Genomic DNA, 144,179 nt, shown 5'->3' with positions numbered 1-144,179 from the left:
AAAATATTTGTATCTGTCATATGTATTCAAGACTAAACTTCCTAAATACTCATTCAGTTATAAATTCTAATTTTCACATAACTGCCAAAAAAAAAACCTTAACAAATTTGTAACATACAAAAATTTAGAACTTACAGAAAGAGTATAAGGTGCATTTGGAGGGATGTCAATCTGCCCACGAACAGCTTCAAGATCAAGTAATACATACTCTGAATCTTCTTCCTCTCCATAATCATGATCCTTGTTTTTCTCCATTTAATCAAACCCAGAAAAAAAACATTACACTTCAAAGATACTGCAAAACAAACAAAATAAATTTTCAGAAGAATGGTTGAAAAAATATGAATTTTTATTTAGTTGTATTCGAGATAGATTAAGAGAAGTTCCATTGCATACGACACCCAAACAGATTAAGAGAAGTCAAAGAAGAAGAAAGATTCATCAAGCAGCTAGGATTAACTGATAACAATGTCCATTCCATATAGAAAACTAAACCAATCTATAAGAATTAGATATCTTCTCCCAAGTTCAAAATTTTTCGCAAAAAATATATATATTGGGGGGACTTGCAGAGATGGAGACATTTAACTTTGTAGTGATTTTAAGCTAACCCCAAATAATTCCGATAAACATAAATAGAGAACTGTTAAGACCTAAACATACTCTACCTCAAAAGCATAGTAAACAAAAGAAAAACAAAATATATTACCCATTATCCTTACCTTGCGATTTTAGTCGAGAGTTAAGGATTTCCGAGAGAGAGGAACCCCAGCCGTCGGTAAGATTCAACAACCAAACGTGCTCCGAGAGGAAAAATGAAGCAGTGGGAAATGGGAGGAGAAATGATGGGACAGAAAAAGGAGAGGGTGGAGGTCGATTTCGGGTAGGGAGGGAGGGTAAAACAGAGAGTTGGGAAGGGAAGCCGGACGTAATAGGTAATCTGGGATTTAGGAAGGGAATAGAAAAGCAGGGAATTTGGGGATTAGGTCGGGATTGTATTACGCGCGTAATATCTATTACAGCGAACCAAACGCCGGAATAGGGGCGTAATGTAATAGGCGCGTAATCGGGGCGTAATGGATTACCTATTACACTGAACCAAACACAGTGTAAGACAATTGAGACCAGCCCATTCAATCCGACTACAAATATTCAGTTGTTTCCAACCTGTTTCTTGTCTTTGAAACTGCCAATTATGCAAGTCTGAACTCTCAACCCTTTTGGGCATATAGAGTAGGCCAACTTCTAACACAATGTAAGCCCAAAGAAATCGATTATATTATTCTGTTTAACCCTTAATATTTATATTTTTGTCAATTAAGTTGTTATTATTATTTTAACTAAATTTAACGTTAATATTTCAAAAAAGAGTTAAATCGTCTTTTTAATGGAAATAATGATTAAAACATTAATTTTTCAATGTGGCAACTCGCTTGGCAATTCATGTACAATTCATGCTAATATAACATCTTTTGTCTTATATGTCATATCAACAAATAATCAAAATTTATAAAAATATAAATAACTAAATCAAAATTAAAATTAAAATATAAAAAAGTTCAAAAAAATAAAAAAATAGTATGAAGTACACGTGAATTGTCATGTAGGTTGTTATGTTTAAAAAACTAACATTTTAGTTAGTATTCTAGTTAAAAGCATCATTTTGACTCTTTTTCAAAAGGTTGATGGTCAAATTAGCTAAAAAAATATGGGTTAAATATGTTCTTAATCCTGGTAATTGATATTGTTCCAGTATCGATCGTACCAATCGGTATGTACTATTTCAATCCTAAACAGACACCAAGTAGTCTATTCCCTTTAGGTCGAAATTTTGGTGCGTTTCAGTCATTTCCGTATGTTTTGGCCTATTTCGTTCAATATCAGCTTGTACCAATTGGTACAAAACTTTGATATTTGAAGCCTAACTTTTTAAAATTTTTATCTTAAACCATTTTAATTTTTTATAATTACATTTAAAATTAATAATTATTACATTAAATTATCGAACATAACTAATAATTTTAACACTTATTTTTGTATATAAATTGAGATATATTTGTATGTATATATAATATATTTTTTGCCTAAATAATAAATTAATGGATAAACTATTTTAGTAGTTACCCAACTATGATTTTTTTTTGTCACTTAACTATGAAAAGTTACAAAATAGTCATCCAACTAGTTAATTTTGTCTCTTTTTTTTGTCATCAACTGATTAACGTAAAAATAAAAACACCCAAAAAATCAAGATAATTTGGCGACTACTAATGTAGTTTACCGCAAATTAATATTTATATTGATGTAATTGAGAAATATTTGTTTATATATTACCATAGTAATACATAATTTAGTAAAAATTAAAAATTATATATTATATATGTGAAAAATATTTAAAAATATCAATAAACCCAAAAAAGAGTAAATAAGGGTGCGTTTGGTTCGCTGTATTGGATTAGAGGTGTATTGGATTAGAGATGTATTGGATTAGAGGTGTATTGGATTAGAGGTGTAATAGCAAATCAACTGTTTGGTTGAATGTAATGGAATAGAGGCGTAATAGTAATCTTGTGTTTGGTTGAATGGAATAGAGGTGTAATAGCATAATGGAAAAAACTAAAATGACTAGAATACCCTTAGCATAAATTTGTTTTGGTAAATGATTATTGTTATTGTTATTTAAATTATAATAAGATTATTATTATCAATAATAAATAATTTAATCATATTTAAACATAATTATTATTAAATATATTTTAATTAAAATATATAATTTAATAAAATTCTTAATAATTAATATTCTTATATTAATTTACTGAAATCATAATATATGATACTGTAAAATATAAATTAACATAATTATTATTAAATATATTTTAATTAAAATATATAATTTAATAAAATTCTTAATAATTAATATTCTTATATTAATTTACTGAAATCATAATATATGATACTGTAAAATATAAATTAACATAATTATTATTAAATATATTTTAATTAAAATATATAATTTAATAAAATTCTTAATAATTAATATTCTTATATTAATTTACTGAAATCATAATATATGATACTGTAAAATATAAATTAACATAATAATTATTAAATATATAACTTGAAAATTATATTCTGCATAAACATAATTAACTTATACTAAGAAAAAGTTAGATGAAAATGAAATTGTACATCATAATCCATATGTTCAAAAGTTTTACAACATCAAAAAGTTTGAACATTGATATTTAATGGTAAGAAAAAATTTTAATTGTTATGCCATGTTTTATTTATATTTTCAATTTAAATGTATAGTTTTATATTAATATTATATAATCAAAATGATTTTAATTATATTACAATTAAAAATATTAAATAATAAATAATGATTTTAATTATATTTTAATATACCTTAAATAACATAAATAAAATTTTTATTTCAGCTTAAAGTTAGCACAATTTATTTTAATAATGATTAAATTTGAACGAGATCTTTGAAAGTATCAAAACCGTTATATTTTTATCATAATTGATATTAATACAAGAATTGGTACTAAAGTTTGATGTCCTTTTTAAATTATAACGAAGAATTGGTACACCATTATCTTTAAGTATCAAAATATTTATCAAATACAAATAATAGATTAAAAAAAGAAAAAACACAAGTACCAAATTATATATTGCTCCTTTTTATAACAACATTTTGTCCATGAATTTCCTTTTTAATACAAGAATTGGTATCAGCCTTTGTGCCCATAGATGTACTTAGGGAAGTAGACTTTGGAATCAGCCTTTGTGCCTCCAATGCCTCGCGTGCCGCTTGCTCTTTGGCTCTTTTTGCTCTTTCCAATACCTTTTCCTGTGTGCATGAATTAAAGGGGATGTCATATTTTAATAAATCATCAAAATGGAGTAGTAAAATGCAGCAAATTTGCAGATGAACGATTTCAATTCCAACAAAAGAAGAAAAGATCGTGATGGCCAATTTGTTATTGCATTTACTCAGAAAATAATGGTACATCCCTATGTAAACCGACACAGGTCAGTTTCAAAAATGCTGTAGTAGAAGTAAAGTTGAATTCTAGCTTGAGCCTCCAATAACTAACTAGAAGTGGAATTCAGATAATACAACTTGCTAGAATTTAAGTTGGTGTGAAACTATGGCCATGCAGTTCATGATGAGGTTAAGGGAGAGGGTTGGTTACTGGAAATGCCATTGATACAGTATATTTGAAAACCTGAACGCCATAATTTTCCTCAAAAGAAAGAAAAGGGGTCTCTTACATTAACTCTTCCTATTGTAAATGAAGCAAAAATAATACCAGCATCAAAAGAAGGCATTTAAAACAAATGATGACTGCAATTTCGTAAGGCTCCCAAGAACAGATGTCAAGAAAAGAAAAGAAAACCTTTAGCTCCTCCCATTTAAATACCTTCAAATTATTGTTATTTTTCCAGTAAGGTTTGGTTTGTAAGCAATAGAACCAATCACTTTGGGCACCATAACATTAGGATTCAGAAACACACGTAATGGCCAAGCAGAACAGAAGTGTATTAAAGCCAAATTTCAAATTCATAAAACTCTCCACTGGTGGCGTTTGTGCATTACCAAATAAGCTATTCCAAGAGCTATGAAATAAACCCAGCAAAAGTGAACACCCCCCTCCCCCCCAAAAAAAAAGAAAGGGCCATGACATGAATCATGAATTTATCAAGGATTAGATTCAAGAACAAAATCTGGTTACCTGGAAATCCTGCACTTGCTTTTGTTGCTCAGCCTGCAACCTTCCAACAACACTCAAAAATTCCCTAATTGTGGACTCGATTCTCTCATTCAATGCTTCGGCTACAACCTTCCTTAAGAAAAAAGCATCCAGCACATTCCTGCTTCCATTATCACCTGCAATACTAAGTATCCCACTCAGTTTCACATAAAAAGGAAGAAAAAAAACACACAGCTACAATGTATTATGGGGTTGGGTTCATTCCTTCTTCTCAAGAAACACTCAATTTAACCTTAATCCCACAGGTGCACACAATTGTAACCATGTTTATACTATTAGGTATTGTCAATACTTATTTTCCAGCAAGATAAAATCCCTGCTTCATTACTCCAACTATAACCAGCTTAATGATGCTATCTTGATGAGCTCTTCTAGCATTTCGACTATCTTAATGAGCTCATTAATATTATCATGTTGTAAATAGAAAAAAAATTAGGGATTTATTCATGTATAAATACACCCTCTACTGTATATTTCCACTACAAACATACACAGAGAAATTCTCGATTAAAATCAAAGTTCATGAAGCAAACACAAAATAAACCCAGAATAGTTGGATTTTTGAATCTCAGAAGCCACTTGGCAGTGATGGATTTGAACACCAAATAAAAAGAAAAAGGAATTAACACCAAGAAACCGAAAGGAACCAGACCTGAAAAAATGAACACAAAGATTCATACCTCACGCCGAGACCGAGAGAAAAAATGAAGCAGTGGCTTTCAAACGTGCTGCAACAAATGAAAGGGAAAAAATGATCGAGAGAGAGAGAATCGGTAAAGGCAGACGAGGAGAAATGATGAGGACAGAAAAAGGAGAGGGTCGGGTAGGGAGGGAGGGTAAAACAGAGACTTGGAAAGGGAAGCCGGACGTAATGGGTAATCCTCGATTTGGGAAGGGAATAGAAAAGCAGAGAATTTGGGGATTAGGTCGGTATTGTAATACGCGCGTAATACCTATTACAGCGAACCAAACGCCGGAATAGGTCGGCAATGTAATAGGCGCGTAATCGGGGCGTAATGGATTACCTATTACACTGAACCAAACACACTGTAAGATCTTTTATATAGAATTATTCGAATAAAATAGTACTTCAATTCTATTCTTAATTTAATTGATCATGGTTAATTCTTGCTCTTCTTTAGAGATGCTTTTCAAATTTTTTATGAACTAAATTTCTCTTCAATGATTGCAATGGAGTTAATCAAAATTTTCTAGTTCTATTCCTTTTTATTCTTGATAAAGACTTGGATAGGTTAAATCTTAGTTCGTAATTAGGATAGGAATATACTTAATTATATTAGGTAGCCAAAAATTGAGGTTTGTTCTTAATTGGTTTGGTCTAAATTATTGACATAGGAATATAACACAATAATTAGATTAGATTAGTCATTTAATTGATTAGAAGAGAATTTTAGTAGATAGGTTAGTACTCAAATTTATTAGGATAATTAGGTGAAGATAGAACAATTAGCTAATATTGGATGAAATTGTAATATTAGTTATTGATTAGTTATTCTTTTAAATTTTGTTTTGTTAATTTTATTTACTAGATTTGGTTTTAAAAATTCCATTGTCAGATTATTTGGATAGGTTATAGAGTAATAGTTGGTAATTAACATTATAATTAACAATAGTTCACTTTGGGAATGGTCTTTTTATTCTACTTGTCGTGTTATGTATACTTACATGTGCAATATTCAATCAACGCTCATGCAAGGCAAAATATGTTAGTGCAATCATCTATGCATGTGTTCATTTTTGAAGTTTATTTGTTGAGATCTCTTCAAGTTGATAAGGACCTTATAGAGGGGTGGTTATGTGAATGACAAGTCAAATATGGAATTCGATGTCAATTGTATTGCAATCATTGGAAATGTGATATGAGGATTATGGACTGCCACTAATTCTTTTAAGATTCTCATGATTCCTAAGTTTCTAGCCTTCTACAATTTCCTATAAGAATTGACATTGCTTCATGAATTAGGGGTTGACTTGGCCTATATTTCTACCCAAATTTTGTTCCCTGCCCATGCTAGGTATTGTTACCACTTTGTGGAGACGAGACTCCATTCCTTAAATTAGTAAAGAGCTCGTCAATAATGTTCACTCTTTAACCCTTAACTTAATCACCATAGTTGAATGCTAGCCAAGTAGGTTTCCACAATCTCTCTCATCAAACAAGCAACCAGAGCTTTTGGAATCAACTAAGTATTTGCCTTATGTTCCCAAATATTTGGTACCTCATTGTTAGGTGCCTTGAAAATATTGAAATAGGCAATGGTAAGATCGAGCTAGGAAGCTGGAACCAACCCCTCACTTGAGCCCCATTAGGTTTTGATTATTAATGATATCACCTTTAATTATAAAGTTAAATCTCTAGTGTTGCCATCTCTTTGAGTTATGCTCATTGCTTCTCGTGGGTAACCTTTCTCTCTAATTGGTGAGCTTGAGGGGTGTTTGAAGAAGACTAGTTCAAATAGGGAGCGACATGGGGTGGTTGGAGAGTCCTCTTCATCCTTTGATTTAGATATCCTCATATCCTTTGAGCAACATTCATACCCTTGAATGGGGTGCTGCTTAGACACAATTGGGTCTATTGATTCTATTTAGGTATTGGAATTTTAAAGAGTGGGGTGAATAGTTTTTGTTTAGAATAATCAGGGGTGAAACATAAACTATTATGAAAATAATTTAACTCAAATTTTCTTATAGAAAAAAAGGGTGTAACAAAATTTCCAAATCTTTTGCCTATATGCTAAATCCCTATCATGAGTAACCAAAAAGCAATCTTTTGTCCATGTTTGAACCCTTTCCGCTAAATTTCCTTAAAAATAAGAACCTTTGTTTGGTATATTTACCTAGTGACTAGTTCTCCCTCCCTAATTAGGAATTTTCATCCATTGAGTTGATGTTAAATGTTGTAGCCATTGATAATAGCTTAGGGGAAGCAGTTTTTCCATGTTGGTTGTTGTTAGTGTTTTTTACTAACAAGATGTAACCCTTTTGCAGGAGTTAGTTGTTGCTCCCCATTAACCAGCTTAAACACCTTTTGTGTCTATTTTGTTGTAGCTTAGGTTAGAGATCCTTGATATATTTTTACATTCTACTATTCTTTTTCTACTACTTCATTATTTCCTAGGAAAGAAATTTTCCTTTTTGCCCCTTTTACCAAACATTTAGCCTTTCCATTTTATTTGGACTATCATCTAAGGCCTAAACTCATCCCCTTGAGAATATTCTAATGTTTCATTTAGTAACATCGATTATGAACATTTTGTGGTGCTCGGAGGTATCAAATTCGCCCCTCCTTTAGGTTGTGGGAACTTTTTTGGCTTGGATTGATCAAATTACACGAATTAACCTTCTGTCCTATAAACTTACACTTAGAGCATAAGAAATCAGTTCCTTCATCCAGAATGTCTTGTTGCCATCCTTCCATCATTACATATTTCTTAAATGGTCTTTTTAGGTAAACTTGAACGCATAATCTAGCAAACTTACCTCTTTCACTGGACATGATCTAGTTATCAACCCGCAATAAACCCTTTAGATTTTTGCCAATCTTCATTAATATTATTATATCGTAACTCAATGAAGAGTTCTAATAGACGAATCCACACTGCCACTAAGTTAAAAGCGGCTTCAAGCAACCTAAAGTTTTGCGTCCATTTGCAGAGGGTGAAGAAGCGTCCACATATGAACCATGACCCTCCTTTACTAACATGGTTATAGACTTCAATGTTTTCTAGTTTGTCCTTGAAGTAACTGTTTCCTAGATCAATCAACTTTAGCTCTCATTTAGGCCTTCATATTTTACCGAATACTTTGATTGCAAGTGCTTTCTTTCAATAGTTTCAGATAAGTTGCTTTTCTTCTTTAAACATGGATGATATAGATATCCTCCAGAGGATTCTATTGGACATCAGTATCATCCTTGTCGGAGTTTATCTCCATTTGTTCCATTCCTTTATCAAGGAACTGTTACTCATAATCATAGAAATTACCTTCCAATAAGGAATCCCTGTATGACAGTTTTTGAATTTGGTTCGCCTCCTAGTGATATGGCTACCTTGCGATCATCCTTGACAGGCGTTCTTCGTCTTCTTATTTGGAAAGCAAAAACTCAAATGCCATATTAATTTTAACTTTTTCGTGATTTATTCATGATTAAATCTAAGAATCATTCTATCATTCCAAGATGAGCTATTTAAGTTGACCAGAATGGACTCTATAAAAAATATTTAAAAATTCTCCAATGATAATCCCATCCAATTTCATGGACACTTGTACCAAAAATATCCCAAGATAGAGAGCAGCTGAATCCAATCACTGTTGCCGACACGCAAACAACACGTCATTGGTCCCCACCAACACAGATACAAAAAGCATAGATAAATCACCTGTGCTCATTCTCACCTAACACCTCTACTCCGTTAACCAATATCTGCACGTCTCCTCTAAAACCAGCCGTCCGATGTTCACGCCGCATCCTGATTAGATTCCCTCAGAATTATTTCCAAACCTTTTCACACTAACAATCCTTGAACCAATAACCGAAAGCCACATCACCCAGAGACAGAACCATGGCAAAGTTGTGATATAATGGAATATAATGGGCAAACAGGCAAACCAAAATTATGTTTTGTTTGTGTCTTGCGTGGGCTATATGTGTCAACGGACGCCAAACAAAATTCAAATTCAGCAGAATCTCTTTTTTTATTATGTTTATTTTTTTCAAAGACCGAAAAAACACAGTGCCTGAGAGAGAACTTTGTTTTTTTTTCCTCTTTCTCTTTCATTTTCTTTTTTTTTTTTCTTTTTCTTTCCCTCCAATCATGTTATATTTTCTCTCACTTTCTCTTTAATATAGTACTTTTAATTTTAATTAATTTTTGTTTATTATAATAATTATTAAAATTTCTAGTTTCCCGGCGAGAGAAAAGGAAGTAGAAGTGTGTAAGGAAGAAATATCTCTGCTTCTACGAAACTCTCTTTCTTTCTTTCAGTTGTTCTCTTAGTTTTTCCGTTTGTGTATATATGATTTTGGGTGATTAAAGACAAAAACTTTATTTGGAATCAGGCCTGTCAGTCAAGTTAACTTCTTCAATGGACTCTCTTTAACTATCTTTTATATATATATATATATACCATTTTCTTGTAAAAAGGTAATTTTTTCTTTTAACTTTACATTTATTTTCTTTCCATATAATTTCTGGGTAATTATTTGCTGATTTATTTATTTGATTGTTTGAGAGAAATGTTTCTGGGAAGTGTTCAAAAGGGGTAATTTTTGTTTCTGAATTTGTAAGTCTTTTTGACATTGTTAATTAGTGAAGTTATTGTTGGCTGCTGGGTTTGATGGTTCTTTTTTCCTAGTAGAGTTCAAAATTTCATTTTTATTGATATAGTTTCTTGTTTTGGATGTTGACTTATATTGGTGCAATGATTTACTGTTGTTATTTTATCATAATTATCAGCTCTTTTAGAGCTTACACTGTAGTTGATCTTGACAATTTTGTTTGCTTTATTTGGACTTTGTGCTATCTGTAGAGAATCATTGCTTGGTTGACTACTCAAAAGTGAATTCCTGTAACCTGTATTTACTGTAAAAGCTGTGTGATCAAGAAGAACTAATTGGAAATATTGTAGTTTAAAGGTTGCGAATTTGATTTGGCTTTTGCACAGTATACTGACTGCTAGTTGGTTGAATTGCTCAGGAACTGCTGTATGTATTGAAATTCAATATGAACTTGAAAATTTAGTGAATGCTTTGCGATGATATGCTATGCTATTCTTAAGGTTTCACATAGTCTGTGTTATATATGCTGAATTAGTCTGCATTATTGTCATATTTTGATAGTTAATGTTTGGAATTCTTTGTCTTCAGAAAGTGATTAAATGGAGGAAAGTTCTAAAGGTCCAACCTCAAGTCAAGCTGGAGGTATAACATTGTTTATCATCCGATTAAATCTAGGATACAAATGCATGTGATCTTATGCATCTTGCTTATCTATTTTCACCAGATACTGATTGGTTGTTCTTGTATTATAGGTCCATCCGATACTCCTTCAGTCAACATTTCTAGAAAGTGGGAAACTGGTGCATGGGGAATCCCGCGTAGAACTGAGGCATATCATTCATCAAGTGATGCAAGCTTATTTTCTAGTTCATTACCTGTCCTTCCTCATGAAAAACGTATGTGTTTTCTTTTGATATGAAATTGCTGTATATTGTGTTATACTTGGAACAAGACTGAGGATTTTCTTTTGCTAAAATGTAGTGAACTTTACTGATGGTGAAAATTCTGGTCATTCTGTTGATGATAACTCGCCCGAGTTACGTAAGCTAGAGTTAAAAAATGAAGGAAAGGACCCACTCGAAGATGTTGAAACAAATGCAATTGGAAATTTACTTCCTGATGATGAAGATGACCTCCTTGCTGGCATAATGGATGACTTCGACTTAAATGAGTTGCCTAGTCAGTTGGAGGACTTGGAAGAATATGATGTCTTTGGTACTGGAGGGGGAATGGAGTTGGACTTTGAACCTCAAGAGGGCCTTAATATTGGTATATCAAAGATGAACCTATCTGAAGGGGTTCTTGCAAATGGGATTGGTCATTACCCTCTTACAAATGGTGTGGGAACAGTGGCTGGGGAACACCCCTATGGTGAGCATCCTTCAAGAACATTGTTTGTACGAAATATCAATAGTAATGTTGAAGACTCTGAATTGAGATCTCTCTTTGAGGTATTTTATTTTAGTCTGTTATTCTTATTTACATTGGTTACCGTTCTACCTAATAAATCTCTTTGCTTATAATGGTGTTATTTTTTGGTCTCTTGGATCTACTTTGGTCCTTTTTCTTTAATTATGTGCATGTAAGAGTTTTCATCTTGTTTATACTAGGCTAATAATCATCATCTTTGGAATTCCAACACATTTTGCAGCATTATGGAGATATCAGAACTTTGTACACTGCATGCAAGCATAGGGGTTTTGTAATGATTTCATATTATGATATTCGAGCTGCACGCACTGCGATGCGTGCATTACAAAATAAGCCGCTAAGGCGAAGAAAACTGGACATTCACTTCTCAATTCCAAAGGTTTGAACTAGTGTATTTTGTTTATATATTTGAGTTTGACATTGTAGATCCCATCAACAAATTTAACTTATAATATTCCAGGATAACCCATCGGAGAAAGATATAAATCAGGGAACTCTTGTAATATTTAATTTGGATCCATCAGTATCAAATGATGACCTTCGCCAAATATTTGGGGATTATGGAGAGGTCAAAGAGGTATAATATAATTTTTCCTAATTTGTTTCTCTGCCACTTTCATTCACCAATTTGACATGTCTGGAGATTTGCTGATGACTTATTCGCTTGCGAGAATGCAGATCAGGGAAACACCACATAAGCGACACCATAAATTCATAGAATTTTATGATGTTAGAGCTGCAGAGGCTGCTCTTAGAGCATTGAATCGGAGTGACATAGCTGGGAAACGCATAAAGCTTGAACCTAGCCGTCCCGGTGGAGCTCGTCGAAAGTAAGTGTTAATTTTAGCTTCTTTGTATCATCTGATTTCTGGTAGATGTTTCTATAAGATAATCTTTAGCAGGATATAATTTCTGAAACACTTAATATGATCTGTTATTGCTATTGTGGTCTGGGAGAGAAACTTGGAATGAATGTGAATATTTAGGAGTTAGGTATGAAGATACTATCTTTCTTTGTAGTTGACGACCAAAAAAGGGAATAGGGGAGATGGTGGATGCATTTTCTTTTTCCATAGATTAGTGGGAGCCCTACTGTTGTGGTGTCCTGGAATACTTTTGCAAATTTTCTTCCTGTGAATGCCTAATGCTTCTGGCAACTGGCAACTTGGCTACATGCTAAATTGTTTTTTCTTGTTTCAGTAAACTAAATTTCGGGTTAGCACCTAGCCAACTAGAAAAATTCCCATTAACACTTTCTATGCTTAGCATAACTTTGTGATCCATTTTTCTTGAGCATCTGAAACATTTATGCATATTTATGTTGGATATCTTTGACAACCTAAAAAGGAACTCTGCTATCTTTGAATCTTATAATTGCTCTTTCCTCATGGCTGCTAGGCATATTTTTGAACTGGTATAAAGAAATTAAAATTGATGCCCCCTTCTTTGTTAGCTTGATGCAGCAGCTAAGTCAGGAGCTTGAACAGGACGAAGCACGAAGTTTTAGACATCACATTGGTTCTCCGGTTGCTAGCTCTCCTCCTGGTAAATATCGTAGATGCCCTACGTTTGTGTGTACTCAACAACTTTATGCTCGTACAACCAGTTTTTTTTTTCTACAATTATTCTGAGTTATGCATTGCTGTGACAGGAAATTGGGCACAATTTGGCAGCCCTGTTGAAAAAACTCCGTTGCATGCTTTTAGCAAGTCTCCTGGTTTGGGATCTTTTAGCCCTGTAAATAGCAATAATTTGCCTGGACTAGCTTCAATTCTCCCACATCAGTTGCCTAACTCTCCAAAGATTGCACCTATTGGGAAGGATCAAAGCAAGACCAATAATACAAACCCAATTTTTACTAATTCTGGAGCAATGCAAGGAGCATCCTACCAGCATTCGAGATCCTTCTCTGAGCAAAAGGTAAGTGCAAGCCCTGGACTGATCTCTGCCTTTGGTGAATCTACTTCAAGTTCATCTGGTATTGGAACATTGACCGGTCCTCAGTTTCTATGGGGAAGTCCCACTCCTTACTCTGAGCGTGCTAATTCTGCTTGGCCAACACCATCAGTGACGCACCCTTTTTCATCAAGTGGACAAGGTTTTCCGTATGCTAGTCGGCATGGCTCATTTCTTGGTTCAAGCAACCACCATCATGTGGGATCTGCTCCTTCTGGTGTGCATCTTGATAGGCACTTTAACTATCTCTCTGAGTCGCCTGAAACATCCTTTATGAATCCTGTTTCTTTTGCTGGTGTGGGTTTAAATCGTAGCAATGGAAGTTTTTGATGAATATTGGTGCTCGTGGAACTATTGGTGCTGGTGTTGGTCACCTAGGAAATGTAACTGAAAATGGTTCGCCTAGTTTCAGAATGATGTCAATGCCAAGACATGGTCCTATTTTCCTTGGGAATGGTTCTTATCCTGGACAAGGTACAGCTGGCAATGAAGGGTTGGCTGACCGCAGTCGAAGTCGGCTAGTTGAAAATAATGGAAACCAGATTGATAACAAGAAGCAGTATCAGCTTGATTTGGATAAAATAATTAATGGAGAAGATACTAGGACCACTTTAATGATTAAAAATATCCCCAACAAGTAAGACAAGTTAATGAATGGTGAAGAACTCAATGTTTTGGGTTCTAAGTAAAATGCTGTTTTTTCTTGATGGTTTCTGCTTTTATTCTATTTGTTTAGGTATACTTCGAAGATGCTGCTTGCTGCTATTGATGAGAATCACCGGGGCACTTACGATTTTCTCTATTTGCCAATTGATTTCAAGGTACTCTCGGGGTCTTTGACATGTATGGTTAGGTCAAGTTGATTTACTGGTAATTAATCAACTTCTCTGATTGCAGAACAAGTGCAATGTAGGTTATGCTTTCATCAATATGATCTCCCCTTCACATATTGTCTCCTTCTACCAGGTTCAACCTTTTCTCCTTTGTCAAGTGTGTCAAGAAAGAGTAGTATGGAATATCGATCAATAAATAGTATTTGTTTAACTTCATAATAAGTGTTCATATATATAACTAAATTTAATTGTTCATAACGTATCCATAAAAGAGAAAATCAGAGTTTTATGCTTCTGTAAATTTATCTTCTTGGTAAAAAATGAGGAGTGAACTCTATGGAAATTTCTGCAGGCTTTTAATGGAAAGAAATGGGAGAAGTTCAACAGTGAGAAGGTGGCGTCATTGGCCTATGCTCGAATCCAGGGCAAGGCTGCTCTTGTGGCACATTTCCAGAATTCAAGCTTAATGAATGAAGATAAGAGATGCCGGCCAATTCTGTTTCATTCAGAGGGCCAAGAGACCAGTGATCAGGTAGTAAAATTTTAAGTATGAGTTGGAGAGCATTTACCAGTATTTATTTTGTTCAATAAAACTCCTTGCCAACAGTAGATTACATATATTGATTCTAGTATTTTTAATGCTTACTAATTCATTAGATATAGTCATTTCAGTAGAGACCAAGCCAGGAATATTGCAAAAAACGAATTAAGTAAATATAAAAATAATTCATAATCTTCTTAAAAAAAAAATTATATATAAGCTTTGAACATTGCCTCTGTTGTATTAAAAACTTTATAAAATGCATGGAGAGATTAATTAGGGACATTTTTGTCGAAGTTTTCTGAACACCGGTGTAAACCAACCTTTTGATACTTACCAAGTGTATGATCTTGCAGGAGCATTTCCTTTCTTGCAATTTGAACATCTGTATTCGTCAACCAGACGGGTCCTATTCCGGGGATTCATTGGAGAGCCCGAAGGGCCTTCTGGATGAGAAGCCAGAGAAGAGTTAACAATAAGTTCTGTAATCTTACCCCTTAGCTTGAATTAAGAAAAAGGCTAAGGATGCTAACAAGTTGATAATTTTCCTTTTCAAGTGTATAAAAGTTGGACGACAAATTAAAGCACAAGCGTACGAAAAAGCTTGTGTCATGTGCAGTGTTTGCTTTTCAGCTATGGACACTCCATGGTAAGTAACTAGAGACGTTGAAAATTAAAACGAGGCAGAAAGTGTTATCTTTGTTTGTAGAGCAAGAAAATTGGTATGAATAAGGCGGAGCATGTTGCTAAGGATTGGAATTTTCTTCGCAACTCGTCAACCTGTGCTTAGATCTCCTCTGGGTTCTTTCTTTCTGAACTGTTAGATGTTGTCGGTCATTCATGTGGATATGCAGATATGGTTACTTGTTTGTATGTAAATCTTTGTTGGTGGGGAACTCCAAAATTTGAAGGTACAGGGCTGTTCATAAACTGTATAGGGAATGTAATGAACTATATTTTTGTCAATATTTATGTATGTACAGATATTTCCATTACTCCCTTTCTCTCTGCCCCGTTTATTTGTAACTTGATATTTCCTTTCCACCCATATGGTGGGTGTATTGTGGGAAACCAGAAAATATTTATTTTTTTATATCATGTGCCAAGAAGAAAATAAGACAAATAAATAATAAAAGAGAGAAAATGTCGAGAGTAGCCGAACATATGTATATATATATTTTTTGGACGAGTGATCAATAAATTCTGAAAATGTAATTTATTAATATAAGGTCTATTTTATAGTTTGGGTTTTACATACCTCCTTTATTAGCTATGAATAATAAAAATAAGTGCAAGTTTAAATTTGCTTTTTTTTTTTTTGAAAAATGCAGTAAATAAGCTTTTTTGAAGACTTTGTGTTTAATATTATTGTCACAAGTTAAAATATTTATTTCAGGCATGATGTTATAAAATAAAAAAATAGATTAAAATTCTTTTTGGAAGTGTTACAAGTATAATATAAATACAAATATATATCCAAGTAAGTACAAATATCAAACAGTTAAAACACAAACTAACTATTTAAGTAACCACAAAATATAATCAAACAATTACAGTATAAACAGACTAAAAATTGGTACAGTTCAAACTAAAATTAACAAACTAAACTAAATCCCACACATGATAATTGCACATGATGGGACTCAAAGATTAATTGGATACAAACAAACCCATGGCTAATCTCAACAAAATTGATTCAATCAGGGACTTTACTAATATGAATATTAGATTTTATTCATAAAAAAAATTATTTAAATCAGTATGCAACTTTTCATACTAAATGATACTTTTATCCTCAAAACATAATACATTTATTTCGTCATTTCATACTAAGATGAAATTGGCACATACTTTCTGAACTTTCGGCTTAAAAAGAGTTCATATGAAGCCTCTTGGAAATTGGACTTAAATTTGGAGAGCATCAGCAATTGATCCCGCAAGACTCAGAACTTCAAAAGGAGCTCTGTTTTCAACGGCTTTCACAGTCTGGGGGCATGAATCTGTGATCCAAAAGTAGGCAAATCCCTTCTCCGACCCTTCCACAATACCAAATCAAATACCTATCAATACCTCCACAAGTTGCATCACAGACACAAGATGAGATCGAACAAGTACTTACTGTTGTTCTTCTGCGTAAACCGCTCCCAGGAACGCTTCGGGAAAACACCATGAGTGACATATGCGCTCACCTTTGCCGCATCATGAGCGAACAGAACTTTCTGGAAGAAGAACAAGTTCCATGAACCAACAAATCAAGCTTATTATTTCAAGTCCAAAGCCATATGAACGTTGAAAAGTGTAGCGTCCATTACAGGACAAATATTATGCATATCAACAGTAAGTAAACATATGATGCATGAAAATAAAAACTGTTCCAGAATCACAAATGCGTGTCATGGCAGAAAATAAACACAAATTATCCACCTGTCACAGCCACAGCCTGAGATCGGGACATAACGTGAAATTGTAATGGACTAAGGGAAAAAGTACATAAGAAAGGGTATTGGCTATAAGTACCTGGCATTCAATGAGAGTGCCTCCAGATTGCACTAAGTCATCAACTATAACCACATGACAACCGGTGGGATTTCCCTCCTTGAGTCGAACTATCCTCTTGTCACCCTCACGAACCTTTGTGCAGATAACCTGTCATCAATTACCATGTACTTTAAATCTACATATAACAAAAGGGAGCAAAATATAACAAAACTTAATAGGTAAGATTCCAAACTGACCGTTGGAAAATGGTCCAACAACTTGTGAAATCGTTTCCAAGCTCCATCATCTGGAAATGCAACAACTATCTGAAAAAACAAATTGAGTCTAATTCAGGAGGGTGTAACAACATAGAATAAGGGACCACTCCTAAGAAAAGAATATTGGCATCAAGTTAGTAGAAATCATGTAGAAGAAGGCACTGACGAGCACCATGACCACAAAGAAAATATATTTTGCACCAGACAACATTTTGAGATGATATACTTACCTTATCAGCATCAGAGAGCTGATGAAGACGCTGCTTTAGAAGAGGAATCCCAGTCTCAAATAATGGCAACACATGGTCTCCGAAATAAAATCTTTCCTATATTATAAGGAAAATTAACAAATCAAGTCTCCTTATAAAACAGAAAACAACCAAGACATTGATTACAGACGTAAATTACCAAGGGCAACTCCGTCTTACAACCAATGAATCACAAGTGATCATGTTTGAGAATATAGATGTACAACGTTATTGCTCATTAGATCCACATTAAATAGCACGAACATATATTTTTATTTAGAATAAGACAACTTGGAATCAATCACCTATCCTGCATTATTACTTCAGGCATATGTCTACTCAGCAAACAAAAGTGTCCATTACTTTCCTAGGCCAACAATGAACCCCATTGCTAATAACATCAATGTTAACCATCATTTGTGTTCAGAATTATCCACAGGGTTCAAAGATTAAAATACCAAATTCAACAATCTGAATTTTTGATCACTAGTAGCTGAATTATTGCTTGTTGGTCAAAGGATTATGTTTCCAGACTTATCACCATATACTTTGGACATTATGGGGAGAATATAAGCAAGCCTCCTTCCCTCATCATTTGCCCTTTCAATTCAGTTAAACCAAATTCTAAAAGAAGAAATCTTATGCTTTAATGTTCCAATATACTTCTTCAACTACCCATTTTCTTTTCCGTTTTAGAGAAAGAACGCAAGGAATCAAGACCATAATGGAAATAGCTAACTAGAGTCGAATACAACAAAGATTGTAGGTGGTTAGTGCTTGGTACTTGGTAGCTATTTGAACATGCAGAGATGATGAGAAACTTCACAATAATCGAATAAGAATGAAGATCAAAAGTCACAAAATCCAAGCCTTGAAAACAACCAATGAGACTTAATCCTCTCTCTAAAAAAAACCTATCACAAGACACTTTGTATGGTAATGATTTGAAATATAAATATTTCGGTTGAGTAAGAGAATACCCAAATATAAAGTTCTAGCCATGCACTAAATAAATAAAAAAAACAGGTATTGCTCATTAGCATTACGCTGATGCAAAACAACAAGATGAAACTTTCCAAGATTAATCTGATAAAACGCTTCAGCTATAAACATTTAAATATTGTAACAAGGGAATATATATGTTAATCATGTTCACTGTTGAAAGGAAAAACAAAAAAAACCAAAAAACAAAACCAACCTGCAAAGCATGGATGTCATAAATAACTATGCTTGTAGGACCACCCCTAGATATGGGAATATTTGACAAAATCCTTGCCATGGTAAATGCAGTTGCAACATCTCCTTCTTCTTCCATTCTCTCAAAGGAGCCAGTTGGAAAGAATGGCAACACCAAAGTGAAGGAAGCAACAAACAATCGCGGAAGATTATATATGACGGAAAGCTGTTCAAAGATAACAGCTGGGGAGCTGAAGGATGCGAGAAAAGCAACATGCTGACCTCGGATATCATGTGCATTGTTTATGAAAAGATTTGGAAATCCATCATCAAAGCTCCTGTAAATGAAAGAAGTTCAGCATTTCTTCTTCATATAATAATACTCTTTGTTTAAAACTATTAATATATATCTCTCACTGAAATCAAATCTAGATTTGTAAACATTGGAAGTTTAAAGACAGAAAAATAAAGTCACTATTGAAATGCCAACATAATGTTGAAAGGATTAAATGTTCTTGATTTGGCCATGATACAGGCTTCAGCAATAAAAGAAAGCAAGAAACACATGGTAAGTCAACATACAAAATTGCAAAACATGTGTAAATAAAGTAAATAGTAGATATTAAAAAATTGACAAGTAAAGGAGTTTGCATCTATCAACATATTGGCTCAGTTTCGGTGAAGGACTTAAAAGTAAGAACATAGACAGGTTTAGCGTGTTCTTGGGACAAAGTTAAAACATGAAAATAAGCTGATTTTCCATGTTATTGATCATGATGACCAACTTATGAGTGGGTTTAGAACTGACAGACTTGGACCGAGTTATTTCAAGTCTTGACAAAAACTTCCAAGTTCATTGTCAAGCAGGCACCTTTGGATCAACGATTACTATTCATTGGCTGTAACAAGGTTCTCAGAACTACATTTGCAAATTGCATGAATTGCTCATCTAAAAAGATAACATATAGAACCCAGAAGTAAACACACAAGGAAGTTGATCAGAGTCTCATAAGACTGAAGAATAAGAACAAAGTGGCAGAAAACAAAGATGATCCAAGAATTCACATCCAAATAAAGAGCACAACTTTTCCCCTTTTTCCTCAATTTTTTTTAAGAAAATAAAAATACAAATGCTTTGTCATAAGAGTTCATGAAATTCTTTGCCACTTATCCTAACACACAATCTGATCATATACCATTTGATCAACTTTTTTTTTTTAAAAAAATTCAACCTTTTTACATACAGATTAAACGAAAAGCAAGAAAGAAAAACACCCACCTTAAAAAATGCAAAAAGAAAAGAAAAGAAAAGAATCAAAAGAACAGAAACATGAAAAGTTGTCATTCAAAGGAGAAAACAAACCAAAGATTTTGAAGAAATAATTGAGGCAAGTGAGTATACCTCCAGTTGATAGATTGAAGGGTAATGAGTTGGGAGTGAGCAGCAACTTTACGGGCAAGCTCTTCACACTCCATACAGTAAAACAATCGAACCTGCTTCTTATTCCCAGACTTCAACTCTCCCGTGACCTGGTTGTTATTGTTCTCCATTTTTTTGTTTAAGCTTTTTTTACAGGGGAGGAAAAAGGAGAGACTTTAGAATTCAGACAGAGGTAGAGAGAGACAAAGATATATAAAGAAAGAAGTGAGAAGTACGAGGGTAGGCTTTGCGACCTCTCCTCCGCTTTCCCTCACAGTTTATATATAATACAAACTCTTCACTCTTCTCTATTTTCTTGGGGGTCTGTCTGTCTTGACCTAATACGACAGAAATAAATATAATAAAAAACTAAGCCTCAAAATAAAGATTTAATGATAAAAAACAAAATTATTCATTACGAAAAAAAATATATATAAAAATATAATTTTAAAAAACACTATGGATATGATTTTTATCATATAAAGGTTTAATTCTGGTTTTAGTCCTTTCCTACAAAAAAAATTGGTTTTAATCCTCTAATTTTTTTAAAGGTAAATTTATTAATTCATTTAATGAATTAAAGTTTACAATTTAGAGAAAAAAATAGTAAGTAGATGTTGAATGATAATCTCTATCAACACAACAAATGTTTTAGTCTTAGCATTAATAAAATATTATGACAAGTACTTAATATTATAAGTAAATCGACAAACGAATCGAGCATTCACCAAACTAGGGAGGATGACAACAAAATCATCCCTAAAATCACTTCTAAAACTAAGATTACATGCATAAGCAAGACAAAAAAAATGTGTTATAAGAGCAGAAAAAAACTTCTAAAACTGAGATTTTATTAAACAAAAGAAAAACAAATAAAAACATATAAAATTTAAGACAACATAATTCAAATCGACACGTAAAATCATTTATTATTCTAAAAAAAATAAATATCCAGATCTCTATTCTTATTCTTATAGACTATCCGAATTCATAACATTATAAGTGAGGGGAATTTCTTTTAAGGTTATTTCATTTAACACAACATATTTAATCAAATAGAAATTTAATCTGATGTTTTAAAAATATTTCAACAACAGTAGTTAATGTGTTACCCATTTGGAACTCATGTCAGGTATGGGTGGATTATTATATGATATTAATATAATATATGTATGTCTAAATTTAACCCGACTTTAAATTTTATTTAAATTCATTCATATTTATTAAAAAATAAAAAATTAAGCTCTTTTTTAGTTAACACTGTTGTTTTTAATATAATATTTAACAATTTTATATGTTCTTCTTCTTTTATTAAAAAAGTAGAGTTAATAGACTATTTGATAGTTAAGTTTAGCTTCAATGTTTAATTTGATATCTATATCAAATGAAATCATGTGGCACAATGAATATTTTTACATATGTGCTATAGTAAAAAAAAACATAGAAACTTAATTGGGAAAAAAAGTACCAAATTAAACATTGAAGTCAAACTTAGACGCTTAACTAGGACATAAAAAACTTAAATATAAAATTGAACATTAAAGTTAAACTCAGGTGTCAAATAGTATATTAACCCAAAATTTTAAGCATGGTTAACATATTTTTTTAATGTTTACATTATAGTATTAAATATTACTCTAAATTTAATTTGTATGTGTTATAAAATACAATATATATAATAAAATAATATATTTTACAATATTAAAAATGGGCCAAACTAGACTAAGCTCCGATCTTAAATATTAGAGCCCTAACCTAGTCATATTTTTAGTTGTCTTAATTTTTTTTGTCGAAACCTATTTTTTGGGCCTAATATTTTTGTCCAATTCCTTCCAAATATCATATCGAGCTTTAAGCTTATGAGTTCAACCCTTGAACAAATCTAATTTGAATATACTAGTAATATACTAATATTATAAAAGTAGCGACCAAATAATGTTAAATTAAAGTGGGGATTAAATCTTAATTTTTATCTTAGAAAAAAAAGACTAAAACTAAAATTGAAGAAAAAAAATTAAAATACAATATAATTTATGATATAACAAATAAATGAACACGTGAAAAAAAATATAATAAGCTTTAATGCAAAAAAAAATCATAAAAAGATTTAAAAAAATCAATTGAACATAATTGCAATCATTTGTGCTCTTAATCAAAAGTTAACAATCAATAGAGTCGCTAAAATATAGCTTTCCCGTCCAAGCTCTTGATATGTTGTTAAGTGATGACATGCTAGCTAGTGTGAAAAAATAATGAAGTGGCAACTGACGTAGTGTCTCACGTGGAGGGTTTAATTAATTTTTTAATTATTTTACAAAGGGCTTAATTGATTTTTAAAAATCAAAGAAAAAAATATTAAAACTATTAAAAGTTTATAATTGAGGTAGCAAATTTTTAATGTTTATAAAATTTAATATTTTCAAAATTTTCTAAAAAATAGAATATTTTAAATGATTTATAATAAGTTTAAAATATGCTATTAGTCATTATATTTTTATAGAATTTGAGATTTCATCCTTATACTTTAAAAGTTAAAAAGTAAATCATTCTACTTTTTCAATTTAAAAATCTTAGTACAATCATTGACATTATTGGTAGTTTCCATAAGAATTTATCAAATTAACATATTTATTTTTCATTCATAGACCACATCATATGATGACAGTCTAATTAATATGCCAAGTTGACAAGTTTTTACAGAAAAATACTAACAATGTTAATTATTGGATTGATATTTTTAAATTATAAAAATAGGACTTAAATTTGAACTTTTTAAGTACTTGGCTTAAATCTCAAATTTTATCAAAATACAAGGACTCATGTACTGTCGTACACCATACCTTAATTCATTTCATATCACTTCTCCTCAATCAAAACCATCACTCATCATGAACAAAAATAACAAATGAGAAATAGATAATATGAATTATTATCCACAGTAAATGCATTTTCTCAAAAAAAGCAAGAGATGACTCGTTGGGGATCAACTTGTATAAACAACGAGAAAGAATGAATAGAGAAAAATTGGGCACACAAATTACGTGGAAAAACTCGTCCAATCAAGAGGATAAAAAATCACGGGCAAAAGAGACTTCACTAGTGAGCAAACATATGAAGAGCATAGGACAATCCACATATTACTATCCATTGCGGCGGCTCTCGATTACGAGATCTTGCAAATGGATGTCAAGATAGCGTTTCTAAGTAACTATCTTGAAGAGAGTATCTATATGATACAGCCCACCGGATATATAGCTAAAGGTAATGAGCATAAATTTTGGCAAACTGCTTAGATTCATATATTGTAACACCCTTAACCCGAATCTGTCGCCGAAACAGGGTTACAGAGCATTACCAAAATTTATAAATAAAAAAATGTAAACATTTCATATCATATATCATTCATGTCAAGAACTAATCAAAATCATACATATTGTCTCTTATATGAGCCCTCGATGTTCAAATTACACATAAGAAACAAATCGGGACTAAATCAGAAACTCAGAAATTTTTTCAAAAACATTTAATATTTTCAACACTGCAAGGGTCACATGTCCGTATGGTCAGGCCGTGTGGAAAATTTAAGCATACTGACTTATGCAAATTAAAAGATACAGGGGACACACGGCCATGTCACATGGCCATGTGTCACACACGGTTGAGACACAAGCCAGTGTGGATGAAAATAGGTCATTTTACAAGCCATATTTCACACCCAATTTTGTGTCAACCTACAATCAACTTTGTGCATATCTACAAACCATAATTAGACATCAAAAACAAGTCAAAATCAAGCTTTAAACATATAATATTGTCACTTACAATCAATATGTTTTTAGGCACCTTAGGTATCAGATTATAACAGGTATATTCATATTTTCAATATATTCATATGTATAACTAACTTATATGCATATTTGTACCTAAAGTTTACCAAACTAATTTTCATTATTTCTAATCGAGTCACTTACCTACCAAAACTTACCATTTGATGCCAAAGTATATTTCAAATACTAACATATTTAGTTATATATATACCTTACATATCATGGTACCGATTCCTGATCAATTCATTGCATCCCAAAACACATGTATAAAATGCACTTTTATCTAACATTTTACCTTTCACCATATAACCATAAACCAAACCACACATCAAACATTTAAGACAAATATGCACCAAACCAATATATGCCAAAACACAAGCCAAATAAGTGGCTAATATTAACAAAACTCATATAGGCCAACATTAACCAGAATACCTATACATGTCATTATAACCAAATCAAAACATTTAAAAGTACCGATAGAACCGATAGATAGTGTGATATAACTCCGACAAAATTCCAACCTGATCGAGCTTTCGATAATCTGAAAAGTAAAGGAAAACGACTACGTAAGCAACGAATGCTTAGTAAGCTCGTATAAACTTTAATCATATTAATTCGGTTCAAATATGAAATCTATACATATCAAGAATAACCCAACATTGATACCATAATACTCATGAAGCTATATTCATCAATTCACAAGGTGAATAAATCCACAGTATCACATATACATATTATCCCAAGCTTAGTAGGATTTTACATAACTTTAACTCTTCCAGATTTCTTTATTTTCTTTTGCATTTCTTTACTTTCCACACTTATTCCATATGCATGACACACAAGTCATAAACATATCATTCAACCATGGTCACAAGCTAGTGCATTTAACCAAAGCCTTTTTCGAATTGATCACATAATAAGTCATTTCATAAGAAATTTCATAATTTAAAACTTTACCACTTTTTCATGAGCACTAGCATATTTTCGCGTAAATACTTACCAATTCAATACATCTTATAAATAATCATATTGCCATTCAACCAATAGCTTGGCACTTGCCTAAGCATCAAGCAACAACACTAGTTAGTGTACTTGCACATATTACATATAAATTCAACATTGATAAACTTATTTTCTGACATGTCACACTTGAGTTTATTACTCGTCTCAACATACATAATTTCCTTGTATCAACATATCAAAGATAGTCACATATGTACATGTCATGATACGTATCATTCTCTTGTCGTTTCTTCATAAACATAAATCATTCATTTCATTATATCAATATGTCATGTATCATCATTTTCATGAATTCGTGTATATTTATTCCAGTAATAGTTCGTAATCATGAATATACATAATTATCAAGCAAGTTTCACATGCATGTATTTTCCATGTCATATTTCAATATATCAAATAAATATCATTTCCATGTATTTCAGGTATATACCGGTAATAGTTCATTTCGAACTCATGTTATCTCATACCAAAAATTTACCTGTTAAATCATTTAAAATATCGATGGATACAAAGGTAGTACACATGAAGTGTACGAATCTGAAATCCGGCAATTCATATTCGAGGGTACTCATTAGAGCACATAATCAGAAAGCACTCTCTCGAGCTATAAAACAGGAAGCTCATGTGAGCCATGTAATAGGGAGCTTATCCGGGCTATACCATGAAACTCATAAGAGTTTAGAACAAAAAGCTTATGTGAGCTTAACGGGTAACTCCGAAGAGCTATTATTAGGAAGCTTCGGATAGCCATTATTAGGAAGTTCAAGCGAGCTATATCGGGAAGCTCATGAAGAGCCATATATCGGGACGCTCATAAGAGCTGTGGTATGTCCACAATACAACAGGATCAATACCGATCATATAACAGGACGCTCACAAAGAGTTGCGGTATGTCCGCAACACATGCAGGATCAAATACCGATCGAGATGCTCACATGAACCATGTAACGAGAAGCTCAAGAGGGCTTATAACAAGACGTTCTTTCTAGTTATAGTGTGTCCGCAACATATGCAGGACCACATCCAATACGGGAAATCCTGTATCCATCGAATTTCATTTATTCAAATGAGACTTTATATTTATCAGACATCATTAGATATATGATCAATTTCATATATATATATATATATGACATTTACACAAATTCACAAATACAACATTCAATTCAAACATATAAATATACAAAATTTAGTTACACGAACTTACTTGGCTAAATTGTAGAAATACCAAGATTTAGGGGCATTTTGGTAATTTCTTATTTTCCTCGATTTTCCACCCGATCTTGATCTAAATTAATAATTTCATTCAATTTATTCATTTAGACAATAAAAAAAATTCATTTCCTGCAATTTGGTTATTTTTGACTTTTTTACAAAATTGCCCTTGAAGTTTTACTTTTATTCAATTTAGTCTCTGAGCCTAAAACATGCAAATTAGCCATTTTTAATGTAAACCCATGCTAGCTGGATATTCATATATATTTTCCTCCTCCTTTCCATTCCACATCCTTAATGTATATAACATGCTTATATGTAACATTATTTATAATTCCACTATTACTTATATGTTCATATCAAAGCTGTCTACTTGAGTTATAGTCACTAAATTATTTATATCTTGAGCTACAGAATTCTAAATTAAGATCCGCTTGATGTTTTTGAAACTAGAATAAAATATATTTCTACCATAAAATTTTTTATAATTTAGCCAATAAGTACAGTAAAATCTTCAAATTTATCCCTGTTCTGCTGTTTGACAGCTTCGACCTTTCTTTACTAAAAATTAATTATCTCTTAGTACGGGGTTCGGATGATGTCTCTGTTTGTTTCTCTTGAAATTCATATATCTCATAATATGAAACTCTTTTCCTTATACTGTTTCTTATATGTAAAACTAGACTCAATAGGATTTAATTTAATATTTTAATTAACCTCTAATTCAATTTCTAAATTTTTTGGTGAATTTTCAAAGTAAGACTACTACTGTTGTCCAAAACTGTTTTAGTGCAAAATATTGATAACCAAGTTTATAACATCCTTCTTTCCTTTCTTTACAATATTTCCCTTCACTAACATATCAAGGACATAGAACCTTATATAAGAAAACTCTACTTCAACATTATTTTCATGCTTTTTCAATAATATCAAACTTAAAAATATATTAAAATCTTGATGTTCTTACCTTGTTCTATTGATTTCAATCTTTAACTTGATTTTCTCTCTCTTCCAGCTTCTATTTCTTGAATCTAACTTGATATTCTATCTCCCCATAGTCTCCTTATTATTTTACCCTCTTGGTAGCTATGGAAATTCTTTTGATTTCTAAGTGAAAATGGTGAATTTTTGGTAAAAGGACCAAATTGTAAAGAAAGGAAAATTTCTTTCTTCTCTTCTCTTCTCACGTGGGTGCATGGAAAGAGGAAGAGAATTCTTCATCTTTCTTTATTTATATACTAAATAAAATAACAATAAAATAATAATAAAATATCTCATTAAAATATTAATAAAATAATATTTATCTAATTAAATAATTATAAAATATCATCAAAATATCTCTAATATCATCATTTCTTTCTAGAGTTCTCTCTCTTTCTAATTGACCATTTTACCCTTTATGATCTTTTAAAATTCCATCCTTGAGTCATCACTTAATTTGGTAAAATTACGATTTAGTCCCTCATAATTCTTCACCTATTCAATTTGGTCCTAATTCATCCATTTTACTTAGTTTCTAGATCATTCCACCCTTAAAATATTTACACTATTGGTCCTTTAAATTTTTCATATTTACACTTTAACCCCTCAAATTTTGAGTATTTACTCTTGGGCCACAAAAGTTTTCTTACTTTTGCGATTTAGTCATTTCTTGAATTAATATATCATAATATGCTTTCTAATGTTGACAATACTCAAAATTTCCCTTTTTGTTACTTTATTTTCTTAGTTTACTACATCAAAGATAATATCTTACTTTCTTAATGTAGTAAATTTTCGGGGTATTACATATATAGACTAAAGTAAGCATTCCACTCATGGAATCAAAGATTTGATTAAGCGATAAAGACTTTTGGATTTGAGAAAAACATAGATGAGCCTTGTGTTTAAAACGTTTAGGGGATGGAAATGTGGTCTTTCTTATTTTATATGTCGATGACATTCTACTCATTGGAAATGATGCAGGGACATTGTCATCGATTAAGCTATGATTAACTCAACAGTTTAGCATGAAGGACTTGGGAGAAGCTAATTTTGTTCTAGGCATTTGAATCCTAAGATATCGAAAGAACAAAGTAATAACACTATCTCAAGCTTCATACATAGACAAGATATTAAAATGTTATGCAATGACTGATTCGAAGAAGGTAAATCAACCCTTTGTATCGGGATTTCATCTCTCTTTAGAAGAGTGTCTTAAGATAGCGGAAGAAAGAGAGAATATGAGAAATGTTCCTTATGCTTTGGCCGTAAGAAGCCTTATGTATGCTATATTGTTCACACGCCCATATATCTATTTTGTAATGGGGTTGGTAAGTCGATATTAGGCGTATCCAGGGCCAAGACACTAGCAAGCAGTTAAGCATATACTCGAGTATTTACAGAGAATGAGGGATTATATGTTTGTGTATTCTGGAGGAGATCTTACTCCTATACGGTTTACTGATTTTGACTTCCCAACGTGTCAAAATTTGAGGAAATCGACATTGGATTGTGCTTTTGTCTTAAACGACGGGTCTATAAAGTGACTAAGTGTCAAGCAGGGCTATACTGTTAACTTCACTATGGAGGGCCGAATATGAGGTATGGAAAAGTTATGACACTATAATAGTGTGGATATAGTTAAACCTAAAAGAAACCGCGTTACGAAAAAACACATTAAGGGAGACAGTAGTGTTTGACAAAATAGTGGATGTAGTAAAAGATCGCATATGAGGACAAACCTTAGGGATATGTTTTGCCAAGACTCTTCTAGTTAAAAAGATATTTGGGAAACATATGGAGGGTGTAACACCCCCGACCCAACCTAGGAGTTTCGGCTAAGTCAAAGGCATTATATTGATCACTGAAGTGATCCAATAAAACCATTCTTTTGCTTGAGTTAAATTGTATTAAAATTGCTCTTTTGCTTTTAAGAAAAACATTCATTAATCAAACCAGCTTTACTTAGTAATCCAATTACAATATTATTAATGTGAAGTTTTGAGAAAAACAATTAAAGTTTAACAAGACTTATCAAAACTTTAAGTATTTAGCAAAGCAGCGGAAAACATTATTAAGAATATTAGTTTTCTAAATAAATTAACATGCAATTATCAAAGTATCAACCAAGTATCATGCTTAAAAATTAATAAGCTAAATAATCTCAAACCACAGTTATAAAGTAGATAATTAACAATTTACAACCCGATAAATAAACCAATAAAACGATTAATGAATGTTTTAATGGGAACTTTTAAATAATAATATAAAAATGAGATGCTAGTCCGAGGTTTCTCCGATGCCATTCCAAGTCTTAGTTTTCTGCGTTACCTGAGAGATAAGGAAATAGGGGAGTGAGCTTATGACGGCCCAATACGAGTCTAATTTTTAAACCATTATATATAATTATTCAAATAGTAAAGCATTTGATTTATAGCATCATAGCAAATTAAACATAATGTAAGAAACATTTAGTAAATCAATGCATGTACAGGTTATGTTCATTATGCAATGCAATTTTAAATTTTAAGTTCCCACCCATCCATCCTATCCGCTTTTGAGCATCGCTCGACACTCCAGAACACATATCAATAACTGACCATCCCGAATTTCCCGGTGAAGATGACCAGTCACTTGTCATCTGTGACGATGACTTTTACTACAATAACTTGCCATCCCGAGTTGCCCGATTTTGACGGCCTTTTTAAACTATCATCCCAATTTACCCGGTTTTGATGACCTTGTTGCCTACTTTGTGCAGTACTAACTTTCGGTGTGGACTTAAATTGTTACTTTCTCTTAAGGAACTCTTCTATCATCTATACCCAATTTCATGTAATCATGCACATAAACTCATCATATCATGCTATTTGTCAACAATCGATGCTATGCTTGTCAAGCACATTTATTATTTCATACTATCATCTAATGGCATGTATTCATGCATTTGTTCATATCAATTTCACATATACAATTTCTTCATGTGAACTAAAAACTTGTATTGATATATTAACATTAGGTTGTTAACATGCTAGTTCGGCTAACACATACATAACAGGTTCATATATAGGGTTCGCATACTAAATCACATAAGGGTTCGCATGAAGGTTCGCATATTGACTATAGTTCATCCATCAATTTAACAGAGATCGCATGTATACATGTTTATGTAATGGTTCACATTCAGTTCATATTTATATAAGGTTCGCATTACATATAAGAGTTCTCATACCTATGTACATAAGTGTTCACATGCATATTTACTTTAAGTTTCGCATACTTATTCACATAAGGTTTCGCATATTAGTTCAAAGGGTTCATATAATATCATTGAGGGACCGCATAACATTTACTAAGGGGTTCGCACAATATGTACTAAGAGACCGTATGACATTTCACCTAGGGGTTCACAGGTTTGTTTACATAAGAGGGTTCGCATATTTATTATTTTCGACTTAAACCCTAATTTCTAGTGATTTAACTAGTTAATCATACATAATGACTTAAATTAGATCCCACACATGATTGAAGGCACAAAAGCCTTAATTTTTGGATGAAGAATTCGATAACCACTCGGAATTTTACAAATTTACATTAAAAAACTCCTCCAATCAATAGGATAAAAAACCACGGGCAAATAAGACTTTAATAATGAGAAAACAAGCGAAGAGTACAAGATGGAGATATTCGAAAACAAACCTTAAACCCTAAAAACAAAGCTCTCTAGCTAAAACATAAAATTCTGTTAAAGCTCTCTCAAAGCTTTTTCTTAGTGTTATTCAATGTTGTTCTATTTTCTTGGGTTTACTAAAGCCCCTTTTATAGGCTAATATTAGAGGACTAACTAAACTTAAACATCTCTTGAGAAATTAGAGTTTAATTGGTGAAAGTAACCCTGATGAAAGTCTAATACACAGTTGCTTTAATTGGGGAAACCGTCGCATCGTTGCAACATCAAGAGTCTCCTTATTGCAATGTCGCCTTTGCTTTGCGTTTCGATTGGCTTCACATCATTGCAACGTTGCATGAATCCTCATCACGACGTCGCCTTTGTTTCGACTCTAGTTTGACTAAAAAATGTGAGACACACTCCACATGACCTATGATTAATTCAATTTTTTTGGATTTTTATTTAATTGATGAATATATTAAACAATTGTGTCTAAAGTGAAACAAATAAATTATATAGTCATTGTAGTTTAATTTTATTGGGATAATTAAATAAGTTTGCACATATATTCTAATACGATAAAGTCATCGTAGTTTTAATTGAATATTTAATTATTTAGTTAATTAAGCATATGAGCTTGGTTTTTTATTTAAATTAAAAGAGGTAAGATCGAAAATTTGGATTGACTTGGACTAGCACAATAGGTCCAATAGGGTTAGGATGCCATGGCAAAGGGGTCTTATTCCCCCTTGGAGCCACTGTACACACCATGTGGAAGTCCTACTCAGACTTAAACTTCTCCCTTTTAATTAATTAAAAAAATCTGAATGGTTTTCATACTTTTCTCTATATATTCCCCAAGCTAGCAAAATATAATGAGTATCAAATACTAAAGAAAACTCTGTTGATATTTAGTGAGAGTTTGAGAATAACTGAGAAGATCAATTGGTGGAAAACTTGAAGATATGGTTTGGGTTGATTGGAAAGTTCGTACACCTTCGCAGAGCCCTATTACAATTTGGACTATCTACTTAAGCTTCGATTAACAAGTACTTATTTTATCAAATTTATTACTTTAAATATAATGAAAAATGTCCGTTTTAGAGGTTTTTTTTTTTAAATTCCACTGTGCCATGTCTAATGTCTTTTTCTAAACGACTTTTCAACAATTTTAACCTTTAATGATGTGTTTGGATGAGAAATTTCAAATTTCTAGAGATTTTTAAATTACTAGTATTCTAAAATTTATCATTTTAAAATGTTAATACTTGAGATTATTCTATTTAGGTAGATAATGTTTTTAGAAAAAAAAGATTATTGAGATTTTATAAGTGTTTTTGGGCCAAAATTGAAAATTTATAAGTTAAAAATAAAATAATAAGATAATATTATTAAAAATAAATAATAAAAATGCAACATAGATATCATTAGTTTCATAAAAATAAAAAATGTTTTTAATAATATAAAATTATATATTAGAATAACTAAAAACGATCTTTTGAATTTTACATTTTTATTTTATTTTATGGTCTAATTATGTGTATTAAATGGAATAACGAACCACCTCTTCAGATGGAATTTGAATAAAAAAATTGAATTCCTCAAATCTAATTTTGGAATTCCTTATATATTCTAAAATTTCTCATTATTTTTTACTAAAATAAATAAATTCATTTTCTAAAATTTGAAAGTCTTCTACTTAAAATTTCTCTCTTATACACAATTTTATAATTTTATAATTTTTTTAATTAAAATTCTTCTCTTTTGATATAGGGTTTCTCCCCAAAGATAAAAGAATAAAAAAATGTGCAAAAATATAGAATATAAATATATCCTTGATCTAAAAACGAGACTTGAGTCAAATTCATAGAACCATTTTTCATTAAAACATTTTAAAATAATAATTAAATTCCAATATATGCAATCTCTTTTTTTATTGTCAAATTATAATCTTCGTTATACCAATGTGTGTACACTAGACTTGGTGATGAGCTAAGTGGGTAGTTTAGCCTATTTTAGACAAGGGTTTTTTTACCTCAAGCTGATACAATCATGTTTGAACTAAAATTAAATAATTTTATAAATATTTTTACTTAAATTTAATTATATAAATATATAAATATTAATATAAAATTATTTTTATTTTTAATATTGTTGATACAAGTGTTCAACAAGGGAAAAAGTAAGAAGAGATGGTGGTGGTGACAAGGAAGTCATTTCACCTTGATAGTCAAAGAACTAAAGTGAGAGAACTAAGAAGAAGCGAGCTTAAGGTAAGTAAGGGAGATTGTGTCCCAAGTTGAATGTATAAGGTTGCTTAAAGGGAGAGAAGATCCCTCTACTACCATATGTTGGGGTATATATAGAGGAGGGTCCCTTATGATAGTGCCACGTCGCTAACAAACTGGAGATATGGAGAACGTGCAGTCAGCCAAATGGTAAGGTTGTTACACATTTGTTGTCATCAAACGTAGTACTACTCTTACATTCCATTTTCTGAGGTAGTATGAGGTTGTTCCCCTTAATGGTCCCTTCTTGGTGAGAGTGCACGGGCTAAAAAACAAGTGGCCTTATGGAGAGTTTGCTATTTAGCAGGTGGTCATGGTCGATCAACTAGTGAATAACCGAGTGGTGTAAGTTGGAAGGCCATTTGTGGGTGGTTCTCAGGTTGCTAGGTCAGGGTAAGGGTAAAACAATTGCCTCAGTTGAGAGAAAGGTTATAAAGTGGCTTGCTTGAAGACCATCCGTAGGTTGTTTCAACGGGTGATAATTGTCGCAGAGCAGGTGATTCAAAATACCAAAAGTTGTTTGTTATGCATGTTAAGGATGTTGTTGAAGGTGAGGCGTTCCTTCAAGGTTCCAAAATGCACTAAGTAAATACAAAATCGAATTGTTCTTCATGAGGAGGGGGCTAATGATGAATTGTACTGCTACATGTGACACATGTTCAGTTGGTATTGGCCTTGAAGTGTTGAGATAGTTGTGTAATAAAACATGTTGTTTTGGAGGATTTCTACATATATAACATTCTTCTTCCTTAAGCTATTTTGTTGTCTCAAGTTTTCTAGGCTTTTTTGTGTTGTTTCTATGATTATTCTTCAAGTTCTTTAAGTTCTTATCTTTTCTGGGCTTTTTGAGCCTTGTTCTTGCTCTCCTCTTTTCATTTTGCTCTTTATTGTTTTCGTGCTTTGAGCTTTTAGGGCAAGACTTCACCTTTTGCGTTTGGTTTTATCTCTTATTTTGTACTTTTTCGATTACTATGGTTGGAAACAATCGCGATGGGGGAGGCCGGAACTTCCAAGGCGGTAGAATGTAGACCGAGCGCATCTTCAAAGAAGCATAAGGAGTCGGTAGTCAGTTCTAGTTACAAGTGTAACACTACGGTACTACTACGATGAAAATCAAGACCGTTGGAGCTTGATGTATCAGTAGAAGTCCACTTATATGGGTATAAGTCTGATAGTTTCAAGGGTTTAGACTTATATCGATAGTTGTATTAGTAGAAGGTGCAGGAGAATCCAAAAATTGCTTACTGACTTATGTGTACCCCTAAGTATTGGTAGAAGTCTAATGTTATGCTTGAAGTGCTCTCTAACTTAGACATATAATACATATAAAATCTGTCTTAAATGTTGTTATATCAAAAGTTTGAAACATCAAAACTAGCACATACTAAAAATTGAAATCAACAAATTAATTAAGGAAAAAGAAAAATAGTTAAAACTAATATTCAAATTCAAATTTAAATTAGAATTAACCTAACACAAATATGAAATAAATAACCAAAAAGTGAAATCAAATAATAATAACATAAAAAATCAACACAAAGTTAATAATAAAAAAACTAAATAAAAAATAAATTATTAGAATTAAATCTAAAATAAAAATAGAATTAAAACTAAACAAAGAAAATTACTTCAACATAGATACACCAAAACGAAAATTACAAAAATATTCAATGTTGAGTTAGAATTTCGTTTTTAGCAAGGGTATTTATAGGAGTCTTGAAGATATTATAAATAAATGATCAATTTAAAAAATAATTAGAAATTATATAAATAATATATAAGTAAATAATTATTTAAGGTAAATTAAGAGGATAGACTAATTTTTTTAAAATTTCTATTTATCTAAATAACTATTTATTTTAAACATAAAATTCTAAAAATAGTAACTTAATAAATGTATATATCCATTTAATTCAACTATTTGTTAAGTTAATATTTTTAAAATTTTACCTTTAAAATAGTTGATTATACAAACAAATATTTTAAAATTTTAATTTTTGCATTTAAATAATTTTTTAATTTTTAATTATTATTATCTAAATTTGTTAAATGAATATTTTAAAAAATTTATGTTTAAGATACATAGTTAATTAAATAAACAAAATATGAAAAAGTTAATTTATTCCTTAAATTTAAATTATATAAATAAACTGTTTAATTATTTATTTGATCATTTTAAAAATTAGAAATTAAATATGAAAAGACAAATGCACTACTTGTCGCAATATTGATGCTTGCGTACCTTATTGTATTATATACTAGTTTTTTATCCTGTGTGATGCATGAGTTGCTCACGTGTTTTATAAAATTATTATTTAAATAAAAATATAGTAAAATAAAATTATTGATAAAACAATATTTAAAATATATGAACAATTTTAAAAATATACTTAAGTTTTTTAAAGATAATTTATACTTTAATATTTGTAATATTATGAATATAATTTATACTTTAATTATGATGAAGGAAATGTGAATGATAAAACTATTATAATAAAATTTAAAATAATTTTTAATTTTTAAATTTTAATCTTGGAAATCATATATATAATTAATACTTTTTTTAATTTTAGAAATACATTTTTTTAATCCAGAAGTAAAGTTTTAAATAATTTATTTTGGTACAAAATAAAATTTTAAATAACATAAAAACATATATTTGACTTATGAAATCAATGTCTAAAATTAGTTCACTAATTTTTGTTTGTAATATGGATAGTGTTGTAGGTAGAAGTAAAATATTTAAAAATTATTACATAAGAGAAATTAAATCACATAAAAGGTTTTTTAAAATTTTAAAAAATCAATTTTGAGAGAAAATAATTTAACTATTATTAAATTTATTTTATATTAAATACAAATTAATGCAATAGAGTAAATAAAATATATGAACTTACATATTAAATATAGAGGAATTAATAGATTATGATAAATAATATTTGCCTTTATGATAATTAAATATTATTTAAATAAAATATTATATGAGTTTTTTTGATGAATTACAATAATAAGACAAAACCCAAACAATAAACGCAACTAGCGCAACTCAATCCCAAGCCACACCTGAGGCGGTGAACATCTTTGACTATCAGGCCATCACATAAGATTCAATATTATATGATATTTTTAATTGTAAACTAAATATAAAAATTAATAAATTTATAATTATAATTGTTTTATGGATTTTTATGAAAGGACGTTAAACTATATTTTTTGAGGATAAATAAAAAAATATTTCAATTAAATTTTCTATGAGATTTATAACTTTAAGTTAAATATTGAAATTAATAAATTTAAATTCAAATTTTAAAATTAAAAATTAAAATTGTGTTATGGATTTTAATTATCTTGTTCTTCTTCTGCCTTTGTCTTGGACTTGGAGGAAATTTCTTCATCTTTTGAATAGAATCTTTACTGTTCTTCTTTTAGTTTTGTCTTGCAAGAAATTTCTTCTCTCTTTTAGGGAACCTATCCTGTTGCAGGAAATTTCTCATTTATTTATTTATTCTTGTTTTGGTGATTATTATGAAGGTGGTATCGTCTGCAAAATCCACTGTTTTGATTAAAGACGTCAAAGATTTCTCATCTTCTTCATCTTTTGATTCAGAATCTATTGAGCTAAGCATTTCAACCATGATTTTCTTGTATTCCTTCTTGGTTTTGGCATGAACTAACGTTGCACTGCCATTTGATTTTGCTTGGAGGAGTTATGTTGTAGTTTGGTACGGAATAACAAATTTACACAATCTTGGGTTCTTATTGAAAAAGTCATCTAAATATTTGGAGCCATAGTTTTCATCATTAAATTTGTCCCGCCATTTTATATTAAAAATTTGGACTAATAATGGGATTCCATGTAAGAATCTTGTTCATATGAATAACTCCAGGAAACAATCCAGGAGATGCATAATTTTAAGAAAAAATGAATGTTTGTGTAAATGTGTTTTTGATCGGGTTCGACTTGGAACTTGTCAAAAAAATTTGGGCCATGGGCCTTGGATTTTTGCTGGTAGGATCTCAAAGCAAAATGGTTTGTACCAGTTCCACCATTCTTGAAACCAGTTGGGAAATTTAAAATATGTGTCATATTTGAAATATATGAGCCATGAATGTCTCATATGCTGATTATTGATAAGTGAAGCATTGTACCAGACTGTTTGGTAGTCCCAATATGTGAAATATGGATAATGGTCTATTTTAGTGGTAACTTTGGTTGGGAATTTTTTTGGAGAATTTGGGTTCTCACCCTAATCTCTTGGTCGAAGAATTTTAATAATTTGAGCCACAGAATAGGTAATAAAAGTTGGATATTTTGATTCAGTGTAATGTTTGAACTATACTGACCCGGTTTGAATCAGTATATTTTCATAATATTAATGTGGTTTTTGTAATTCTAATTGCTTAAAATATCATCCTTTGAAAAGTTCTTAAATAAGAATGTGTGGAGGTTTTTCAAAAAAAAATTCTTTTATTTTTTCAGAACACTTTTTTGGGAAATATTGGGAAGATTTTTGGGTAGCAGTTTGCAAATATGCTACTTTTTTTGGGAAACTTCTTGTACATATGTTTTTGAGAGATTTTGGTTTTTGCAAAACAAACATTTTGAAACCTTTATTGCTTCAACAGTAATTTGTGTGAGAGGAGTTTCCTTTTTTGATTGGGCAAAAGCCAAAGTTAATTTTAAGGACTGAGAGTGTGTCACACCCCAAAATATAGGGGGTCACTTGTAATAAATATGTAAGAAGTAAGCCTTAGGCTTGATGGATAAGTTGCTTGTACATCCTTTAAAGGTCTTAAGTTTAAACCACACCTCTCCCATTTTTCTTTTTAAAATTTTCAGCAAATTAGGATAAAAGTCACACTAAAATAAATATTAATTGAAGTAAAAATTGAACAAGAAGGGAAAGCACCCCAAATAGTTTAACATGTTTGTTTCCCTCTTCCTTACGCAAGTTTGAAACACTCTTACCCAATTCCATTCTCTTATTATTTTTCAGTCGAAATTTTGGGAAAATTACCTATGTCTCCCTTAGGATTTCCAAACCATAGGTATTTAAGTAATTTATCTTCTAATTGGTTTTCAATTTCCTTTTTTTCAAATCCTATTAGGATTTGGTCTTTTCATTCTCTATATTTTTCCCCTTTTTCTTTTTCATCTTCTTTACAATAAATTTTCTCTCTATTGCCAAATTATTTTTGCTTCCCAAAACAAAATTAAATCTCAATTGAATAGTTTCCTATCAAATTCATAATTGCCATTAGCATCAACCTTAGCCTTAGCCAAGAATAGGTAAGAATGACTCGATCCCAATGTTTGAATTTGAATCTTCATAGAATTTCTATTTAAACAATAATCTTGTAAGTGAATAAACGATCTTTCTCGATTTTAAATCAAATCTTTCAATAATCTTGATTAATCTTGACGAATCTTGAAATCAATCGTTAACTCATGTGAAATTGTCCTTTGAATGACTTGTTTTAGGTGAATCGAACTAGATATGAGCGCGAGGAACGTCGTTCGAGGTCCCAGTGATAGGTGTGTGTTATTTTACAAGCGAATCAAGAAAAATTGAACCTAAAAAAAAGGCCTACATGAGCATGTGGGCCACACGTGTGGACCACATGACCTTTCACACGACCATGAGGCCTGAAACCCTAGTGTAGTTCATGAACCACACAGCCTAGACCCTTCCACACGGTCGTGTCTCCTACGTAGGCTAATTTTGCATGTTCCACACGGTCGTGTAACCCTGCCACATGGCCTATAGCCTTCCACATGGCCTGGTCATACAGCCATGTGCTCCATGTGTTATAGTTTTGCCCAAAATTTTATGTTTTGTTCAATTTAACCCCTACTTGATCCTTGAAATGTTCCTAAGAGTTTCTGTGCACTTAATTGATCCTTGATTTAGTGTTTATAAAAGAATCTATAACATATATGCTTGAATGATCACTATTATAACGTGTTTAGCAATATTGATTTGGTGAATCATTATGATGCCATGAATGAACATGTGTTATTAACCTTGCTCAATGTTAAAGCATTATTGATAAATTGTAAAGTGATATTATTGCTATCACCTTACTAAAAACATGAACATGTTTATTGCTAGTGTTGAACGAAATAAGTGTTAAGCATGCCTACAAATTTTTGCATTATTATATTGTAAAGTAGGTCATATTACATTGCATGGGGTATGACGATTTGTACGAAGGAAGAGTGGCAGTTTAATAATTTGCAAACAAATGGTGGCTTATCCACAAACCTAGTGGCAGTTCGTTTCATCTGCAAATATGTTGTGCACTCACAACAAGTGGCAATAACTACAAAGTGTGGTTTGATCTTGAACCAAGTGGCAACTTAGTTGCAAATGTTTTTATCTAAAATACCAGTGGTTTACCCATATTTTTTACAAACTCAGTGACAACTTTTATCTGCCATTATTGTGTATCCACAAGTGGCAGTTTATTTACAAATCAGTTGTGGTTCATCCACAACCCAGAGTGATACGGTAGATAAGTTATGGTGAACTCATAAGTGAGGTGTGTAGCAGAGTTGGGTAAGACCTTTTTGATAAATTGAACTTGTATTACCATACATTAGCATGTGTATTTAAAACTGTGTTTTCTAAAATAGTGTGGTGAAGTGATGATATGATAAATTGTTCCTTTAAAGTGCTTTGCCAGATGGACTCAATCCATTTTCTGATTTCAGAACTAACTTCATTTGGGTCTTGTGCATCTTGGAGAGATGCATTCTTTGAGATTTTTGATAAGGATGATGATTCCTCCTTTTCTTCTTGCATGCATATTTCATACTAAGATTTTATTGGTTTTAAAGAAATTTTGAGTTTTGGGGATGTTTCTTTTATTTTCTCTTTTCTTTGTCTCGAAATTTTGGGGGCATTTTTGTAGATTTTTTTGGTAAGGAAATTAGACAAAAAATTAGTTTCTGCTTTAATATATTCGATGTCAAAATCAAATATACTCAAAATTGATTGTCATATTGCAAAAATCTATTTTAAGGCTATTTTGAACATATTTTTGTAAAACTTCTTTTGCTGATTTGTAATCAATTCATAAAAGAAATTTTTGGTTTAATAAATCACTTTGAAATTTCGTAATACATAAAAAAATTGATAAAATTTTGTTTTTTTTATAATACTATAAATTTGCTGAGTTGGATTCCAGTGCCTGGAAGTAAACTGGACTATTTTCTCTTTTCCTCACTTAATTTGTTTTAAGATCTCACCATCTCCTATTTCACAAGCATCTATTTCTACTATTTTAGGAGCATTCAGATCAGCTAAATATAAAAAGAGAAGTTTAGCAATTTGCTTTTTAATTTGGGTAACAACATTGGTGTGATCATTTGTCTAAGGTTGTAGATTCTTTTTGAGTCTATCATATAAGGGTTTGCTAAGACCTAGATAAAAATCTATGACATAATTGAGGCTTGGGCTTGCATTAGGGTATCAAGGGCAATTAATTCAAACTTGTAACTTTCCAAAGCATCAAGTCTATTTTGGATTTCTGTTAAAAAATTTATTTTGGTGGGTTTTGGAAAGGTTTTGAAATTTCATATGGTGTAAAAATTTGTTCTTTAGAACTTTTTTTCAATTATCTCTTGTATAGATTCTTTCTCAATTGGTTGGCTTACTAAAATTTTAATATGATCCAATTGTTTTCCTATTGTATAAAGACTGTGATTTGTATAATTGTTTTGTTCTACTATCATTTTAATATCTTTTGATGAGATATGTTCTATTGTTTATTTTTGTTAGAATAAAAGTGTTTTCTACACCTTTCTTTATTGATTTCAAAAGATTTTTCTAGAACAAAAATTTCCGAATTTTCTCCTAGTATTGTATTATTAGTCATTGATGAGTATGTTGGTGGTATATTCGGTGAATTTTGGGTTATATTTGAGGAATTATTTATTCCTTGTAAATTGGTTCTAAATGTTGTTGGGATGGAAAAAACAAAGACTCTAGTAGTTTTAAAATTTGTTGTGTGTGTTTCGAGGTTTGATTCTTCTTCTATATTTAACTTTCTAAAGGATGTACTGATACTTTCTATATCAAAGGAATGTCTTGGAGGCAATATATATGGCCTATTGAATATTAATTCAACTGTGCGATCTTGGTGATGAGAAATTTCACTTAAATAAATGTTTCTAATTGGGGTTGATGCAACAGGGTCTGTAGCACCTTCAAGTTTCCATCTGTCAGGGAGATTAATTTCATGCCACTGTATTGTTTTTGGGACTGTGGTATGAGATCTTAAGGTGTCTGTTTCTATTAAAAGGGTTTCTCTTTTTGGGCTTTGGAGTAAAGCCTTGGTGTTGACTACGGAGTACATAGCTTTGAAATGGAGCTGATAGATTAAAGTAAGTACTTTAGATCTAGAAAGCATCTTGTAATTATGGGTATAAATTAGAAAGGTTAAAGATTGTAAAATGTTTTTATCAATTAAAGAAATCATAAAATTTGGGTAGCAATTAAAATATATTGGGTTAGTATATAAGCTTGTTTCTATTATTCCTAGTAAGGAATCATTAAACATAACAAGTCTTTGGTCTTTTAAGACAATTAAAATTGAGACATTCTAGTGGCTTCAACACTAAGAGGTTTGACACCAACTTGAGCTAATCCGAAATGGATGTATTTATATTTTTGTTCTTTGAGCTTATTAATGACGACTTTATTTAATAATTGGATTGTCTCATATTCTTTTTTAATAGGTAAAGTTTTTTCTTTTGTTTTTATAACATAACTACAAAAAGCATTTAAAGTTTCAGAAGTTGTTTTCTTAAATTTGATTTGTTGGAACTCTTGAAAGTGTCCAATTATCAAAATTTTGGGGAACATTTTCATAATGTTCTTATTGTTCATTAACAGTGTTATTTGAGGTTTGGTTAGAGTCTTGGGAATGATTGGAGGTAAAGCTTGTAGAAGAATTGATTCTTTGGGGTTCTACTATCATAATTTTTGGATTACTACAATTGCCTATAGGGATACTCTGTCCTTAACATGCCTAACCCATAGCTAACTGGACTATGTACCAATACTTAGCAAAAATAATAATACATTAATAAAGATGGTTAAACTAAAACTCGAAAATATTGAAAACAAAATTTGAAGATTTCCAAAACTCAAAATTACTTGTTCCTTCTTGGCTCGAATACCAGATAGTTCCAAAGATTTAAGGATCGAGTGGATGGAAGTAGATGAAAGTAACTAAAATTGAAATTTAAAAGTAACTAATTAAAACCCGTAACACAATTTAAATTCAAAATTCAAAATTAATATTAATAATAAATTCAATCTTTATTTATTTTTATGATAATAATATTTATCTTTACTGTAAATATTAAATTTAAATTTAATAAAAAATAAAAATAAAAATTATTTAACTTTATTTTTATTAAATACTTTTTTTTATTTTTTATAAATATTGTATTATGTTTTTTTTTTATTTTGAACTTTAAACTATATTTTCCAAGGAGAAATAAAAAATATATCAATTAAATTAAATTATCTAAGAAATTTTTAACTTTAATCTAAATATTAAAATTAATAAATTAATAAATTAAGATGCAAATTGATATTTTTTATAATATTCAGAATCTATTTTTTGTTTATTATCTATTGTATGATAAAATTATTATGGTATTTTTAAATATATATATATAATTTAGAAATTTAGACAAATTTATATATAAAAAAATAAAAAAATGAATCATTTTGTATACTTTTTTTAAAAAATAATTATTAAAAATATAACTATATAATCAAATTAACTAAATATAAAAATAAAAATAAAAATATAATTTAAACTTTTACAGAGATCAGGTTTGTTTTTTATTTGAATATTTTATATTTCTCCCAAATAATGAATTTAAAATTTTAAATTATCTCCTATTTTTTTAAAAGTAATAACAGAGGTAAATAAAATTTGTGTGTCTTTTTGCACGTCTAATCGCATTTTTTTTTCTAATGATAAGAAATTTAAATAAATTGGGATATAAAAAAGTTAAAAAATAAGTCATTTTGTAATTTTTTAAAAAAAATAAGTATTAAAAACGTCAACTATATAATCAAATTAACTAAATTTAAATATAAAATCAAAATATAATTAAAATTTTTATTAAGATCACATTTTTTTCATTTGAATATTTTATATTTATCTTAAATAATGTATTTATAATTTTAAATTATCTTCTATTTCTTTAAAAAATAACAGAGATAAATAAAATTTGTGTATTTCTCCACAAGTAATCGCATGTATTTGATTATATTGTGGAGAAATAATGTATTTATACAATTGTGTCATTTTAAAACTAAATATCCACATCAATAGGGATTAAAGTTGTTCATAGGTTGGGTTGGTCTGGCCATGTAAGATCTACAGATCAATTTTTTAAGTTTAGGCTAGGTTTGAAAAATTGGCTTATTTTTTGTGTAAGCTTGACCCATTTTAAGAAAGGTTAGTTTGGGCCCGATCCGGCCTACCCATATTTAATTTTTTTAGATTAATTTTATTTAAAAATAATTATTTAAAAAAATAATATACCAAATGCACTAAAAACGCTAAAATAAAAGTTTTTAAACACATTAAAAATGCGTTAAACATGTATTTATATTAAAAGTCACTATCATAAATATAATAAATGTTTTATTAGTGTTAAATATAATTTTTAAAATTTTATATTTTGGCTTGAGTTATTTAGTTAGGAAAGTTTCTTTTAGATTTTGGGTAATGAGTGGTTATTAGCTTAATGATTTAATATAAATATATATAATTATTATTTAACATGTATAATTAAAATTTATAATATAATGTATTTGGGGCGGATCAGACTTGGGTAGAATAGTATTGCTCAAGACCCTAATTTATATCGAAAATAAATTTTAAATTTTACCTTTCAAGTATCGTATTTTTTTTAAAATTCTTTTATTTTTTAAATGGACCTTAGACTTGGATAAAAGATATAACTGGCATAGAATAAATCAGAAAAAAAATATCCAAAGCCGGCCCAAAAAACAGTGGACATCACCTTTTTCTTTTTAGTTCCCTTTCTACACTCGGCTGGAGAGAAAGCCTAGCCTAGCCATTCCATTAACGGGTATGGAATAAAGGCACCTTAATTGTGTGGCTGTGGTTTAAAGTTAGTCCTTATCATTATATCATTCCTCAACCAATAATAGTGGAATCGAATATTATAATCAACATAGCAATAGTCAGCCATCACCACCGTTCATTTTAATGGTGAAATTAATATCTGACGAAATAGAAATTCATGTTAAATTTAGGTCAAAATTAATTAGTATGGAAAAAATTTTGATGATCTAAATATGCAAAATGTGAGAGTTAATTTTCTTACCACTCAAATTATTAAATATTCAATCAATCTAATCAATGATGTAATGGTAATAGAAATGTATTTAAATATTGTATAATCTCTCTCTAAGTAAAACACAGCTTAACCAAAAAAAAGTATAATCATAAATTTAGTCCTTAATCTTTATATATTTTTATCAATATAGATTTTATTCTTTTTTTTAGTTAAATTTGATTATCAACCTTTTAAAAAGAGTCAAATTAAACCATCAACCTTTTGAAAAAGAGTTGAAATGATTTTTTTTAATGAGAATACTAAGTAAAATGTTAAAATTTTCAATACGACAACCTATATGACAATGAACGTGTACTCCATGCTAATATTTTTTTTTTATCTTTTATGAATTTTTTATACTTTAGATTTTTAATTTTTGAATTATTATTTGTTGACATGATATATAAAACAAATAATGTTATGTTGGCATAATGTGCGCATGGACTGCCATGCCAACAACATTAAAAATTAATATTTTACTCATCATTTTTGAAAGGTTAAGGGTCAAATTTAGCTCAAAAAAATAATAATAGTTAATTTGACAAAAAAATATAAATATTGAGAGCTAAATTTATCATCATATTAAAAAAAAAGAGCAAAAATGTAAGGGCAAAGGTGGAATAAATTTCCAAGTTTTCCTCAAGAACTTTAAGGGCCCAATTGTAATTTTATTTCTGATACAAGCCCAATTTAAATTTCGATTCCATTAATGTCTTACTAATTCGAAAAGCATCCATATTTTTCATTTTAGTTTCCTCATATTTTTACGGTTAGACTTACTCATAGACAAAGTTTGCTTAGATTCAATCGAGTCTAGTTGTAATTTGAATTTTTTTAAGAGTAAAGTTTTTCATAGTTTGAATATGACATTAACTAAGATTTGAAATTATCACACGATATTTGCTATTACACTGGTAGTTTAGTTGATCATGATTTTTAATTTGGTGTCAGTATACATTGATTTTGATTAAATGATATACATGAAGCTTGAGTTTGGTTCAATTATATACATTTTAAAACAAATAAATCAAGTTATTTTCATATGTGATAGATATAGTTGTTCTTGTGTGCAATATGTAAACATAAGATGGAAGTTAACAGTATGTAAAAAAAATTAAATAAAGAAATGTATATATACACAATTGCATCAAATCAAAATTCGTATATTGCATATATTTAATCAAAATTCAAAAATATATACAATTGTTTCCTTTCCTTTTGTAGATCGCCACCTTGCGAAACTTGCCGAGCCAAATCAGTGTGAAACACACTATCAAAAGATGATAGAATTATGGTATGTGTCCAAATTTTGTGGCATGTATATAGGGGCACCTTAGTGTGCAAATTGTTATGTTGTGATAGTTGGTTATATGGAGATTGTGGCATGGTTAATCTTGAGTAATATGATTTCCTTATGACTTAGTAAATGTGCAACATTGATCATGTTTCATGCTAGTATGAGTGATGATATAAACTTATATGTTTTGGCATGTAAAAGATTACAAAATGATGTAAATAGGATAGTTAAGTTGATGTATGATTGAAAATGGTACAAACGATTGTCATACTTGAAACATATGTTAAAGGCATAGTTGTGTTGGTTCATTTCAAGATCATTTGGATCCTTGATGCTCAAAATAAGTAGATATGCATATGTTGATCTAAGATAAGCAAAGTTGACATAGTTAGGCAAGTAAATGGTGTAATTGAATTTAAATGAATAACATGGATTGCATGTTATGTTAAATGGTTGAATTCAAATTGTTACAAGCTTGTTTTGGCATGTTTTGTTAGGTTTTGGTATAGGTGAATTGGCAAATGAATGTATGTGATAATATGATTTGGTTGGAAACATGTGAATAGGTACCTAAATGTGTTAAGTTGCTAAAAATAAGGGTAACATCACAACCATGGGTCATTGACGTCGCAACTTAGTCTGACAGTGAGTGGCATCACGACATAGAAGTGTTTGGCGTCGCAGCATGACTCACTGAGTTGCGTAATTGCAATGAGGGAATTATGAAGTCACGATGTCAACTCGAGGTTTTAAAAACTTTACAAATTGGTCTTAGCTCAATCTTGGGTTAGTAAAAGAGCTTTCGTAAACTCGTGTGGGACTTGAAAATGAATATGTTGCATAGTATGGATGTGAAATTATATTTAATTGCATATGTGTATGATTGTATGATTCTTGTGTGATGTTAGTTTCACCGGTAATGATTGTATTTAATTTTTTATCTAGTTCTAATCCATAGCTCAGACTTGGCGTGTTGGGAATGGAGTGTTACACCTCACTTGCTAGGGTCCCTCCTTCCAACTGCAAGAATTTCATCTAATTTGTGAATTTTTCAGGAAAGGATCGGAGGATTTTTCTTACAAGCTTTTAGTTTGAATACTCCTCTCCTAATGCAAAATATTGATTCAAAATTTCATAGACCTTAGTATAAAACTATGTCAAAGTCTTGTTCTCCTACATCTTAAAGGATTTGAGCTTAATAGTGTCAGCATCTGAAGCTTAGTTTGCTTCACAGTGTCAGTTCCCTCATGTGTAGTCTCAAGAGTAACCATGCTTTTTTGGCTGTAATGCACTTTGATATTCTCTTGAGTTCTTTCTTATCAACTCAACAAAAAAAATAATATTAAATGCTATGGAGTTTCCACTAGCAAGCTTCTTTTCTTCACTTGTCCAAGTTATCTCAAGTTTGAGAGCCTTCACACCTAGAACATCAATAGAATGAGGTTTCCAATCTGTCAAAATCAAACTCCAAACATTCTTATCCATGGACTTAATGAAAGCCCTCATTCTGGTTGCCCAATAAACATAATTAGAGTTGTTCAACTTGGAGGTTCTAGTAACTAAAGAACTTTCCATCTTAGAAAAAAATCAAAAACATAATCACCACTTAGGGGGTCAAGTGTTTAGTTTTGATACCAAATGAAAGTTTATTGAGTTTTTCCTGTTATATATTAGTTTCGATATATGTTAAGTTGCAATTGGCCTAAGTGACTACTGTAGTAAAAATAGAGATGGACACCAAAAGTTTGTTCATGTAGTTAAAACTTATTATGTCTACGAGGTCTAGTCTAGAGAGTTAATCCACTATGCTCAATGAGTACAACCTATGATATAAGTTTCACTCACTCACCAAGTAGAAAACTCACTCCTATACTCAAATTAGATCACACACTCTCTAAGACTTTTCCTCTAAAGTTAGGATTTTCAATCGGTTAACTCAATTCAATTCACTTACAACACAATAAAAAATTTCCTATATAATGCTATGTCAATTGTCATTTTTAACCTAAACAAGTTATGCAAAGCTTGTTAAATTGCAATAAATTACTATGGTTTAATTCCACTAAATTAAACTACCATAAAAACATGTCTTTTATATTTCACACCATGGCACTTATCTTCTAGGTATCAATCTTCTTGAAGATCCAAACTTCTACATTAGAAAATTTGAATTGCATTAAAAGTTTTGGATTCAATTCTTATATTGTATCTTACATGTTTGAATTCAATAATAAGCATGATTAAAGGTGAAATATGATACGTTTATCTGCCAACTCTTTTTTTTTTCAAATTGCAATTGGCATTAACAAATATTAATTTTTTTTGTTCATGTAACATTATTTACTATAAGTTAATCTTTTATTTGTTAATGAATATAATGAGGAGTTTTCTTGGAATTTTCAGCATTGCTGTTCAATTTTGTGTTTCACGTCGATTGATATTCTAATTGGTTAAACGAAAACAACTCATCAAACATAAAATATGGCAACTTGACTTTATTTTAGATAAGTAAGATGATGTTGCGCTTTAAGGTCAAGATTCTATAGATTTGAAAATATAAACTTCAACGTTAATGCCGTTTCTTACACCCTACAAGCAATATAGATAATCAATGACAAAAATTTATACAAAAAAGGGAAATGATCTGCATTCTATCTATAGAATCAGTTGATAATAGGTGGAGATATCAATATCATATAACAAGACATAACACCCATTTTTAACATGCCTCGTCCATATCGTTCCAACATGAAATAATGGACTGGTTGGCCCCAAACCATGTGAACCCAAATTGTTCCAAAAAAATTTGACAGCTACTGCTTTCTTCAATCCCATCCATCTCTTAGAATCTGATTCAATCCTTGAACATACCCTTTGTGTTTCTGCTCAATGTAACCCAAAGCCAGTGCCACAATCTTTGGGTTCTTATCATCTTCTTCCCTGCAAACTCCACCTGTTTTTTCCCATTTCCAATGATCGCCACAAATGGCACTAATGTTCATCTTCAACCCAGGCCTCAACTTACTTGATTTGGAACATACCTGAGAAAGAACTGAACAAAACTGTTCTGGTCTGAATTTTGATCTTGAATGTAGTGCTGTTTCTTTATCATGGTGGCCAAATCCAGCCTGCATCCATATATACTCTTCCATGCCAGCTATGAGCCAAGGTGGAGCCCTGGACTTGCCATCCCAGAGCCATATCCGAGCCATGGCACGTTGTATGGTTGATATGACACTGTACTTGACATTACTTTCCTCCATTATTGATGGACTTAAACTGATGACATAAACTGGTTCTTTGCTTCTGCTTGTGTCCACACTGACTTTGGTCGCTGTCAGGTTGTCGCCGGCAGCCAGCTGAAGAACGACATGGTGAACTGGCTTCTTTGTTTGGTCTTCGGACTGATCTGCATAAAGAATGTTCTCGACCACGGCGCTTGTGCTCAAGATGATCCGAGTGGCTTCATCGTTTGATACGTAAAAGAGATCAAACCGTCGCCCTGCCGGAGATTCTTTGGCGGCGGCATTAATTATGGTTACCTTGAATCCTTTTGATGCTTCGTGGTTTGCCCATATGGAGATTGTTCCGATGAGAATTACCAAAAGAAGACGGTAAATAATACTGGAACCCGATGAGAAAACCCCATTTTCATCATCTTTTTTGGTTGCGCAGCTGGTAGGGGCAATGGTGGTGGTGAGAGCGCCGGCGGGGGTAGCTAGGAGAGGTATGGAAAGGGTGTAATCCTCCATGAAAGGGCTGAGAAAAGAGGTATAATTTGTGGACAATAGAAATGGGCCAACGCAATTTTATTGGGAATATAAATAAAATAGTACAATGATTGGCAGCCAACTGTTCCACGAGGAACTCTGTTCGATAGCTCAGATTTGGCATTTTGGAATTTTTTTAAGTAAAATATTATAAAAGTTACACAACTTTATTATTTTATTTAGATAAATTTCCTTACATCTACGTAAATCTTCATTTTTTTTATGTTTTTTTCTTCCTGAGTTACATTATTCATTAAACTTCAACAAAAATTATAGCAATAAGTACAATGGTAAAATATATTATACTCCAAAAGGAAAAATGCAAGTTCAAACTTTATAAACAACATTATTAGGAGGGACTACTATGAACCCTGAACATAAACTATAAAACACACATGAAAAATACCAAAAAATTTTATAGCAAACTCCTAAGATCAACCGGTACAAGATATTGCCAAAAACCTTATCGCTAAGGCTTTAGCCACAAACGCGTTCGATGATCTAGTCTCTGTGTTGATTCCATCGATAGCTTTTACATTGTTATTCCTTGCCACAACAGCTAAACCAACCATTTTGGAGCTTTTCATGAGCGAAGCATCACAATTAATCTTTATAACATCTAGGGGAGAGGGTGACCAGGAGGTACTCACGTTGGTTGTGACTCTTAAGGTAGAGATTGAGGGTAGAGAAAGATTAAGGAATTCTGAGAATTTTATCAAGAGTTCGTTTCCACATAAGGACAAGATCATCCTTCAATCTCTAAAAAAGGCAATTATTACGAGAAACCTATAAATTCTAGTATAGCTAAGTTGTGAGGCTTATTCATAAAAAGAGCTAAAATTAGGAAAGAAATAACATATATTGTTCCACCAGCTAGGAAAGTAAACAAACCCCATTTGATTAGGATAATAATAGAATGTTGATGCTTTTCGAGCTACTTGGGCTATATTGGACAAAAACAAAATATGTTCAGTCAATTCAACATCAACTCCGTAACGAGAACATCCCATTGGCAATGAATGATTGACTGCCTCCGAACATACTAACGTCCAGAGTGAGAATATTGGACAAAAGATATAGAATAAAGTGGTGTCCGCAAGTATACATGTCAGGTTGTTATATAGTTACATCGAAGTAGGCAAGTACTTTGAGGATTGTACCCAAGAAAGAAGAACACTAAATTAATCCTAACCTAAACACAAATAGATCTAATTAGTATTTTAAATAAATCATAGTACGAGAAAACATAAGTGATAGATTTTTAAGTTTTTATAATTTAATAACTAAAAAAGCATAAATAACGAAACTTTGGAAAACTAATTTGTGAATTGTATCAAATCCAACTATGGGTGATTAGCTTACTTTGATGGTTATAACTAATTCCTATTTCGGGTTTCTACTCAATCAACAAGTCATTAACCTAGCAGGATCACTCATTCTTCCACTAAACTAATGAGTCGGTAAGAACTACTTATCTCTCAACCTTACAGTCCAGACCGATTTGGGGATAAGGTGTTCACGGATAAACTATACAAAATTTGGGTTAATTCCCACCTAAATGACTTTCTAGGGTCGTCAAGCCTAGGGTGTAACACCCCTAGCCTATATATGTAGTCGGATTAGGGTTACAGAGTGTTACCGGAACATAACATCATACAATGAACATTTAGTTAACATTAAAAATTCATCACATAAATCATAGCAATATCAACTTAAATCATACATACGGTCCCTTAGACAAGCCCTCGAGGCCCTAAAAAGACATTGGATACGATTCGGGACTAAATCGGAAACATATGAAATTTTTCAGAAAAAGGCAAAAATTTTCAAACTGCAGGGGTCACACGGCTGTGTGGACATTTGAAATAGGAACACATGGTCGTGTCCCAGCCCGTGTTCGTACCCGTGTAACTCACTGACTTGGGTCACACGACCAAGCCACATGCCCGTGTGTCAAGCTGTGTACCATTCGAAATAACCCCATATGTCTGTGTGCCAGGCCGTGTGCTAGGCCATGTAATAGCCTGACTTGCAACCCTTTGAAAGCTACAGGGGGCGCATGGCCGTGTCGCCTTACATGTGTCACACACAACTGAGACACATGCTCGTGTCTCTGCCTGTGTAGACGAAAAATAGAAACTTAAATAATACATAGACCAAGCCATTTTTCTCACCCAATCTCACACCTCATGCACAAGCCAATTGAACCTATAATCAAGCATTTAAGACACACTTTACATATGCATATTCAAGCTTACACAACATATAAACTATCCATTCAACCAATATGCCAAAATGACACCTCAATTTCAACAATTAAACTTATCTAAACACCTAACCAATTCATTCACTAATTAATCTACCAATTGAAAAATTTCATGCCACATTTATCCATATGTTCATATACCCAAAATTTCATGCACAACCAATACCAAATAACCATTTTCTCAACTAACTTGTACCACACCAATTTGACCAAAAGATGTTCACTTCCAAACTACACTAACTAACCATTATCAACGTCATGCTATATTCATTCCACACCAACCATTAATTGCTACTATACCATTTCCATCAACATTTCTTTATCATCATCTTAAAAAACACAACATCAAATTATCAACCATACCAAATACCTTATAATCTTAATACCTTACCAATTCGTTCATTAACCAAAATAACATATACACAAGCCACACATAATGGCTAAATTCATTAAACAAAACACCTATACATGCCATTATAATCATGACTCAAAATCTTTAAAATATACCGATATAACCGATGGATAGTGTGATGGAATTCCCGAAAACTTCCAACCCGCACGAGTTTTCGATTATCTAGAAACACAAGAAATTAACACGAAGTAAGCATGAAATGCTTAGTAAGTTCATAATTCATAAACAAAGCTTACCATTTTAATTTATAAGCACAAAAACAATTTGAGATAATCCAATATGATTTGGCATTAGCCTAAGCAACAACAACCATTCAAGTTAGATAATTTCATAGCTTAGAAAATCATCTCAATAACATCCTAGCTTTTATATACACTACTTATAAACATTCATACTTTCAAGCATATGGCTAAGCATATTTCAAACATCATCAACTCATTCCTTTCCAAACTTCTATAACATCACTTATTGAAGCATTTTCTGAATATTCTCTTTTTCACACCCGTTGAACCACTAGAATAATATCGAATACGAAGGAATCTCGCACACTATGTGTCAACATGTGGTCAAAACCACTACTATCTCATATCTCGTATCAATGCTCTCTCTCGAGCCATAAATGGGTCTGCTCACACAAGCTGTCAGTCAAGACGTAGCTACATGGTGCTGCTCACACAAGCTGTCAGGTTACCGCAACAAAACTCAGCCACTGGTAGGATGTACAGGACTAGCACCCGAAACACGGTAACCCCTAATGACTTGTCATTTGTATCCTATATATTCCTAAGGTTCAAACGGGATCAGAAAGTCGCCGAAACTTCGTTGGATTTTTCCGTAGAGACGTAATACTGTAATATAACATAAAAGCATGTAAATTGAACATAATAAAACTTTAATTAAATGTACAAACTTACCTTGACCGCAAATGAGAATTTATGATCAACTAATCTGATACTTTTTCTTTTCCCCGATCTAAATTCGAACATTGCTTTTCTTGATCTATATAATCAAATTTAGCTCATTCAATTTCATTCTATTCAATTTAATCAAAATAAAAATCATATTTGTGAAAAATTATGCTTTTGCCCTTAAAGTTTTGAATTCATTACAATTTATTTCCTAGCTCATAAAAATGCAAGTTCATGCAATTTAGTCCACACCCATGCTAGCCAAATATTAATTTAGTCCTTAGCAATCCCTATAATTCATTTATTTTACATTTTTACCTTGAACATTTTTCTATTTTTCAATTAAATACTTTAATGACAAATTTATCAAAAATTCCTTCACAAAAATTGCTCAACTATTATCAAATATTCACTTTCATCCATCAAACATCAAAAGTAACCAATATACATTCATGGTAAAACCCTAGACTTTTAACATTTTTGCAAATTAATCCTCGGGCTAGCTAGATTAAGCTACAACGACTCCAAAAACATAGAAATTATTAAAAAAGGGATGAAAAATGCTTACATGCATGAGAATATAGATTGGTCGAATGTTTGAAGCTCAAAAATGGTGGTTTTCTTCCTTATGCATTCGGCTAGATGAAGATGGACAAGGTAATGTGATTTTTGTTTTATTTATTTTGTTTATTTATTATTAAATTATTAATATAACATTTATTAAACATATTAATGATGTCCATAATTGTCCACTACTTAAATTAATGGTTTAACCACCATTTAATGCCACTCATGATTAAATTTCATAGCAATGTAACACCTTTTTCTAATAGAACATAAGTTTTGCACTTTACGCGATTTAGTCATTTTTATCAAATTAAACATGCAAATGATAAAATTTCTTCACGAAATTTTTATACAATGCTAATATCATGCTGTAGACCTTAAAATAATAAAATAAATTTTTTGACATCAAATTTGTAGTCCTGAAACCCCTATTCTGATTTCACTGAAAACGGGTTGTTACAACTCTCCCCCCTAAGAAATTTTTGTCCCTGAAAATCTTACCAGAGAATAGATTCGGATATTGTTTTATCAAAGCTTCCTCGGGTTCCCAAGTGGCCTCCTCTATCCCATGACATTGCCAAAGAACCTTTACTAAAGCTATGCTTTTATTTCTTAATTCTTTAATCTCTCGTGCCAAAATTTTGATCGGTTTTTCGTTATACGACATGTCGGGTTGAATCTCAACATCTATCGGAGAAATTATATGTGAAGGGTCTGATCAGTACCATCGTCACATGGATACATGAAACACATTATGAATCTTTTTCTAGCTCTGACGGTAAAGCTAGCCGATATGCCACTGACCCTATTCTTTCAATAATCTCATATGACCTAATAAAACGCAGACTAAGCTTCCCTTTGCAACTGAAACGAAGAACTCTCTTCCAAGGCACACTTTTAAAAATAATTTGTCGTCGATCTGAAATTCAATATCTTTACGTTTCAAATCTACATACGAATTTTGTTGATCTGAAGCTGCTTTCAAACTGTCACGGATTACTTTTACTTTTTCTTCAGTCTTACTAATCAAATCAACCCCGTGTATCTTTTTCTCACTAAGCTTGGTCCAATACAAAGGAGTTCGGCATTTTTGGCCATACAAAGCTTCGTAATGTGCCATCTTTATACTTGACTGATAATTGTTATTGTACGCAAATTCAACCAATGGTAAATATTTCTCCCAATTACCTTCGAACTCTAATATACAACAACGAAACATATCTTCAAGTATCTGAACTACTCGCTTAGACTGACCGTCTGTCTGGGGATGAAATGCAATACTAAAATGTAACCGCGAACTTAGAGCTTCCTGCAGCTTACTCCAAAATCGCGATTCAAATCGCTTTATCTAAAATAATAGAACCTGGCACCCCATGCAATTTGATAATCTCAGAGACGTATAACTCAGCTAATCTCTCAAGGGAGTAATCTGTACGTACCGAAATAAAATATGCTGACTTCGTTAGACGATCAACAACAACCTAAATAACATATTTCTTTCTCGGAGATAGGGGTAAACCCGATACGAAATCCATAGTAACTCGCTCCCATTTCCACTCCAGTATCATCACTGGCTGCAACTAACCAGAAGGTACCTAATGTTCAGCTTTTACTTGCTGACATGCTAAACATTTAGATACAAAATTAGAAATCTCACGCTTTATTCTCGGCCACCAATACATCTGTTTTAAATCATTATACATTTTAGTGCTACCAGGATGAATGGACAATCTACCACAATGAGCTTCATACAAAATCTTCCGAATTAACTCTGAATCCCTTGGTACACAAACTCTGCCTCTAAAAATTAAGCAGTCATCGGGTCCAATTTGAAAATTTGAATCAGGAGTCGTCTCACATAATTTCCGTTTAGCTATCTATGCGTCATCGCATTTCTGAGCTTCACAAATCTATTGTAAGAATAACAGTTTAGCTTTTAACTCAGCTAAAATCAAACCATCAACGGACAATGAAAACCGCGTAATCAACACTCACAAAGCAAACAGAGATTTTCTACTCAGAGCATTAGCTACCACATTTGCTTTTCCTGGGTGATAATCAATAATCAATTCATAGTCTTTCAACAATTCGAGCCATGTGCACTGTCTCAGGTTCAAATCTTTCAAACTCTTATGATCGGTATAAATATGACATTTTTCTCTATATAAATGATGTCGCCAAATCTTCAACGCAAATACAATCGCTGCCAACTCTAAGTCATGTGTCAGGTAATTCTTTCCATGCAGCTTTAACTGTTTGGAAGCATAAGCTATCACTTTACCTTCTTGCATCAGAACACTGCCTAAACCATTCAAAGATACATCGCTGAAAATTACAAATTCTTTACCCGATTCAGGCTGAACTAGAACTGGTGCCTCAGTCAACAGTGCTTTCAACTGATTGAAACTTTGCTAACATTTTTCTGACCATTCGAACTTCACATCTTTTTGTAAAAGTCGCGTCATTGGAGTAGCTATCATAAAAAATCCTTTAACGAATCTTCTGTAATAACCAGCTAATCCCAGAAAACTTCTAACTTTCGATACGTTTCTCGGAGGTTTCCAATCAACAACTACTGAAATTTTACTCAGATCAACCCTAATGCCTTCAGTCGATACTATATATCCTAGAAAATCGACTTCTCGAAGTCAAAACTCACACTTGCTAAATTTGGCAAACTGTTGTTTATCATGTAGGGTTTGGAGCATAACACTCAAATGTTCAACATGCTCCGTCTCGTCTCGGGAATAGATCAAAATATCATCAATACAAACCACGACGAATTGGTCTAAATATGGTCTGATAATTTTGTTCATCAAGTCCATAAATACTGCGGGTGCGTTAGTTAAAACAAATGGCATCACAACAAATTCATAATGTTTGTACCTGGTCCTAAATGCAGTTTTCGACACATTCAACTTTTTAACCCACAACTGATAATAACCAAAATATAGATCAATCATCGAGAATACCGTTGCACCTTTCAACTAATCAAACAAATTATCAATTCGAGGTAATGGATACTTATTCTTGATTGTGACCTTATTAAGTTGACGGTAGCCAATACACAATCTCATCAATCCGTCATTTTTCTTAACGAACAAAACCGGTGCACCCAAGGCGAGAAGCTAGGTCATGCAAAACCTTTATCTATTAACTCTTGCAACTGAGCTTTCAATTCTTGCAACTCTGTGGAAGCTATTCCGTACGGAGCTATTGATATCGGTGATGTTCTCAGTACTAGCTCAATGGTAAATTCAACCTCTCTAACTGGTGGTAATCCAAGTAACTCTTCTGGGAATACATCGGGATATTCTCAAACCACAAGCACCGATTCAAGTTTCGATTAAGACACTTTAGAATCTAGAACACATGTAAGGTACGTATCACAACCTTTTCTCGTGTATTTCTACGCTAACATTGCTGAAACAACAATAGACAACTCACTCAATTCATCTAATTCAATTAATGGTTCAAACACCATTTAATGCCACTCATGATTAAAGTTCATAGTAAATTAACACTTTTTCTAATAGAACATAAGTTTTGCACTTTACGCGATTTAGTCTTTTTTATCAAATTAAGCATGCAAATGATAAATTTTCTTCACGAAATTTTTATACGATGCTACTATTATGTTGCAGACCTTAAAATAATAAAATAAAATTTTTAACTTTGGATTTGTGGTCCCAAAACTACTATTCTGATTTCACTGAAAACGAACTGTTACATAGGGTTTAAGTTCTTCCTCTCTCAAACAGATGATTCGTTAAGAGAACCTTACATAGTAATCAGTTAACCACACATTCACTTGCTAATACCCTATAAGAGGATTAGTTCATTATGGATCTCATGAAAATAATTATCTTGACAAATAAGATATGCATAAAGAATAAATCAAGTGAAAGGTTAAGAGAATCCTGAATTGTATTTGATTGATTATAAGCGCAGAATCCACAAGATTTGTTCCAAGTCTTCAAAGCAGCTTCTCCAAATAACATGAATACGAAGAACTAAAATAAACCTAAAGCCTAAAAGAAAGGAAAAACTAAAACTAAAATTACAAAGAAAACTTAAGAAGATCGAAAGGCGTTCTCTAACAAGTGTTTAATAACCTATTTATAGAGTTAGGGTTGTCGTTGTCCTCAACCCTAGGTCAGCTAACGCTCTCGTGTTTAACTTTTAATTGTGCAGAGCAAAACGCCCCTGGCTCATAAGTATTTCCTGTACAGGATTAATGTCGCGACACCCTAGTGCTTATCAACGTCAAAGGTAGTATCCTCAAGTTCAAGGTAGCTTCAGGGGTGTGTTGTGACATCTCATGGCTGTGTCATAACACCGAAGGCAGTCTCAAGATTCTTATGTTCTGCTCCCTATGTTGTGACATCGAACTTCCCGTGTTGCAACACATCAATCAATATTGAGTTTGTATGCCTTCGAATGGTCCCCTACACACTCACTAAGTATGTTAGCTCGCATTTATGCCTTATTCGGCTCCTAAGGTCAATAAAAGACTCGAAATATACTTTTTATTGAATTTAAACTCAACTATGAAAACTTAACTAAAGCATAATGAAAATGCTTATATTCAAGCTCCTCAAGTGCGAAAACTAGTTCAATTTGTTATACCTTATTACGACAGATCAATGATGCCTTTTTACAATATTTTCATTAATAGTCAAAGAGTTGTAACATGCTCGCCAAATAAGGTTCTTTATTTTTAGTGGGGCATTCAAGTTTTAAACCATCAATTAGTTCAAGTCGTGATGCATGCTATATGTAAATATGGGAATATATGATTGGTTGTAAGTCTATTCAAGAGGTATGTATAAGATATTTGACACAATGTGTGCCATGCATGAACAATAGTGTTGGTAGAATGTCTGTTTATGAAATGCAGTGTATGAATTATGCAGAGTTGTGGAGGATTATCGAAATTTGGTTGAGATGGAAGACGGAGAAGGGGAAATGATATGTGATTTGCCTTCGGTATGGCATGTAAATGCAGACTGTAAATGGTGAATGCCCCAGCCTTGCGGGGGAACAAGTGAGTGTTCGAATTAACAAGGAGGATTTGTGGAGGTTCAGGTAGACTATATAAAAAATGAATGTATACATATAATATATGGCTTTGCGGAGGTTCGAGCAAACTATACGGAGAAATAATCGCACTGGTATATGAAAGCCCTTAATAGGTAGTATAAGATTTTGAGAATCTAAGGCTTTAAGTTGTATTTGTGAAATTAAAGTCCATAGCCATGACATTACTGTAAATGTGGAAGTTCGTTAGGACTATCTTATATGTTGAAATTTGTCAAGACTATTTTATATGTGGAAGTTCGTTAAGACTATCTTAAATGCGAAAGTTCGTTAGAACTATATTATAAGTGGAAATCCATCAGGACTATCTTATATATAGAAGTCTGTCAGAACTATATTATAAGTGGAAATCCGTCAAGGCTATTTTACAAATAGGATTCCGCAATGAGGGGATTCGCTTGTATGTGTAACGGCTCGATTCTAGGCCTAGTCTGAACAGTGGTTTCGGAACCACAAATCTGAAGAGGGAAAATATTATTGTCATTATATTTTTATGGTCTACAATTTCACAAAAAAATTTCGTAAAAAATTTCGTTCGAAAATTTCGACGTTTGGACACTCAATTTAGTCAAAAGGACTAAATTGTAAAAAGTGTAAAAGTTGAATTCTACATGTTAGAATTGTCTAATTGTTATGAAATTATAAATTGGGGGTCATTATATGGTAATTAGACCATTAGTTAATTGATGGACAAAAATAGATATAAGAAATGGGTGAAATAGATTTTTTTAATGGGGGCATTTTAGTCATTTAGTAATAAAAAGAATTAAAAAGGGAAAAAAGATGGCAAAATGTGCTCATCTTCTTCATGGTGAACGAAATCAGTAAGGGGGAAGCCATAGTTAGGGTTTTTTAAGCTTCCAAGCTCAATAGTAACTGATTCCAAGCCCCATTTTTAATGTTCTTTATGTTTTTAGAGTCCCGGTAGCTTAATTTAGCTTATTCTAGCAATAATTCATGTTAGGGTTCATATTTGGAAAAATATCCATAGGTGAAATGTGTTTATTTTGCTGTTTTATGGTATAATATGAAACTATAAATTATGTTAAACAACTTTTGCTAAGCGATTTTAAGCGAGAACGGGTAAATTGACATAATCGATAAAAATGGTTAATGTTCAAAAGTGTGTGTTAGAGTGAGAATTTGATGTTGTCATAGAAGGGAAAAATGTTCATCATGTCATAAAACATAAGAATAAGAGATGAAAATTAATTTCTGAGCTTAGGGACAAAAGTGTAAATATGCAAAAGTTTGGGGGCAAAATTGAAATTTTTCAAAAAGTTAGGGGGAGGACTATTTTAATAAATGTGAACATTTAATGAGTTAAATTTGCTATTATAGATCAAGAAAGACGAGAAGATAATCTCAAATGGGGAAAAGAGAAGGTCGTGGAGTAAATTGCAAAATTACGATATTTTGCACCGAGGTAAGTAAACATGTGAATTAATGCATTATTTTGATATTATTCAATATATGTTGAGATTTAATTGAACATAGAATAAATACTTGGTATAGATACTAAAAATGTGGTTAAGTTGGGAAAGGTGGTAAAGTGTTGAAAAACACGGTTTTCGGTTGAACACTCAGAATAGGCCGGAGTACATTGAATATAAAAAGGGTTTCTAAGTGCTGATTCCTCGAATCATTGGTGGTTACTAAGTGCTGATTCCACCGTATTTTAAATGTGAAGGGGGTTGCTAAGTGTTGATTCCCCCAAGGGGTTGCTAAGTGCTGATTCCCCGACTCATTGGTGGTTGCTAAGTGCTGATCCCACCATATCTTAAATGTGAAAGGGGTTGCTAAGTGTTGATTCCCCGAATCACTGGTGGTTGCTAAGTGCCGAATCCACCGATAACGGACAACATTCCGAGTGTTCAACAAGGGAAAATCGGAAAGGTGAATATATATATAAGGTGGACGAGAATATGTGAGGGATATTGGGTTTGATACTTAATTAACCAATGTGTGAGGTGGAAGGAAACATCAAACCTACAAAAGAGCAAATTTAAATACAAAACTGTTGTGAACAACACCAGTTGGGAAACTTTGAAAAATCACTATAAATGGTGGAAAATGAATTAAAAGTTGAGTAATATATGAAATTGAAGCTGAATGAGTCTATTTTCATATGAAAGAAAAAGGGTAAGCAAAAGAGTAGTATATTTGGGGATATTTGAATTTTATTGAGACACGGTTGAACTGATTTCGAAATCTCCTGTTCCAACTTTGGAAAATCACCAAAAATTGTAAAAAAAAATAATTATGGCTTGAAATTTACATGCTTGTATTTCTTAATGAGTATATTTTTAAGAGAAAGAAACAAGAACATTGTTTGAATTTTTTATAGGGAGATAAGTAAATTTTAGTAAGGAGAGGTCAGAACTGTCAGGCAGTGAAACAGGGGAAGGTTTAAAGCATAAACTGTACTAATTGGCTAAACAAAAAATTCTGAAAATTTTATGGTGAAAAGGTATATGAGTTTAGTTTTGGGTAAAATTTAAGGAACTTAATTTGGAGCCCTGTAGCTCCAAATAAAAATAAATTTGCAACAGTGATGCAAAAAAACAGCTTGCTGGAAATTGAGCAAACAATGAAATTTATGTGTGATAAAAATTATGTCACTATGTAATCTTGTGAAAAATTTATTTACTTGTCATATGTTTACTTACTAAGTTATATGCTTACTCGTTTGTATTTTCCCCTGATTATAGTGACATCAGCCAGTTCGGAACTTGGACGAAGTCAGGAAATCATCCACACTATCATCAACTTTTTGGGTATTTTGGCAATCAACACTTTTGAAACATGGCATATATAGATGACTTTATGTAATGTGGTATAAATATGTATATATAGTATTTTTCAGTTTAATAGGTTGGTGTTTATTAATGGATAAATTGTGTATACACATATATACATGCAATTGGTTGAAATGTTGAAATCGTTTGAAATTGTGTTTTGAAAACTTGCAGGGGGTTTTATGTAAAAATAAGCAGAAATGCTGCCGAAATTTTTTTATAAAAAAAAATTAGTAATTCCTCATACTCTATTCCATCAAGGAATACGGGTAAGGGGTGTTACAGTATGTGTCTGCCAAAAAGGTGATTTGTTGTTAATAGTAGGCCATTATGCATGTGCTTATTGATGACATAAGACGGATGCAAATTATTTTGATCCGCTAAACGTGTTCTTAAAGCTTTGAATCTAAATTAGTCATGGGATTTAATATTGTGAAGGTTAGCAAAGATGCTCGAGTTTTTGGATCTACTCTTAATAAGTCCGCCAAGAATAAGCTATTTGTTTATGCGAGTTTGTATATGAAAGGTATGACAGTCCGCCAGAATTGTTTGTTTGATTAAGATGTGTTGGCTTTCTTTATTAACTTGTTACGGGGGTCTAACTTATTAATCCATCGGTATGTTTCGTAGAGTATGAATCCGTATACTTGGAGTTGAAACCTAATTCCACAAGGACTATACTATGTACCTAAGTCTGTCAGGACAAGCCACTAATGGCAATCTGCAAAAGGAACTATCCACCAAGACCTGTTTTATCTGGTTATCTAAAATTTATTAAGGAAAAAGGTGATATAGGAATCATCTATGGGTTTTCTTCATAAGTCCGCAAATAAGAATTTGCAATGATTTCCTTTCAAAGAAGTAGTTGTATATGGATCCACATAGGCAACTAATAAAGATAGAGTTCGTAGGGATAATCCACCAAGAGATCAATTGCTACTAAATCTGTATTCTGGTATTACATCTAGCAGTAGAAGCTTTGTGTGTGCAAGGCTTTGTATAGTCAAACGTAAAACCTTTTGTTATCAAGTCGTCAGATGTAGATCGACTGTAATCAAGTAAGATGAATTGTTCTCCAGGATGCGTGAGGAAATAAGCGATGATGTTTTGAGGATAATGTACAAGTGAGCCAGGTCGTGTGACTCAGACACTACGCCAATAAGATTGGCAAGCCATCCTAGTATAGACAATCATACTTAAATTCTAAATCATTATAAAGAGCAAATTTGTTAGAATTTTGCCAATTCCAACTTACATATGTGACATTATGTATTGCAAATATTAAGGAAATTAAAGAGGTTATGGAGTGACCAGGCCAGAAACTGTCGTGCTTAGGCAGAATTGTTTCTTGTTGTAATATGTGTTCAACGAGGTGACCCAAAGGTGGAATCTTAGGGTCAGACATAAGTTGAAATTATATAGGTCTGTAGGATACATTTCTAAGTTCAAATAAAATTGTCTGTATATTAAGACTAGTTTGTGCAATATAAATGTATTAAATTCATGTAGTTGGCAAAGTTGATTATTGAATTGAGTTATAAATATTATTGGAAATTAATTAATCTATTAGGCGGAGTGTATTAAGTGAATGTGTTAGTTAAAATTTAAAATTTTGGAGCATAGCACCCTATAACCCGAATCCGGTGGTCGGGTCGAGTATAGGGTGTTACACCAAATAAGTTGATCTACTTGATCATGAACACCTAGTAGGATTTCTCTAATGGCTTTCATGTCATTATCATTAAATAAATATCGTAAGATATTCAAATTCCATATTTTATGGTCACTAGAGAGGAAACGATTGACCAGTGTAGGACCTTGATCATTAGGCCTTAATGATATTGTTCTAAAATCGAGGTTTAAAGGGATCCATTTTTCACCCTAGATAAGAATTTGTCCTCATTATCGATGTTCCATCTCAATACTTTTTTCAAGAAACTAAGACTTTTTAAGATACTATTCAATTCATATGAGCATATTCTACCCTTTCTAGTTTGAATTGGAGTTCATGATGGGAAATAGATCCCTTTTAAAATCAGTGCCTACTTCAATTGGGGTTCTTGGTTGAAACGCCACGCTTGTTGGGTTAATAAAGACTAGTTGAAAGTATGAAAATCATGAAACCCTGTTCCTCCATTCTTCATGGGTATTGGCAATTTATTCCAAGACATTCAATTGATTGAGTTCTTCATTGAATTAGCTCATCCCTACCAAACCTTATTAAAGAGAGCATACACATCAAAACAAAATGATAGGGATTTAAAACAATTCTCAATATACATTGGCATCGAAGACATCACTACTTCGTAAGAATTTCCTGACCAGCTTGAGTAAGAAACTTCCTTTTCCAACTTCTAATACATAAACAAATCTTGTCTTTAAGAAAAAAAAAGCATTTTTCTTCCCTTTTTTTCGGATGGATGGTGCCCATGATAATTTGAGTTAGGAAGCGTCTCTGGAATTCTCATGGCTACTAAGATGGAATCCTTAGTATCCATATAATTGTATTTGGAGAGAAAAAGATTGAAGACTTGTCAAAATTAATGGTTTGTCTTGTAGCTTCTTTAAAGAGATCAATATAGTGAATAATATTAGAGACATTCTCAAGATTGGTAGTACAAAATAGAATGTAGTTGTTTGCAAAAAGAAGGAGAGAGATAGATAGGAACTTGGGTGAAATATGATATCTTTCAATAGATCCTACTTGTTCTATATTCGCTGTAACACCCCTCGCCCAACCCAACCGTCGGGTCCAAGCTACATGATGCCACTTTCATTGTCAGAACAACGACAGTCAAATACGCAATAAATAATCATTTACACATGTAATTTAAGTTTTAATCACAACCAAATCATGTTACACAATCAATTCTGAGTCTTAATCGAGCTTACGAAAGATCTTATGTCAACCTGAACTCGAAATAAGACCAAATTGCAAAGTTTTTAAAATTTTAAGGCCAACGTCATGATGTCATCCCTTCCACGCTGTGACATCGACAAAAAATTTTTCACATCACATCACGATCTCAGGCCACTTAACATCGCGACATCACATACTGTCAACCGACGTTGCGACGAAGAAAGATGCTCGTCGGGACAAGGACCCTATTTTTGGTAAAAGTGAATCATTTGGTACTATTCCAAGTTTCTAACAACAATCATTCAACATATATACCAAATACCAATTTCATTTAAATCAAAACATACCAAATGAGTTAAACATACAATTTCAACCTCATATAAAACATTCCACACCTATTCATTAATTATACTTAATAATTCAATGTCATGAAATACTTATTAACCGAGTTATCTTAACACCAAACCTTATATATGTCATACCATAATGAGACTTACCATTTCACTTGATTTATGTATACTAGTGCACCTTATACACATCTATAGCATATAAGCCTTAAGTTTAACCATCAACCATAAAAACTAGACTACATTTTACAAGCATAATTCAAGTTGCTAATGTTCAAATACATTTCCATTTGACCAATCAAACAAGCTACCATTTGTAACTCATTTCATACCATTCTATATGTCATTCATATAGTTATATACCATCATAACCTTAAGCATGAAAAACATATATATTCATCTTCATATATGAATCAAAACACAGACCAAAAAAAATCATATGAAATGGTTAAGTCAAATTGCCAAGAGCAAACACATTTACATACTAAACCGTACCACAAGACACCTTATAACTAATCCATTTAGCAATCATTCTAACTATCCTTTGGCATAGTGTGACATATATATACATAACATCAATCAAATGCATTAGAGGCATTCTCAAATCATAGATGATTCAAACCCTAATCAAAGTCATGTAATCATACATACATTAACATTGCCAAATACCTTCCATTTTCCATTCAATGGTTAAATTTACATTTTCAAAAAAGTGAACATCACCCAATAGAATTTTAGTAAAATGGACTTGGATACACACAAGAATGTAATGTTCATACAAGCTGACATTATAACCGAGTTGCTCACAAGTTGACATTATATCGAGGTTACCTGTCTGGGCTAAACCTACGATACGTTTAACTCGAGAATCTACAATAAATGCTAGATCTAGTAATAACATGTAAATCCTTGATCAAATACATGTATAACTCTAATAGCATGCTATACGTATCCTAATTTTTTACTAAGTTCACTCAGGCATTACTTTCTTATAAATGTCAATATCAAATCATGTACATATTTCATATTTTATTTACAACTCATACAATCAATCAATAACCATATTAACATATTGTATTATCTCCATACAACCAATATTTACACGAATTTACAATTCAGTCCAATACAAGACATTTGTGCCAAGTTCCCTAATTCTACTAAATTCTAACAAGTTCCATATGAACTTACTTGGTCAAAACAACAAACGAATTAAATCGTTAGGGACTAATCAACAATTTTGGCTTTTCCTCAATCATCTTTGATTTGATCCAATTCTTGATCTATACAATTATTTCATTCAATTTATCAATACCGAGCATTTATACATTATGCCATAACATGAATGAACCTATATAATTTTATTTTTTTGGATACCCCTAAAGTTTTACATTTTATTCAATTTAGTAATTAAAATCGAAATAACTATATCTTTCAAATTTGAGCCTCGATTTAAAATCCGAATTCAATTATATTCATGATAGACCCTCTACTATCTATTTATACCAACATTTCAAAATAATTTTGCATTTCATTCCCTTTAGACCTTATGTACAAAACTAACTATTAAACTTTACAATCTAGTCCTTTTTCATAATCTAAACTTAAAATCTATCAATTTAACACCAATTTCTTCAAAAATCAACAATGACAACTTTTAAAAACTTCAAAATTTTTACAAATTAGTACATGGGTTTGCTAAATCAAGCTCTCATGACCTCAAAAACGTAGAAATTAGAAGAAAATGACTTGAAATTACCTTAAAATTGAGGATAAAAATTTAAAGCTTTGAAACTCTTCTCCCTTCTGTTTTTTCTTAGTTTTGGACGGTAGGAACTTATGATTTAATTAACTTAATTAACCTTATTTACTTAATTAATTAAACCAAAATTTTAAGCTTACACTACACCAAAACAGGCTTTTAGCGGCATTTTTAGCGGCGTTTGGATAAATAACGTCGCTAAAAATCAAGCATTAGCGGCGCTTTTTGAAAAACGCCGCTAAAGATCGAGTATTAGTGGCGCTTTATGAAAAACGCAGCTAAAAACAAGCATTAGTGGCGTTTCCCAGAAAGCTCAGGGCTTTAGCGGCATTTTTGGAAAAGTGCCGCTAATGGTCAGGGCTTTAGCTGTTTTTTTGGGAAAGCGCCGCTAATGCTCAGGGCTTTAGCGGCGTTTTTGGGGAAGCGCCGCTAATGCTCAGGGCTTTAGCAGCGTTTTTGGGAAAGCGCCGCTAATGCTTAGGGCTTTAGCGGCGTTTTTGGGGAAGCGCCGCTAATGCTCAGGGCTTTAGCGGCGTTTTTGGGAAAGCGCCGCTAATGCTCAGGGCTTTAGCGGCGTTTTTGGGATAGCGTCGCTAATGCTCAGGGCTTTTAGCGACGTTTTTGATAAAGCACCGCGAATGCTCTATTTTTAGCGGTGTTTTTTAAAAAGCACCGCTAATGCTCAGGGATTTAAAATATTTTAAAATATTTTTTAAAAATGGAAAAAATTAAAATACTATTATTTAAAATTATTTTAAAGTTTTTTGGATACAATACTGATTTTTTTATTTATATATTAAATAATTTCTTATATAATCGTAAAAGAGATAGTATTAATTTTAAAATATTGAATTAATTATCACTCTAGTTTAGAGTTAAGGTTTAGGTGTTACCATTTTAAGGTTTGTGGATTATGGGTTTAGGGGTTATGGTTTATGGTTTACGGTTTACGGTTTATGGTTTAAAGGCTGGGGTTTAAGGTTTAGAGGTTATGTGTTAAGGGTTTAGGGTTTTAGAGTTTAAGTTTATGGTTTAGGGTTTAGATTAACTAGTGTTTTCTAATTTATATATTAATTAATTTCTTATATAATTGAAAAAGAGATAATATTAATTTGGTTCTTCAAAATCGTGTGAAGATTTGGTTCTTCAAAATCGATATAAGCTATATCTGGCCAAGGATATCCCCATCTTATCCCATCCCGGTTCAGTATTTTTAGTGCTTGGTTCAATTTTTTTTATCCAGTTCAATTTTTTGCGTGTTTTGCCTTGCCCCCGCCATGATCAAATAATTGTATATGGATTTAGGGATTATGGGTTAAGGGTTGGGATTTAAGGTTTAAGGGTTAAGAGTTATGGGTTAAGAGTTAATTATTTAGGGTTTAGAATTTAGGGATTTAAGGGTCGAGTTAGGGTTTGGGGTTTAGAATTTAGGGATTTAAGGGTTGGGTTAGGGTTTAGGGTTTAAATTAATTAGTTTTTTTAATTTATATATTAAATATGTTTTTATATAATTGTAAAAGAGATAATAATAAATTTAATATATTAAAATTATGAGTATAGTTTATATTATTTAAGAGATATATAATAGATAGACTTTATGTATATTGAATGGCTAATTTAGGGTTTAAGGTTTATTTGAGATTTGTTAAATGATACAATTTTATACAATCAATTAATACTTTTATATTTAAAAATATTTAATCTAAACCATTTGATATATTTGATATGGATATATAGGTAATTATTTAATTTGGATAGGACCAAATTATAAGAAAAAAATACAAAAATAAAAATGAGATAAAAATGATATGGATATATAGGTAATTATTTAATTTAGATAATTCTAACTTAATAATTAATTACAACCATTTTATCATTTATTTTCTTATTAAAAATGGCGCCGTTTTTATAAAATTCCTTTTTTTCCCTTAAGCAATAGCAGCGTTTTTGTAAAAAACGCCAAAAAAAAAAAATCGCTTTTAAAAATGGCGCATAAAATCCCTTCTTCTTTTTCCCAAAATTTCAAATGAAATCCCACCTGGAATCTTTCTTCTTTTTTCCCCATTTTATTTTTCCCAAACCATTTCTCCTTTATTTTTTGCTCCCAATTTCCCCAAATCGACAGCCCTCTGCATCTCCGTTGGTCCTGCCCATTTTTGCAGCCTCGACTTCGATGAACAAAACGACTACCTCAAAGGCGTCGTCACTGATGTTATCCATGACCCAGGCCGCGGTGCGCCCTTAGCTCGCGTCATGTTCTGTCACCCATTCCGTTACAAAAAGCAGAAGGATCTGTTCGTCGCCGCTGAGGGTATGTACACCGGACAGTTCGTGTACTGTGGTAAGAAGGCCACCCTTATGGTTGGAAACGTGTTGCCTCTTAGATCTATCCCCGAAGGAGCTGTCGTTTGCAACGTTGAACACCACGTTGGTGATCGTGGGGTTTTCGCTCGGGCTTCTGGTGATTATACCATTGTTATTAGTCACAACCCTGATAACGACACTATCAGGTCTCTAATTTCATATTCTTGTTTTAATTTTAATTTTGATTTCGATTTATTTGCTTTAATTATATGCCTTGTTTATACCCTGATAACTCTTGTTTTAACTTTGTGCTTCCATTTTTACAACATGGACTCAACCAGTAGGGAGAACTGGAGAAGACATTATAGACAATGTTTGAGTATTTTAGCTATGTATTTAGTCCATCTTGGCAAAGCTAAAACGTCTTATAGACAATGTTTAGTTTTGAATGCTAATGGACTTAAATTGAATGCATCTTTCATGACTCTCTGATCTCATCCTACATGGAGTTCGGATTCATAGAGATGATACATTATTTTGTTTTTACACATAGCTTATGGCATCTTCTTTTGAAACAAGAACCGAGCATTTACCTTAATTATCTTATCCTTTATTTCTGTCGATAACTGCATGTTATGTTAATGGAAGCCAATATTGTTCATTGGGAATTTAAAAACAGAAATTGTCTATATTCTAATGCTTGTAAAACCATTTGCTCAGTCTATCTTTGCTAAGTTACTAGCCTTGAGTTAGCCTGCTAATGGACTCACATCAAAGTCCTTTCGGTACTCTTGTTTTGTGCTTTTTATTTACGGAGTTACAGAGTTATCGGAGAAGATACATAAAAAAATTGCCTTTGCATATTCTATAATCTCATAGACGGATAATATTTGATATTTGACAATTGCAATTATTATTTTGCAGCTGAATTGTTTGTTAATGGGGAGATTGTTCAACGATCACCAGAAAGACAAAGGAGGGTGGAACTACAACCGCAAAGGGCCCAAGACAGACCAAGGTGCAAGTTTATGCCTTTGTATGTGTTCCAGTAAAAATTGGACAAAAATGTATAACCCGATTCATTACTGCTCATCTTCACATATTGGAGGCAATGCACTTTATTTTTGTTAGTTTGTGAATATAATGTTGGTTCTAAAATCAATAACTGACTGCATTTCACGTTACTATCAAATTCATTAATTTTTCTTTGATATATGGGTTTTTGTGCATCTCGATGATCGTACAACTTATTTGTAGTAACGTGCTTTATTGATGTAGAATTGCTGACAAATCACAGGTTTACACTCAACATGCTTATATGAGACCTCTTGGAGTTGGTATGTCTATGATTTCTTTAAAATCTTATGAATATGATTTTGTTTTAATTACTTGTATTTGCAACAGTAGATTTTTTACAATTTTTCAGTTAGATATATGCTAATGTATGTCTAAGTAACTTTCTCTAATATGTAATGACAAAAATGGAAGCAATATCGTTCTAGTAGTAGTAGTAGTAGTAGTAGTAGTTATTGATGTAAAATGGAGAAATAAGAGGTGGTCAAAGATTTGGGAGCCGGCAATTTTGGGGTTGCTCGACTTCTCAGACACAAGGGTACCAAGGAGCTTGTTGCTATGAAATATATTGAGAGAGGTCACAAGGTTTGTTTCTTTAATGTCTATTATCTCTCTCACTTGTTCTTGCATTTTTTTGGGTATTATTAATCCTGTTCATTACTTCATCACTTCGAATCACGTTCTTCTTTCTGTCTCTTTCTTTTGAATGCCAAACCGGTTGATTGAAAGCTTAGCTTAGCTGTGTTTGTTTGCAGATAGATGAGAATGTGGCAAGAGAGATTATCAATCACAGATCTCTTAGACACCCTAATATAATCCGGTTCAAGGAGGCAAGTATCGTCTCTTGCTTCATTTCCCTTTTAAAAAATTTAGGATGTTTCTATTTTGATGGGATATGAATGCTGTAGGTGGTTTTGATGCCTACCCATTTAGCAATTGTGATAGAGTATGCTGGTGGTGGTGAACTCTTTGATCGAATTTGCAGTGCTCGTAGATTCAGTGAAGATGAGGTCCTTTTTCTATTTCTATTTTTATTCTTTTCATTCCCACTTTTTTTTTGGAAACAAAATTTATTTTAGTGCTTACTTGTATTTCTTCAGGCTAGATATTTTTTTCAGCAGTTGATCTCTGGTGTTAATTACTGTCACTCCATGGTGTTAAGATGAAGGCAGCTGAGGAAGCCTTGGAAGCAAAACAAAAAGTAACAAATAGCTTGTCTGCTACCTGTTCTTTCTTTTTTTTTTTTATCATGTTTTATAATTTTGTGACAAATTGTTCTTGGTACTCTGAAGATATTTATGCAAAATTACCCTATGATTCTATTGTATTTATACTGCATGGCTACACCATGTATTTCTTAACTAGTTTGTTAAAAATTTTTGTGTGGGTGTTTTATTTTTCGTTATTGTCTGTGTAACTTGCATCAAAAACCTACATTTGAGTTATCTTTCCATTTTTTATTTTAGTTTTGATTCTAAATTTTTATTTTTACTTTAATATTTACGACAACTTGAGTTTTAACTTTTGGATTTTAATTGTGTTATTAATTTACAGCCCTAAATTCTAAAACTAAATTCATTAATTTTTATATTTAGTTTTAAAGTTAAAATTTTCATAGAAAATTTAATTTAAATAATTTTTTTTAAAGATTATGTTTTTAGCGGCGTTTTTGCTAGAAGCGCCGCTAAAGGTTTGTTCTTTAGCGGCGTTTGTGGGAAAAGCGCCGCTAAAGGTCATGGTTTATAGCGGCGTTTGTGATAAAAGCGTCGCGAAAGGTCATGGTCTATAGCGGCGTTTGTGGGAGAAGCGCCGCTAAAGGTCTTTGTCTTTAGCGGCGTTTGTGGAAGAAGCGCCGTTAAAGGTTGTGGTCTTTAGCGGTGCTTTTTCCGGCTTTTCAAAGCGCCGTAAATACTTTTAGCGGCGCTAAAAAGTGCCGCTAAAGGCCTAAAAAGCGCCGCTCAAAGTCTGTTTTGGTGTAGTGTTAAGCAGATTGTGTCATCATCCATTAAATCCTATTGAAAAATTGTTTAATTGCCATTTTAAATCTTTCACTAATTGCAATTTAAATATTTAAGTCTTTGGCCAATTAAAAACCTATAACGATTGGACTTTTACAATTTAGTCCATATACCTAAATTAACAATGAATTTAATAAAATTACAGGACTAAATTTTAATAAAATTTTATACTAACTTCATAAATATTCTTATTAAGTTCCAAAAAGAAGTCCATGAAACAATTTCGTAGGCTTTGTCTAGATCAAGTTTAATGGCCATAATGCCTTTTTCATCCCCATTTTCTCCTTTTGATAACATGGAAGACTTCATGTTCCATGACAAGGACAAAAATCGATTGTGCTATGGAAATGATTGTAGGCAGAATGGATGAATCATTAACAGTTTCGAGATTAGAGACTTTGTCAGGTTAGTCTCATTGATCCTTTCAGTCATCTCACCACAACTAAAAAAGTTTTGCACTAGATCAACGACTTCTTTCTTGATGGTTCCCCAAACTTGATGGTAAAATAATCTTGCGAACTGTAGGGGCCCCTAAATTAGAATCAACATTCTTGATCTCATTTTGAGATAATTTCCTTTGCAAAGATGCATTCATGTAAGAAGTAATCACACTCTCAATGTTCTTCAATTCACGAGCAAGAGATTGAGTCGAAAAGATCATTCAAAAAAACCTTAGAAACAGATTACTCACTTTGTCTTCTTCTTCCTCCCATAGACCATTTACGTTCTCAAGTCTTTGGGTAGAGTTTATTCTTATATGATTCACTTTTGTCGCATGGAAGTGTTGGTTCCAATAAGATTCCTCCAATTTTCAGAGAGTCTCATGCTCTTTCTTGATAGTCTCATTGATTTTCCTCCTAACAGTCCCAAATTTCTGATGTTCCATTGAGTGAGCATATTTGTTACAGATTAGATGCATAGTTGGAAGTGAGGCAAGTTTTCATAAGCTTTGTCGCATTCAGAATCAAAGGTCCATTTAGATTTGAATTCGAAGAACACTAAGATGGGGGAGCGGTACGAGTATATAGTTGGTTTTGTAATGCAATTAGCTTCACTAAAAGTCCACCCCAATAGGTATTGACACAGCATTTGTTGTATAAAATCCATATTAAGGGTGAGTTTGGATGGACGGTATGTTTACCCGCGGTTAGTGTAAAAATAACGGTGATAGTGAGATTAGATGCTGTAGCGACACTGTAGCGTGAGACAAACAGTAAACTAAACGCACCGCACCGCACCCAATCGCCCATCCAAACCCACCCTAAGTCTGCTATTTGAGCAGCTATATCAACTTCCAGAAATTCACATTTTCCCTGATTATCACTCTCCCAAGTCCAGGATTAATATGGCCATTAGATACTTTAATGTTGGCCACTAGTGTTGAGTTTGGTTAGGGAGGAAGTCAGACAATTTTTTTAGGAGCCGAAATTAAATTGTAATTTTTACTATAAAAATTGCAATTTTTAAAGGATTAAATCAAAATTTTATCATTTTTAGAGGGCAAAGTGTAATTTTACCTTTATTAATTTAAAATTTTAAAAATTTTAAAGAGTCAAAAATGAAAATTTATTTTCATTTTAATTTTAAGGGGGTCGGGCAGATGCGCCCCTGGAGCTAATTTTTGTAATGATCTATATATGATTCAAGCATAAGAGGATTAAGGGTTAAGAAAATATTTTTATATCGATATGAGTATTTTATAACTACATTTAAATATTTTTTATTTAATGAATATTAATTCAGGTGGGCATGAATTAGCTCAAATTAAAAAGAAAAAGAAAAAGAAATAGATCCAATTCAATTTTGAAAAAAAAAACAAATATATTTGTTAATTTAGTCTCCTCCATTAGCATGACGCGACGGTATAAACATTCAATTCCATCAAATGTGCAAAGGATAATTATGAGCATAGATCATATGACTCATTTTGTAATATCTTCGATAAACACAAAATTGTTATACCTAAATAAACTCTTTATAGTCTTAAAAGTGTATTCACACTTAAAAAGCAACTCATTTAAAGGGAGATAGATAAGTCCGGTCAAGTAAGGCACAATTTCAAATAAAATTAACAAGGAAATCAACGATACTTTGATCGGGTATAACAATATTAATATAAACATAATTTAAATTGGATTATAAAAATTACATGGATTAGCCATCCCTCTATTCCAACGCATTTTCAACCTAAAGTTAAAAGAAAAAGAAAAAGGAAAATAAAATGTGGTTCTCTCTCATTCTTTCATTTTTCTAGTACATTTTATCTGCTCATCATTCACTAAGCAATTTATATGGTTCTCCTTAGTTTCCATTAAAAATTTTAAAACCTTGTGGCAACCAAGAGATTTTAAGAAAAAGAAAAAAAGGTCTTCATCTGCTACGTTGATAGTATATGCCCAGGCATGTCAAAGTGGTGAAAAAGGGCTGCCCGGGTGGTCTTAATCTGATAGCGGCGGCTGACGGCGGAGATGGGTTGTAAGGCACCGCACCGAAAACATTTGAACCATTTGAATTGGTAGTGTTTAAGATGGAAGAAGTTGTGCTACACATTCACCATTGCCAATCAATTATTCATATTCATAATAAAGAAAAGTGATAATGGAAATGAAAGGTTACCTTGTGGATTGATACTGACATGTCCCACTACCTGAAATATTTATGGGTCAAAGCTGAATCAATCCCCAAGAAGCTTGTACCATAATTATTAATATAAATATTTAGGAAAAACCTCTAATTTCATTATTGTCCTAGTTGTAAAGCTTATCCAAAATCAACCCACCATTTTCTCTAAATCTAACAAATGACCTAACAAGATTTTGATATCATCAATTACATGAAAATATATGTTATTAGCCCCTATACTTTTACCAATTTTAAAATTTAGTATTTGTACTTTCAAAGTTAAACCAATTATTATCATTGTTCGTGATTTTTGTCAGTATTTATCAACTGCACCAAGGGGGCTAGCAAGGACTAGGCCCCCTAAAAGAGGAAAATATCATACGGTTCACTTTATATTTTATAAATTAAAAATTAGTAAATAGTTAAATTGCACATTGCCCCCAAAAACGATAAAATTTTAATTTAATCTTTTAAAATTTATAAAGATATAAGTTAATATAGTAATGGAATTGTATTTTTAACTCTCATAAAAATACATAACTCAATTCCACCACGTCATGTCATATGAGGGTAGTCTAATTAATATGTCAAATTAACAAAAAATACTAACAATGTTAACGATTTGAGCTGAGATTTATAAATTATAAAAGTAAGAGGGCTTGATTTTTAATTTTTTAAAAAAAATCAAAATATAAGGACTAAAAGTAAAATTTAACCAAAATTATATTATGAAATTTCTTACTACATCATCTATCAGTAATCTCAATTTTAGTAGGGGTGATTATTTTGAAATCTTAATCTGACTGCCGAGATGACATGAAAAAAAAGGGTGAAGTAGGTGTTTCCAATTGATGGAAAAGTTGCATGAAATACTTTTAAGTACCATCAATATTTATTTATTTATTTATTAATATTTTTTAAATGAGATGTAAGAATCTTCAATTAAAACAGTTTGGGACCAAAATGGAGGGAATACTTTTGGTTAAAATAACCCCAAAAAAACCTTTTTAATTTTATTTGAATAATGCTTTCAAATATTCATTTTAATAAATTTGTATCCTTCAAATAAATCTTCCATTTGACATAAAAAAATATTTAAAATATTTAAATTTTTGATCATTTTTTTTAAAAAATTAAGTATTAAAATTTTAATATAAGTACCAAAATTATATTATTAAATTTTTTAGTATATTACTGAAAATTAATTACTTAATATGAGTTATTAAATACATTTTTAAGGGATAAAATTAATTTTGTATAATTTTATATATAAAATTTTGATTTGATTTAATTTTCATGAATCGTTAACAACATTATAGAATTAGTACCATTTTACGTTGATACGTTGCATACATAAATAATTATATTAATCTAATATAAAAAATAAATATATATTCATTTATTTAAATGTGTATAATCGAAGCAAAATCAAAATTCGTGTATACGTATGAACTACAATTCAAGTTTTATGCGTCGAATTACACATTGGACCAAAGTTGATGTATAAATTTAATATCTGCCTTTATTTTTAGTTATTAAAATATTTTAATATTTTATAAAATATATTCTTATTTTTAAAAATTGAAGTAGCAACATTGCAAATAAAATATAGGAAATATCAAAATGAATGAAAGAAATTGGGCACATTTATTTAGTCAATACACAGATGCAGCAATAATTATGTGGTGAGCTGGATCAGATTACGGTCCGAATTACTTATTTTATTATTTAAAATTGTTTATATTAGCATTTAAAATATTAAATTTATTTTGAAAATTATGAATTTAGCCGAGCTAGGTATAGTGAAATGCAGAACTTACTTGGATCAATGTTGGTGGTAACAGCGGTGCCTCCAAAATTACAGCTACTAGGAACAGGGTTCTTCCTGAAATAGCTGTTAAATGCATAGGAAGCATGAGCATGAACCGTGTTGGGATTGTAGCACATCCCCCCTGGCTGAATTGCTGCACAGTCTGCACCACCATGCCCACATGCATAGTCTAGTGCTACTTGTACTGCCCTTTCTGATGCACTTTGGCTTGCTACACACCAGCTTCCCCCCAATCCCCCGCTCGTAGTTGTTGCCGGTGCCATCGTCATCGGTGTCATTATCATTGGAGATGCCGTATCCGGGTTGGAAGTTGGGTTCAGTACTGGACTTGATGAAGTAGGAGTCGTGGTTGGAATTATTGTTGGCATCGTTGTTATTGGAGTTGTTATGTCCTTTTGTTCACTAGATATATCGACCTTCTTTGAAACACCTCGACCTGTATCACATTTAATTCCGATTAAGCGCAAGATTCGAGATCAACATTAAAGAAATTAGTCTCCTAATATTCAAAATTGGAGTAGCATAGATGTAAACCATGTTGAGACAAGACATCGTAGTACTGTTGAAACGAAGACTAAATGAAAATAATTTAGTAAGAAAAGGAACAGACTGATTAACAAGACAAGCAAGCATAGAGTTGATTGTTGTATATGCAATAATTAATGATTCAAAAAAAAAAAAGTGAAATGTTCAAAGTTGAAGAACAATGATTAAGATTTTCAAAGAAGAAGCAATGAGTTGGACTGTACTGTATATTGTACAACTTATACAAAAGGATCTCTCCTCTAAAAGAAAAAAAGAAGGCATTGCCCACATGGGAAAGCCATTAAAATGAGGAATTCACAACTGGGAAACTGATACCACAATTCAAAAACAAGATGAACAAATTGAACAACATAAAAATAGGAAAAAGGAGAAACCCAAATTACCTGGAGAGAATAAGAGACAAAACAGGAGGAATATCTCAGTGGAAATTGTAGTTGAGACCATTTCTGTAACTTCCTGCTTCTTCTTTTTTGGGTTGGGACAAAGAAGAGCGAATTAAAGGGTGTGATAAACTACAGAAAACATGAATGATGGTGCGAAAAAGAATGAATTTTGGGAATGGATATAGAGAGAGAGAGTGTGTGTAGTGTGGTTGTTTTGAGAGGAAGAAGCAAAGGAGGGAAAAAAGGTGAGAATGAAGGTTGAAAAAAGGTAGCAAAGATGGAAAAGTGCTTTGGAATTTAGGTTTGGTAAGTGGTGATAGTAATGATGGGGTTTATATGTGCATTTTTGCCTTTCACTTTTTTTTGCCTTATATTTTATCCATGACTTCATTCATTGGTGTTTTTTTTTTTTTGGCTCTAGTGACAAATTTATATAGATTGATGTTAAGTCTAGAACTTGATCCTTTTGTAATCCACTTTATATGAACAATAACTATGCATCATTAAATATACCTATTGATGTTTCTCTTTGTTTATGCAATTGTCTCATACTTTCATTTCACTGTTTTATAAAATTATCAAAAAGAAATCATGGAAGTCTTGTAATCCATGTGAACGAGCTTGTCTTTTGCAAGATATCTGCCCCTTTCTTCTGTTTTTTTCTTTTTTTCTTTTTTCTTTTTGCCTTCATATATATTTGAACAAATTAAGCTTTGTATTTGAATATTGCAAAATTGGGTATTTAAACAGCAAATTCATGATATCTGATAAGGAGTAAAACGAGTTCATTTATTTCATATTCTTCAAAAAATATATATATTTTTAAACTCAAGAAATTGTTTTTGTTGTCTTGCTTTTGTGTGGATTTAGATCGAGTTTTGAGGAAGTTTTCGTGGTTGGACTTTTGTCAATGTGACTAGTGACTACCAGCTGCATAAGTTGAATTTGCCTTTCCTTTACTATTTACTTTATTATTGTTATAATTCTTTTTGATGGCACTAGGTTTTTTTTTTTTAAAGAAACTGCAACATCTACCAGTTTAATTAAAGAAGTTGAAAAAAGACCAGAGACATTAAGAGTGAAGACCCACACTGAAATTGTAATAATAAATGAAAATTAGGATATTTAGATCTATCACATTTTAAAAAATAATTAGCTAGTACAAATAAAATGAATCACTTGAGAACTACTTCCATATAATATAAGTTTATCTCAGTATTTTTTTTAAATATAATAATTATCTACATCCAACTTATTCTTCTTCAAACATCTTAATTGTCCCCTAAAATAGCATATTCATTGAATTTTCTTTTATGAAAAAAAGGACAGTACTGAGCAATAAAGATGATTCAAAGGCCCAATACAAGGAAGAGAATCAAAGAAATTCATGCAACTATCACGTGTTGAAGAAAAGATATGCACACTTTAACTGAAAGTTAAACCAAGCCAGCTCGACTGATAAACAACACCAGCCTAGTGAAGTCGGAAGAGAAAAATATGCAAGCTCCATCAAACAAAACCAGATAATCACAGCCTAGAAGGGTTCCAACCAATAAAAAACTAATGTGTTGATACCTTGCTTTTGCCAAAGGAGGAACTCTCGTCGCTGTAAAAGAATCGAGAAAGAACCATGAAGTCAAGGCCAGCCTTCCTAAGAATCATCACCCCGACAACCTCTGAGGGTGGCAGCCTCACATTGACAGAGAGAGGCAGAACACAGTCAGAAGCCAGCTCAAAGGAAGGGGCTTTATTTTTCAGGGAAAAGAGAAGAAAATAAGTAAGAGACTAAGAGATGAGAAGAATAGAAAAACAAGAGGGTGGAAGGAAGAGCTGGAAGAAATCGAGCAATCAGCCTAGTGGGTGGCCGACCACTCAAGCGGAGTAGCTAGAGTTTGAGGAGCCTTGTAGAGAGGAGGAGAAAAGCCTTTTAGAGTCTTGGTTGCCTTTCTCAACCAAAAGCTTAGACTCCTGTAAAACATAATAAATATTTGAGCACCTTGGATATAACAGGGGCACAAAAGAGAAATGTAAATAACCAAATCAATCATTAGTAAATCAAGTGCTCTCTATAATGTTGAGGAGGCAGAGGCAGATGCCATTGCCAGTCAGCTTCTCTTTTCAAGTATGTACAATTGGATATCGCCAAAGCACCCAAAATACAACACATTCAAATCTTTGATTGTAACTGTAATATAATCCTACGTAGCCGCTTTTACAATCCTTTGCTTGATAGCCAGGCAAAACAAAAACAAAATTAAAAAAGGATTTTAGTAGTTATGCTGCCATGTTTGGGGTAATTGCCTAGGTGATGGCCCTTGCAGATCATTTAAAATCAAATCCCGGAAATTTTGCTGCTGCTGTTGCGGCTGTTCTATTGCCATCGCTGCATGAGAATTGTAAATACTGGGGTATCCCAAAGCTTCATGAAGCTGCTGTGCTAGTTGCTGAGCTTGTTGATAACCTGCATGCTGGGGATTTTGCCCGTTTAAACTGTAATAAGCATTATCCGGAATAGTTGATGTGGTTCTTGAACCATGTCTATAATCCCATGTAGCAGAGCCATCGTTCTGGTAATATGCAAATGATAAAAAGAAAAAGAAACAGTTAATCGTCTTGCTCTAAACCGTATGCTACATGTAGTATTATCAAAAATACTTATTGTTAGTACCTGCTGAAGTAGGTTGAAATTAGCTCCTCCCTTGCTGTACTGAGAGCATAAAAAATCATCATATGCAACTTTGCTGCCTGCCGAATCAGCCAATAGATCATGAAGAAAGCTACCAGGAGAACCAGAAGAATTCTCTAAACTGTGATAACCAGAGGTGTAAGAACTCGACCAAGGCAAGCTGCTGCTCATACTAGCGCTACTGTAGCATTGGAGATCATACTTCGTCTCCATATGAGATTCATGGAACACATTGCCATTTGGAAATTCTTGTTGCAAAGCAGATGGTGTATATGTATGCCCTTGAGGTACGGCTCGGTAGCCAGTTTGAGGATAAGAATATGCATACAAATGCTCCTTTAGTACAGGTCCTGTGGCGGGGTTGGCACCTTCAAGGGCCAGTGAGGAAGGCTGATATACAGAAAAAGGTTCAGAATTTAAAAGCTGAATCATCAAACCAGTTTAACATAATAATAATTTCTTAAGTCCTTTTAAGAAGAGGCACAGCGAACTCAAATCCTCATTTAATAGGAATGCAAGGCCAGACTCACCATAGATTTGACAGCAAGACATAGTTTAAATAATAAATGCGTTGGCCTTTCCATAATGAAAAGATAATCACTAATTTAATTGACACTTGACACCAATTACATTAAAAGACCCAGAAAATCATGCAAAAGAATAATGGAGTTAATAAGTGGTCTAAAGATCTTTCATTTGTGAGTTGGAAGTCTATACCTATCCCTACAACATCTCAGAAAATTAACCCAACAAAGCAAAGTCTAGGGTGGGAAAATCCAATAACGTTGGCCAATTGTCAATATGTACATATGAAATAAGGTTAAGCTATACAATAATGCATTTATCTACGGATCATGCAAGTTTTTGCTGGCCAATATGCATGATTTCCTTACTATCTCAATCCCATGTCTGTTGTCAAATATTCAAATATTATGAAGTAGATCGTTTGATACTATCTCCTTTCTTACTAGTAAAGGTTCATCTAACAGAAAAACTTCAAAATAAGAGAAAACAAAGAGAAACTTTGATCACACTGCCTTCTTTTTATGCCTTTCACGTTTCACAAAAAAAAATAAGGATGCCTATGCAAACCAAGCATCCACCTTGCCCGAAAGGGTCTAAAGTATTTTTGTTGCCTAGCTCTAAGGCCCAAGGCAGTGGTGCACCTAGGCCCACACCTTCACAACACTGATTTTACCTAACTTAAAACTTTTGAGCCACCCAGGAGAAAAGATTCTTGATTTCGTACCTGAGACATAGATGCGATTGGATTCTTAACAGATGATGCAGAACCAATGTATCTAGATGAAATTGACTGTGATGCAAGACATGCAGCAGGATCTCTAGCTTTTGTAGATTGAATAGCCACTGCCAATAAATCGCTAGGCAAAGTGTTGGAGTATGATTCCTAGCACCCAAAAGTAACAAGATCAGTACAAAGCTCCCAAAAAAGATGAAATCAGAAAAAGCATTGACAAGTAATTGCACAAGCAAGTATAAAGAGCATATTTCATAAATGAACACCAAGGGGGGAAAAGCCATTGAAAAATGTAGTAGGCATTACAGAGAACATGGCATGCTGAGCATTGCACAGGTAACCAACACAGCGGATGAGAAAAAACATAGGCCTTTCATAAACATAATAAAGGCTTATTGATATTCTAATGAAAGAAAGAAAATAGCTCTCAAGTTTTGCATCTTCATAAAATATTGGCAATGCTATTCTGTATAACAAGAAGCACAGGTAAATATTGCTTTTTTTTCAGAAAAGCCGACCATTACCATAGCAGAAAATGAGACAAGATGCTGTCAGGGTATCATTAACACAACAAAGAAAGGACGTACCACTTTATTTGGCAAAATAGGAAGGTTCCTAGCATTTGGATCAATCACAAAAGACATAAAGGAAGATTGTTGGATGTTCTTAAAACTTGAACCAGGTATAGATGCACAGGAGATATAATCATTTCCAAGAGTTGATGCATCAGGAATATCCAGTTTCCTAAGCTCTGGTTGTGAAAATTTAGGTGAATTATCATTTCTAGCATCTGCAGTTGCTCTATGACTATCAAAATCAACTTCATCATGATAAACTAAGTTCCTGCAAAGAAATACATCAGAATATCATGAACTACAATGAACAACAAAGCCAAAATTGGAACTCGTTAAGGATATGCATACCTAGAGCTCAAATTCATAGAAGATGAACAACCATTTGATGTTGCCAAGGTCTCTTCCAAGTCATTCATCAAGGAACTGGATGTTTGTGGCTGGGACAATGCTGTACTCTTGCCAGATTTGTAGGTACCAAAGCTCAAATGTGAGCAATCAGCAGAAAAGGCTTGCAAATAATCTGGAAGCACCACGCCACGATTATCCTCTTTAGGAGTCACTGCTCTCTCTTCCTTCCCTAAACTTAGTTGTTGCAAGTTCACAGCAATTGATGATGCAGCTTTGATGGCATCATCAGATAAAGAAGCAGCAGGATTTGGAGCAGATGCATTAGAACCTCTACCTATTACCAAATTAGATACCAGAGGATCAAAAGCAAAGACCACAACACATATCCAACAATAACCTTTTGCTTCAATGCAAGCATAGAATAAACACAATATAACAACTGCCCATAAAGGCAATTATATTTCTCAAGCTAGAAATAAAAATTTTGAAGCCCACAGCTAAACTTAATAGAGCTATATTCCCAAGGGCACTTCTCATTCAACCATTCAAATAGGACACCTAAAGAAGAGCAGAGTGAAAGTAAATTCTACTATAGAATATAAATAACAGTTTTTGGTCTCTCCATATAATGCACAAAGAACATTAGAACATTAGGAGCTTTTTTCCAGTCTTCACCCAACCCTTTTCTGTGCATTCAAATATCCGAGAGTTGACAACTAAAAGAAAACTGCTCCATTTTTCATATTTTCTTCTACAAGGACCACACAGGAATGTAAACAACCTATCACTTCCCTTGTCCTGTGTCTATTACAAACTCATACATTCTACATAAGGTTTTACAGGCTAAGGACCATGTTGTTATCACATAACTACACAATCATTTCCTGGTCCAAAATAAATATGTTCTACTAGGCAGTTTATGTTTTAAATATGTACTAAAAATCACAAATAAAATTACAACAAACATGATAACTGCTGCAACAATAAGAAAAAGAAAATCTTAGAGAAATTCTGAAAGGATATCTAGATTATTCACTCTAATGTGAAGATATACATTATAGATAGCTATAATCATCAAAATACACACATTACATAAGAAGAATCCATGAATATTATATAGCATCTCATGCACTTATGGTACTGAAATCTGTCATAGTTTAATTAAAAACCAAATGAAGAAAATAAAATAAAAAAGTCCTATAAAATCAAAATCAAAAACTGGAATTTACCTTCCAGGGGCTCATAGGTTTGGCCATAAGAATCAGGTGAACTTGTATCCTTACGGAGGTCATCATCATATTCAGACGTTCCTCCTGAATCACTCATAAACATTTGTTTATTTGATGCTTGAACAGAACTGACATGATTAGGACTAAGATTCTTCCTGGCAACATTGCTCTCTGATACTATAATAGTATCTGACCAGCAGTTATTTGACAAGTTAGCTCTGTTGCCATGAAAGCAAGTTTGATTTGAATACCTTGTACCACCAATATCACTAGAAGTCATCATTGGCTCATTGACAGCCCATTCATTGTCAAAACCATGTTGACTAGATTTCATTCCAGATTCAGAAATCGTGTTCAAATCAGAATGCAAATCTTGGCCTGTTCCCAAATTTGAATCTGAAGTAGCAAGGGATGGTTTGATTTGGTTGATGGTTGAGTTTGGCGGAACAGCATCTTGAGGGGAATAAGAGGTCTCACATGGCATTTCTGAGCCTTTACTCTTTGGTCTACCCATTTTTACAATATCAGCCATAGCAACATGCTGTAAGGTGCTCCCAACCCAAGAAGAATGTGATCCGTAAGATGGTTGCATAGATGAATCAATCATATCACCTGTTCCTATTGATTGTCTTCTATAATCAGCATTAAAAGAATTCCTGCAGAAGAATATAATATGCTCCAAAAGGAGGAGTAATCATTTCATCAAGTAGCAAAGCAAACAAAGATGCATATATCACCACATCCATTAATTGAGGAAAGCATAAAAAGGAAAAAGAAAAGGATCAATAGGTACCATGCATCATACACGTGTACCAAGCACACATTAACAGTATTTATAATGAAAGAGAATTGGAAAGGTTATGCATACAAAAGCATCAATAAGCCAGAGAAATTTATATTCCATTAACACTAAAGAACCACACAAGGACATATGATAAGCAACAATTTCGCTTCATTATAGAACCAACCTTTGAGGGGAAGGTTGCTCATTCCAAGTTTGTCCCATTGCACATAATTTTGAAGAAGCAGAATATGGAATATAAGAAACTGAGACATTCTCTTTCTTGCATGCAGCTTTACCAAGCTCTGCCACAAAGAGCGGAATGTCATATTAAGAATACCAGAAAAACAAAGTTCAACACTAGTGTCACCAAGGCATCCGTGCTCCAAGGACCATACCATTGGAGATTAGCATTGATCTGCTCTGCCCAAAAGAATGTTCACTACCATCTCTAACACCACGACTGGATGCACGACTGTTGGCTCGAGTTTTTTGTTCTTGTGTCTCTTTCATCTGACATATCAAGAGAAAAAAATTGTATTTCGAAGTGAATGAAAAAGGGATAAATCTCAAACTTACACATGAATTTCGATCCAACATGCAAATCGATACATAAACTTTGACTTGTAGCAATTGAATAAATGAAATTTTAATTTTAATCCAACTTTTACTTTCGGAAACCACAAACACCATTCTCAACAGGACACCATTTTACTTTTTTACTTATTGCATATACAAACAATAATATTTATCCCACATGAAAATAAATAGATCTGTTTTATTTTTTTAATTTGTACAATTGAATCAAATTGTGTGAACAAGTGCACCAAATCAAAGTTAAACTATCACATTGCACATTGAATCAAACTTGCGAGTAATTTGGAGATTCATCGCAATAAGAAAAAAAAAGGAAAATGACCAAGCACATTTTAAAAAGAATAAATACCTCTTTTCTTCTCTCCCGTTTGCTTTTTACCTCATGAAAGGTATCTACAAAATTGAAAACTATTAATCTACTAAATATTTTGAAAACAGTGCCGATAGTTGTCAAAGCCTTGTTTGGCATTGTTCTTCCATTAAACTTGAAAAAGCGTGAATCACACAACTCATAGAATTTAAGGATTCACATGATTTCAGTTACAAAATTCTCAGTAGTTTAACTGCTAAGAATAATGAATCATGCATCATAAAGAAAACAAATAAACCTCTAGCCGTCAAAGAGCAACATGTTAATAACATCCTAGCTTTTATTCCTAAGCGAATTTGAAGCTTTTCGAGTTAAAGAACTCAAAAAGCAAGAAATTAAGTTATCAACTATTATTTGGAGCAGAAAATAAAGAATAAATAAAACAAATATTGGGAGAGAAACGCAGGCAACAAACGAAAAATTAAGAACATAACTTCTAGAAGTTCTAAAATTGCTAAAAGAAAATTAAAAATATTTTCCCCATAAAATATTATAAGAAACATATTAGAGAAAAAAAATTAACTTTTTTGCATTATATTTGCTTTCAGTTTTCTGAGCAAACAAACAAAGTAGCGGAAAAAGAAGAAGCAAAAACAGATAGAACAAATTTGTTATCATCATTAAAAGAAAAGAACAAAAAGAGATAAGGAAAACCTTGAGAGAGGAGGCGTTGAACGGCGTCGCTAGGGTCCATATTACAGTCTCTAAGGACGGCGTAGATCTCCCAGTCCGTACAGCTATTATTGACAATCTCTTTAAGGTTCTGCACCACTTTCTTCACCGATGCTGACATCTGTACTCCGCCATCGCCGCCGCCACGTCCATTGGTCTTGCTATCACTCCCCATCGCTCTCTCACTCTATCAACGGCTTATCAGATTAATAAAATAAACAAACAACCAAACAATTTCTTTGAGAAAGAGAGAGTTTCGTTTCTTTTTATATAGTCACGGAAAGTTACAGTTTTTTTTTTTTGGGGGGGGGGGGCGGGTGGGGTTGCGTTGTGGGCTGAATTTGAGTGCTAAAGTGAAATAAAGGTCTAATTTTGTTATTAGTCCCTCTATTATATATAGGTTTTAGATTTAACGTCTATTCTCTAATTTGGTCATTTTAATTCATATATTTTTTAAATTCCGAGTAAATCAAATGATAACCCTTGCAATTTTTATTTACAAAATCTTATATGCAAATATATTATTACTTGTAATGTTATGTCAATTTAATGTTTTTGCATAATACTTACAAAAAAAATCATATAATTTTAATTAATAAATTTAGTAGTTATCGATTGACTCGATATTCAAATTTTAAAATCAAAGTATGAAGATTAAAAATTATTAAAAAATAATAAAAGGTAAGGAATGAAATTTTAAAATTTAAAAGTATAAGGATTAAATATTTTTATTTGACTAAATTAGAGTACATGGATTATATCTTTATATCATGCACAATATAAGAACTAATAACAAAATTTACCTAAAATAAAATATTGGTTAAAACTAATGTTTTTAGAATTGGGCAAGTGATCGTTCCGGTCATGCCATTGATATTGATTCAATCGATTTAATTAATTTGACTAATTCAAAAAAAATTAAAGAAATATGAAAAATAGGTAAACATGGAGAAAATAAAAAAAGTAAAAAAAATTATAAACAAATAAATAACAGTAATGTCATAAACACCAATTATACACTCCCATTTAGGTTAATTTTTCTCCAAGTATTTGCGTGATTGGGACAGATAGTTTAAGTTTTTGAGTTGGGCCAATTGGGCTTTTTTTTTCTTCGGGTTGTGTCTTTAATTTAGACTAAAAACATAAAAAAAAGAGAAAATTGATTCAATGAGTTCACAGGTCATGATTCAACTTTGATTCTAAGTGGTTTGTCCTAAAATTGATCTATCGCCTTTGTTCGGACCAATATATCAACCAATTTGTGACTCGACTAATATAGTTTACACTAGGTTAAAACTTAAAAATAAAGTGAAACCTGTCAATTTTTAGAATAGTTTATAATATTATTCAATTAGATTTTTTTTACATTTATATTTAAATAAAACTTAGATAAATTAAGTTTTATATAAAATTAAAAAATTATTTAACTACAAGATAAAGAATTATTAAACTAAATACTTTACTACTATAAAGTTTATGTCTAACACCTATATTAAAAACACTTAGCGGGCGAGAGAAATTGTACCGGTGACGGGTATGGTGAAAAATATGTATGGAATACTATTTAAGGGAAGGGAAGAGATGATGGCCACTCTAGAGAGGTTCATGGTTTATTAGGAGATTTATGTTGAACTTAAAAATCTGGGATGTCAGAAAGATGATTCATAAGTTAGATTTTTTTAAGGATAACTTTTTAGATTTAGATTCACATTATTACCTTAGAGATGCAAAGTAGGATAAATGTTTTTAGGATTGGTGGTGTATGTATTGGGGAAGATTGTTCATACAAAGGATTTGCTAGGAAAAGAAGGTTAGGAAGGGGTTTTCTTAAAGTAAAGGTAGATATGGAGGTGCAAAACTCCTTAATGGCATGTTATTAGGTTCTTAAATCAAAAAGAGAAAAACTATGTGCAAAGATCAAATATGAAAGACTATCTAACCTTTATTACTCCTATGGTAGATTAGGGCATGTTAATAGAAATTTAAAGAAAATAATGAAAGTGTGGTAGTGGATAAGATGTTTGTTAGGATTTGTGTCTTTAGTGTAGTATTTTCATCATGATTACTTGTAATTTTCAGAGTGATTGAATAAATATAAAATTATCATATGTTCATTTAATTAATCTTTGTATGTTTTCTTTCAATGATTTTTGCAAGAAAAGTAAAATGTATAAACAAATATAAGCTCATTGATTACCTAAAGTTTAACTAATATGAAGTTGTATTATATAGACAAATTATACTGTGAGAAGACAACTTACATTAGTAGGTAATCTAAAATTTTATAGTCCACATAATCAGATTGAGTAAATGATTCAAATAATAGGGACTATTATGTCGTCTATAAGTTCAATTGGGGAGATAGTTTGTCTTGGCTATTGGAGCAAGATTGACTCCTACAAATAGAGACATAGATGTGATTGTCTAAACTAACAAAACATCGAACTAACTTAAGTTAAATATAAAGGTTTATTCAGTTATGACATTCATGGTATGACTTACCTTAATCATGAGTAAATGTATAGCTGACCATATACGAATAACTCATGTACTTTGATATATTAAAAACCTATGCTCTCATAGTAATTAGTTGAACATTTGTATGTTTGTATGTGTTTGATTGCGAATTAGTGTAAAATGTGAGATTTGGACTAAATCGTAAAATGATGGTTATAATTGAACAAGAGACCCGTGTGGACTTAATAAATGTTAGGATATGATTGGCATGCCAATAGATTTTTGTGCGCGCTTGTACGAGATTGGTTACAGATATTACCAAAATCCAGCATTTGTTGCGGACTCAAAGATACATGTGACACAAGTTTAGCCTGAACTGATAACCTAATGTCATTTTAAAGGTTTAGCTCGGACAAGTAACCTAACATGTATTTATATTAAGCTTGGACAAGCAATCGATAGTGTCGTTATAAAAGTTTAGCCTAGACTAGTAACCTGACACGAATATATATTTAGCTCAAACAAGCAACTAGTGTGATGTAGTTACCTATGTATCCGACTCTGTTTATTTAAGTTCATTGAGCTAAATGGTCAATATAAAATAAGAATTGAAATGACATTATATGATATGAGTTTGATGTTCAAATGGATAAATGTTCAATTGAGCATGAGCATGGTATTAAGATGTTGAATTTAAACTGAATTGGATTGATATATGGTTAAGATGTAATTTGGTTTGATTATATGTTAAACTCACCTTGTTGATATTGTGTTTTGCCATGACTAACTAACTATGTCAAATTATGGTGACATATTGTATTTTATTGTAAGATAATTTAAGTTTTGTTTAATGCTTATGAATTTCCTATGCATTCTATATGCTTACCCTATTTGTTTTTCCCTTTTCCTTGTAGATTACCACCTTGCGTGTAACATCCCGTTTTCAGTGAAATCGGAGCAATGGTTTCGGGACCACAAATCTAAGTCTAAAAAGAAAAATCATTTTAATATTATTTTATGGTCTGAATTATAATAGAAATATCATATGAAAATTTCGTTAGGAAAATTTTACCGATTACATGTTTAATTGATAAAAGGACCAAATTGCATGAAATGCAAAAGTTGAGTTCTAGTAGCTATAAGTATCAAATAGCTATGGAATTCAAAATTGGAGGTCCTAATATGGAAAATAGACCATTAAGAGGGTTTAGTAGATAAGTATGATGATTCATCCATGGAAAATTAAATAAAGAAAAGGACAAAATTGGAAAGATGATAAATAAAGATGATAAATAATAAAATAAAAGAAAATAGCATTATTTATATCATCTTTCCCAAAATTAAATACATGGAAACCCTAGATAAGAGAAGAGAACTCAAGCAAGCTTACTTGGCTTAATTGGGTAAGTAATCTTGTCTCGTTTTTAGTAATTTTTATGTTTCTGAGATTGTAATAGCTTAATTTAGCTATCTCGGGGATTAATTTGTAAAGTTATCAAAGTATTAAAGTTTTTCCATGGATGAGTATGCATTAATTATGAAATTTATGGTAGAAAGTGAAAGGTTGTTGATAGATAAACAACTTTTGTAAAGGGAATTTTGATGAAATTATGATTTAGGGACTAAATTGAAAAGTTGTAAGATTCATGAAAAAAAATTCTAAATTTTATGAAATGCATGGGCTGCTATTGTGATATGTAAAAATCGACTAGGCTTGGAATAAGGATTAAATTGCATGAATTTCATTTTCCGAGCCTAGGGACGAAATTGAAATTAATTAAAAGTATAGGGGAAAAATGGTAATTTTTCCTAAGATGTGAATTGGATTGAATTGAATATGAATTTTATTAAATTGAGTTAAATTTACTTGTATAAATCCGAATAGACAAAATACAAAATTAGATCGAGGAAAAGAGAAAGTGTCGGATTAGTAGACAATAAATCAACGAACACTTGTCAAGGTAAGTTCGTGTAACTAAATTGTGTATATTTATATGTTTAAATTTAATGTTATGTATATGTATTGTATAATTTACATGTATGAAAATTGGTCACATATCCGATAATGCTCGACAAAGTATTAAGTCCCGTTTGAATAAATGAAATTCGATGGATACAGGTTTCCCATATTGGTTATGGTCCTGCATATGTTGCGGACACACCACAGCTCGAAAGAGCGTCTCGTTATTAGCCCTCTCAAGTTTCCTGTTATATGGTTCTTGTGAGCTTCCCGTTAATAGCTCTTCGGAGCATCCCGATCGGTCGTGATCCTGCATGTGTTGTGGGCACACCACAACTCTTATGAGCGTCCTGTTATATGGCTCTTCGTGAGCTTCCCGATTAAAGGCTTTTTGTGAGCTTCCTGATTAATGGCTCTCCAGAGCTTCCCGATGTAGCTTGCTTGAACTTCCTGATATATGGTTATCCGGAGCTTCCTGATTAATGGCTCTTCGGAGCTACTCGTTATTGGCTCGCATGAGCTTCTTGAATATGGCTCTTATAAGCTTTTCATTATACAGCCCGGATAAGCTTCCCGTTATATAGCTCACATGAGCTTCCTGTTATATGGCTCGAGAGAGGGCTTCCTAATTATGTACTCTAACGAGCACCCCCGAATATGAATTGACAGATTTCAAATTCGCACACTTCATGTGTACTACCGTTGTATCCATCAATATTTTAAATGATTCAACGAGTAAAGTTCCGATATGAGATGAAATGAATTCAAGATGAATTACTATGAAAAATATTTGAAGTATAAAGATATGATATGTACATGTTCATGGATACTTGAAATGATAAATACATGTATGTGGAAATTGAATATTGATGAGCTCATTCATGTTTCTTCGTATTTATGTGAATTACATGACTAACATGCTTGATGAGGATATGTGTTTAAGCAATTGGCCAAATTGGATTGAGCATATTTAGTTAGCTTACCTTAAATGTGAAATAAATGGTAAGTTAATTTCCTGTTATACGAACTTACTAAGCATTAAATGTTTACTTTATTTTATTTTCTCTATTTTATAGTAACTCAGAAGCTCGATAAGGTTGGAAGTTGGTCGAAGCCACATCATACTATCAATCGCCCTTTTTCGATATATCTACTAAATCAACTTTGGTATAATGACATGTATAAGTTAATTTGGCCATTGATGGCATGTAAATATTTTGTTGTGATTAGCCATTTGAATGGCTTATGTTTGATACATTTTGATATATATAAGTATATGGCTTTATCATGTGATGCGATCGTTGAAAGCACCAAAAATATCCTATCCCTAATAAATAATGAAAAAGAATAGTAAAAGGGAAGTAGGGTCAAATCCTCAAGGACTGGATTTGCACAATATCTTGTTCCGTGAAATCTCAGGCAGAATCTTGCCCAAGAAAATCTCCGTTCCAAAAAAATAAGAAAATAACAAAATTAAAGGTTTAGATCTGGAAATAAAAAATAAAATAAAAACATAATTAAGAATATTGAATCGAAAATTCGAGAAATTAAAAATGGAGTTGAGAGAAAGGAAATTCTTATGAGAGATTCCAGCCTCTAGTCGTTTCGTTCCGCCTTGGGTTAAATCCTCAGCTTTTAGATGATCCTTCCCAAACCGAATAAGCCAGTTATAGTGGAAGAGGATGCCTACGACCACCAGCTCTAAGGACTTAGACTTACGATTTAGTGGAACCTGACTCTAGCCAACAATCGCTTTTGTGGGATTGTCTCATGCTAGATCAACGCTTCTCAATGGCGAATCCCACGCCATTTTGTCTCTTGGGCTCGCCAACCTCTAACGCAGTAAGCTAACGAACCGACTGTGTAACCTTCCCAAAACATACAAAACGACAGCCTTTGCATACATTGAAAAGCTTACTTCTTAAGGGACATGGATAGAAGCGTCAGCCCCGTAGTGTAGAGAAACGATGAATACTCAACGAGGAGGCTAAGTACGGACTCTAAGCCTCAAGAACCCCTTTTGGGGAATATCGACAACCTTCGGCTAGAAGGGTTTAGTGGCTCATGGTTGTGGTGGAAAAGAAAATAAATATAATAAAAATGAAGATTTTATTGAAAGGAAATATGAAAAGAACAAAAGCCTAGACTTTTGGGGAGAAAGTGTTTACAGAAAAAGATGGATCCCTTTTGAGTTACTTCACCCTCTATTTATAGTGCTAGGGGAGATAGTTTAATCCTACCTAAACTCCCAAAAGATAAATACATTTAATTGAAGATAAATAAAGATAAATAAAATAAAATCCTAAAATTATATAATCCTTAATAATTATCTTAATATTAATTATCCTAATATAATTAAAATAGAGTCTAATAGAATAAAATTTCTTCTTTTTGCATTTCAACCCTTGTTTCCTCCATGCTTGCACTTTTGGCACCAACTTTTCATTGTGTCGCACATTGACCCATTTTATCTCTAAATTCACGCTTTTGGCTTTTAATTTTACTTTTGCCTCAAATTTAGTCCCTATAAGATAAAATATCATAAATAGCTCAAATTAGCAGGATCATACTCAGAATAAATACATAATTAATACATAAAAATATGTTATTCTAGAGTGTTATCATCATGATTGATATGTGTTTTGGTATAATTGATTGTTGGTTAACTAATAGGCAAATTGTAACATGGCTTGAGTTAGTATAGTTGGTATAGATATGAATATATATATGTAAGTGATCAAATTGTTAAGCATGGATACTTGATTATATAATATGATATGATATCTATAAGACTTGGTTATGGCTTGATTAAAATGTTTTATATTGGATTGGGAATGTGTTTAAGTGTTAATGTAGGTGGAAGACAAGTTTGAGTGAGAAATAATGCTTGGAAATGGCCTTATTTTGTCTACACGAGCAGAGACACGGGTGTGTGTCTCAGCCGTGTGTGACACACAACCTAGCACATAGGCATGTGTTTTGGCCGTGTGTCCCATGCATCTTTAAAAAACAAAATGCTCAGAATTGATCACATGGCCTGGCACACGAGCGTGTGGCTTGGCCGTATGACCCTTGCACCTACACACAGCCTAGTACACGAGCGTGACCCAAGTCAGAGAGTTACACGAGTATAGAGACGAGTTGGAACACGGCCGCATGCCCCATTTTGAATGCCCACACGGACTGAGACACGGGTGTGTCTCCATGGTTTGACCACACGGGCGTGTGTACCTTGTACCTAGGAAAAATTTTAAAATTCCACAAAAATTTTTTTGAATACTTGGTTTAGTCCCGACTTGTTTCTAATGTATGTTTTGGGCCTCGAGGGCTCATATAAGGGACTTTATGAATAATATTTGACATGAACGTTAAATAATTTGAAATGTCTATATTTTATCTGTTTATTCCTCTAATGCTCCGTAACCTTATTTCGATGATAGATATGGGTTAGAGGTGTTACATTGCGGGACACGTAAAGTCGAACCATTTTGAAGCTCACACTATCCTATTAGTTAATTAGTAGATATTACATCTTTTTGAGTATTGGGATTGTAGCATCTATATAAGTGTTTTTGGTATATATCTTAATGTATAAAAGTCTTGATGAGTTTGGTAACTTTTGATGGATTTGGTATATGATGATTTTCATGTTGTTCATGGTAAATTGGTTAATGCATGAATTAACAATTCTTGATGAATGTGGGAAGTTGAAACATGAATTTACTTAAGCTTGCCATGTAAGTTAGTAGGATGAGGTAAGTAGAATGGCCAAAATGATAATTAGTTGAAATAGTAAGTTTGATTCATATGTTTAAGATATGTGTTGATTGATTTGTTTCAAGTTTAATACCCTTAAATCATTAAGGTATATAATGTTCACATGTATATAAAATGATAAGTTTTAATGCATTATAGCATATAGGTAAGATTGGTAAGGTATATAATGCTCACATGTATATAAAATGATAAGTTTTAATGCATTATAGCATAGGTAAGATTGGTAATTTTGAAGAGTTAAATTGATTTGTTTGAATAACATTCAATTGATCGTATAGAAATGCTTAGCTTGGTAATAGGCTGAACTTATATTGAATTGGTTTGATTTGAAATGATTAAATGACTTGTTTTGATATGTTTTTGGTATGTTTTGATTCAAATGAAATTGATATTTGATGCACAAATTGATAGGTTTGGTTGGAGAGTATCAAATAAGTACCAAATGGTTCATTTTTACCAAAAACAGGAGCTACGTTGCGACCTCGGATTTTGGACGTCGCAACATTGTCATTATAGTGAGTGACGTCATGACAAGCTAAGGCTTGTCATCCCAACGTGACATACTGAAATAGCCACATCATGACGAGCACTAGATGAAATCACGACTGAAGTCACGACGTTGATCCATACATTTTAAAAATTTTACAATTTAATAATATTTTGCACTCGAGTTGACTAAGAGCTTCCGTATGCTCGATTAAGGCTCGGAATTGTTTGTTTAACCTAAAATAAATGCTATAGTCAATGAATTGCATGTGTAAAAGATTAATTTTTGTGAATTTGTATGTAGTTACTCCAGCGACAAATATGGCATCCTATAGCTTGGATCCGACGATTAGGTCGTATGAAGAGTGTTCCATTCATACTTTAAAAGTAATGCGTTAATCAAAAGGATCTAGGGAGGTAGGAGCAAGCATTTTTTACGCATACAATGGTTCTTCAAGCTTCAGTAACAGTTGGGAAAATTATGCCAATGTTTGGCAATAATAAGAGAGAGAGATAGCTGGAGGCTGGTACTTCATGCTTCCGTGGCAGTAGGGAAAAATATGACAACTTTGGTGGGAAAGGGTAAAATCTTTGATGAAGGTATTGGATATTTTAGTAAAGTTTGTGCCTTTCCGAAGAAACTAATTCATAACATCTCATTTCGCAGAGAAGTCAGTAATAAAGGCATCTAAGTTACTGTGATCCATGGCCTATGCAAAAGACCATGAACTAGATAGAACTATCATGTTTACAATTTAATTCAATCAAAACCCAAAAAGAAACAACCATCCATTCTCATCAGATCTCTTTCTACCGCTTTCAGTTTGAGGAGTCATATTAGCCCCAGCCACTTGAATGTTCCTCTCAACTTACAAATACATCCACATTGTCAGGTTCTATATTTACACCAATTTTCTGTTGTTTATTCAATGTTAATCAAATCATGTTAATTCCGCAATGGCTATAGTAAACCTAATTTTGTAATTTACAAGCTCAAGAAGTGAAAGACATCATGTAATCAACAAACAACTTGATGCAAAATTACAGTTGGTAATCTCTTTGATAGTGACTGACAATGATGCTTCTATATTCTAAAGGAAAAAAAGCCAGTAACCATTTCTTGATTTGATTTTCGTATGGAGATTTGCTTGGTTACGAATCTCTTCATACAGTGCAAAAGCAGAACCACAAGAATAAGCAAAGCATAGCCGAGGCAAAATATAGGGCTATGGCTGAAGGTGTTTGTGAGCTTATTTGGCTACAGAAGGTATTGGAGGAGTTGCAACTGTCAAGGAGGAAAATTATCCCTGTACTGTGATAATAAGGCTGCAATAAGCATAGCTCATAACCCAATCCAACATGATCGAACAAAACATATTGAGATAGATCGGCACTTCATCAGAGAAAAATTGAACTCCAGTCTCTTAAACTTAGTTCATGTGGCGTTCAACGAGCAGTTACTTGATGTATTCACTAAAGGATTAAGTAATAGAACCTTTCATAATCTAATTTGCATGTTGGGCATGTGTAGTATCTATGCACGAACTTGAGAGTGTTGACAGCCAAGAGATTCTTCCTATCACTGTAAATTAGGGATTAGATATACTTGATATTAGGATTATATATTATTTCCTGCCTTAGTTTTTTGCTCTTTGTATAAATACCTATGTTACCATTTTTTAGTATGAGTGAAAAATTATTCCAATCCCTATAAAATTCATCTCTCAAACATCTAATTTCAACACATTTACTTCTATTTCATTTGTTACCCTTTGCTAATTCACAAGGACGTCTACCATCAATCGGTACTAGAGAAAGTATAAAATATATGTGAAGAAAAATTCAGAGAGTAGGTAAATTTGATTATAAATGCAACAATGCAATGGATTTATGCTATATAATTTAAGAGTTCATTCAGTTATTATATGTTATTTAAGTAATGATTTCACTAAAAAAATGCTTTCTTGCACATGCTACAGGTAACAAAATCCATATGCAGAGCATCGATAATATAAACCCAACATGCATGCTCAAAATCAGAAAGATGAAAGCAGCAGAAAGCCAGAACTCACCGACGGTTTTTTCTACTTTTCCCAATTTTTATTTTATCATGATAATACTGGTAATCCATATAATGAAGAGTAGCCAGTGACAATTTCTCTCAATGTGTTGCAGTTTTAAGCAACTTCATGCTGATAGCCTCTGTTTTTCTCTAGTAACTGCAATTTTAACAGTCAAAGCAGGTGTCTGTAAATGAGATTGTCTAATTATAGAAAACAACAAAGTCAAAACATAAATCAGAAAAAGAAAGGTGACAATAGCTGAAACAAAATGGTAGATGAAATTGTGGAAACCAAATGGACCACTGGAGGCTTTCATTTATACTTCCATCATGATTCATCGAAAAACCCTAATCACCTTATACAAGAACATAATATGAGAAGTTTACTGCATTATTTATCTATAAGCTAAGTTTCTGAAAGTTCATGCAGCGTTTAATATTTTGCTACTGTTACAAGTAGTCTATTGATCACAGAGTATCCTATTAAGAAGCTCCTCCAAGAGCTCCAGTGTTATTCAGCCACTTCCCTATGGGCAAAAACAAAGTAGAATTGAACCATCAGCTTGGTTACAAGTTTTTCCTTTTGAAAACTTTTACAGGAAAAACATGGATATGGTAAATACGGAGCTCCACAAAGCTTATTTCTTGTTTAAGAAATTAGTCAGCCTCGGTTTCTCACTGGTACTATACTCATTTCTTTTCTTTATGTTCAGATGCAATTGTGTTCCCATTATGTTTTGCAAGGAAATTTTGAAATTTTAAGATGGTTTCTGAGTAGCAAACAGAATAATGTTATATTTACAATTTATATCCTTTGTCTTTTAATTTTAATACCTGATTTGCCATGAAAATGTTTTAGTTACTAAACTTATCATGAAATGGTTTTCCATATATTCAATCAAGAAATAATTAGTTAGTTACTTCAAAGTTTGCATGGAATTCAATTGAACAACTTAGTCACTCTTAAAAGGTCAAAATCATTTGTTACTGATTTTTGGGGAAAAAAGCATATGATTGTTACCTAAAAAGGAACTCCTAGCTTTGCTGTTTCCTATTCCCTATCAAATACGTAAAATTTCATTATCTTTGTCAAAGAACACCAAAAAGATGGAAGGAAAAGTGAAAGTTTTGAGGATACCATAACTCACCTAGACAAGGTTATAAACTCAATAGCTTCTTTTGCAGTCGGCAATAACTATCATACAGCACATACATGCATGCTAACTTGCAATGTAGGCTTTTTGCTTAACAAATCCAAATAGTTTCAGCTCAAACAATGCCCTTACCTGGTAGTAGGAACCTGACCAAGAAACAATGAAGCCTTAACTTATCTCAACCTTCATCTGCCTGATATTTGTAATTCTGTGAAGATACAAGCTTCAGAAACTTAATGATCTATGATATAAAATCTTTAAGCTCTTATTGTTGATTGTTTCAGAGCAGAGAAAAGCACAAAATGATCAAGTTTCATCAATTTTTAAATTAGTTAAGAAATTTACCTCTGTCTTAAATCAAGGATACTCTCAAGAAGTCCTGTCGTTTGCTGCACCTTCACATTTTTTGGTTTCTCATCATCAAGAAATAGTGTTGAAACATTTAATATCGTGAGAAGTTCTTGTTCAATTTGTTTGAGCTGTTGATCCAAATGTTCCAAGAAGTCCTCATAAGTTGATATTGCTGCCAAGCTGCTAGTTCTATTGTCTTCATTAAAAGCAAATGCTTTATGTTCCTCTAGCTCCTTGTTGGCAGGTTGCTCCACCAAATCATCAGTATCAAGCAACAACTTTTGATCTTCACCAACTGTTAAAGCATCAAGGCCAAAGTCCTTATTCTTATTTTTATTGTTTTCAGCTTGCTCCTTCGGAGATATGATCCGAACTGGACTGGAACCATCTTCTTCACCAATTTCAGAATCTGACACAATATTCCCAATTAGTTGAGTTTCTTTGACGTTTATCACCTGAAACCAAGATGACTTGTTAAATATACATATCAAACCATTTAGCTCTTCAATAAGATCCAAAAAAGGAAAGTCAAAATTTATCGTGAAATATTGTTAAAAGAAAAAGGATAGACTGGCTGCATTTATTGGGAGTCTAAATGAGAAAATCATAGCCTTAAGCAGCAATCAATAAAAGGTTGTTAGTGGGAAGTGCTGGTAGAAATGGAAATATAAAGTTTAAAGCAGATAGAACTAGGTACGTTAAATTGTTAATTTTGTTACAGTGAAAAGGTGAAGAATCCATCCAAAAGAAACCGTTGAGTTTAAACATATATATATGATATATGTAAGTCATGCAAAAATTTAAAGCACATGGAACTAGGCATGCACAAAAGGACAGACCAGCAAAGAAGCAATAGATCATTAGGACCATCATTTGAACTCCATGAGCGTATTCAATATTTGCAATGAAACCTTGTTTCAGTGGCAAGGAGGAGGCTTTGGAACTTTTAGGCTCTAGGTTCAAGTCCCACCATATGTGGGTTTAGTCTAACTTTTCATTGGTTTGTTTGTTTAGTTGACTGATTGCTTCCATGGATGTACAATTTGATATTACTGACAATTATTTGATTGTGATTGTAGTTTCTAATTGTAATATTTAATCTCATCAACTGGAAAAGAAACAGCAGATTCAATATCCCATGTATCGGAAAAAGCTATCCGTGATACATATTGTTTAGTCGCATGAAGTACATGACAATATCACCCTAAGTTTCCATTAATCACAAAATAGCACCATAATAATTTGAGAAGACAAAACTTCTAAAACCATAAACCACATTTAGGCTTTCAAGACACTGTGACATTTTATCATGCCAATTTAAAAAAGAAAAATTAAGGGTCATTGAATCCCTTCCAGTTAAACGAAGAAATTATGTTTGTTCAAATTAATGAATAAACAGATATTTCATGCACTTGTATAGAAATTAGGTAAAGAAAAGGCTTATTTTAATTTGTTTCACACCGAAACAATAATGCACTTATTACTAATACTGTCTAAACTCATAGCTTAATACTTCTTATCTGTTAAATGTTAATTCTACTTCTTTGATTCTACCTTTAATAATAACATTATTAATCACAATCTTGTTTTACCTCATTAAGCTTCGTAGCAAGCTTATCCAATAACTCAATCCGACTCTTAGACTTTTCCAAAGCTTGCATAACCCTCTTTTTCTGAAAAAGCAGGTCCCTTGCCTCATTTTCCTTCCCCCTTTGCATACTAACAGCTGCCTGTCGTCGAAGCTTCTCCGCTGCCTCTGATAGCCGCAAAAACCTCAATCTAGCATTGTTAGCTGAATCAACAAAGACCCAATAACTTCAATTTTCTTAACATTCATTCATTCATTATAAATAAAATTAATCCCAACTAAAAATCAGCAATTAGTCAAAAGTCATCATCATGATTTAAACTGAAATGGGTATAAAGTATTAAATCAAAAAATGAAAAAGGGGAAACGGGTAATTGTGATTTTGGTGGAAAAATATGAAAAGGGAACAGAGAGGAGATATCAGTGGCTACCTTTGGCTCGGGTGGTCTCAGCTTCAGCATGAAGTTGGTCAAGCTGGTAACGAAGTTGATCTGTGTTGATTTTGGGATTTGAAGCAAAGCATTTGGGGCTTAGGACAGGCCTGTAACCTACGACAACCATTGCTGCACAATTCATTATCACCTTGGCTTCTTTTCTCAGCTTTCACTTCACTCCCTACCTATAAACTTCGAAACCGTATGTAAACACCCTACATTCGATCGTCATTCATCATCCTTAAAATCTTTATTTAGTTCCACGTTCGTACTTATCCATTGAATTGTTTCATTTCGTTCCCTATAAAGTATTTTGTTTCTACTTTAAATATTAAAAAGAAGAGTAAATTACACCAAGGTGACTAAATTATTGTTAACTTTACATTTTTGTTACTCAATTTCAAAAAATTATAAAATGATCTGTGTAAAATATTTTCTGCTGTTTGACAAATTTCCTGAAAATATTTTCCGGAAAAGTTGTTTTTACATATATTAATAAATTTATATACATATTAATAAATTTTTATATTTTAAATTATTTTTACACATATTGCAATGATTTATTTATAAATAAATTTTTTATTAATAAAAGTTTTTTATCTAATTAAATTCCAAATGTTCATCTATTTGTAGATTATACCGATTTGATTTTACTTCTTCATTATTAAAACATTTATTTGTATTTAAATTTTATATTAATTTGATTCTACTTTTATCCAATCTGATTCTTGTGATACATATATTTAACATGGGATTTAAATTAAAATAAAAAATACTGTAATTATTAGAAAATTTCATTTTTTTAAAAACTAGTATATTGTATTAACTCGTACTAAATGATATGTCAAACTTAAATTGCTACATTAATATATATTGGGTAACTAATGCAAGTGTAATATGCAATTAAAAGCTAGAATTTAAATGTTACCAACACAAAAAATAAAGACGAGATAATAAAAATTATTGAAAAAGAAAAGCAAAACAGTAATCCATAGCACAACAAGAAACTAGTTATATTGTTGTTCTCTTTTTTCTATCCAAACCCAAAACAAAACATCAAAACCGCATTTAGTACTACCAAAGTCTTTTATGGTTCCATCTAAGATTTGCAATAAATGAATTTGAAACTACTTAGGACCAATGTCTTTGAGAGCACATATCTGCTCTTCCCCCATTGCAGACATAACAGACACAACCAGGTCTTTCCCCTCAGCAAAACCATCCATGATCTGCAATCACACCAAAACACATGAATGTAAAATTATATAACTACCATCTTCATGATATGTAAATTGGAACCAACATTTTTTTTTGTTCTAGTATTAGATACACTTGAATTAGTATGCCAAGAGATTAACTTACCTCCTTACATTCTTGTTCCATTTCCTCATACGTCAATGCTAGCTTCTTTACCACATTTTCTTTTGTTTGTTCAATTGTCTGTAAAAGATCACAGAAATAGTAGTTAAAACCATCCACTATAGTTACCATATCTGGACTACAAACAGCAGCGACATACTTTTGCAAAGACTTTCGCTCATGTTTCACATTTTTATCAAAGACAGTTAAGGGCAAAGTAAGCAACCAACTAACCTTACTCAGTAAATCAGAGAGTTTTTTCATCTTGGCCTCCATCAATGCAATATGTTTCAGACTGTTAATGTCTTGTGAAACTGCAGTAGACCCATTTTGTCAAGGTCCTTGTGAGCCTTTTGCAAAATGTTAGCAAATAATTCATTTTTAACTTTTAGGCTATTAGCAAAATATTTCAAGTACATATCAAATAATTCCGTCAAAAATCTCAAACAATAATGCCTTTGGGGTTCTGGCAAAGTGAAAAGCTTGACATGTAATTGCAATGGATCTTAAAACCCACATTACAGCAATTAAAACAGAAGAGTACTCTGAGGTTACAAATGAATTCCAAATCCAAATTTTCAAATTAATGTTTCCAAACATAGCATAAATGAACACAATCACAGCATAAGAATTTATAGCCAGAACCACATAATATTTTTCATTCTCAAAATAACTAATTACTTTGAAAGTAACCAGCAAGATAAGATGTTTACAGTGACAACATCAGATGATACAATAGCAACATGTTTCTTCATTTTTCACTCTTGAATACAACTTGGTCATGCATTTGCCTAAAAGAAATGGAAAACACACATTTCTAAGCACTGAACTGAAGAGGTTGGAGTCACTACAACAAAAAAAATGTCTAGCAATGATGAACATAATCAAAGAGGTACAAGTCGTGTGAGTTAAGATAATGTCTAACAACCCGGTAAAATTATAGCAGCACATATATAAAAGAACAATACAGTTCAGCTAGTACAACATGAGAAAAATGACTATATTTTCCTAAAAGAATATGGGGTTCAATAAGGTTCCCCGCATCATAAGGCCAGGAAATTATAGAAGAAAAAGACAGAAATCGATGAAATATAAACCTCTCATTTGCTTTATTATTATATGAAAAAAAGACAAAAATCGTTCACAAAAGGAGTGTGAGGAAGATTTTCATATTTGTATGCTACAAGGCGATTTTGTGTGATTTGCTCAGTTGAAACTTTGTTTTCAGCACAATGTGACAAGTCAACATGTATTGTTTTGCTTAGTGATAAATAATATGTTTTTTTTAAGTAACATCAAGGAATGAGCATGATTTCTTGAAAACCAAGTCCTGCAAACAAGTGAAGCCAGAGAAAAGACCTTATGTAACACCATTAGACCACAGTCCATGCACAAGAAAACCAAACAGTCTAAAAAGAAATGAAATATTAATAAAGGAACTCAAAACGGACATTGACTTCTCTAAAAAAGGATCTCAGCTCGTCCAATGACTTCTCAAAACTTCCATACATTCTAATGGATAACCTTAGCCACTTCGAAATATGTGCTCTATTCTAATGACTGAGATGATTAATTGGGATAAATTTGTATCCGAATTCGAAGCCATACTCATACAGCCATTCATCTTGAATGAGGCACACCCTTACTCTATTTGCCTATGGTAATAATTTCATAGTGCTAAAATCAAAATGGACAATTCAAGCAAAGCAAATCACTGATACAAAAATCAAAGTTAACATACTGAAAATAAAAAGAAAGAGGACTGTCTATGGTTAATGAAATTAAAATAAGCATCAATTTTATTATGACTAGTGAGGACTTACATGCCATCAATATGACATTCACCATTGGGGAAGGAGCAATTGCAGGTGACAGTACTGTTGTTAATGGCCTCAGGCACATTTGGCGGCGGCGGTGGAGTAAACCAACTTGACTTATTGTTGCAAGGGTTTTCATTGTAATTCCAATCCTTCTTCCCAAGTTCTGTTGCTATCTCACGAAGAGCTCTTACTGTAAACCCAGAAAGAAAAGAACAAATATTTGAGAAGCAATTGGAGGAACTAGTATTGGGTTGGTACAAATTTACAAGCAAATCACAGGATAATTCTAAACACTCAAGTACATACTCAAATGAACCAAACCTGCAATTTACTGTTTGGTTGAGATTAGTTAAGAAACAATGAAAGAAAAGTGGACTGGAACAGAGTAAAGTCTTGGAATATGAAGAGGAAATTTCCAATATCAGCTAGTAAAGAAATACTGTTAATCTTTAACACAACCTGAAGCAAGAAAGAAGTTGCAAAGCTGTGCTAACTTACCTTCATAATCTGGAGGATAGGGCGGCTCCACTTGGGCTTCAACCATCTGTATATAACCAAAATATAACCAAAACATCATCCAGCAAGAAAAGTCGCCCAAATAGGAGGCGAATAGCCCAATAGATAATCTGTAATCTTCATCGGCTACTATACTTTCTCTCAATTTGATGACAATCAATATAATTTATTAAAATAAAAATGTTAGAAATCAAAGAACGAGAGAGGAAGAGAGGAAACAAAACAGAATATGCTGAGAAGAGAAGATGAAGAACAAAAGAAGAAAAAGGAATGAAAAACGGAAGAAGAAGAAGGAGCCTTACCTGGATTAAGGAGGAACTGGAAGAGGTCCTTGACCAAACTAATTTGCAATCCAAGGGGAAGGGAAAAGGGAAGGGGAAGGGAAAGGGGAAAGGGTAGAAGAAGGCATCATTTTCCGGAAAATGTCTTACCGAGTTCAAAAGCGTAAGACATTTTCTCCAAATTTGTAATAGGTTTTCCCGTGTTGCGGAATTGGTTTTACAAAAGGAAAATATTTTCCTGCTATCAAACACTGGAAAACGTGTAAAACCAATTTCGGAATTGGTTTTCCCCCTATCAAACACAGCCTTAAAGTTATTTCATGAAAAACAGCTTAATTAAAAAGAAGAAGAAGGGGGACGAAAACTTTCAGTTGGTGAAGGCAGTGCGAATAGAGGATGCCATACAACAACGATTTTAACAGTCGAATAACTTAAATCAAAACTTTTGACTAATTTAGCGATCATTTTAAAACTTTTTAAATTTAAGTGACTAAAATATAAACTTATTAATAATTTAGTAACCTTAGATATAGTTTAAGTTAAAAAGAATAAAAGTGATTAGAGATTATTTTGGTGATAAAAAAGCATAGGTATCAAGAAATGGATATTTTTAAATAAATTAGATAAATGTTGGTACTTTGTTGCGGCTCTATTATCTGATTTCAACCAATTTTTTTGACAATAGTTAAGAGTTATTTGAATATGGTGAAGTATATATGATAATTTTAAAGTACTATAAGAGTGAGTTTGGATGGACGGTGTGTTTACCTGCGGTAAAAATAGCGGTGACGGTGAGATTAGATACTGTAGCGTGAGACAAAAAGTAAGCTAAACGCACCGCACCGCACCCAATCGCCCATCCAAACCCACCCTAAGCATAAAACGATGGATGGTGCGCATAGGCATGGTTGAACACGTCTAGTAAGCTGACATTAACATTAGTAAGGTTTGCTTGTGTAATGCGCACTGCTTGAGCAATTGAAGAGGTGGAAAAGGATTTGAGTATATGATACTAGAGATTGATTTACAAGGCAAAAGGTTCAATAATGGTAGTGATATTGGTCGAAACAGGTGGTACGCTGAATGGTAAAACCATAAGTAAAGTGTCAAGTGAAGAAGGGACTTGTGAGCTATAATAGTAAGTAAGAGCAAGGATTTGGCTAACACTAACGGAAGTAAACATTGTGGGTAAGGGGTTAAGTAAGCTAGGATTGGTGGATGTGGATAAGATGGGAATGACACTAGATGTAAAATTTTTTGTTTGACAAGGGTTTTCTACATTGTTTAAGTGGGTTGATTTTAGTGTTTGAAAGGTTATTCATTGTTAATTGGAATGGTTTGGATATAGATAGGGTTAGTCTCAACGATGGGATTCATGTCCTTTTGCTTAGATTTTCATAAACAGTTTAAAATATGTATGCCTTTAAGAGGAAAATAGGTTGGACTATTTTCGTTACTAATAAAGGCTTCGGGTTAGCAAAAATAAAGGGAAAAGTAAAAGAGCATCAGAGTTTATATTTTGAAATGTTCTTCGATACTTAAGTTAGTGAAGGAAAGATAATCAAAGCTAAGAAAAATATTTTGGTAGAATGAAAATAACTTTTTAAGAACATTCTTCGAGATTAGTAGACCTAAATATTTATATCAAGGACACTTTTACATCTACAAGATACTGAATACATGGGTGTGTGCATGACAAAACCATTCATTGCATCTAATTGGTAAGGGTTGGTGCCCTTATCCCAGCAAGATTGTGCCTTCATGCTTTTTGTTGATTCTGCTCTCTAATTTATGGCTGGTAGTATTTACCGGATTGATGGTCACTAATATATGCTATTTGTCAACTAAGCTTTCTTATAGAACTTCAACTTTGGATTTTACTGATTTTAAGATGTGGGCTGAGGAGCTGGGCCAAAATTATATTGCCTTTAACTTTAAAAGATTCTTATATCTTTTATTTGAAAATATTAGTTATTAATTAACAAAATTAGTTATGTTTTTCTTGGTTGGGTGTAATGGTAAGGCACATTACACTCTTAAAGAAAAGTAGATTCAAACCTTAGAAAGAGCATTATTGAGAGAAGTAATCACGAACCCTAAATATTAATCATAAAATAGATATAAAGAATACCAAAAAATAGTTGAGCTTCTAATTTATAGGTTTCTATGGGCTAAATTGGGTTTGTACCAACCTATTTAAATGCACCATATTCTTTTTCTATTTTTAAAATAATTTATTTTTATCAATATTTAGTAAATATATATAATTTATTACATATCCTTACATAGAAAATTTAACATACTTTCCATTATAAATTTGAAAAACGAGTTGGATTAGATCTAAATCTTCAATATTTAAATTAAAACCTATCGTTTAAAATCAATATCTTTAACGAAAAAAACATTCAAGCATAAGTGATAAGTGATAACCCAATCTTTGGGTGACGTCTACTTGGAATATGAATGGAGAAAGACTAAAGAATGAAGCCATTTGGGAACCAAGCGTTGGAATTGTGGTCACTTAAAATGGTGATCACAAAGAGAGAAAGAAAGAAACCCAAACATGGATACAAAACAAAAGTGTTGTATTCATAGAGACCCACCAAAAGCTTCTTTTCAGCACTTTCCACCTTATCAATCACACCTATACCTAATTCGAGCTTCAACCCTCAAAATGCTGCCCTATTTATTTATTCATTTCGATGCATGCATCTTCTTATATTTTTGTAGCAACAAGCTATCAAGATTTTGGCCCACATGTGAGAACCATCACATGATTTGATTCAGGAAGAGTTCAGTATCTTTCATCCAATAAAGCATCCGACTAGTTTGAATTCTTTTCTTCTCCTTTTACTCGTATAGTTATATTTTTTTTCTTGAATGAAACATTAATAATTTAAAATAAAAGGAGGAGAATTTAAAAGAAAAAACTATATCGGATGTCAATCTAAAATAATGTTGTTTTTATCTTGGTCACTCTAATTTTTTTTGTCAATTTAGTCACTGCAATTAAAAAAAATTGATCAAAATGGTCACTTCTATCGTTAAACCCTTAATGCATTATTCATTGGACCAACAAAAAAAGGAAAAATTGTTCTTTTAACCCCTTTAAAAATTACAAAAAATTTAAGTTAACCCCTTAAATTCCTATAAAAAAACCCATATCAAACACTACAATGATGTCGATCTAATATCTCTGGCGGAAATTTTGGGTTTTAATTTTAGTTTTTATAGGGATTTAAGGGATTAACTTTAAAAAATTATAATTTTTAAAGGGTCTAAAAGAACATTTTTTTTTTGTAGGCCTAGTCAGCAATTCATTAAGGGTTTAACGATTGTGTGATCATTTTGGTCAATTTTTCTAACAACAATGACTAAATTGACAAACAAAATTAGAGTGACTGAAATAGGAACAACCCCATTTTAGGATGACCTCTGGTGTAGTTTACCTTTTTTTTTCTTTGAGAAATAGTAATCATATTCATGAAGTGAATCAATTACAATTTTGTTGGATGCATTCACCATATAGGAAGGAAAATGAAACAAACATTCATCAAAGCAGGCCCTAGGCACAATCTAGACCTTCCCACTAGATAACAATTTTTTGTATCCTAGGCTCAATAAGACACTCCATCAATTATCAAGACCTTTCAGATGTCAAAGCATGCTCTGAACAGCACTTAGATCTGAGATAAACCCAGTCATCACCTAAAGGTTGTGGTAGAGATTTGTTCAAAAAAGGCTAATCCTAATACTAAAAAGCAAAATATAAAAAAGAAAGGCTATACAAAATGGTTCCTCTAAAAGGAGCAATGGCCTCAAAACAATTAACACATCCCTTGGTTGGAGGTGCACCTAAGAGTCCAATCCAATGTATCATCCTTCCATTGAGTACATTTATGTCTCTACTTGTGGAGTCAACTACTTTGGTAGCCAAGACTGACCATCTCCCTAATTGGAATTGTAGACGACATAATAATCGCTCTGAGTATTTGAATCAAATGCTCACTTTGATTCTTTTATTGGATTACGGACTTGTTTAGACAACCTACTAAAGTAAGTTGTCTTTCTCTCAATGTAAACATTCTTACAGTGCCACTTATCATCAGTTTTAACTTAGACAATGAATGAGCTAACATTTGTTTGTCACAATTTTGCAATGTATTCAAAACATGAAAGACAAAAACATAAAACATAGAATAGTGAAATGTGAAATTAACTTTATTTATTTATTCATCGTTCAAATACATAGAAAATAGTTACATGTTTACTACAATTTGGGCACATTTCTCAACAGTCACACCCGTTGTCGGAGCAATTACGAACATATAAAATTCAAATCAAAACATAAATATTCAAACATAATCATTTCAATTCATAATCATGTTGTACAACCTTTCCCATGTTTTATATGAGCTTACATATGCTCTAAAGTTAACCCGAAATTGAATAATGACCAATTTGTAATATTTTCAAATTTTCAGGTCGACATCACGATGTGGGTGAGTGCTGTCTTGACGTGACATATTGACTTTGCTCGTTATGATGACGGGGTTCTTCATCATGCCATGGCCTGAAATCTAGATCCTGTCACGACGGTCATCGCTTGACATCGCGACGTGGACTCTATTTTTTAGCAGAAATTAGGCATGTTGGTACCTATTTCAAACCAACTAAACCATTTACACATATGGTGCATATTTGCACACTTGTAACTGCATAAAATCAACCAAAATTCATACCAAACATTGCATATAACCATTTCCAAAATCGACTAATCCAACATGCCTCAGTTCGACACTAAATCATATCGAAACATACCAATTTCACCTATTTAAGTTTAAATTTACCAACATGCTTATAAGTCATTCAATATCATCCATTTCCATACCAGGTCATACTCAATTATGCAATTATAAATGCCATTCACTCAATACAACCTATTACCAACTCAGATACCCAAATTGGTACAACTTTCACAACATAAACAATAACCAAATTCAAACCAAATCTATCAATCCAAAGTCATCACATAAATTACAGTTATGTACATGCCATATAACCGGGCATTAAAATGATCAAAAGACTACTAAATCAATAGTAGGATAGTGTAAGCTTCTCATAGATCTGATCGACATGTTTTGCAAGTTGGAGATCTATAGGGAAAAGGAAAAACAACGGGGTAAGCATTTTGAATGCTTAGTAAGTCCATAAGCATTAAACAACAACTTAAATTGTTTTACAATTTAATACAACAAACTATTCAACTTAACAATTTTGCCTAAACATAACAACCACATATCAATAAAGTGAGTTCATTATATAACCAATTCATATAGTGATTCAAACATTTAACATTTTGATTCAATTCAATACCATTCACATGGAATCAATAATTCAATACCATTTGCATAATTCAATCAACATTTAACCATGTATAAACCAAACTCATATCATTCCATTGTCATTTTTAATTTTCATTAACTATTTAGCTCGATAAACTCTAGTATAAGAGTCATAAAATTTAATCATGTATAAACTAGACATTTCGATTCCTTTTTTGTTCGAACTTAGGCTTTTACTTGCATCAAAGTATAAAAGAAAGTATAAAAGTCTATCATCCACTCAGGATTAAGTTATGCCACACTATGAATGCCACAAGTAAATAAATCCATAAACGGATTCAAGATCTATTTTGGGGGTTATCCGCTTTGATGCTCAAGACAAAGTATCTCCCCAATTGGACTTGATAAACAATATATTAGTCTTTCAATTAGTTTGCTCATTTTCGATTAGACTAGGAACATGTTTAGGGTTGTTTACTACTATAAGTTGTCTTTCCGCATTACAATTTGACCACGTAATACCGCTTAATATTAGTCGAACATTAGACAACCAGTGAGCTAATATTTGCTTTCATTTTTCTTTGCATGAAAAAACCATTGAGGAAAATATATAAAGAGTATTAATGTGATTCATGAATAATTTTATTAAACTAACCTGTTAAAAAAATTACAAGTATACAAATGAATATACTACACTTAGAGCATTAGATCCAACATAATATGCTAGCATAAGATTCTTCTAAAGGAAGGTTATAAGCTTACTATGGACACTCAAAATCGATTGAATCTAGCAACAAAAGAAATTGTGCTAAAAGAGGTTAAAAAGTAGATCGAAGTATGTATTATATATGTTATTTTAAATGGTGAGTTGTTGAGTCCTACCTAATGTGTTTTAAAGAAGAGGGCATGGAGGTTGTGAAAAATAAAAAGAACGAATTAATCCCTGCCACCTTGGTAGCTAGATGGAGAGTTTGTATTGGTTATCAAAAATTGAATGATTCCACTTAGAACTTGAAAAGCGTGCTTTCTTCAAGTTCTTTGCTAGGAGAGCTAGTTTTTCCTCCAATTATTTTAGTAAGGAAGTAGTGATGTTGATGTTTTTAGTAGTGGCCCTATCATTAAAAGCAACATCATTTTCGGCTTGAACTTTCTCCTTTTTACTCATCTTTAGGTCATTTCAAAGATGCAAAGCAATCAACTCACCCATCTCATAGAATCAACATCTTTGGCTTCCTTAATGACAACCATTTGATTGCAAATATCTCTGGCAAAGACTTTAAAACTTCTTTCACTAGTTTGGCCTTGGAATATTTCTTGCCTAAAATAAAAGCTTTATTAACAATCAATCCAAGCAACAAAAATAAACATCAACAAAATTATTTTATGTTTATTTTATGTTATTTCTTCTTGTATTTTGTGGTTTAAATGTCTAATTATTGGATTTTGGCTTATATTTTCATTTTTATGGAATAGGTGAAAAAATCGAAATGAAATGAGTTTAGAGTTTATTTTTAGTATGACTTATGATTTAAAAAAGTTTAGAGCTTTCTAGTGAAGATAACAAATTAATAAACCAGCTGTAAAGCTCAAATGAGAATAAAAGTTCAAACAATGAGATTTTTTTTATTTCTCTGGTGTACTAGGCTAGCACCATATAGTTGGAATGCGAGACAAATTTATTTTGGAGTGCAATGTAACACCCCTTATGTAACAACCCGTTTTTTAGTACTGTCAAAAACAATGATTTTGAGACCACAATTTTGACTAATATGTCAGTGTTTTATTAACTATTTATTATTATAGAGTTATTACAAGGTCGTATTAAAATTTGGTTAAGAAATTTTAATGTTTAGTTGGTTATATAAGTAAAAATGGTCAAATTGTAAAAGTTGTAAAAGTTACTATCTATTAGTTGAATGTGTTGAATGGCTATAGAAATATGATTAATGGACTTAAAAGATAAATATACCATATAGGTATATAGTGGACGACTATGGACATTAGTTTATTAGTTGTTATGTAAATTTTTTAAGGGTAAAAATGTAATTAGATAAATAAAACTAAAACAAATTAAACTAAAATGAAGGTATCATCTTTCTAAAGTCACTACTGAAATTTTAAAGGAAAAAAAACCATTGAAGAAGCTTGGTTTCGGCTTGGTTAAATTCACTTGCATGGTATGTAAATTTTTACCCATTTCTAGTGATTTTTATATTTTTGTGATTGTTTTAACTTAATCTAGCTAACCCAGGGATTAACTCGTAAAATTGTTAAATGTTTTAGATTATGTCATTGATTAATTTGAAGTGTTTTTGAAGTTTGAGGATAGATTATTAAGTTTGGTTGTTAAATAGGATTATTTTGTAAAGTATTTTTAGTGATTTTAATGTTTAAGGATTTAATTGTTAAAGTTGTAAAATCTCATGAAAGTATGGTGAAATTATGAATTATTGGAGTTTTCAAGGACCACAAGAAATTCGGTTAGCTTGGTGTAAGCTTAAATGTGTTCAATTTGATAGTTTCAGGTTTTGAGACTAAATTGCATAAAGAGTAAAATTTAGGGGTAAATTTGTAAAATATGATTAAAAGGACTTAAATGCATAAATTTTATTGTTTATGTGGTTTGAATATATTTAATTAAATTAAACTCTACTTTAGATCAAGAATCTCAACAATCGGATGACGTATGAGGAAAAGAAAAAAATTGTCGATTAGTCCCTCATAGTTGAATTACTTCAATAGGTAAGTTCATACTACTTTTTGTAGTTACAATTTTTTATTAAATGTTGCTAATATATATAATACTAAAATGGAAATCAGACTATATGGAAATAAATTAAATTCTGTGATAACTCCTATAGATCGAATAAAAATTTTATACACGAAATTTCTGTATGATTCCCGTTCTGGACCGAGCTCCAACATTTGTTGTGGACTCAGTATACATGTGACACTGATTTAGCCTGGACTGGTAATTTGTTTTCGTTTTAAAGGTTTAGCATAGACTGGTAACCTTACCTGTATACATAGCCCTGGCCAGGCTATTTTTCTGTGTTGTCAATGGTTTAGCTCAGATGGGTAATCTGACACATGTATTTCTATATCCAACTAGCTCAAATGAGCATTAAATGTTTCCCACACTTGTGCATTGTGTTCTATTACAAAGTTCCATCAGAAAATCAAAGGATATACAATGTATTATTAATGTGGACAAAATATGAATTCTGACTATCTGTATGATTGTTATTTGCTAATCCAGATTTATTAAACTTTGTTATGATAGGGATAATAGTTTGAATAGCAATTTGTAATTATCTATTAAATGAATAAGGTAAGTTATTAAATTGAATTTTATGAACTTACTAAGTATTTTATATACTTACTCTTGTTTTTTATGTTTTTATAGATTTTGGATAATCGGAGAGTGTCAATCGGATCAACGGAGCTCACACATATCATCTTCTAACATCGGTAGATTTTGAAGTCTTGAATTGTGGTTACTTGTGACATTTATATAGGATACTTATTTTTCAAATGTTGAACATGTTTTGTTACTTAGTTGTAAGTGCACTTATATGCAAATGTGATGTATATATTGTACATTTCGCCCTTTGGTAATGTGTTGATAAAGGTCATGTTTGAATGGTATTTTGGATGACTATTTGGTAAAAAGTTATAGATGTGAATATTGTTGGTTCATGATGCTAGAATGGATGGATTGAAGTAATTGGTTGTTGATTAACTATGAATTACATGTGGTGTCAATGAGGGCACATTGGTTAATCATCTAAGTTGGATGATTTGGTATGATTTGGGCATGTTTTAATGTGTTTTGAATAGGTTAAAGTGATTGGATATGGGTTGGCTTGGTACCTAAGAAATGATTTGTAACACCCCTTACTCGTATTCCTTACCGGAACAGAGTACGAGGTATTACTAAATTTTTTTTTAAAATTTCGACAGTATTTCTGCTTTTTTTTGCTTAAACCCCCTGCAATTTCCAACCACAATTCAAATTTCCAACCAAAACAGTTGTATAAAGATACACAATTTAACTATTTATAAACGCCACATTTTAGATCGAATATATATACAGTGACGCCACATTACATAAAGTCGTCTATACATGCCATAATTTCCGGAATACCAGTAGCAAAATACCCAAACGCGGATGATAGTGTGGATGATTGTCCGACTCCGTCCCAATTCTAAGTTGATGGATATCACTATAATCAAGGGAAAAATAAAAGCAAGTAAGCATATAGCTTAGTAAGTAAACATATGACAAGTGGATAAATTTCTCACATGATTACACCAAAATATAACTTTTATCACAAACAAATTTCATTATTTGGTCAAATTCCAGCAAGCAGTATTTCTGCATCATGGTCACTAATTTATTTTTATCGGGAGTTACAGAGCTCTAAATCAAATTATGTAAATTTTATCTGAAACTAGATTCATATATCTTTCCACCATAAAATTTTCAGAATTTTTTGTTGGGCCAATTAGTACAGTTTATTCATTAAAGTTTCCCCTGTTTCACTACCCGACAGTCCTGACCTCCCCTTACAAAAATTCACATAACTCTCTATAAAAGTTTCAAAAAATGTTCTAGTTTGTTTATATTAAAAATAGACTCAAAAATGAATCCAGTCATATAAATTTCAATCCATAATTATTTTTTTAGAATTTTTGGTGATTTTCCAAAGTTGGAACAGGGGATTTCAAATTCAATCCAACCCTGTCTCAGTAAAATTTAAATATCCCCAAATATATAATTCCTTTGCTTTCCCCACTTCTTTCATATGAAAATAGACTCATTCAGCTTCAATTTCATATTTTATTCAACCTCCAATTCATTTTTCACCATTTATGGTGATTTTTCAAAGTTGCTCAACTGCTGCGATTCAAAACAGTTTTGCATTCAAATTGTTTCTTTTGTATTTTTGATTTTTCCTCCCATCTTATACATGGGTTGATTAAGTATCAAACCCGATATTCCTCCCATAAACTCGTCCACCACATATATGAATATTCACCTTCTCAATTTACTCGTTGAACACTCGGAATGTTAACCGTTGTTGGTGGATTCCGCACTTAGCACCACCAATGAATCGGGGAATCAGCACACAGCAACCCCTTGGGGGAATCAGCACTTAGCAACCCCCTTTCACATTTAAAATACGGTGGAATCAGCACTTAGCAACCACCAATGAATAGGGGAATCAGTACACAGCAACCCCTTTATATGCAATATGCTCCGGCCTATTCCGAGTGTTCAACCAAAAACCGTGTTTTGCAACTCCTTACCACCTTTCCCAATTTAACAACATTTTGGAATCTTGCCAAACATTTATTTTATATTCAAATAAATCTCAACACATATCAAATAATACCAAAATAATACATTAAGTCACGTGTTTACTTACCTCGGTGCAAAATATCGTAATTTTGCAATTCACTCCACTATCTTTTCTTTTCCTCGTTTGAGATAATCTTCCCATCTCTCTTGATTATGAGCTTGAAAAAGCAAAGAAACCTTAGCTATGGTGTCCCTTAAAATTCGGCAGCAACTTATGGAGAAGATGATGATTTTTGTCATCTTTTTCCCATTTTATTCTTTTTATAACCAAATGACTAAAATGCCCCCACTTAAAAAAAATCTATTTCTCTCATTTCTTATGTCTATTTTTGTCCATCAATTACTAATGGTCTAATAACCACATAAGGACCCCCAACTTATAATTTCATATCAATTAGACACTTCTACATATAGAACTCAACTTTTGCACTTTTACAATTTAGTCCTTTTGACTAAATTGAGTGCCCAAACATCGAAATTTTCGAACGAAATTTTTACGAAAATTTTCCGTGAAATTGTAGACCATAAAAATATAATAATAACCATATTTTCCCTCGTCGGATTTGTGGTCCCGAAACCACTATTCCGACTAGGCCCAGAATCGGGCTGTTACATGATTAATGTTTTGCCTTGTTTTGGAATCCATTTTAGGTGCAGATGACCTGGGGCACGGGTTGTCACACGATCGTGTGCCACACATGGTCACACTACACGGCCATGTGGCCTATTAAATTTTTGGTGCAAGTTGTCCTACACGGTCACAGGTTGTTACACGGTCGTCTGACCCTATTTCGAATCGCGCACGATTTGGCACACGATCTGCAACACGGTCATATGATCTTATTACGATTTGCACACAGTTGAGCACACGGTCTGGCGACACGGCCATGTGACCCTGTTTTCGAATTGTACACGATTTGGTCACATGGCCTGGGCTTTGTCACATGACCGTGTGACTCCTGTTTTCTGTTTCTCCTACATTTTTCTGTTTTGTTTCAAATTAATCCCTGATTGTTTCTAAATTGATTTTTAGGTTCCATAAGCTTGAGATAAGGCACGTAAATGTATACATGCTATGAATAATGATTGTTTTAGAATTTTTGATATTTAAATTAATAATTGAATGGTTTTATGGTGTTATTCATTTGATATGTGTCGTAACACTCCGTAACCCTAATTCGACAATGGAGATGGGTTAGGGGTGTTACACCTTACTTGGAGTAAACTGATACCTCACGAGCAAAGGATGTCACAAATTAAATACTAAAGCTACTTAACTGGACCATAAATTTTAAATTTTTTTTAACATAATTTGACTCATTTGGAGTTATTCAAGTCATTTCTAGGCTTTCCCTAAAGTTTGGTTACAAATAGGGGCCAATCGGAGCTTATTCGGGTCAAAACAAGGTCAATGTTGCGACACTAGAATGATGTCATGACACTAAGAACAATTTACTCCTATGAATCTAATTTGGCGACATTAAATGTCGGATGTCGTGACACCAAAGATAGATTACTCTATTAACTCCAATGTCGTGACACTAGAGACAGATTGCCCAAAAAATATCTGAAACACTTAAAACCAAGTCTAAACAATCATAAGTCATTCCATATCACTTCTAAACATTATCAAACATGATTCTCTATCAAAACATCATGAAATTCAACATAGAACTCAATCATAATTTAACTAAATTTGTGAGGCTAACAAAATGATCAAGTTTCTATCAAAAGTTTCCATTAGAATTCTTTCACATACACACTTGGTTTAAACCTATGTACATGCCATAAACTATAACCAAAAATCAAAACCATACTTTCTCCCAAGATTCGGTATGTGATGAGATGAGTAGAGGTTGATCTTCACTCTAGAACTTCAAGTCTAATCTTCACCTACGCATTAGAAAAAATAATGCGTTAAGCGCATGAAAGCTTAGTAAGTACATCAAGAATTAAACTTTTCATTTAAAAATTTAACCAATACAAATGTGTAAAAATAACTTATGAAATAAATACTATCATACATGAAATTAATTAGAAGATGATTACAATAGAATCTCAAGCTTACAATTTATAAGTCACTTACCAATCCCATTGTTAAATTCACTCACTATTAAAATTTATAACTCAATTGTAGACTCAATAGAGCATATATAATATGCGGAAAAATCAATAATTTGCACCAAAGTGCCACTATCACTTGCACTAAAGTGTCACAATCACTTGCATGGATGAAAATTTTCTAATGGCATGTCATTTATATCCACTAGTTCTCATTTTGTTTACATGGGCATTTAAATATTTAATTTCATTACATTCTCTCAACAAATAAATGCAATTCAAACTTTACTCTCTCTCTCTCTCTCTCTCTCTCTCTCTCTAACTATTTAAGCCTTATTTAATAAAAAGTCAACAATCATCAAATTTCATTTGACATTTATTTTATCATTATTTAACACTTTACTTAAGTGCTTTATATTATTATCTGCTTCACTTATCTAACTTTTATCCACTTTGCAATTTAGTCTTTTTTTTCTCCAAACTATTTAGTATATTTTAAGAATTCATCTTCATTTTCAAATAAGTTCCATAATACACATTAACATTTTCTTATATAAATAAATCTCATAAATATTACAAAAATCAATTTAACAAATTCTCACTCAGGTTTTAATTAGGTAAGTGAAAATTTTGAAATACTTACAATCAAATACCTAGAATGAGCTCTTTTCTTCTTCCTTCACTCTTTTTCTCATCCGTGTAATCTAATCATCTCTTAACTTTAAATTTTCACACGTTTACCCCAACACTTTTCAAAATTTTACAATTTAGTTAATACCTCAAATTAATTTCTCTCAATTCAAAAGCCTTTTTTTTTTATTCCCTAAGGTATCCAACTATTTTCTCCACTAGCATTAATAATCCCTATTTTATCTACTTCAAAAATTCTAACATGTGCAAGTTCCAAAATGACATTGTTCTCATCTCAGGGGTGTTAAATATGTTACATGCAATCTGTTTCTACTAGCACATTGGGCCACCGCCAGGGCACCTGAGACTTATGATTTTATGCTAAAATGAGGCTTTTTAAGGGTTCTTTTAAGGTCTTTTCACCCCTTATTCTATTTTTAACATACAAATAAACATTACTAAGATCAAACTTAAGTCTAGTTGCATATTGAATATTTTTTTTGTGTGTTTTTCTCTCAACATCACTCTTCTAGCCAAAAAGATTTCAAAGTTTTGATTCCACAAGCTTGTGAGATCTAATTTATTCTTTATTCTTTGGTACTTACATATCTTCTGCTTTAATTACAAATATTCAAGCTTGTTGAATATAGAATCTGTATTGGATAACTTAAAATATTTTCTTTATCAATTAGAATTATTAAATACTTAATTGTTTGATTATTCTAATACATGTGATTTATGTCGGAGTATACAATTTATGCATGTTACATGAATTTTTAATCTAGTCTAAATTAATCTTTCTTGTGAATGTATATCATTGAGTCATCTAACTTTTAAGACTATGATCAACAAAACCCTTCACACTTCATTATAAAGTTTTTTGTTAATATGAAAAATAATCAACGAGACGTACGTAATGATAATGGTTGCTAGGTGTCAATTACAATTTTAACTTTGCATAAACGAGGAAACCAATGCAAAATATAATTCCTACCTAAACTGAGTCAAGCAAACAGCTTAATTTGACCTTTATAATTAGCTCCCATGTCAAACCATAGATAAAGCATGAACTAGTCAACATACTTATTCATTCGGCGACTCACAATATGTAAACTACAATAATCCACAGACCGTCACGGTCTTTTCATTTTCGTGGAGAAGATGAGTGATAATTATTAAAATAAATAAGCTTTGGGTTGAATAGATTCTCCATGATCTCTTTGCCTAAACAACACTTTAGTGGTTGAGAATGGCAATCAAGACTGGTTCAAAGATACATATGAAACCAACATCACACAGAGTTATCAACTTCTTTGTTGGAGAAATTCTCTTTTGTATGCATTTCAATACATTTTTGTAAAAAGCCACCGATCTGTTTCGAGTTAGATTTGAATTTATATTTTTTTAATATCGAATCAGCCCGGCTTGATACCTTTTATAGTTTATGAATAATAAAAATAATTTTATATTAAATTTAAATAAAAAAATTATTTTAAAATAGTAAAAGTAAGCCTTTTAGGTGTGCATGGACACAAGCCTTGCTCGATTTGAATTTTTTTTTTAATATATGTTTCTTAAATTAGGTTTTGATATATAAACTTGATTAAAAATAAATATAAAGAGAATCCCATGTGATGGCCTGATGGTTAAGGGTTTTCACTGTCTCAGGTGTGACCTAAATTCGAGTTGCGCTAGTCGTATTAGTTGTTCAGGCTTTACCCTGTTATTGTAATTCACCAAAAAATAAAATAAATATGAACAACATTTTATAGTTACGTTTTAATACAGGATTTTTTTTAATTCTTGATACATTTATACTTTTTTTTTTGTAAGAAATATATTCAAATCTCATTTTTTGTTTAGTATGAAACTAATTACCAGCACCATGTTTAATTTGCTAAAAAAAGGCCACAAAAATTCAAGTCTATGTTTCAATTATCATGTGAAACATGGTCCAAGCTTGGATTTTTCCCAAGGGAAAGCGTGTTACACTCAAAAACTCATTTAAATTTTTCGAATTTAATTTTGTAAGGTGTAAAGATTAAAATTTTTGTCAAATATTTGTCGGTTGAGTCTTAGTTTAATTGACATTAACAATATTTTTAGTGCAGAAGACTGTGAGTTTGAGTACGTTGAAGTGTATTATCTTCCTATTTAAAAATTATACTTTGTTAATAAAAGAACCATATATTATAAAAACCTATAATGAGATTAATGTTTAAAAAAATAATTTTATCATATTTCTATTCAATAAAGTATGGTCCAAATTTGATTTAAATAGTATTAATAAAAAATATTTTTAAATATTTTAGTAATACTTAAACAATGAAATGAATCAACAGGCAGTGTCAATCTAAAACACGCCTAGTACAGCAATCTGTGTCGTGTCATGGACAGCTCTGATCAGCAGCCACACCACTCCAAATGATGATACCTACTCATAAATTGGGTAAAAAGTTATCTCAACTAACTAGTGGACAAAAACGAAGACAAGGCCGAGCCCCATAATTTAGTATAATTTCTTGCAAAACCCTTGACTTATTTTAAAATTAATATTTATTACTTTAAGTATTTTATTTGTTTGGTTTAATATTATATTCACCAGTTTATGTAATAATTTATGGAAAAGCAGATAACCTTCAGAATACAAATACAAGAATTGATGCATTTATGCATGGATTATGGTCAAATATGCTCAAGAATATAGCCATGAAGAACAACGGAACAACATCTTCTATCTCTAATATGCACAGACGTAGTTTCTCATGTGCATGAGATGTTTTATGATTGAGGTTATTCAAGTTTCTCCTAAAAGACATCACGTGGAACCCATTAGACGAACATAACTAAATGGAAACGAAGGGCTCCATCTCTTGCTCTTTTTTCCCTCTCTCATTCTGCTAGGGAAATGGTCCTTGCCCTGAAATCGGTTAAATTGTGAATCGGCCGGTGTATCAGTAGGTAAAAATTTTAAAAACCGAGATAAAAAAATATTTAAACCGATTTGTGATTTTTAATAACACTACTTTTTGCACCATTTTGTGTCAAAATGACCATCTAGATTTGTTAAAAAGTGAAAGTATGAGCATGGCAATGAAATCATCCTGTTCTTTAATTATGTTGGGGTTCATAAGGTTTTTCTTTTCACCCATTTATGGTGGTACAATAATTTTTCAACACAAATAATAGAGAATCATGTTGTTTTTCTTGAAATTTGTAATCTCTTCACTTTTGGAATTTCTGTTTTGGGTTGAATTCAAGGTTGAGTTTTAACAGATTGACCATCAACGATTTACACTGTTACATCTATTTCTTGTATTTTCTACTTCATTTTCAATTTGAATATACTTAATTATAGCTCAATCACATAGATTTTTCTTATGTTTCATAAGTTCCTTCAGGAGTTTATCTTTGACTTAGTATACGCCATTAAAATCAAATGATGATATATTATTTAAATATTTTACAATACACTTTTATTTTATAAAATGTGTACACAAAATTATATGTTGTTAATATTTAGTGCACAAATAATATATAATTTTATGCACTATTAATTAAATAGTGAGGTATTGTCTAAAATCTTCTCTGTATTAGAAGTTAGATTGCATTTTGGTTTATTTATTCAAAAAATAAGTAAATTAGTCCTTGTACGTTATATCCTAGAACAAATTGCCCCTTTTAGTTAAATATTTTTACCCCTTTGTATTGTTAAAAACTGATGTGACTTATAAAATAATCAGATAGTGACATATGACGTGCCATGTGTACTACATGTTAACATACAAGGACTAATTTTTAATAATAGAAATAGATAATTTGATCAAAATGCAACCCAATTCTTAGTCCAGAAACTTTCATAGTAACTAAGTTCATCATATATATCATACACAATATCATTTAAGTTCATTGATTTGATCAATGATTCATCCACTTTATGGTGAATGAATTTGTAAAAAAAAAAAACTATTGCTAGCCAGGTACCTATTTTGAATTGCATGCCATAACAAAACAGCAGTAGAATCTTTGTGAAAACACACATTAAACAATGAGTTGTAGTGGCGAATCCATTTCTTTTGCCCTCAATATAGAAACTTCACCATTTTCATATGCATTTTCCAAAACATAGAGTTGACACCATGTAAGCAGCCTTTACAACAGTTGCTTGGGAAAAGATCTTCATGTGCATCTATCTATATGCACAACATAACAAATATTTATATTCCTCGGATTTTATGCTTTCTTTTTTCTTTTGCCTAATACAACAAACTTATTTTCTTCACTTACAGCCTTTATATAAGACTTCAACGTGCTTGAAGATTAGAGAAGCTCTTCCACGAGGAACTCCAAAAGGACATGAAAAACATGGAAAAATAAACCTTTATATAAATATATTAAGAATGCTCCTACCCAATGCCTTACACAACACATCATTAAAATTTTCAAAATTCTCACCTATGAAAAAGACAGAGCCTCAACAATAACAATTTTAATTAGTCAAAATATATTTAGACAGTAAAAATATTATTATGGGGTCCTTATTCTAAGAGACTGATTGCATTTTGCTTTATCTATTAAAAAATAAGTAAATTAATACTTGTACGTTAGATCGAAGAGCAAATCGGTCATTTTGTTAAAAAATCCATCCATTTCTATTATTAATGATTGGTTTTGTATGTTAGCATGATGTACACACAACATCCATGTGTCATTGTTTGATTGTTCTGTTAGTTACATCAATTTTTAACGGTAGAAATGGATGAAATTTTTAATAAAAAATATTAATTTACTTTTGATCTAAGGTATAATGATTAATTTGTTCAATTTTTTTAGTAAAAGAGGCAATATTCTAATACACCTATCTGGACATATAAAACTCAAATCTAAAATTTTAAAATTCCTCAAACTTTATTTTTACTATTAAATCAGTATATTATTTCCCCTTCTTGAAGAATTACAGCTTTGAATAGCCTGTTCTTAATTAGTTTGGTGAGGGCAATCTCTTTGAACCACAAGGTGCTTGATGTACTGATATGTTGATCATTCATCATTGAGTGACCAGCCCCAACTCATGATTAGTTATTTCACATCATCCCATCCAAATCAACTTCTTTTCAGACTTTTTCATGTATTTATGGTTGAGTAATTTTATCTCATGTACTGTTTATGACATAATTCTATTATTCTTAAGACTGACATTCTGAACGGACTTTAGACATGTTGGACACATGTTTCACTCCGGGTTGTTTGTCAAACCTCACAGTCTCCATTCTATGAGCTCCTTGAGTACATGCGAACTGAGACCGCGACCTTCCCTTGGTTCGTGCAAACTCTTCTTGCGAGTTAAATCCGCAAGCTCCCCTCTAATCATCTGGTGGGACTTATCTGAGTCGCGAATAGGCGACCTAGATCCTACCTAAAATTCGAGCTAATCATTACTAATATATGTAAAAGAACACCTTATCTCTAAAGTTTGACATTAAGTCATATCATAATACCTTTTCATATTCTTTTAAGTTTAGTCTGGCTAGCAAAAAGATGAAAAAAAAATTAATAATTCAATAATTAAGATTTGTACATTGTTAAAATTTTCAATTTTTTTCCTTTTTATAGAGAAACCCACAATTTTGGTCTTGGGAAAAAACATCTTACAAGTCTAGTTTAAAATTTATTAAATATATCACTCTTTAAAACTAAATGCATAGTCCAATTAAATTAAGTTTTATTCCATTCCATTGGGGGAAGACAAAGAAAGTGATATTAATGGAGTTTTAGCACTATAATTACAAAAATATGTATGGTCAAGACTTGACTCTTGTAGAAGAAGAGGATGTTCATTTCCACGCTTAAATAATTCCAATGGATTTAACATAATATTCCTTGATAAGACAAAAACACCAATCAGGTCATTGGGCCTTGCTTGCAATTTTATTTTACTCCTATTACATTCTCTTTTCAACACTTTTGGCTCTTTTTTTTTTTTTGTTAATTTTAGATTTCACGTCTCTACCTCTCTATTATAATTTCATTTTTTAAAAAAATTTAAATTTTTTTAAAACATGTGATGACGCAATATATACACTTTATTATTTGTAAAATATTATTTTACATTTTTTTAAAAATGTACAATATTTATTCAACTACATAAAATAATACCAAGGTGTATAACTGTATACGTTTTATCACCATATGTTACATCAAATTATTTGATAGAATTAATTTTAAAAAATTGTCATCTACATTAAAGTACATATTTCGAAAAAATTATATTAGATAGACTAAATCCAACAGAAGTGCTTAGTATAAGTACCATCTATGCATTTTGTCCTAGATTTTATCGTTTGATGCTAGAAACTTCATGGGATTTTTCTTTTGGGGTTAATTGCACCAACCATGCTCAAACTATTATCTAGATTTTCAATTAGTTGCAAATTTCAAAACATTCTTATTGAGTTCTCAAAGTATTAGTATAGTATCAATTAAGTCCTTCCTTCAGCTTTGCCATCATATTTGGCATAGCATATGTAAAATACATGAATTAAATTTTAAATATGTTATACCTATCAGATGGGAAATTAAGATCTAACATGTTAAGGGAAAAAGAAATAGCATACGTAACTTTTAAAGACAATTTGGTGTTTTTAAACACTTAAGATCCAAGTTATCCATGCGATAAGTTTAAAATTTGATTCATATGTTTTAAATATGTTTTATGTTATATCGAGCTAGCCTTTAACGCTTGATCTATCATGGAGAATATCTAAAATATGTTGTACTGGAATATTTTGAAATCAACTGTAAACTTGGTACAATGATATAAGGCGCAATCACTTTACAAACCAACAATGAAAGAAGAGGCACCTTTTGGACCAATACAAACAAACAAATGTATTATCTTTCCTCACATGGATCTTTCACTTCAATCTTATCTCCTTCATATCATCCCTTTCTTCCTAACCATTTTACCTTACTTTTTCTAGTACCAAGCTCCCTCATTGACTTAGGCATCAAAGAGTGTCACAGAGCACAAGCTTTGATGTTTACCTTTGTCTTGCACCTGAAAGCTCTTGAGTCCATCTCCAAACCCAACTTGTTTTAGAGTGAGTGAAACAAAACACATGGATTTTAAACATGTTTGTGCCTATCACATGGACAACTTGAATCTTATGTATTTAAACAAAGCCTTCATAAATTTGAATGACACTATATTTTTAATATATAAAATATTTCATATAAAAGTTGTTCATGCAATAGGTATATATGTATTTAAAATTTAATCTATATAGTTCAAATATGTTTCACGTCATACTTGAGCTAACATTTAATGCCTAGGTTGATGTTAGGTTGATAGAAAGACTTACTTGACACATATTAATACTTCAATGACTCAGTTAAAATATTTTTAAGTTTAACGACTAGTTTAAAATTTGTTTCATAGTTTAGGATGTCTGGTGCAATTAATCCTTTTAATTTTAACGTTAATAAAGCATTTATTATTATAAACGTTGGTAATCAACATATTATATTATAAAATTGAAGAAATACAATAAGACGTTAAAGAAATATATTTAAACCCCTATACTATATCCTAGATTGCATTTTAACCCCTCCATTAAAACTTGGGCAAATTAGTCCCTATATGTTAGATGAGCGAGTGAAGCTGCACCTTTCGTTAAAATTGCACCATTAAAATTGAAACGGAGGGGTTGTTTTGCTCACATACTTTCAATAAAAAAACTAAAATACAATCCAGAGTATAATACAATAAATTTCGATATACTTTTACCAACTTTTTAATTAAAAATATATAGCTTAATCATCTTTCTAAACATGGTGATTAAATAATATATTTTAGGAGGTAGTGTCTCAAAAAGCTACAGCATGTTTTTTAGAAAAAAGTAAAGCAAGTTGAGAAAAATGAAAAATAAATTAAAAAACAAAATAGAACAAAGAAAGAATGCATCTTATCTTTGACTAACCTTTTTTATCAACAAAAAGTCTGCCATAAAATTCGGAAGTTAACGGTGATAAGAAGCCTACGTCATTGCCACCATAACAGTGAAGAGTTTTGCATTTCAAAAACTTCAAATTTCACCACTGTCTCCTTTTTCTTTCTTTTTTTTTCCCTCAAAAAAGCTTAAACCTCTTCAAACTCACTCAACATTTTGTTTGGGAAAATGCCATTATATCTATAACAAATTTTGTTATGCATGTTTATAACATTTAAAATTTTGATAAACAAATGAGTTGTTATAAGAAGAATTATTAGATAAATCATTCTCACCTTCTAAGGCATAATCCCGAACTAATTAAATTAATACACATAATATTCTTTTTATGTCATACATAAATCTCTTACTCATGTTTTGGGTCAAAATACCTAAATGCAAAAAAATGGTTTCCTCTCAAAAAATTTCACATTACTTTCCTATACTTGTTGCCACCTTTACCAGCCATGGATCCATCCTATAATTGGTTGGGGTTATATGGCTTAGATGGTGGGAAGGACATATATAATAATTGCTAGTTATAGAGAAATTTGATTAGATGAGATATAATTTTAAAAATGTTGCTATATATTATTTTTAATCAATATATAATAGTTTTATATATAAATATTTTGTAACGTCCTTTTGTTAAATTTTCAGATATAAAATATTTAATTTTCAAATCATTTCTCTTATACTATTTTTTTTAACTTTTTTCATATGCTTTTAAGCATTTTTGTTACGAGGGTTTGAATCACTTCATGGTATTTATTAAAAGTATATTTTTTTGCAAGTTGGTATTTTTTTTTCACAAGTGGTCCTTAAATTATACTTCATTACGCAAATTATTCCCACTATTAAAAAAGTCTCTTAACCAATCATTTTATAACACACGACATTTTTAAAATTTAAAAAGAATCTCAAAAACAAGTTAAATATTATTTCCTTAAGTTTTTTAAAATAACTTATAAACATGTTCATCTCTTTTGTTCTTCACCAAAAACTTCTGGCGACGAAAAATTTAAGAACTCATTAAAAAACTTGTCCATACCTAGTTTTCAGTGAAAACCCGTAAATTTCGACGAGCTTCTTTTTCATTTTTAAATATCGATTTCAATCTCTTTCTCATCTTGATTCAAAATCCATGTATTGTTTTTCTTAAAAATAACTTTCTATGTTTTTTTATACTTTGCATAAAATAGTTAATGTTGGGCGAACCTCTACAACGAAAAAAAAACCCCATATATTGAGAATAAGTCGAGTAGAAAAAAATAGAAAGAGTATTGCAAAGAAAAGTTATCTAATAGTTAAAAAAGTGCATTAAAAGAGAAGAAATAAGCACGGTGTAGGAGGGAGAGAGTGCATTCAAAAAATGATTGGCTAAGAGATTTTTTTAACATCTAGGGTAATTTGGGTAATCGAGTGTCATGCTCCAAAAATCGAGTTAGAAGAATCAGGTTTGTGAAAACTGAGAGTTGTCACACCCTGATTTATAAGGTTATTTTTGTGCATTTGTAAATAAATTGAGAGCTCGAAAGGGATACCAAAATTAGGGTCATAAATAATTAATCAAAGTATTACAATAATATAATCAATTTTTACTATATTAATTAATCTAAAAAAAACTTGATTATAAGGTTTAATTTGAAAATAGTGTGTTTTAATTGAGTTAGGACCTAATTGGAAAAGGGGTGAAACAGTGAGTGACCAAAAAGGCCAAATTGCCCAATTTTTGGGAAATTAGTCTTCCACTAGAAATTTCCACTATCTTCTTCTTCCCTCTCTTAACCTAAACCCCATCCTAAGTTCCAAGAGTAAGTACTTTAAGAATTTAATTATGTTTAAGTTATGTTAATTAGAAATTATGTCAATTAAGTAGTTTATTACTACTTTAATAATGCTATGTATAGTATTACGAGAGGAAAGTAGTGTTGATGGTACAAATTTTAGTGTAAGTTATGAAATTATGGTAATTTACAATAATAGTGTAAAAAGCACTAAACCGTAAAGTTAATAAAGTATGTCATGAAATTGTATAAAAAGGAAAGAGGGCTTCGGTGAAGAAGTGTTAAAGATATGGTGTTATATGTAATAAATGTGTAAGCTAATAAATAATATGTAAGTTGAGTCCCTTCATCCCATTTTATTATTTTCGACAAACTAGGGAAAAGTCACACCCCAAAATAAATATATACAGTTAATAAATAAGGTTAAGTAAGAAATATGCTTCAGGCCTAATGGTTAAGAGTTAGTTTCCCTCCCTTATGATCCTAGGTTTAAACCCATCATTCCCTATTTTTGGGAATTTAGCAAGTCTCCAAAAAGAAAGTAATATGTACAATTAAGTGTCACATCTCGAAAATCGAGTTAGAAGAAATTGGGTTAGAGAAACCAAGAGAGGTCACACCCTATTTTGGATTAAGGTGGTGAAAATTATGAAAAGTAATTTAATGTGGTTTAGTGGTTGTGTGTTTTATATGTGTGTGAGAGCTCCTAAGTTCTTATCTTTTGAAATTTTGTTAATTTTTAGCTCAATTCGTATCTTTGGTCTTTTGGCTTAAATTTAATTTCCACGCAAGTTTTAATAAGAATGAATTTGTTGGTTTAGTGGTAAGGCATTAGCTTACCTCTAAGTCTTGTGTTTGAAGCCTCGTATGTGCAAAATGAAAGTATTTTTGCAATTTCTTGTCTGTGCTGCCCATGTGGATGCAATGGAGATATATGGGTGGTTATTTTTAAATATATATTTTTATTTTTTGTTATATATATTTTTAATTTTGAAAACCATCTCCTAATTTTACTCCTCATTCTTACGGTTCAAAATTTTCTCACTTTCTCCATATCTTTCCTTCTTACTTTTGTTCTTGTAACTTTCCTATACTATTTTCTTTCTTTCTTTGTTTTGCTTCTTTCTTGCTATCGATTCTTTGTTGTCGTCCATATGAGAGTGGCATTATTAGTTTTGGTGTAAGTAATTCAAATGTAAGCATTATGGTTTTAATTCGATGATAAAGGGTGTATTTGTATTGGTACTCAGTTTACGTCTTAGTGCATTTTTGTGAATAATGGTTTTATTTTCTGAATAGGAGAGGAACGAATGACTTTAGATGAACCTCCAGTAAATTAAGTACTTTGAATGGTTGTTTTTCGGGGATTTGGGAGTGCTTTGTTGCATGGATTATCAGAAATAACATCAGGTGTGTGAAACTAACCCAATTTATTGTTTGAAACTCTAGAAAAGTGCAAAACAGGGGCTATTTTCGAATCTACCCAGTGCCACGCGCCCTTGTGCTAGGCCGTGTGGTAAACCATGTATGCCACATGTTCTGTGGTAGGCCGTGTGGAGCACACGGTCATGTGAAATCTTGCAACCCATGTGGCTTGGCTGTGTGAAGTACATGGTAGTATGAAAATTTACAGATCGTGTGGGTAGACCATGTGGATCACACAGGCTAAGTTTTTGGGCCGTGTGGGCCTTTTTGCCCAATTTTAGGGCCCGGCTAGGGATTGTTCAATGGACTTGAAATTTGGGTTCGTAGGCATCGTATGGGGTCTGTTAGGCTTAAATAAGAATAGAAATGTGACACATCTGTCAAGATGTGTTAGTATGTGCTACGATTAAGGTAAGTGAAGAACTTGTATATGATCTGTGTTTCAATAACTTTGAAAGTGATTTTATATAATAAATATTTTTATAGATTTATAAATTTTTAGTTATTTTATTTTTAGGGTAATTTTTATTTTTATTTATTTTACTCAATTTACACCAAGAGGGGGTGAATTGGTGTTGAAATTTTTTTTAAAACTATGAGCTCAAAAATAATGACACAAAAGATTTAGAGTGATTCGGTCTATGGATGAATCTAGTAATTTTTTTAGAGGGGACTGGTATTGAATAATAAATTTTTTAGAGATTAAAACATAATTTGTAAGGTATTAATTTATTATTTTCATCATTTTTGAAGGGATTAAACATAATTTTATTTTTTTGGAGGGCTAAAATGTAATTTTACCATAAATTAAATTCTAACTTGATCATCTTATAGGGACTTAAATAGCAATTTTCCATCTGATAGGGAAGGGGACAAGACCTCTGCTTACCCCCTTCAGATTTGCCCCTGGTTCGGCCCCAATTGCCTATATCCAAGACCTTAGCTTACCATCAGTTAGGATTTCTCAAACTTATTAATTTGAAACATTTTAAGGATAAGGTTTAATATTTACAACATTATCTTTTCAATTAAGCAAGATAGAGTCACTTCCTTGAAAAACCTTAAGTAACCTTTCACATATTTTGGAAATACAATAGATAATAAGTAATCACCTCTAGAAGAAACATATACAATGATAAAACTCTTACAATTACAAAACAACACTTGAAAGAATGAATAAGATTTGAACCCAAATTGTTTACAAGTGAAAATAAGAATAATAATAAGAAATGATTGGATTTTTGTTCTTGATCTTCGTAACCTTGTTTCTTAACTATATTTGAATCAAATTTATACCTTCTCATAAATTTTTGGACGTTTGGAACCGTTGGAGGTAGTTTCTAGCCGCTGGGAGTATTAGTTTCATGTATTTAATGAAGTCTACAGCCTATTTCTCGAGGCATAAAAGGGGTTTCTCAAGACAACATGAGCAAAAGGTGCTGTTGGAGCACTATGTCTCGATATACAATAGGTATGTCTTGAGACGTCAAGAATATGTCCTGAGACTTAGATAAGATTGTCTCGAGACAAGGTTCTCCCGAAGCAAAACTTCAACTTCGATATTTTATGTCTCAAGATAAACAAACTTATCTCCTGAGACATGACCTGTTGTCTCGAGACTTTGCTCCCCTGAAGCATATTTTACATTTGAAGTTCTATGTCATGAGAAATATGGTCCTATGTCTCAAGACATTGATGGAAAAAGAAGAAGAAGAAGCAATTTAGAGTTAGAAACATTTTTAAAAGACTTGGGAGTATTTAACAACTTTGGTAAAATGCCCAAGTCATTTAAAAGCTTTATTTTTGTAACATTTAAAAAATAACTTTATGTGTGATCAATGTAATTTTTGCAAAATTAATTAAGGAAAATTAAAATTAATTTTATTATATAAAAACATTTGAAAATCAAAGCTAACAATATTTATATATTTTAATTTTTTATAAACTTATAAATAATATAGTTTATATATTATAAATTTTATATATTTTTCAAAATATTATAGGTTTTTTATATATTTTTTAATTGTATATTTTTTATATTTTCAAAATACTAATAACCTTTCTATAAAATTTTTTTAAGTATATAAATTTAATAAAAAAATACATCTAGAATGAATCTAGACAAATGAATTTCCAAATCAAAGGTATTTGGACAACAATTTATCTATGTTCATTCTTAATGTGAAAAAAATATTTTTATTAATTTATATATTTTTAAAGATATTATTTATGTTTGTCACATGACATGATGAGATGTTGCCACGTAAGCACAAATTAACTATGTTAGTACAAATGTACAAGTTGTGTGAGGAATACATGTTGTTTATTAAAGTTTTATATTATTTATAATATATGTACAACAATCATATATACACATATAATATGTATATATAATGGGAAAAAAATAAAGAAATTTCAAATTAAATAGAGGTGTTTTTAAAAGAAAATTTGTGTCCTTTCCAAGAGACATATAAGTACCTCTTGACACCCTACATATAGACACGGTGATAAAAGAAAATAATTGAGTTCATCAATTTCGAGCGAATACTTTTTTCTTTCTTTTTGAGTATCTTTCTGGATTCATTTTGACTTGTTAGAACAATTCGAGTGCAGCCACATTATTCTAACCTGAGATAGAAGCATTATATCTTGAGAATAGTATTTCTTGATTATCCTATACGATAGAGGGGAAATAAACTATTCTACGAAACTTCTTGTCTTTATAATTTTATAAATTTTCGATTTGAGATCCAACTAAAATTATTTTATAAAACAATACATGTTCAGGTGCCGATTAGATCCAAAAAATTCAAGTATCAACTATGTACGTTAGAACAAATTTTGAGACAAAGAACATATTAACCCATGAAATATTAGATATTAATATTATTTGGACTAAGAAAAAATAAACAAATACAAATATCTCCCACGTGCTAGCTTTGGTCAAAGGACGGTGCCCAATTCCTGACACGTGTAAGCCTCTTCCTCCAAAACTTGGTTGTGATTGCAAACATAAGTTTTCTCAGTTCTCTTCTTTTTCTTTCATAACTTTAGGATAAATTACAAAACTGGTAACTTATATTTAGGCAGTTTACCCTTTTGATCATTAAACTTTAGAAAATTACGATACAATCACTATTGTTATCTATTTATCACATTATGATCACTCAGCTATTAACTCCTACAAGTTGATGCTACTGGACTGCCGCTGTTTGACGTCCGTTCAGTGGGATTCCTCCACCAGATCAATGCCCAAAATATTGCTGATTGAACTTGCATCATCACCACCATGTTCCTCACCATCTTCATGTCTGGCCATACATTCCCATTCATAGAAACAGGGAGTAAAAGGTGACATATTAGCTTTTCGTTATACCCTTAACGAGAGTGTGATCAATTGATAATATTAATAATTTTATAATATTTTTTTAAGTTAAGTGACCAAAACATAAATTTACTCATGAATATTTAATTTTGTAATTTACCCATAACTTCATATCCAATTCATGTGCATTTTTAAAGAAACAAGCATAAATAGGGTTGAAACTCAAATATAATAATGGGTATGAATTAATAACTCAAGAGATCTTTCATGAGAAATTTAATTTTTTTTAAATAAAAGAAGTAATTTAATCCTGTGTTATTAACAAATAAGAAAAAGAAGATAATGGCATTAATATTTTAGTTAACACACTATTAGGCCTTACTTAATCCTTTATAAATTAAATAGATAATTTAATTTTTATATTATTTAAAAGTGAGTAAATAAAGATAATTTAATGTAATGTTAATTATTTACAAATGTAAATATAGACATGGTAGAAAAAAACAAAAGATAAATATAAATGTCAATCTTGATTTGCTGAGTTGTATTTTGTTTCTAAAGAAAGATTTTTTTTTTTTAAAAAAAAATATAATATTTAAAAAATTAAATTTAATAATAAATTTTTGAAAATTTTATAAGAAAATAGGAAAAATGTTTGAACAACTTTTTTGAATTTTAAAGAATTTCTTTTCGAAATTTTTAGATTATTTTTTCAAAATTTTGGAATTAACTACTATCTTTATAATTTTAAAAATATGTTATTACATTTATGAATTGCACATGATCATTTATTTTTTCTTTTGGCCATGATAGTTTTAATTAACGAAAATGATTAATGGCGTTTCAATTTTAAATACTAAAAGCATTAAGTTACTTCATTAGGGATTAAGTCACTCCTCTTCTTATAGTTTACTAGTGAAATTAGTTAGTACTGTTATCAATTGCCTTTATTTGATATTTTTTAATAGTATATGAATTAAATTATTTTGTTTATTTTGAGAAACACTAATTTAATTTTGACCTTACCGTATAAAAATCTATTAATATTTCTTTTCAATTGGTATTATTTTATCGACTTAGGGTTTTGAAGTAATTAATTATTCAATTTAGGTTAAATTTTTTTTTAAATTGAATTTATTTTCATAGTAAGAGGTTATTTCAAGTGAAATATATATATATTACAATGATAATTTTAACTTAAATTATTTTTAGGGAAAGTGAATACCAACTTAACAAGCCACAACTTGGTGTTCATTTCAAGTGAAATATTGATTTATGTTAAAACTTATTTAAATATAATTTAAAGAATATAATTTATTTATGTCACATCCTGAAAATTGGGTTAGAAGAAATTGGGTTAGAGAAACCAAGAGTGGTCACATCCTGTTTTGAATTAAGGTTGTGAAAATTATGTCAAGTAATTTGTTTTGGTTCAGTGATTAAGAGATGTGAGTAGTGTGTATGAGGTTTTGGGTTTGAATCATTTTTGTTAAAATTTTGCTATGTTTGCGTAAACCCCTATCTTTTAGCATCTGATTTATAAATTATCTTCACTCAATAAATGATAAGAATGAGCTTGTTGGTTCGGTGGTAAGATTTCAACTTACTTTTTGGTTTTGTATTCAAATCCTTGTGTGTACAAAGTGAAAATTATTTTTGTTTTGAACTCTGAGAGAATCTGATAAGTGGTTAGTTAGTGGATTTAGTGGGATGTGGGTAGTTTTGATTTAACCTAAAAATCTCTCTCACTCTTCCACTCTCTCTATCTTATGTCTCAATTTCCTCTCATTCTCCCATTTGTCTTTTTCTTCTTTTTTTTTTCTAGAAAATTTTGGTATGTTAAAGTTTTCTCTGACGTCGTTATTCATTTTTTGTTTTACCATTCCTTTATCTTTGATTTTTTTTATGGGTAAGTCTTTCAATTTTGTTCTTCGGCGGTAAGTTTCTACTTGTTGATTTAGGGTGGTGTTTTGTAAATATTCAACTATTAATCATTTTGGTTTCCGATAGGAGGAGAGGGTGGTGTGTACAACATCTCTCAAGTGAGTTAGGCGCGGCTAATGGTTGCTGTTAAGCCATTGTTTTCAGGGTAAGTGCTTATATATCTTTTAAGGGATTGTTTTCTTTTGGAGGAGTGGATTTAAAGTGAAATATTGGGTTAGTTCGTGTTTTTTAATTGATACATTTTGGTACAGTATGTAGGTTCGTGAATTCCAGACGCATGGTTTGTTGTACCAACAATCAGGTGTGTGAAACTAACCCAAAACATCGATCGAAACTTAAGAAAATTACGAAATAGGGGTTGTTTTTGAAACTGCCCAGTGCCACACGGCCGTGTGGTAGACCGTGTGCACCACATGACCGTATGGTAGGTCATGTGATTACACAACCTGGATTGGTAAACTCTATGGACCATATGAGCTAACTTGTTGGGCCGTGTGGGCCTTTTGGGCCAATTTTAAGGGCTGATTAAGGGTTGATTAAAGGACTCAGAAATTGGGTCCGTGGGTATTATGTAGGCCTAGAAAAGCGTAAGTTTTGGTGTATACACAAAGGTATGTGTAGGAAGCATGCTAAGTAAGTTATGATAAGTATAATAATGTGATCTAATATGTTATAAGTTATGCTTCATTATGAAATCTGATATTTTGCCATTGTATGTGATAGCGATATTTTATGTGTATTAATTACAAGAATTTATTAAATGTGAAATTTGTATATGATATGTGATCTAATAATTTTGCTACCATGTTCTGATGTAAAAAATATGGATGGCATATGTGCATCTGATGTTTGTTAGTATTTGCATGTGCATTGGGGTGAGATATGATATGTGATGGAGGAGGTGTGATTCTGGCAGTATTACTACATCTTCTAACGGTGTATCCGTAATATTTGTTTTGGCAGCTTTACTGCAGTTATAGTGGCTCGACCACATATAATTGATTTTGGTGGGTTACCGCAACATTTTTATCTGGCATCTCAGCTGCACTTATATGAGTGGTATACCATTACGACCCGATGTGATTGGTTGGCTTGACTCTTGAAGTCCTAATTGGTGTGAGTGGTTGGACGGAGTTGGTGTGTAGCGAATGGGGGTAGGATCTATGTCTACATCTGTGCCTGTATTTGTATCTGAATATGTTTATTCATCTATATTTGAATATGAGAATACCTCTGATTCCATATATGAAAACATGTTTGAATATGTATCTAAAAACGTATTTGTATGTGTTTCTGATTTACTGCTAGGGATGTGTTACACATTGGGCTTCTAGCTCACTCATTCGTTTAATACGTTTCAGGTGGTCTTCAAACTTAGGATCGGACGGCGTGCAGGAGCTAAGATTATTTTCTCAGTTAATTTTTCTGGACTTTTGGAGTAATTTGTTCTTTGGTTTTTTGCTCTATTTGTTGGATTTTGGTATTTTATCGTTAAATCGCAAAATCGTATGAGTTACCAAACTAAAAATTCAATTTTTAAAATTAAAACTCTAGAAATTTCCGCTACAATGATTAAGTAATTGCTTAAGTGTTTTCTGCAAATAAATATGTGGTTTTAATGAATGTTTGTTTTAGTACTGGAAATGTTCTGCCAACGTTAGTACTTTCAAAACAAGCAACTCTGAATTTGAATTCTGGTTTTTAAATAAGTGTTTTCGAACTTTGGTTTTTCTAAACATCTATGAGAGTTTTGCCATAATTTTGTAACACCCATAAACCGTACCTATCGTCGAATTAGGGTTACAGTGTATTACCATAGAATCTAGAACAATTAATAACAAATAGCATCATGTTGCCAATTTAATTAACAAAATTTCATAATAATACATATCAAAGTAATACATTCATTTATGGGCCTTAAATCGAGCTTACGTGGCCTTAAAAAACAATTTAGGAACAATTAGGGACTAATTCAAAGCAAATCAGAAAGTTCAATGAAAAACTAAAAATTTTACAACAAAGGTCACACGGTCGTGTGTCCAGGCTGTGTGACAGAGCCAAGACCGTGTGGTTCTAGACATGGTCGTCTGGCCAATCGCGTCACAAATTGTGTACCCTTTGAAATAATTTCATACAATCATGTCACAGGTCGTGTGCTAGCATGTATAGCATTCGAATTACCCTTACAAGGCCATGTCACAGGCCGTGTGCTAGACCGTATTCGAAACTGTTTTGAGACACACGACCATGTTGTTGGCTGTGTGTCAGCCTGTGTGAAACTTGTACCTAACACATTCAGGGCACACCCCCATGTGGGTTGCCCATGTTATAGCTTGTGTCCCAGGCCATGTGTGCCTAAAAATGACCCAAAACATGCTTAATTTACATCCAAATGCTTAGGTACCTAAACCAACTTATAACAAGTGATCACAAGCCATCAAAACACATTTAAAAACACTTAAACCATACCAAAACAAACAAACTAAGTGCCTAACCAATGTGTCATCAATGACTCCACAAATCAACATTTTCAGTCAACAATTTAAGCTAAATCTCAATTCACAAGTTTATAACCAAGTGATTAATAATCACCTAGAGTATCATACCAAAATTCATGTCAAGACTTACTATTTCCTATTTACATTCAACCACATCTTTGTGTCATGCATGCGCATATTCATTGACAATTTCGTTCAACAACATTATAAGCACAACAAGTTATACAATTTAAGTACTTATGAACATTACAAAACATAACCAAATGCTCCTATTACAGGCCATATAAGCCAAATCGAATTCATAATCTACCAAGGAACCTCAGATAGTGTGATTCTTCGAGTTGATTCGATCGCCTGGTTTTCACAAAACAGTATCTATAAGGAAACAAAACAATAACACAAGCTTCATATAGCTTAGAAAGTTCGTCGATTTAACGATAAAATTTACTGAATTAAACATAATAATTCAAATAATAAGATTAATGAATAGAGTTCATGCCAACATAGTTATTATCGTAATTTCTATCAATCACAGCTCACAACAGGTGAGAAATGCTCAACAATAGTACAAATCAGTTTTGCATATTCCAATAACATTCAGTGATCAATAAATAACGTTCAATGAACAATATAGGAATAATAGTACATGGTTATCCATCTGAAACACGTCAAACGCTCAAACGAACCAATCCAACGGATAACATGCCTCAGCACCAAGTGTCTAGCCCATAGGCTAACATCCCTCCTGAAACACGCCTCGGCACCAAGTGCCAAGCCCAAAGGCTTTACATCCGCCCCCGATAACACACCAAAAACACTGTAAATATAACATGATAGTCCGCAACAAATGCTGGACTTCAAAATATTCAGTGGACAGGAAATACACAACAATCATCATCTGATCTCATATCAATCTCGTATAGTGCGCAATATAACCTATTTTCATGCCAATCGTACTCTATCCTAAGTTCATCGGCTCATAGTATTTCAATCACTAATCAATACCATATCAATTCATTATTTCCATCCTCAATTACATGCATCAATATTATCCATCATGCTACAATCAAGTTCATATAATATAAATTTAAAATATATTAAAATTATCTAAACGTACTTACCAGGCTAATCTGTAGCAACGACAAAGTACAAGGACTATTTGGTAATTTTCTCTTTTTTTTCCTGGATTTTCCACTTGTTATTGATTTAAAATAATAATTTCATTCAATTCACTACTTCTAGTAGCAAAATTAACTCATGTTATGCAATTAAGTCATTTTTTACATTTTTACAAAATTACCTCCAATATTTTACTTTAATGCAATTTAGTCCTTAAAATCAAAACATACAATTTAACCATTTTTATTCAAATTTCAGTTTAGCCGAATATTCAAGTGCCTTTCTACAGCCCATTTTTTCAATTATTCCACATCAAGTACAAGTAATTTTATCGTTTTAACAATTTAATCCTTAAACATTAAAATTATCAAAAATTACTTTGTCCAATCTAACAAAAAAACTTAATAAACTTCCATAAACTTCAAGAAACAACTAAACTCATCAATGGAAAAATTTATAACGTTTGACAATTTTACGAATCAGTCCTCAGGTTAACTAAATTAAGCTAATACAAGTTCAAAAACATAAAAATTACTTAAAACGGGCAAGATTTACCTACAAAATTAATGAACCCTAGCTTGGCCTAATGAGATCTCTCCCTTACCATGATGTTTTGATTTGAAAGTGTGAAAATGAAGAAGATGGACTAGAAATTTCTAATTTGTTTTATTTTAATTCCTTTTATAATTTAATTATTATTATACCCTTTTTATTTCCATTCAAATATCACCATTTATAAACCCATTACCGTGGGTAATGGTGGTTTATTTACCATCCAAACCCTTTCAATTTACTTTTTAACTAATAAATCCATCTTTTTTCATATTTATAATTTAGTCATTTTTACTTAATTAATCATTCAAACGTTAAAATTTCTTAACCAAATTTTAATACGACACTAATGACCTTGTAAATATTAAATAATTAATATTTATGGCCTGACAAATTAAATTTATGACCCCAAAACCACCATTTCTGATCATACTAGAAATAAATAAATTAGTAAATCCTTATTTAATTAGGATTTAATTGCAATTTACCACAATCTAAAGAATTCCACGTCATTTTTATTATTAGGCCATTTAAGGAGGGTCTCATTACACAATTGGTCCTTCAATTCTATTAAATTCCAATTAAACAAACTTGTTTTCAATTTAGCCTTAAAATAATTAGGACTAAATGAATTAATACCCTAAAAGTTAGTGGAATGATTGACATCCACCACTGCTTGGAGTTTTTGACCATGATTTAATCACCATTTTAGTCCCTTTACTATTTAAATCTATAACGATTAACTTTTACCTATTTTACAATTTAATCTTTTTACCTTAATTAAGCAATAAATCATCAAAATTATCAGACCAAACTTCCATTCACATATAATACCACTCTGTAAATATTTAATAAAAATATTCATGATCTCGGTTTACAGAAACGGGGTCTCGATACCTCATTTCCTGAAACCATTTGACTTTTGAGACAACCACTTATACTAACCCTTAATTCTATTAATTAAAATTCTCAAATAAAAATTCAATATAAAAATTATTATTGACTCGCATAATTTAAATACTAATTATACGAACTTACTCATTAGATTTTTGATCCCGAAATCACTATTTCCGGCATTACTGAAAAACAGGTTGTTACAAATTTCATGTTTTCAAAACATGCACCGAGTTTGATTAAAACAAAAGCTTTGAAAAAGTTTGTGTACTTCCTCAATATCTGGTCGTAACTTCTAGTCGAGTTTAGGTGTTACAATTTAGATAGAAGTTAAAGGCTAAAAAATTATTAGAATATAAATGAAAATATTAAAGGCTTATTCTAGTATTAAAAAATATTTTAGTATTGTAGCATTCAATTTGATATATATTTAGTCTTTTCAAATTCACCTTTAACAATATTTGCCAATGAAGCATTAGTTTAATGGCAAAGTTGAGATCCTAAGAACTTTGAGATTCTAAGTTTGAATAACATTTTACGCCCAATCATTCTGAATAATGCTTGAATCCTCTGTATTTCAATGGTTGTTGGCATTGAGTTAGAATAAACACAATAGAATAGACTCTTTTCTAATTAAAAAAAAGAGAGAAAAATAATAATAAGTAAAATAAATAAAAGAAAGAAAGGGTTTACTCTCATATACCTAACAAGATACGTATATATTATGTCAATCCATATCAATTAACTTGTAGAGTAGATTTAAACTGGTGTCACAAGGATTTCCTTTCCTCTACTCTACCAACTAAGCCATCTTGATACTGACATATTGTCCACATAATACTAGATGGCTTAGATATATGTCAATTAAAAATGAAAACAAAAAAAATGAAAAAGCATTAAATTACAAGTCTGGAATGAGAATTTCTTGGATCTTTGAATGAAGACTTTGTAAATTTCCATATGAGTAATCATGTGGATTATGATAATTCAAATAGGTAGGATAAAATAAATAAACAAAGGGATAGAAGGACTTGGACCTTTACGATTTTAAAGTCAACAAATTTTCCTCTTACTATATATTTCATTGTTGTTAGTATTGATATTGACATGTAGAACGAGACTCTATCTTTATTCTCATCTCATTAATCAAATTTTCAAAAGATTTACCAAACTATGGAGTGAATGATTTGATTAATGGCCATCCTATTCAATTCTTGCTTCAACTTAAAATCAATTCACAAAAATTCTTTTTATTTTCCATTTAATTTGATTTTACATATAAATAAAAAAATACGGGTTTGCTTCATCTTTTTTGAGATATTTTTTCATTAGTATACCTATTTGTAATTTGTACTCAAGTTGTTATACCAAGAGGAATATTTATTCGACATAGATTACTAATGTCCATTACTGAAAAAATTACCAAGTCTCAAATTTTATTGTTATTGAATTAGTTATTTTTCCCAATAATAAAAATACTCGTTTAGCTATTTAATTAGTTTATTTATTGGATTAGGTATTTACTAATTTCAAATTAAGCATTTTAATGATTTTATTATAATTAATAAACTTCTTGATTTGGTTTCAATCCTTGGAATACTTCCTTCTTCAAGCCTATCTCGTTGTAATTATTACTTAGGAGTGATCTTGTGCACTTGCAAGTATTGGTCATATTGTGGTAAGGTTGTGTAACACACCCTAGTTTTGGTGGGTTCCAAGTTTTGGTGCGTAGACTCAAAATATTCTATGTCGCGAAGTAGTATTCGCCGAGTGTTTCTGTTGGGCGTATAGGATAGGCAAATTCCAGCCAATACTTAAGTTAGTGTTGGTTCTAGGTCAGATTGCTATGTTATTTAGAATACAATAACAACAAAGTAAAGGTAGTTAAGGCATGAGTTCGCGCCAAAGGTAAAGTGCTCTTGTATGTTCGAAGCACTGTTCAAGTTACAATACAATGTAATCTAGTCAGGAGTCAATCGGATTGAGTAATTGAGCATTTAAAATATTGGATTTTAATTTATTTCATTCTCAAATTTTTTAAGGCATTATGAAAGACAAGCTCTAAATTCAAGTGGCACCTGTTGAGCTCCTATAAGTGGATTCGGGTTATATATATGTGTTTGAGGTTAAAGAAAAGGGAGTTTTCTTTTTCTTTCTTCTAAAGTTCTATTATCTGATTCTTTATGGAACCAAAAACATTTCCTTCTTCTTTAAGCTAGAATATATAGTTCTGAATCTCATCAGTAGTTACTTCATGTTTAGGTAAGTATTATGATTCTGCATGTTAAGTTCTGAAAGAATAAGTCTATATCGGTGCATGAATAGTAAGATCAAAGAATAAGGTTTTGCATGGAGGTTATTTGTACTTGAGATGATGGTAAACTGTATTCGAATGAGTTTTAATGGTGTTCTTATGTTTTGTAAGCAATGATTGCTACTATTTCATGTATGGATGATTGAGTCTAAAGTTTAAGCTACTAGAGGGAAATTACCAGGTGAGTTGTATATTGATTCTTACATGTATATTGTTCATATATTGAGTTATCTATAGGAAATTGATTGAACTATGGGTTTGAACTCATGAAAAGTATAGTATGCGATGATTGGTGTATGAGTATTGAAACATTGAAGTATGGTTGAGTATGTATGTGTCTGAAAGGTATGCTATGAGATGTGTGTTCTGATTGGGTATATGTTGGTGAAGAAAATGTTGAATTTATATTGTGTCGCATGAATAGTCTATCAAGAAATTCTATGTCTGGTCACCATAGTGAGATCTAATGGTGTCTGTTGGGACAAAAAACACGAACTCTAAAGGAAAAATCCATAGCAATGGCACCCTCTAAAAAGGAACTAATGAATGGTGATTACCCAATGGGTTTTTTGCGTGTCCCAGGATGATTATGGGAAAACCTCACGAAATGTGAGTTTAGACAAATCCATATCGTAAACACGATAGGAAAGAATAACCTATGTGGCATACTCTGAAAGAATGCCCTTGTGGCGCATCATGTCAAGGCCCTTTGTGGAATAATTTAATGGATGTCTTGTGTGGTGGGTTCTTTAATAAGCTAAGTGGCATGTCAATATGGCTTCTAAGGATAATCAGTATAGTTAGTATGATATAAGCTATTTACTCATGATATGGCAAAGCACTATGTAAGGCTAAGATTCGATTGAAAATAATGAATTGAAGAGATGTAGAGAAGTAATGAGTTAGCATTGAAATTTTATTCTAAATAAAGGCTCATATCTATATGTTCGAAGCAGGTATCTGTTATATGTATATGTGCTTATTCATGATTTGAGATCGTACGTTGGTTTTGAGTTATGTGTGTGCATGAAAGGTTATTTTGGTTGCATTAATATCTGAAAAGGAAATTAGTATAGATATATGAAGGTTAAGATGTAAGGTTCTAAGTGTGGAATCAAAGTCATTGATGGGAAAAAATTGAATCCAAAGTATGGTATTGTAACTAGCGTGTATATAAGACCAGTATCTGTGAAGTATTTGCTAGAAGCAAGTTAGATGTCAAAGTATAGTAAGACAGATGTCATGAATCATCAGTTATAAGGTGGATGTATCAACTAAGGTAAACGGTGTTTTTCTCACTAAGTTCTTATGAACTTATCTGTGTGTATATTAGTTATAGGTTAGTATGCTAAGAGACTGCGCCAGGAGGGACAATGTCGGGACCACGCCAAGGATCAATAATGTTCCATAGGAGTATTTATTTAGGATAACTATATTGAGTTATGATTTTAGGTGATGACTTTTGTAATTAAATCTCTCTACTTATCCTTATTGGTATTTAAATTTCTTTAATGTTCATGTATTCTTCCTACAATTTGTAAATTATTCTGAGATGTAATGATGCTTTGTAAGTTTAAGTCTACTTTAGTGTGGTAACATCCAAAATCCAGATTCAGTGAATCGAATCAGGTTGAGGGTGTTACAGGTTGTATATGGCTTTCGATTTTAATTTATATTTAATGCCAGCATATTTTAATAGCAAGAACACACAATTCCATTTAACTAATTTAGAAGAAATTTAAATACAAAATATCTTTAGGAGTCTCGCATTCCAAGTTATGGGAGCAAGCTTCCCATCCATCTAGGCTAACTAGTACACCCTAACACCAATATTCTTGATTACTTTGTAAGGTCCTTCCTACTTGATGTCATCTTGCCTTGTTATGATTTTTGGGAGGCTAGTTCCTATATTTCTCATCACAAGATAACCAACCTGGCATTGTCAGTTATATGCCATGGAATTATCATAGTTAGCCACTTATTGGGTAGTAACTGCAAGTCTTTTTTAGCATGGTTTCTCGTTTCTTCAAGAAAATCAAGGTTAGACCTTAAAGCTTTTTCATTTTGTTGGGTATCTAAGTGAGAAACTCTATATATGTTTAAGCCTATGCCTGTTGGAATGACAACTTATTATCTAAAAATTAAATTGAATAGAGTTTCGCCTATCTTTGTATGCGAGGTAGCTTTAGGAGCTTACAGTATTCCTAAAAATTCTTTCAGCCAAGCCCCTATTGCATCATCAACTTTCATTCTTAAGGCCTTTAAAATCTTCTTACTAGTTTCTTTTGTTTGACCATTGTCTTGAGTCTTAACAAAGTAATGAGCAAAATATATATATAAAGACTATTGCAACATCATTTGAACTGTGAAACTTAGTCCCGTTATCTGTGTTAAGAAGGTGAGGTATGCCATATCTACAAATATTCGTTTTCTATATAAAAATATTCATTCGTTTCTTTATGG

At 31.7% G+C, this 144,179-nt stretch overlaps 9 protein-coding genes, 1 long non-coding RNA gene and 1 pseudogene across 31 annotated transcripts in view; 3 read left to right on the top strand and 8 right to left on the bottom strand.

Moving 5' to 3' along the window:
- The window catches only part of LOC107959719 (uncharacterized), a 1,945-nt gene extending 1,100 nt beyond the window's left edge, over positions 1-845 (bottom strand). The window contains exon 1 of the long non-coding RNA XR_001700898.2: positions 1-845. This exon is cut by the window's left edge and continues 560 nt beyond it. This is a non-coding gene — a long non-coding RNA (uncharacterized lncRNA).
- Positions 846-3,663: 2,818 nt separating this feature from the next.
- Positions 3,664-9,270, bottom strand: LOC107959720 (uncharacterized). The gene is made up of 5 exons (XM_041091359.1): positions 9,182-9,270; positions 8,851-8,881; positions 8,703-8,759; positions 4,743-4,955; positions 3,664-3,856 (listed from the first exon to the last, which is right to left on the bottom strand). The coding sequence occupies exons 1-5, from the start codon at positions 9,268-9,270 to the stop codon at positions 3,671-3,673; spliced, it is 576 nt and encodes a 191-aa protein (XP_040947293.1). The 3' UTR covers positions 3,664-3,670.
- A 267-nt stretch (positions 9,271-9,537) lies between these two features.
- On the top strand, positions 9,538-15,836 carry LOC107959721 (protein MEI2-like 2; annotated as a pseudogene).
- A 718-nt stretch (positions 15,837-16,554) lies between these two features.
- LOC107959722 (ribose-phosphate pyrophosphokinase 4) lies at positions 16,555-20,796 on the bottom strand. The gene is made up of 7 exons (XM_016895849.2): positions 20,424-20,796; positions 19,044-19,359; positions 17,828-17,923; positions 17,577-17,645; positions 17,359-17,487; positions 16,961-17,060; positions 16,555-16,877 (listed from the first exon to the last, which is right to left on the bottom strand). Exons 1-7 carry the CDS (start codon positions 20,570-20,572, stop codon positions 16,747-16,749), a joined length of 990 nt encoding a protein of 329 aa, XP_016751338.1. The 5' UTR covers positions 20,573-20,796; the 3' UTR covers positions 16,555-16,746.
- A 27,866-nt stretch (positions 20,797-48,662) lies between these two features.
- On the bottom strand, positions 48,663-50,088 carry LOC107959723 (uncharacterized). Its single transcript, XM_016895850.2, has one exon. It carries the CDS (start codon positions 49,893-49,895, stop codon positions 48,969-48,971), a length of 927 nt encoding a protein of 308 aa, XP_016751339.1. The 5' UTR covers positions 49,896-50,088; the 3' UTR covers positions 48,663-48,968.
- A 12,293-nt stretch (positions 50,089-62,381) lies between these two features.
- Positions 62,382-70,286, top strand: LOC121216074 (60S ribosomal protein L8-3). The gene is made up of 3 exons (XM_041091358.1): positions 62,382-62,490; positions 69,056-69,391; positions 70,159-70,286. Exons 1-3 carry the CDS (start codon positions 62,382-62,384, stop codon positions 70,284-70,286), a joined length of 573 nt encoding a protein of 190 aa, XP_040947292.1.
- On the top strand, positions 68,869-71,639 carry LOC107959724 (serine/threonine-protein kinase SRK2A). 4 transcript variants are annotated; one of them, XM_041091784.1, is made up of 6 exons: positions 68,869-69,440; positions 70,159-70,252; positions 70,532-70,893; positions 71,064-71,138; positions 71,217-71,318; positions 71,409-71,639. In XM_041091784.1, exons 3-6 carry the CDS (start codon positions 70,867-70,869, stop codon positions 71,472-71,474), a joined length of 270 nt encoding a protein of 89 aa, XP_040947718.1. In that variant the 5' UTR covers positions 68,869-69,440; positions 70,159-70,252; positions 70,532-70,866; the 3' UTR covers positions 71,475-71,639. The 4 variants fall into 4 exon arrangements, with proteins under 4 accessions (XP_040947718.1, XP_040947717.1, XP_040947716.1 ...); XM_041091783.1 differs by having other exon boundaries at positions 68,871-69,440; positions 70,513-70,893; XM_041091782.1 differs by having other exon boundaries at positions 68,937-69,440; positions 70,159-70,270; positions 70,513-70,893.
- Positions 71,640-74,442: 2,803 nt separating this feature from the next.
- On the bottom strand, positions 74,443-78,131 carry LOC107959727 (PLASMODESMATA CALLOSE-BINDING PROTEIN 3). The gene is made up of 4 exons (XM_016895851.2): positions 77,709-78,131; positions 76,769-77,215; positions 74,943-74,973; positions 74,443-74,868 (listed from the first exon to the last, which is right to left on the bottom strand). The coding sequence occupies exons 1-4, from the start codon at positions 77,767-77,769 to the stop codon at positions 74,697-74,699; spliced, it is 711 nt and encodes a 236-aa protein (XP_016751340.1). The 5' UTR covers positions 77,770-78,131; the 3' UTR covers positions 74,443-74,696.
- A 1,605-nt stretch (positions 78,132-79,736) lies between these two features.
- On the bottom strand, positions 79,737-86,536 carry LOC107959728 (uncharacterized). Its single transcript, XM_016895852.2, has 10 exons — positions 86,207-86,536; positions 85,532-85,575; positions 84,984-85,098; positions 84,773-84,890; positions 83,805-84,460; positions 82,576-82,909; positions 82,240-82,495; positions 81,644-81,802; positions 80,377-80,784; positions 79,737-80,275 (listed from the first exon to the last, which is right to left on the bottom strand). The coding sequence occupies exons 1-10, from the start codon at positions 86,397-86,399 to the stop codon at positions 79,976-79,978; spliced, it is 2,583 nt and encodes an 860-aa protein (XP_016751341.2). The 5' UTR covers positions 86,400-86,536; the 3' UTR covers positions 79,737-79,975.
- A 9,269-nt stretch (positions 86,537-95,805) lies between these two features.
- LOC107959729 (uncharacterized) lies at positions 95,806-100,794 on the bottom strand. Of its 19 annotated transcripts, none has more exons than XR_005912373.1 (7): positions 100,491-100,792; positions 100,064-100,263; positions 98,466-98,926; positions 98,115-98,328; positions 97,988-98,024; positions 96,977-97,123; positions 95,806-96,486 (listed from the first exon to the last, which is right to left on the bottom strand). XR_005912373.1 is itself a non-coding variant. In XM_016895856.1 (5 exons), exons 1-5 carry the CDS (start codon positions 100,633-100,635, stop codon positions 97,092-97,094), a joined length of 852 nt encoding a protein of 283 aa, XP_016751345.1. In that variant the 5' UTR covers positions 100,636-100,792; the 3' UTR covers positions 95,806-97,091. The 19 variants fall into 19 exon arrangements, 3 of the variants coding, with proteins under 3 accessions (XP_016751345.1, XP_016751348.1, XP_016751344.1); XR_005912374.1 differs by having other exon boundaries at positions 98,253-98,328; XR_005912376.1 differs by having other exon boundaries at positions 98,115-98,266.
- A 639-nt stretch (positions 100,795-101,433) lies between these two features.
- Positions 101,434-104,777, bottom strand: LOC107959730 (uncharacterized). Its single transcript, XM_016895860.2, has 6 exons — positions 104,491-104,777; positions 104,171-104,216; positions 103,676-103,862; positions 102,087-102,166; positions 101,856-101,933; positions 101,434-101,722 (listed from the first exon to the last, which is right to left on the bottom strand). The coding sequence occupies exons 3-6, from the start codon at positions 103,806-103,808 to the stop codon at positions 101,621-101,623; spliced, it is 393 nt and encodes a 130-aa protein (XP_016751349.1). The 5' UTR covers positions 103,809-103,862; positions 104,171-104,216; positions 104,491-104,777; the 3' UTR covers positions 101,434-101,620.
- Positions 104,778-144,179: the final 39,402 nt, after the last annotated feature.

Source organism: Gossypium hirsutum, chromosome D04 (genome assembly GCF_007990345.1).
Source record: "Gossypium hirsutum isolate 1008001.06 chromosome D04, Gossypium_hirsutum_v2.1, whole genome shotgun sequence".
In the NCBI taxonomy this organism is placed as follows: Eukaryota; Viridiplantae; Streptophyta; class Magnoliopsida; order Malvales; family Malvaceae; genus Gossypium; species Gossypium hirsutum.
This window is presented reverse-complemented; position numbering and strand designations above follow the sequence as displayed.

Bases quoted from the DNA above. Each gene is read 5' to 3' on its own strand.
- LOC107959729 (XM_016895855.1), bottom strand. From the start codon at position 100,635: ATGAATTGTGCAGCAATGGTTGTCGTAGGTTACAGGCCTGTCCTAAGC. The intron at 100,264-100,490 runs GTAGCCACTGAT...TTGTTGATTCAG, and splicing joins TGAGACCACCCGAGCCAAAG to CTAACAATGCTAGATTGAGG. The intron at 98,927-100,063 runs GTAAAACAAGAT...TCTTGGTTTCAG, and splicing joins TTGCTACGAAGCTTAATGAG to GTGATAAACGTCAAAGAAAC.
- LOC107959720 (XM_041091359.1), bottom strand. From the start codon at position 9,270: ATGCGGCGTGAACATCGGACGGCTGGTTTTAGAGGAGACGTGCAGATA. The intron at 8,882-9,181 runs GTGATTTATCTA...CCAAATAAGAAG, and splicing joins TTAGGTGAGAATGAGCACAG to ACGAAGAACGCCTGTCAAGG. The intron at 3,857-4,742 runs GTAACCAGATTT...TCATGCACACAG, and splicing joins AGCAAGTGCAGGATTTCCAG to GAAAAGGTATTGGAAAGAGC.
- LOC107959723 (XM_016895850.2), bottom strand. From the start codon at position 49,895: ATGGAGGATTACACCCTTTCCATACCTCTCCTAGCTACCCCCGCCGGC.
- LOC121216074 (XM_041091358.1), top strand. From the start codon at position 62,382: ATGGGATTTAATATTGTGAAGGTTAGCAAAGATGCTCGAGTTTTTGGA. The intron at 62,491-69,055 runs GTATGACAGTCC...CCAAATCGACAG, and splicing joins TGCGAGTTTGTATATGAAAG to CCCTCTGCATCTCCGTTGGT. The intron at 69,392-70,158 runs GTGATTATACCA...ATTATTTTGCAG, and splicing joins GGTTTTCGCTCGGGCTTCTG to CTGAATTGTTTGTTAATGGG.
- LOC107959724 (XM_041091784.1), top strand. From the start codon at position 70,867: ATGAAATATATTGAGAGAGGTCACAAG. The intron at 70,894-71,063 runs GTTTGTTTCTTT...GTTTGTTTGCAG, and splicing joins ATATTGAGAGAGGTCACAAG to ATAGATGAGAATGTGGCAAG. The intron at 71,139-71,216 runs GCAAGTATCGTC...TGAATGCTGTAG, and splicing joins ATATAATCCGGTTCAAGGAG to GTGGTTTTGATGCCTACCCA.
- LOC107959727 (XM_016895851.2), bottom strand. From the start codon at position 77,769: ATGGTCTCAACTACAATTTCCACTGAGATATTCCTCCTGTTTTGTCTC. The intron at 77,216-77,708 runs GTAATTTGGGTT...AATGTGATACAG, and splicing joins TTGTCTCTTATTCTCTCCAG to GTCGAGGTGTTTCAAAGAAG. The intron at 74,974-76,768 runs GTAAGTTCTGCA...TAAATATTTCAG, and splicing joins TACCACCAACATTGATCCAA to GTAGTGGGACATGTCAGTAT.
- LOC107959722 (XM_016895849.2), bottom strand. From the start codon at position 20,572: ATGGAGAACAATAACAACCAGGTCACGGGAGAGTTGAAGTCTGGGAAT. The intron at 19,360-20,423 runs GTATACTCACTT...TTTCATTTACAG, and splicing joins CTTCAATCTATCAACTGGAG to GAGCTTTGATGATGGATTTC. The intron at 17,488-17,576 runs GTCAGTTTGGAA...AATTGATGACAG, and splicing joins TGTTGGACCATTTTCCAACG to GTTATCTGCACAAAGGTTCG.
- LOC107959730 (XM_016895860.2), bottom strand. From the start codon at position 103,808: ATGAAAACCCTTGCAACAATAAGTCAAGTTGGTTTACTCCACCGCCGC. The intron at 102,167-103,675 runs GTAAGTCCTCAC...GGTCTACTGCAG, and splicing joins GAATGTCATATTGATGGCAT to TTTCACAAGACATTAACAGT. The intron at 101,723-101,855 runs GTAAGTTAATCT...GTGTGATTGCAG, and splicing joins TGGAACAAGAATGTAAGGAG to ATCATGGATGGTTTTGCTGA.
- LOC107959728 (XM_016895852.2), bottom strand. From the start codon at position 86,399: ATGGGGAGTGATAGCAAGACCAATGGACGTGGCGGCGGCGATGGCGGA. The intron at 82,910-83,804 runs GTAAATTCCAGT...ATTTGGTAATAG, and splicing joins AACCTATGAGCCCCTGGAAG to GTAGAGGTTCTAATGCATCT. The intron at 80,276-80,376 runs GTACTAACAATA...GCATATTACCAG, and splicing joins ATTTCAACCTACTTCAGCAG to AACGATGGCTCTGCTACATG.